Below are 144,179 nucleotides of genomic sequence, written 5' to 3'. Positions count from 1 at the left end.
AAATACTTAACTCACATTATACAGTGCGAATCAAAGAAAAAGTTTACACTTTGAAAAAGCGTGGGAATAATTGCACATAAAATCGTGGATTTGGGTCTCATCCAATGAAAGTAAAAGTTTTGACAGAATATTACACTTGAGAGAGCACTGTCCATTTTTATAAAGCTCGCAGAAATCTGTTTGCGCAGAAATGCTCTTTTCCACGCTGTGTCAAGGGGAAAGGGCGAAATCAAACTTACCCTGTGAAACGTTTATCATACATTTCCCTTGCACTTTTAGTCATTTGAAATAAAACGGATACGTTCACGCATTTTGTAACAATTTTGCCACCCAAATTGAAATGTCAACACTTAGTAAGCCCAACCTTTACCCTTTTTGTGCCAGCTGGATCTGAGGACATAACTGAATCTGAACAAAAGGTTATATCAGACATCTCCAGCATTTTTTCACTAAGTTATTATCATTTAAAGTGGGTTTACATTTCATTTATCATTTAATACTTGTTTATTTCCACTTTTCCCAAGCTTGGTAATGATTAACAAAATGAAAGTCAAGCCTAAGCCATTTCATGTAAATAACAGCTCAGCGTAAAGCAAATATCGTCACAATTGTCTCGGTGTGTGGGGGAGTGGGGTAGGGCGCAATGCACTCTTCGAAATGTTTTGGGCAAGAAAACAAGTTAAAAAAGGTAAAATTATCTTCAAATGAATTTGACTAGCTAAATTCCATATGCTCTTCAAGATTAAGATCCACATTTATTCGCATAAATATTTCACAGTTCTGCGCAAAACAACTTTTAAAAAGTAAGTGGTGCTCACTCAAGCGGAAATATTTTTCGACAGTTATATCTTCATTTGCCTAAATGGATCTGTACAAATGTTAAAATGTGGAAAAATCTTCAGGACATTGCAATTGTATAATCGTACAGGAAACTTTTTTTTTATACGCACTGTATAACGCTATGGTTTTGCCAATTATAGATTATTTCTGTAATGTCGGGGGGGGGGGGGTTCAATGAAGATATTAAAATGATGAATAAGTTACAGAAAAGAGCAGCAAGAATAATTTTAAATTTCCATTTTTTACCCTTTTGGAAAATTTATTTGCCCTCTTAGACTGAAAAAGATTTGTAGGTAGACTTTGCTTTTTAGATATACTTTAATGTTAAAATGTATCGCTCCCACATTAGTTATTTACTTTTAGAAAAGAAATTCAGTCATACTGCACAAGGAATTCCTCTCAAAATAAGTTACACTTTCCAAAATGTCATATTGAATCGTTTAAACGCTCCTTTCATTATCAAGCCGTCTCATTGTGGAATAGTCTTCAACCTGAACCTCAAAACATTAACTCCCCCTCAACTTTAAAGTAATGTTCAAGATAACCTTTAAGTACAATTTTAGGTACAATAAAGTATCTCCGATGTCAATTTCAATTATTATGTTCTATGTATGTATATTCCATTACTTCTAATAATGTGCGTTAGTTTATTATAGTATTACTTATCTCTGACTTCAACTATTATTTTTTATGTATGTATATTCTCTCATGTTAATTTTACTGTGTATTATAAGATATATTTTGATTGTTTTTTAATATGCAGGACCCCAAGGGAGAACAATTTTTTTATGTTGATTGGGCATCCTGTTGAAAGATTGTTAAATAAATAAATATAGTAGCAGTGCTGATTTTGAAAACGACTATAGAATAATCATTTACCACAAACAAAATTCATACAATTCTTAAAATGCTAGGTTCATTGACCCTAAATGACATTTGGCCTTGATCATGTGACCTAAGACTTGTGCAAGATGATTAGAGATACTTGATTCCCCTTATGTCTACGTTTCATGAACTATATCCACAAATTTTCAAAGTTATGATGGCAATTCAACAATTATCCTCCAACAAGGCCAAAGTTCATTGACCTTAAATGACATTTGACCTTGGTCATGTGACCTGAATCTCGCACGGGATGTTTAGTGATACTTAATTACTTTTATGTCCAAGTTTTATGAACTAGATCCACAAACTTACAAAGTTATGATGGCAATTCAACAAATACCCCCAACATGGAAAAAGTCCACTGATCCTATTTGACCTTTGACCTTGATCGATCATGTGACCCGAAACTCGAGCAGAATATTTAATAATACTTCATTACCCTTAGGTCCAACATTCATGAGCTAGGTCTATATACTTCCTACGTTATGTATCATTTAAAAAACTTAACTTTTAGTTAAGATATCAATTTTAATGCCGCCGTCAGAAAAGTGGCGCCTTTAGTCTCACTCTGCTATGCAGGCGAGATTAAAAGCAAAGATGTCACATTAATGGTATATTTGATATCATCATTCAAAGTACATGCTCTATTGCAAGATTTCATTTTGTGCACACTATCGTTTTCTGAGTATTTCACGTAACAATGGCTAAGATTAGTTTAATACGCATATGAAAGGCAAAAAAAAATACTTTTTCCAATAAACAATTTGGAAGATCATAAAACATTAAAGGGTGATCATTTATATTTTATTCTCCAATAGGAAATACATGATATATAATCGAAACAAGAATTTTTCGCTTTCAGTGCAAGAAAAAAGATTATGCATACAAGATTGGGTCCATCCATTAGCGTATCTGTTGATGGGAGTGTTATAAAGGTCACAGGGTCATAATGGTCGCCATAAGAGTGTGAGGCTATTCCATATTATCTCACTTCGCTTCTTCATCTTCAGTTGAAAATGGAAAGGTCTGGAATAGGAGCGTTTCTCCCGAGGCGCACGTCTTAACCTGACAATCAACTAAATGTGGTGTGAAGTATATAGGTCATCTTGAATAGCCGTCAAGAAATACATACCATGATGGATACAACCTGGATACCATATGCAAAGCCACGCTATACCTTTCAAAAGGCATCAGCGAATGGGGGGACGGATTAATCTTCCTCAAATCTTCTCCCATCTTAATATCGATTTCTACATATATCATAAAGGTATGCTGATAAAGAAACCACTCTCTTTTTCAAATTCTCGAGAGAGCGAACACGGTTAATTTGGGTCTTATTTGGCTATTAAATCCGCAAAATGAAAATAAGTCACATTTCCCTGACTTATTAGCTGTATGAAATTAACCAACTTTGCTAACCCACGATGCAAAAAGCGATAAAATCTGACGAAAAACGGGAATATTTTAATAAGTAGAATCGTGCGGATGTACATGCACTGCAAAAATCTTCGCAGGATTATTTTGATTATATTTGAAGTTGCCATGCTCCGTTTTTTTTTCGTCCTGAAATCACATGACTCGGAGATAATAAAGCAGGAAATGGCGCATGAAACCATTGGGAATCAATGAAATTTAGTGCTGACTGTTTAATACACTGAAATGACAAAATGAGTTGAGTTGTTATTACAAAGACAAGGTAGAACAAGCAAGTAAAGTGATTTTTCTCGCAAAAAAAAGACGATTAATAATTATGATGATATTGATCATGTTGTTAATGATCTTTCAACGTCGCTTTATTCATCAACCATGCTGTATGGTGACAATAACCTAACATCATGTTTATGAAAACATATTAGTGGAGCTTAGTAGTAACATGAAACCGAGTTGAATGCTTTTATATTGCATGGCGTGATTATATCCCTCCCACGCGCCTCTTAGTTATTATAAGCCCGTATGACACTCAATATTTTTTGTTAAACTGTTAAAATAAATATCAAGTGTTAATCCCACGAGTAGATTTACAAATCCTAAAAACAATTACCTAACATGTTTTTGAAAAAAAAAAATTAGTGGAACTTAGAAATAACATGAAACCGAGTTGAATGTTCTCATACTGCATGGTGTGATTATATCCCTCCCACGCGCCTCTTAGTTATTATAAGCCGGTATGTAACTCAATATTTTTAAAATAAATTGTTATATATCAAGTGTTTATCCCACGTGTGGATTTGCAAATATTTAATTTCAATAAATATACAGGTAGGCCTGTAGGCCACAAGATCAACTATGAAATGATTTACAATATGTCTTCATTGAAACTGAGAGAGAATTCGTCTGCGAAACAGTACACAGTTTCATAAATCGATGTTTGTCTGGAGCAAGATGTCGTTTTCAAATCATCTCATAAGTCATCTTGCAATGGGAATGTATTGGCGTAATGTCATATTTCAGGTTTATATCATTCTAGTCTGGACCTGGTGGGTGTTTCAGAAAGCTGTTCGTAAGTTAAGAGCGCCCTTGAGAACGACTGGTGATCCTTTCTTTAGGTAAATGATACATTCAATGGCGATGGATCACCAGTCGTTCATAAAGTCGCTCTTAACTTACGAACAGCTTTATGGAACGGCCCCAGGTGTGTTGTGCTCACTGTCAAAAAGACACTTTGAGACAATTTCACAATGTATTTTCACTAAATAAACAAGTGTCCCGTGTGAAGATCTGAAGATGCTATCGATTGCAAATTCGAATTCGCTATGACCATCAACGAGTAAGGACGTGCCGCGTACCCTCTCCCTTAATCTACATAGGTATATGTCGGGCATTCAGCATGAGCAAACACGCATCGACGAGACAATCCGGAGCTAAGCGGCCTAGGCCGTCGGCTACCCCGTCTACCCCGTCCAGCCCTGATGCCAACTTGGGCGTGTCATCGGAAATGAAGTCATATCTTGACGACTATTTTGGAAAAATTAGTGAAAGGTTGTCATCGTTGGAACGCCAAATAACTGTACAGAATACAAGACTTGAACATAGAATGGAGGAATTGGTGGCATCGCTAAATTTTCAAGCAAACGAAATGGATGATTTGAAAGCGAAACTGAGGAATCTACAAGAGCAAAGTGATATGAAGGCGAAAAAACTTGAAGCTGAAATTGATAGACTTTCCGCTTACATATCGCGAGAGAACCTAGTCTTTTTGGGAATCCCAGAAAGTGGAGAGGGTGACGAGAATACGAAGGAAACTTTGAACAGATTTCTCGTCGAGAAACTGAAATTGAGAGAAGATTTTGTTAAAGAAATTGAATATCAACGAGTTCATCGGGTGCAAGCTATACACAGACCACGCCCCATCAAAGCAAGGTTCCTTAGATTTGAAGACAAGTTGGCGATAGAAAAGAATGCCAAATTGTTAAAGGGGAGTAAGATGTACATTGCACCAGATCTACCCAAACGAATTCGAGATGAAAGGAAAGCGCAGGCACCGGCCTTGAAAGCGGCACGGAACGCAGGGAAGCTTGCTTATTTCTCACGGGCAGAGCCGACTAAACTCTTCGTCGCTGGAAAATGGATCCCACGGGAGAACCAAGATGAGCTCATCGGAATATGGGGGAAACAGAGTGGAGCAGGAATGGATAACGCCTCCCTGCAGATACATCGGGATCAGGCAGGAGTTAGGTTGGAGCGGAATGGAGGAATACAACGAGGGAAAGCAGGTGACAGTGCACCGTTTACATCGAGAAAGATATGGGCAAGGAGTGACGAGGGTCCGACCGAAGATCAAGACGGCATCGAAGGAATGGAAAGCGGCGGCGCTGCACATGAGGGATATCTGGCAGGAGGAGCCGGAGGAGGAGAAAACGTCAAAGAATCGTAAATATACATATATATAAATAGGAAGTAGTTTTTTTTTTAAATACAACAAGAAACAGCCTGGAGGATAATTTTGACACATTCTTTGGTTCTTGTAAATAGATAGAAATGATAGGAAAATTGAAGTTCATGTCAGTTATAGTTGATCATACCACATCGGATGGAATTTTGTTGTTTGTACGTTATTCGGAAAAATAACGAACATATTTAGAGGACAAGAATGGACAGAGAAGAAGAATTTGAAGTTTAAATTTCCTGATCGATATTGGTCGATGTAATGACTTTCAAGAAGTTTATTTATTAGCATGGAGACACATTCCTCAGTGTATATGTGGGTGTGGTGTTTTTTTTTTTTTCATCAAGTCATGCCTTTAAAAAGAGTTGAAGAAAATATGAAATATATGATCCATTTTGTTTCATACATAATCATTAATAGATCAGTTTAGGTCATACATGCATGTAAGGCAGGTTATTCAAGCTGGATGAAGCCCTTTTTCTTCATTTAAACCTACAGGCAAACTGAAGCTTAAGCTTATATTTTAAACACACACACATAGAAAAGGTTATTGATTTATAAAGGGTTTTTTTTTTTTTTCTTTTTTTTTAAGACGACAGATTGTAACTGATTGGAACTTTGTTGTTTATTTCAAACTAGGTTAAGGTTGAAAAATAATGAATAGAAAACCTTCATCTAAAGTTTATTTGATCGTAATAATACGTGTGTAGAGTGGGAATAAAGTATGAGAGGAATGGAAAATGCCATTGATGACGATTTCGATTTTTGATACTTTTTATAAAATATTGACTCGTGATTTTGAGTAAAATGAAAAAGTAATAGGAAGTACATGTAAAAAATAAAGGAGGGAAATGAAGAAAAACTCATTCCCAAAATTTGTGGGGGTCTTTCCGCTTATCAGGTCATACCTGATACGAGAGACGACACTTTTGTGTAAAATATGAAATATATTAATTCTGTTTCAGATTATCTACTTTGATGGAATATGACTTATGTCATTTATGTTGACACTCAACTGCATGTAATGTATCAGCAATTAAAGACAGATCTGTGTAATTCTAATAATACATTCGTTGATAAATAACAAAACAAACTAGGTCAATTATAGAATCATAGTTGATAAGGTTGCGGGTGATTTGCATATCTTGTTATTTTTTTTAATTTTTTTTTTTTGAAGAAGCGCCTCTGATACAGCAATAACCTATATGTATGTTAACACAATGTAGTTTGATATCAATGACCTCATCACATTCACATGTTTCAAATGAAGCGTATATATGGACACAGGTCATAGAAAAAAAAAGAGATGAAACAACTCAAGAGGAATCTTGTTCTTGTTGTTTTTTTTTTTGCAGCGTAAAGTCATTGATATCGAACTGCATAGTATTTATCAGCAATTAAAGACAGATTTGTGGAATTCTAATACTACATTCGTTGATAAATAACAAAAGAAACTAGGTCAATCATAGATTGTAGTTGATAAGAGGTTGCGGGTGATTCGCATATTTTGTTATTTTGAAGAAACGCCTCTGATACAGCAATAACCTATGTTTATGTTAATATCATGTAGTTTGATATCAATGACCTCATCACATTCACATGTTTCAAATGAAGCATATATATGGACACATCTATAGTTCAAAATAATGAATTCTATAGGTCATAGGAAAAAAAAAGAGATGAAACACTCAAGAGGAATCTTGTTCTTTTTAATTGCAGCGTATAGTCATTGATATCGAACTGCATGGTATTTATCATCAATTAAAGACAGATTTGTGGAATTCTAACACTATATTCGTTGATAAATAAAAGAAACTATAGGTCAATTATAGATTGTAGTTGATAAGAGGTTGCGGGTCATTTGCATATTTTGTTTATTTGAAAAAACGCCTCTGATACAGCAATAACCTATGAGTATGTTAATACCATGTAGTTTGATATCAATGCAATGACCTTATCACATTTACACGTTTCAAATGAATATGGACACACCCAGTTCATAAGAATGAATTCTAAAGGTCATAGGAAAAAGAGATGATACAACTCGAGGAATCTTGTTCTTTTAATTACAGAGTATAGGTTTGATTATTCTATGTAATCAACGTAATTGGTAGAAAATATTTTGATAGGGTGGGGAGAGGAATGGAAGGAGGAATCGCTGGAGTATATAATTGTTAATGTCAAGTGCTACGCAGTATGACTCCTTTCTTTCTTCTAGCTCCCTCCCCCTCTTTCCTTTTCTGCCAGATATGTTGTGCGAATGAGATGCATATTTTAAAGAAAGATCCTATAGTCAGAGTGACGGTGAAATGTGTAAATTCCATTCTGTTGATTTGGAAAATTCAACCTGTGCTTACTTAAAGAAACATTCTTCAGATTTTAGAATTTTGGACTGGACGTCTGGAAAGAATGTTAATAAGACGCTAATACTTTAAAGGCGTCGTATAGTTCAAACAATAGTCCTCTGGTATGTTCTTTTACACGACTGTTTATTCTTGTTAATGTTATTTAAGAACGACTGCAATTTCCTTTATTCTTTGTAAATGTTTAAGACGAAAGATTCAGCATGTTCAATATAATCCGACAGGGTATTATAATTATAAGAAATAATGATATATGGTCGGGTGGCCACATTAACTCGATTGTAATGGGAATTAGTGAATCCACTGGTATTTTAATAGACATTAGAATGAAAAGGAATGAAAAGCAAATATTTCAGAGACAAAACACAATAATAAGTCTTGTAAAGAGGGTTATAGCACGTCTCACGTGTATTCAATAGATTGTTAAAAACATAATGCAAATGAGGTTGGGGGAGAATCTCGTCAAGCTTGTGTTAATTTATTCGAAACAAGTATATACGAAGATTCCTTTTCTCTTCCCACACCTTTTCTTTTAAAACAGATAAATGCAATGTCTGCTTAGAGATTCGGTGGTATATTTGATTAGATAATAGGTAACCATGTTTACATAACCTTACTGATCATGGTTTGGAAAATCTTAATTGAATCGTTGGTGGGATCTTATATACTCTTTTAAAATCAAAATGAATTAGAGTGAATGTATCTTGATGCAAATTTCGAAAAGGTTTAAGGTTTCAATAGTGGTCCTTTTGTATTATCCTTTTCGGTCTTAAAGGAGAAGGTTTTCAAAAGAATGTAAGGTGCAAATCAATTGGATAAACATTGAACTTTTAATCCACTTCATAGTATGTGGGTCGCCGGTATTTAGGGCATGAATTTAGTCGAGAGGCAATTTCCTCAGCATAATGTAGTGATTGTAGTCCACATTGTTTTTTTTTTTCTCTCTTTATTCTCCTTTGCTCATTACTGACTTACCTTCAAAATCAATCTTGAGGGACAGGTCCACCCCAACAAAGACTTGATTTGGATAAAAAAGGAGAGAGGTTCAGCGGGCGCGGCGCTGGAGATTTCATCAGGGTCGGGTGTGGGGTGGGAGGGTTGTGACATTTTAGAGTTTTGCTTATGTAGTTGTATGGGCGGGCCGGTTGCATCCGGGTGGGGGGGTCGGTGGTGTCACTCACTCGCTATTTCTTTTGTTTTTTGTTGTTTGAGATGTGAAATGGTTTGACTTTCACGTCATTGTCGTGTGGGGTGGGGTTTCGTTCCTCCCTGGGCGCGTGGATTTCCATTGTTTTGGCATTTTGTGCTTCAGGCGGGGGGGGGGGGGGGGGTCCTGGTCGTCGGATTCGTAAAGATTGAGGTATTGTATAGTTCGAGCAATAGATGACGGGGGAGATGGTGGGTGGGTTGCGTCATCGGCTCTCTCTCATTTGGATGTGGCTGGCTCGTTCATATAACTATTTTGTTGAAAAATGGGCGAAACTTTGAGGTGTCATAGCTTTCTTATTTTGCATCCGATTTGGGTGGGGTCTTCAGCGCTGTACTTGTCTGATTTTTCTCTGTTGATTAGAATCAACATTTTTCTGGGGTGGACTTGACCTTTAAGTTAGGGAGAGGGGGTGGCGAGACATCATGAAGATGTCTAAGGCATGTAAGAGGGTTTTCGTTTTAGACACTTCCTTTATAGGAAGATCCCCCTTAATCGTCTTGCTTGTTGATGTTAGTTTTATGTGCACTTTGTTTTTCGTTCCCTTTTTCCTTTCAGGGTCAGTTGGCAGTGGCATTTTGATCATGATCAGATTTACATGTAGGCTGGGCAGGCATGGGTGCAGCGCTCTTCCTCTTCTCATCCCACGATCTATTATCTTTTCCATACCCCTGTGTTTAATTCTTTAATCTGCAATTTCATATCCTTAAATGTTAAGGGAATCCGAGAACGTCATAAGAGGCAAAATATATTTAAATGGTGTAAGGATAAAAAAGGCCATATTATTTTTCTCCAGGAAACTTTTAGCACTCAAGATGTTGTTAGTAATTGGAGTTCCATGTGGGATGGCTTTTGTATTTTTAGTCACGGTACAAACCACGGTAAAGGCGTTATGATTTTAGTAGATAAAGGGCTTGATATCTCAATAAAACATACAATCATAGATACAGGAGGTAGATACATTTTTATTATTGGATCTTTGCAAAATCAGGAAGTAATATTGGGAAATGTTTATTTCCCTGTAAGTAGTAAAGAGCACGAGCAACTTGAGTTTTTGGATTCTATTATTAAGATTTTAGGAAGAAAGGAGTTCCAAAATAAACCTTTTATTATAGGAGGTGACTTCAATATGGTTAGGGATATTTATTTAGATTATGATGGAAAAAATGTAAACAAGAAGCAATCTAAACTTAGTTCAATGTTTGAACATTTTCTTATTGATTATAAGGCCTTAGATATATGGCGTGTTAAAAATGATGCCAAGAAACAATATACCTATCATCAAGGAAATCCGTATATGCAAAGTCGATTAGATTACTGGGTGGTTTCAGATATTTTAGAAGAGAAAGTGTTGAATTGTAAAATAATACCTTCATTATCACCTGATCACTCAGCAATAGAACTCAATATGAATTTTAATCATATGGTCAAACCAACGATTAAGACTGGTTATTGGAAATTTAATAACAGTTTATGTAAGGACGAAGAATATGTTAAAAGTATGAAGGAGGAAATTATTCGTTTGAAACAGATGTTATTAACAGAAATTATAGACAGCAGGATTTTATGGGATTATGTTAAAATGGAAATCCGAAGTTTTACTAGGAAGTACTCAAAGAAAAAGGCAAAAGATAGAAGAGAAAAAATTACAAAGTTGGAAAAGGAAATTGTAAAATTAGAAGAAGAACTGCAACAAAGACCAAGTAATAAAAATAATGATTCAATTGACATGTTAACCAGGAAAAGAAATGAAGTAAAAGCAATTTATACTTATGTTAATGAAGGTATAAAAATCAGATCTCGAGCGCCGTGGTTTGAAAGTGGGGAAAGGGAAACCGCATATTTTAAACAATTGACAGATTCTAATGGGAAAAAATGCGTAATAAAAAACTTAAGGTGAATGAAACTACAATTAGTGATGAAATTAATATTTTGAATGAAATTCGAAAGTTTTATTCATCATTATACGCTAAATCTGAGGCGGGATTATGCGACGATAATACGTTTTTTCCCAATAGCCTACCCAAACTAACAAAAAATCAGAGTAATCACTGTGAAGGAAAAATAAACCAAGGTGATTGTATTGAAATCTTAAAAGAAATGCAACTTAATAAATCTCCGGGGAATGATGGACTGAGCGTCGAGTTTTACATTACTTTTTGGCATGTTGTAGGAGATTTGGTTATTAACGCGCTTAATGATAGTTTGATACATAAAGAATTATCGCCCTCTCAGAGGCAAGCAGTAATTACACTAATACACAAGGGGGATAAAGACCCTACAGTCATTAGCAATTACAGACCCATTTCACTTCTCAATGTAGATTATAAAATTCTCACTAAGATACTTTCTAAAAGAATAAAAGCGATTCTTAGTAACATTGTTTCAGTTGACCAGGTAGGGTATTTAAATGACAGAAATATTGGTGAAGCAGTAAGATTAATTAATGACATGATATTTCATACCTCACATTTTAATAAACCGGGTTATTTATTAGCAATCGATTTTGAAAAGGCTTTCGATTCAATTTCACACGCTTTTCTTCAAAAGGCACTTTGTTCATTCGGTTTTGGAACGATGTTTAGGAATTGGGTCAAAGTAATTTATACTAACACACTGTGCTGCGTTTTCAATGGAGGTAGATCAACTGGTTATTTCGATGTTGAGCGGGGGCTAAGGCAGGGGGACCCCCTGTCCCCATATCTTTTTATATTGTATATAGAGTGTTTAACTCACTCTATTCGAAACGATAATTCAGTAAGGGGTATTTGCTTTGGTGATACAGAAATTAAGCAGGTTCTTTATGCTGATGACATGACATTATTCGTGCAAGATTTAGATTCTATAGATAGATTAGACATAATCCTTGAGAAGTTCAAGAAAATATCCGGACTGAAAATTAATAAAAATAAAACTTTCATTTTGCCTCTAGGGCCTCCTGTTCCATCAGGGAACAGCTTTCCATTCGGTAAAAGAGTTGATATTGTGAAAATACTGGGTATTTACTTTTCACTCAATCCTGATGTGGCGGAAGAAATGAATTTCAAAGAAATTTTGAGCAAAATTAAAAAGTTATTAAATTGGTGGAAACAACGAGATCTCACTTTGATAGGAAAAATTCATTTGCTTAAAACGTATGCGTTTTCCAAATTGACTTATGTGAGCTCCCTATCTCCAGTTCCAGACTGGGTTTTCAAAGAAATTGACGATACATGTTTTGACTTTTTATGGCGGGGAAAGACAAAATAAAAAGAAACACTTTATATCTGGATTACAGGCAAGGTGGGCTAAAAATGCTCAATTTCAAACTATTTATAATGGTACAAAGAGTGATGTGGATTAAAAGGTTAGTTACTGGTGACCAGAGAGCGAAATGGAAAAGATATTTTAAATTTCTCCTGAGAACATTTGGTGGTATTTTGATATTTTACTGCAATTTTTCCCCTGATATGGTCGATGTTAAATTACCAAAATATTACCGAGAAATGTTATGTATTTGGTCTGATATGAATATTTTTATTAAAAACGATACAAATAGTAAAAGAAATGAAATTTTCTTTAATAATAAGTGTATTCAGAATAAAGGAAAAACTTTTTTTCATGAAAATCTATTTCTTAAAAATATCTTTAAATTCCATCACATTACAGATGTTAAGGGGGCACTTAAGCCGGTCAATTATTTCAGATGTATGGGATTGGAAGAGGAGGAAGTATCAGTTATTCAAGAAATATTTGCACATACCCCCAGAGAATGGAAAGACAGATTAGGTAGGAATACTTCAGTGGACGGCTTGAATATTGAATTTGTCTTTCATGAGAAAAAAATTCAATTCGACTCGGTTACTTCCAAAAATCTATATAGAGAGTGTATAAAACAAATTGCTGAACAACCAGTTAGTTTTCATAACTTAGCATTATTATATAATCTGTCAAATAAAGAAATTGAGAAAACATTTTATCGTCCTAGATTTAGTACGTTGGATAACAAATTGAGAGAATTTCAATTTAAAATGTTATACAATATCATCTTTCTGAATCATCACTTACACAGGTTTCATTTTATAGCAAGTGACAAATGTTCTTTCTGTAGCAAATACGAAGAAACATATAAGCATTTATTTTTTGAATGTGAAAAAGTAGGGGGTTTGTGGGAACGGAGTAGTAAGTTGCTTAGCCTTCCAATTCTCAAAAAACTAAGCTGGATGGAAATCCATATTGGTCTCGAGGAAACAACCGAAAACATACAATTACTTAATCATATCATTTTGCTAATCAAATACTTAATATATCAAGGGAGAGGGAAGGGTAAACCACCAACTCCTGAAGAGATAAAGGAAAAGTTACTTATTAGCAAAGAAGAAGAAAAGAAGATTGCACTAGAGCGTAATACGTTAACGCGACACTATAAAAAATGGGAATATTTGAAGGTTTTAAACATTAACCAAAATAAAAAGGATGGGGAAGGGAGGGGTGCCCCTCGTCTGCCCGTGCATGGAATCGATCGATCACTGTCACTGTAAACTGACCTCTGTCTTGTCTGTTATTGGTTCGTCTTTTTTTTTTTTTTTTTTTTTTTTCCTAATTGTTCCTGTCTTATGCTTGTTTGTTTGTTTTTTTTCCTTTTGTTAATGGTTCCTTTTTTTTTTCCTTATTTCTAATTCCTGTCTACTAGTTTGTTGTTGGTGTGTTAGTTTGTTGTTGGTGTGTTCAGCATGGGGTCTAAGGGGGGGGGGGGGCTCATGGGATGGGAGAACCTCATATATATATATATATTCATTCTTTTAATTCGCGTAGTTTCGTCTTTGCTTTATTACTTGCTTTAGCTGCATACATAACTTGTTAAAATGTTATATTTTATATGAGTTAGGATTATGTCTCTGTTCTGAAACAATTTGCCTGTTATGTTTATTACACTGTTATTTAATTTGTGTATTGCACTGCTGCAATTATCTTGTTCTATATTTTCTTGATTATGTATGTACGAAATTTATTTTTGAATGAATAATAAAGATCACTACAAAACAAAAATCTCGTGCTTTCCGAATGGTCGCTTGTAACGATGATCGACAATAGTTAATTTGATATTGATTGCAAACTCTTACGGAAACGTATCAGTAACGAGCATGCATCAGCTAGATAAAACAGTTTGACCTTAAAATTTTCCAAAAACATTTTCACCACAGACAGTGTTATCAGTGAGTAGCAAGTCAGCCATAACACCCCTTCCACTCCCCTTCGTACGCAAGTGTTCATAGACGACCGGGCGTCAAATATTTAGTATAAACATATATGACTGATATTAAGATATTTCAAGGTACTTGTAAACAGCAAGTACCGTTTTAAGAAAAAAAAGATACCTTATAAACATGAAATTATAAATCAATGCATGAAAATAATGATTACATAACAGTCGTGTTTAAAAATTCGGTCATTGCAGCATCATGTGTTAACACCTCATATTAGTTTCCTTTTGTCACGCGTGTATCGGAAGCCGGGATCGGAAGTGAATAAATTGATTTTAGTAATACATGATGTAAGATATTTGAATTTCTTGAAATGAAGGAGATATGTTCATCGATTCGATTAGGCCTATCGTTAACTTTTCAGTTTACGAAACAACAAGTGATTCCTGCCATTCAACAAGTTTACAGACAAATGATTGATATAAAATGAAAACTAAATAGGGTGAAAAGAATCTAGCAAAAAGACAGTGGTAATAAAACCGAAAGGTTTTCTTAATAACATATTTTAATATGTTGATATATTTGCAATAAATATAAAACCTGTTACAGTATACTTGTTGGATACGGAGCAAACACAAGTGTACTACATGTATTGCAGTATGAATCATGCGGTGTATACACTAACATCATGCCTGCTTGATATGCTTGATATTGGTATCACGTTTCTATTTCTAGACGATTTGAGTATCTAACCAGCTATGAAATCGACTTATTATATTATTTCATCCCTTCTCCCGTTTACCAGTCTGTCTTGATCACGTGACTAAACCAAAAGACGCCGCCGCAGCCATGGTAATTTCTTCGGTTATCAACGACGGGTTCAATGAGGTTCAATTCCCAACGCTATTCATTGCATCGAAATCTATTCCTCTTGATGTATTCATGCCATCCAATTTTTGTCCAAATAACGACAATCATATACAACTATTTGTTTGAAATGAAAAGATGATCGTTTCATTTTTCTGGTGCTCTTTAGTGCTTCATCTATACTCTAAAAAAATGAAGCGCTAATCTATCTCTCAAAGAGCGTGAATAGTGACTGCACTTCGGAGTGTTGATTTATCTAGTACAAAGCTGAACCCTATACTGACGGAATAAATCATTGTTTTTTATTTTCAGTATAAAAACACTAATGTAAAACTAATCATAACCACCATAACCAGTCATTCAATGCATGGATGCTATTTTGATATGCAACAAAATGTAACACAGTCTGACTATCGTGCTTTTGACTTTTGAGTTGGTGAACATTCCCTGATTTTCCCTCATTTGAGGCATTTCCCCCTGATTTGAGGTATTTTTTAAGATCAAATTCCCTGATCTTTACCTGACTGGAAAAAAGTAAGACAATTTTGTCTGATTTCCTTGATGGGCTGGGAACCCTGGATTAAGAGGTTTCTCCTCCACTTATTCAGATCTTTGAGCTCCAACGAATTGCCACGGTACTACTACAGTATCCTCATTAATAATCACCAAATTGAAAGGTAGAAATTTATATATGAATGATTAATACGTGAAATGACAATTAATAATTCATTTACCTGAGACTAAAAGAGAAAGACACTGTTATTAAACACTGTTAGATTAAATACATGTTTGCGTCAATGATTTTGTTTGTCACGATGGCAACATCGTAAAGACTTTTACCTTCAAAACATGGAGTAAACATCTTTATGAATAGGGGTGGGATTTGTAAGACGGATTTTCTTCTCTTTTACAACGACGTCTTTACTATGATGTCTATAATCTATGCCAGAATTAAGTCTATGAATATTATGGATGAATCTGTTAAATTCTCGTTACCGAGTCTGTCCTAATCATACTTTATCTTGAATATATAATACTTTAAGTAACCGCCTTCCGTATAATTATGGTGAAAATGAAAATCGAATATTCCTTGTTAAAGATGAACTCAAATACTGAAAGACCTAGAAAAGTTGCCCTAAAATAAAAATAAAGACTATAAAGGAAATTGAATTGATATAGGATTTAATTTGCTCATTTTGTTGATGAATCATTATCTTTCATAAGAGTATAATGACAAACATGTTTATGAGGTTATAAGTCTTTTTCCTGGCAAAATAAAACAAACACTTTAGATACAAACACTTTAGATTCAACTGAGTGTTGATGACACAAATCTGGCATCAAACGTTTTATCATCAAAGATTGATTTCAAGGAGTATTAAAAGAAATTATTGATAAATGTCACCTGATTTAATATGGTCAAACGGTCCGCTTAAAGAACATATACGTCATACTTTATTTTGGTTGTCCTGAAATATTAACGTTATATCAATAACACCCAGCTGATTTTTATATCCTAGACTTGGACGCCAGAGAGATCAAACCTCTATGACGTCATCAGGCCTGGTGGAACGTCCAAGCGACCATGTTGTGTACTGTGTGTAATGAGTGATGAGCATTCTTCGCTTCTCATATCACTATGGCGAACTCTTCATAATTAATGTAATTACATTCATGTCGTATATGAGAAATAAACCATGCATGACTGTCATCAGAGCGGGCAAGATAAGGCATTCTTAAACCGCAGAAAATTATAATTAATCAATTTTAACCGACATGATATCGATCAGCCTTGACGTCTATGGACAATACTGCTGATATAGTGCTCACAATGAATATGTCCATAGGTTTCAAGCAATGTTTGAAGTATCAATAAAATATCCAATAAATGAATAGGCATAAAACAAATTATCAAATTGCCAACACTTTACTGTCTTGTTGTCAAAAACGTGTGGTTGGCACGATGATAAAAACTTTGTGAACATGTACTATTGACAAACACGACTGTATACCAGCAAGACCAATATTTCAACTATTAAGCTGTTTATTAATAAATACATTTCAACAACTTCATATTGATTTACATAATACTATATCATGATTATCATCGTAGTTTATTTGATGCATGCATTTCCGTGTTGTATAATAGATAGTAGATTTCATTACAAACATTAAAGATATATAACCCTTCTATTGACTATGACTAGTGGTTTAACTATAGTTCACGTTTTTTATTAAGTGCTTAGACGACTGGAGTATCTAAATGTTAATTATCAAATTAACTAGATTATTAGTGACATATGAATAGAATGAACAGCCTTGATTTTTTAATTTCATTCTTCCAGACAATACTTTTACTATTCAATACAAATACGCGCATCAGTGATGAGCTCATCCGGTATCTTGCAACGAAATTTAACATAATTATTAATTTCAGCCCAGTTGACACTGAACATAGTGAATTATGTTGGTGGCATTAATTGAGGAAACAGAATTGAAATTGATGGAGAAATGACAGAGAAGAAGCATGTGCGATTTGTGATTTATGAATAAATTTCGTATAAATTAGCATAAAAAATGTTCTAATCAAAATTTTTAAATTCTGTGGAGAACCTTGCATGGTGAACCTAATGTAGCTCTCAGATGGAACCCACCCCCCAAAATAAAAATCAGTCAACAAATAATTAAGAAGCAATTTTGAGTTTTGAAATATATGCATAAATTAGCATATTTAATGATTTTCAAAATTCTGTGTAGAAATTTTGTATCCCCACCTAGAGCTATCATATAAAGCAAACACAATTGATCAACAAATGAAGAAGAAAAGCATTTTTTTGTGATTATTGAATGATTTTCGCGTAAATTTGCGTAAATTAGCACAAATAATTTTCTAGTAAAAATTTCAAAATTTTGTGTGGAATTAGGTAACTCTGAGTAGCTCTACCAGATGGATGAAAAAAAAAATTGGTCAACAAATAAAGAAAAGGCATTTTTCGTGATGAGGAATAAATTTCGCACAAATTATTTTCTAGTCAAAATTTCGAAATTCTGTGTACAAGTTTGGTGAACCTCATGCAGCTTTACCAGATGGAAAAAAAATCAAAATCGGTCAACAAATCAGGAAGAAGAGGCATTTTCTGTGATTTATGAATAAATTTCGCATGAATTATTTTCTACTCAAAATTTCAAAATTCTGTGTAGAAGTTTGGTAAAACTCATGAAGCTCGACAAGATGGAAAAGAAATCAAATTCGGTCAACAAAATAATAAAGAAGCATTTTTTTGGATTATGAAAAATGCGCATAAATTAGCATATTTAATGAGTGTCAAAATTATGTGTAAAGGTTTCGAATCCCCCGTCTAGTGCTATCAAGCAAACAGAATTGAAATCGGACTTGAAATGACGAAGAAGAAGCATTTTTAAATTGTGGACGGACGACGGACGCCACGACACAAGCTCATGGCCCTTCGGGCCGGATGAGATAAAAAAAAACAAAAAAACAATCAGAGTACCATGTTTGAACTGTACTTAGTTCAATCAGTCATCTTGGTCCAGGGTTGAAAAGAATAAATGGATTGCTTGTCAATTTCAAATGCATCAATGCAAGGACAATTGAATTAAAATTAATATGGGAAGAGACATCCGAGCCTGAATGATATTGAAATTAATTCAATTCGATGGAAGTAAACTCTTCATTCCTTTCCAAAATGTCGTGTCAACGATTCAAATCATCCAAATATGTTACTACAGTTGATTTCTATTTATGTTCTTAAAAAAATTTGGTTATGTGTTTCGTCACTGCGAAGTTTTGTTATTTAGACGCCTTGTTATTCTGGAGATTTGTTATATTCTGAATCTGAGATATTAATATTTCGATTTTAATTTTAAAGGTTACAGCATCTCCGTTATTTTTTTTAATGACAAATTATCGTCAACTATCTTAGTTATTCGGTCAAAGGTTTGTTACTTCGAATGCTCGTCACTTCGTTGACGGTTTGGTACAACGAGGTTCACTTTTTTGTCGACCGTTCTTAACTCCAGAGCTTTGTCATTCCTTCCACGGTTTTCATGTTCGTCGATCACCCAAAACGTTTGCCGTTCCCAAGACGGTTATCAATCGAAACGTTCGTAGTTCCCGTTGATGGTTATCAAAGAAAATGGTCGACATTTACGTTGAGAGTTATCATCCAAAACGTTCGTCGTTCCCAAGACGGTTATCATCCAAAACGTTCGTCGTTCCCAAGACGGTTATCACCCCAATTAATGTTCGTCGTTTCGTTTCCAAGACGGTTATCACCCCAAACGTTCGTCGTTTCGATCCCAAGACGGTTATCACCCAAAACGTCCACTTTTCCTTTGACGGTCATCAGCCAAAAGTCCATTGTTCCTTTGACGGTTAGCATCCAAAATTTTCATCGTTACTTTGCTTGACGTCTGAAGTTTCGTCGTTTCCTCGACGGTGGTTTCATAGTCTAAAGTTTCGTCATCCCCCTCGACACTTTATCTCAAAGGTTCGTCACTGGTTTTCTTGAAAGTTTGTTACTCCACATATTCGTTTTCAATCCACAGTTTTTATTTCGCATGTTCATCATTTACCATTGTTTGTTTGCTTGAAATTTATTTCTGCGTTCCACATGTTCAACATAATACAACATAATCAATTATTACATAGATTTTACATATATATACATTTTAGACATACGTATCATTTACAATCTCTTTCTGAATATAAAAAAGTATATGAAAAATATTATTTAACTAAATTTCAGAACGCAGGAGACCGTCGTCATGAGCGACCTGCTTGATGTTGACGACGGCCTATAAACCTAAATTTTGTCATTCTGTCGAAGGTTTACCATTTTGATTCTTATATGGACAGAGGTCGTCAAGAGGGAAGAAAAAAAATCTTTAACCCGACAATTACAGTTGACGCCTTTTATTCGTCGACATGCTTATTATGCCCATACATAATTAATATTTTAGCGATTTATTTTATGGCATGGAAAATGTTCGTAAGCGAATCGTGATGGCACCTATAATGCGAACGAAAGAATTAGGAATGTGTCTTGGTATTTCGTTGGATCCTGGATGTAAAACTTAATCCATGGTGAGAATGGACTTATGTTGGTGACATCCCCCCTGTCATGGACAAGATGATGAAGGGCCATTAAAGGTCAAGTCCACCCCAGAAAAAAAGTTAATTTAAATAAATAGAGAAAAATCAAACATGAATAACGCTGAAAACTTCATCAAAATAGGATGTAAAATAAGAAAGTTATGACATTTTAAAGTTTCGCTTATTTTTCACAAAACAGTTCTATGCTCAATTCAGTGATATGTAAATGAGAGAGTTGATGATGTCACTCACTCACGTTTTCTTTTGTTTTTTATTGTTTGAATTATACAGTGCTTCCCAGAATAAACGAAACCGAGATTTAGCGATCATTTATCATAACTTAATCATAAATAAAATAGACAAATGACCTACCAATTTAAAGCTTAGAATCTCCTCTTTCATCTGATATTACTTAGATTATTTATTATTCACGCATGAGTGAGCAAAAACAATTTGAAGAAAGGATACCAAAAACTCATTTGGCGGGGGTTATCTGGGTTTCAAAAAGAAAACCACATTTCTGAAAAGTTCAATATCTGCTCTTTAATTTGGTACCAAAATTACAATAAATGGTCAAGAAATAAAAAAGTTCTGTTCATTTGAAATAAGGCTTGTATTTCCATAATTTCATGAGATAAACGTGTTTTCACCGGTTTCCCACAGAAGCTTTCGCATGGGGAACAAAAGATTTAATGCTTGGCTGCTCGTCAACAAAACAGAGTGTCGAGAGAGTTAGAAAGCCATCCTGGAGAACCTCTTAATTTTTATGAAATTATTGAAATTCAAGCCTTATTTCAAATGACCAGAACTTTGTTATTTCGTGACCATTTTCTGTAATTTAGGTATCAAATTAAAGAGAAGATATTGAACTTTTCAAAAATGTGGTTTTCTTTTTGAAACCCAGATACCCCCCGCCAAATGAGTTTTTGATATCCTTTCTTCAAATTGCATTTGCTCACTCATGCGTGAATAATAAATAATCTAAGTAATATCAGATGAAAGAGGAGATTCTAAGCTTTAAATTGGTAGGTCATTTGTCTATTTTATTTATGATTAAGTAATGATTAATGATCGCTAAATCTCGGTTTCGTTTTTTCTGGGACGCACTGTACAATATTTCAATTTTTACGAATTCGACAATTAGGATCCCCTTGCTTGAACCCCAAAATGTTGAAATAATTGAATTCCACGTGTTCAGGGAGGAATAAAAGTTTGTTTCACATGACAATGACGGGAAAATCGAAATATTTCATATAATAAAGTACAAAAGAAATATTGAGTGGGTGATGTCATCGGTCCCTTCATTTGCATACTGAACAGGATGTGCATATAAACCCCTCAAACAAAGTTTTGCAACTCAGTTTTTGGGGATGATATCTTTTTGGTTAATGAAGTATAAAAAATGAAACTGGTATCATTGGAAAGCTGAATTATTCTTCTTTACAATGACATGCCATTTGTTGTGATTATGTAATCATGGAATATGCAGTCACCCTGAACATTGAGAAAAGTCAGAAGTGAAATGTTGCAAAATGCATTGATTTATAACAAGAGTCTCCATTTCTATAGAATTTCCACCATGCAGGTAACAGTGAATGCACTCGGTCCATCCTCGAAACAATTGGAAATTGCAACATTTCATTTCTAACATTGCTGCGTATATCAACATGTCTGTTTTTTCATGATAGCACTAGCATTACAAATGACACATGATTGTAAAGAAGAATAATCATGCTTTCTAAAGATATCACTTTTACGCATGATGATGGCACATTAAGAAATTTATTAGCACTCAAACTTGCAGTTTGAGTTGCAGAACTCAAACATGACATGGCAACGAATTTTGCAACATTTCATTTCTTACATTGCTGCATATTTATCATGTCTGTGTATTTCATGATAACACTAGCATTACAAATGACACATGATCGTAAAGAGGAATAATCATACTTTCCAATGATATCACTTTAACATATGATGATGGCACACTAGGAAATTTGTTTCCACTCAAACTTGAGTTGCAGAACTTTTTTTGAGGGGTTTATATATATAACTGTTTTGAGAAATTAAGCGAAACTTTAAAATGTTATAACTTTCTTATTTTACATCCGATTTTGATGAAATTTTCAGTGTTATGCTTGTTTGATTTTTCTCTTTCTATTCAAATCAGCTTTTTGGTAGAGTGGACTTGTCCTTTAATGCCCCGATGTCCCACAGACCCTCCATATACTGTTTAGACGTGAGCTGTTTGACGCTCCTGGGTTACTAGGCACACACACTCTTCATTTATGATGGATTCGATAAGTTCATGGTATCCATGTAAATACCAGTATGAATGTTAGGAACGTGAACTTAAGGTCGCATGGCTTTAAACGTCTCATCACTGAAATCTTTCTCCCTTTCTCTTCTTTTATACACATTGAATGGGAGCAATTTTATATCATCATCTCCTTTTTAAACAGATAGAATGAGACTGCTAAACGCTGAATGAAATTCGGCAAAATTTACCTATCCAAAAACGTTCAAATAACTACATCACCTACACTTTAAGGGTAAAATTCTAACCAGCACGAGGGTAATTATGTGTCCAACCAATTTTTGGCAGTATTTTACCCAATATGGGAAGCATATTGTCCAGTAAGGTTAAAAAATAAACAGCAATTACTCTAGAATGGGCAAAATTTTCATCTCACTGGATAAATAAAAAATCCCAATGCTGGTTGGACACTTAATTACCCTCATGGAGCATTTTTACCCAATATTTTTTAGAGTGTGTATATGGCATTGCTTTACAATGTTGTATCATATTTCCTCTAATCATGACTTCGAAAGTAAGAGACAAAAATAGAATTTCCTAAATTTGAATAGTTTGATTTGGTATAGAAGATGGCGTCTATGTAATCGGAAAAATATGAATAAATAGATTAAGAAAACATAATGTTTGGAGAAAATGAAAGAATAATATATTATTAAGAGTTTTGCAATTGCGTGGAGCTCGTTAAGTATAAACTGTCGATGACTAAATCCAGTGGAGTAATGAGCCAAACGATTTGAGGGGGCTCGATATGGCGAATCGCGTAATATTAACAAGCTGCGAGCAAGCGAAACGAGCGAACAAAATTGTTTGACATTTTTAATACAAAGATCAAAGTTTGTTTTAGATTTTGACATAGTATTAAATAAGTAATCTCATATTTCATCCTTAACCATTTTTTATTGTTCGTGTTCTTTTTTTTTGGGGGGCACCCCCGCAAGCCCTCTATCTGTACGCCAGTGAATATATCATCTTGAAATAGTTATACTATGTAGTATTATTCAAGAGAGACGTCCTCCACATTCTTAACTACACCGTTTCCACACAGGCAAGCTTTGAATTGGGAACATATTGAAACCTTTCCTTGTTGAAACATGACCTAAGAGACTTTGTAAATAGGGCAAAAACGTGCATTATTGCCAACTGCAAACTAAAGCGATGTGAATTCAACTCCTTCAATTTCAATTGTGTTTGGGTTAAGGTAATACTTCACGTGGGTAAAACGCCGCTTGGCTCGTGGTGCTGAAATCTATCATTGGCATTGAAACGGGTTCCAGGCAGTTTATTTATTTGGCTGGCATTTCATTTATTTCCCGTAGTTCGACATGAAAGGAAACTCCCAGTTCGTTTTGTTCATTTACTTCTGCGTTGAAAGGCAACGCGAATAGGTTTCCGCAATTGTCGAGCGGACCACGAGTAATATAAGTGAGTCCATATACAAAATTTTATATTTCATTTGCAGATGCCTCGCACAGGTTTGGTCAAAATACCAATTTGTTGATGAACATGAGTCCGACAAAAACTAATGGTCAAAATTTTGGCAGACCTTTGACAAATGAGTTGATGATTAATTTCACTTTATTTATTTTTTGTTGGGTGGGATAAGGTCGGAAACATTCGCTAACACATTTGTTGTTTAAACTGATACTGTACTTCCCATTGCTATGATAATAGGATTAGATATAAGTGAATTATAACACAATTAACTTCCCTTTGTATCAAAGCAAATGCTGTACATGATGATCTAGATCCATGCCTTGCTTTAGTCTGTCTATTTAGAAGGATGCTTTTAATAAATAAAATCTCTTCGTCTAACACAAGCCAGTATGATAGATGAATGGTTATTAGCAGTCACGGCAATTCAAATGAAAATGCTTTCACAGAACTCACATCCAGAGCGCTTCCCCCAATTACTATGGACCACAGCGCCATGGGGTTATTCACAAAATATTTGCTGTACGCATTTCACAATGATTGCTAAAGAGTGGCTACGGATGTCTCTAGTAGTGAATGGAAAAGCAATATCTTTAAAAAGGAATCCAAATTGCCCGAGGATTATATCATGGTGAAACTAGCATGTTTATACCCATCAGCCGAGTACATGCATGTTCGATTTCCCTGGGCTATATGAGCAGTTCGCAATGAACAAAGAAAAGACGACGTTAGCGCCTTTTAAGAAGGAATTCAATCTAAATTTATTCTATATCATAAATAGGGGTCTACTCCGTGGAAGAAAGTCAACAATGTGCATTAAATAACCTATATTGACGGAATACAGTCTATATTATCATCTTTTTCACATAATTCTTATCCTTATGTTTCTTAAGTATCAGTGGTGAGCTTTAGTAAAAAAAAATATCAGTGGTGAGCTTTAGTAAAAAAATAAAATAAGTATCAGTGGTGAGCTTATAAAAAAAAGAAAGTTGAATTTTCTTTCAGCACATTATGTCTAATATGATAATTGCAAGCACCTGCACTTAATTTCTTCTTTGCGAGAGAGACTGTGTGAAATAATGCATCATTGTCATGGCTACGCCAGGAAACATCCCTCACTTTAAACGAAACATGAACTAAATCAGATCACGCTTTCCCCTATGCTGCCATCCATCTATATACACATTACTGTCACAGTTATTGAGCTGAAATGTAGACTGATAGGTGTGATCTAAACTAATTACCCATAAATCAACGCACTATCCTATCTTATCTGGCGCCACATTATGCTACGATCGCAACAGCTAAACCGAGTCCTAAACAACACAATTTTCTTAAGCCCCTTTCACAATTGACGTACGACCTGTTTACGACCGCCTGCAACAATACTTTCCTGTTGTTGCACGATCGATCCTTGATATTTTGTGCGGTCATTGTAGACGGTCGCACGAACTCGAGGTGGTCGTGACTGGTCGTACCTTAACTCTGAAGATGTTCAAAATCCAAACGCGTTCAAAGACGATCGATTCACTCTCATCAGATAGTACCATCGGTCTGGAGATCATCGTATGAGTGTTGTTCAACGTTGTACGACTTGATGCGAGAGGTGGCACAACTAAGTAGTCCCATTTACTCGACTGGAGGTCGTACAACACTTGCACATATCCTAGCGACCTACTTGTACAGAGACCAGTCTTGCGACTGAGTGCGATAATATATAGGCCATAAGACTGTTGCAAGAGCGATTGCAACGGCTTACAACATTGCACTACCGTTGCATTCGGATGTATGCGACCGTTCCACTCGCAATCCTTCGTGCAACTCTCGCATGTGATCGCACGAGCACAATGAGAGCATATGCGACTTACACGTGCAACGGGGTTTACTGGTTGTTTTTGTTGTACGACAGCTGTTGCAACTGTGAAAGCCTCCGTGTGATCTTATGAGATGACTAGCGATTGATGCCTGTTGCAGCCTGTCGCCCGACCAAAAGGTCGTAAATGGTCGTACGTCAATTGTGAAAGGGGCTTTTACCAATGACAGTTTGGAGTCGGGGTTTTGTGGGTGTGACATCGGTGCACTTATACATATCGGTCGTTTCATGGAAATTACCCTGCTGAAGGGATGTATCGAAATGCAATTAGTTACAACTACTCCTTTTTTTCTGAAAACGAATGACTACATCCGATGTTTGATGACATATTCACGCATTATCATTATCATGATTTTGATATTTTACCCCCCCCCCCCACTTTGCAACCTATTCGCGTTCTATTGAGCGGTTGGGTGACACTCTTCTAATATATCTTTAAACATTAATTTTGGTAACATTCCTAGGGGAAAATGAAATTTGTAGCAGTAATATTTTTATTAGTTACACCTGACCATTGGAAGTTGAATTTATTCAAAATCATTAAAATTCTAACTAGGAATGGAGTAAGCACTTATAGCGGACTCCACTCACAGTCATTATGACTACATGCTAATATAAAAGCGTACTAGACCGTCTAATGAAAGTGGGTTACCCAGTTGACCGGCATGCTCAACTTCTACCAATGACAAGGTTGTTTGGAGTCACTTTGCCATACTGGAAATGAAAGATAAACTAGATTATTCAACACTATAAAATAAGTAAAATGTAAAATGCTATTCAACATTACTGATTTATAGATTCAGAATGATGATTCAAAACTTTACTTTTGGACTATACAATCGAATCAACATACTAATGAAATAATAATAATATCAACAACAACAACAACAATAATAATAATGATAATAAAAGAAGAAGAAAGGGAGAAGAAGAAGAAGAGAAGAAGGAGGAGGAGGAGTAGACGAAGAAGAAGAGATGAGAAGAAGAAGAAGAACAAGAAGAGGAAGAGGAAGAAGATCAAGAAGAAGAAGATATAACAATAATTATAATCATAACAACAATACAAATATCTTGGACTCAAGGGAAGGACAAACAAAGTATAGAATGAAGATAAACGGATAATTACTATGATATTAATGATTAATATATAACATTAAGAAAGGGGAATATAAATCAAATATATAGGCCTATACATAAAAACAAATTTAGCCTCTTTTCCAAGCACGCACTGTTCTTAAAAAAGAACAATTCTTACATCAAGAGATGATTAATTTATAATTTATGACATCCTTTTTTTTCAAAGGACTATAAACATATACCCATTGACTATATTGCATTGGTTTCACACGATTAAGAAACTCTATGACAAATTAGAACTTTGTTTGGTCTATGGTTTCTGTTCACATGAAGCCTTCGCTTATCAGTTTGCTTCCTCTCTTTGGACCTCTTGAATTTCCAAGCCTCAGGGAGAATGTTCGATTTAGAAACATTGAGGAGATCTCTTCTGGAATTAACAAACAGCAGGTTTAGAGAGTAGGTATAGCTTTCTCTTCAAACTTTCTCATGCCATGAAACACCAATGTGAAATGAGAAAATAAAGGGGGAAAAATAAGATCTATATATATATAGGGCGATTTCATTATGTCTGAATGAGAAAATCACATGCATGTTTGAACACCGGAAGTACGCTTAGCATTTGAAGGGATAATGGGCGAGGAGGACTTGTATTTGATTAACTTTATGAATAAAAAAATGGACCGAAATTGTCTATGCCTTGCGAATTATCAAGTTTTCTAATCATGAAAGTTCGCTGAAGATAAGAATTCAAGCAGAATTGAACAATGAACCCGTTTTCATCATAACATTATGTCTATAAACTTTTAAGAAATTGATTGGGTAAAAAAAAATGTTTGTGTGTTATGTTGACATCTCGCCCCGCATCTCACGACATGCCTTGTTGAAAATGCGTAAGAATTGCCGAAAACTGTCATGCCTTGAAATTATACAGGGTTCTTCGCAGGGCCTTCTTCATGATTATACTATAGGCCTTATAATTATGTCAAGAAAATAATAATATATCAACACTATGATGGTTTAGACCATTGTTTGTACAAAAATCCTACACAGTTACGTATCGTATATATAAAAACGTAGTAAGAGCAAAACTGTTAATGTAGATTGAACATCAATAAAAATCAAAACCTTAAAAAGTCTCATCCTATGAAAAAAATGATACTGCACTGTATTTGAGGTCCAGATTGGGTTTTCAATGGAGTAATAGCTTTTATATAGAGAAAGAAACGTGTTAATCGAGTACAACCGACAAAGATCATTTTAAACTCTTTCGGTCAAATCGAAATATGAAATCCACTTACATTCCATAATTTCACCGGAGTATGCTGATACTGATAATCCTAATATGAGAAGAGACAGAAATTCCATGCTCTTGACCAGACTCGCGATAATTCGAGTTATCTCCATCTTTACCATTATCCTCTTCTTTCAACAACAAAATGACAATTCAGCTGAGTATGGCAATTTCCAAAGATGAAACATCCAAATTGTTCACGACTTGTATTTCCCTCGATTTGTTGTGTGATTAAGGTAGTAAGCGTCGAGAAGAGCCTGGTCAAATCGTGTGCTGTTTGGTATGCATGCTGCTTTCGCTCCGTGGGATATTATGCGAATGACAAAAATGCGCGCTATAGTTGAAGAGCGACGCCTTTTCTCTACCGCTTCTTGCCTTATTAACGTTGTCTGCTCCACTCAGCCAGCATGCATCTCATCGGAGACCTATTTTTCCTCCCGACTGTGTTCAAACACGCAGATGCACTGACTGTCTATACCAAACAAATTATGAATTAATGAAGTGCTTAATTCCGTTCCGAGTCTTTCAACATTAACCATCCACTCAACACATAATTCATGCGAGAGTTCCAGATGCTTTAACAGCGTCTACAGAAGCAGCTACTATGCACGGATGAGGAGATATTGAATGTGTGAGAGGTTTTGGGTGTACGGGTTTCAATGAGGGGAAAGAAACCGAGAGTGGGTGAGCCCGAGTGTAAGGATATGAAGGTAAAGAAGAGAGTTGAATTCCAACTCCTTTGTGATTTAAGAAGACTCTCTCATCCGGAGGTCAGGTTACAGGAAAACATGGAAGGTGAGAGACGTTACCATGACAACAACTCGGACCTTGACATTTAAGATGAAGAGTGCAATGAAGAACATAACCCTATCAGCAGATGTACTGATGTACGAAGAAAGTATTTACAAAATGAAAGCCACTTAGATTAGGAATAATTTATTTCCACACGAGTACATAATATTTACAATACAGACCTATATTTTATTTTTATTCTATTTCAAATCATATGATCGTATCTTTATAAAATGGTAGTACTTATAAAAAATCAGAATACGCTATCTAATTGTTGGATATTAATAAAACTATTAAACTTTAAATCTTGATGTAGTCAAACGTAGGAAAATTATTTCAAAGTTTTGATACAAATAGAGTGCTCTTTCTCAACTCAAGTTCATGGCTTTCATGGCTTTCATGGGCTCCATGATGTCATTAAGGGGGAACAAGGAAACACATCTCGACCAATAAAATGTACTCATAACAGCGGAAAACAACAAAGTATTCCCCTTATCTGTAAACAATGAAACATGTTGTTTCAGAAAAAAAAATCACTTGAGAATGGCTTATCTTGCTTTCAATATAGTAGCAATAATAAAAATGCCTATATTATCTTTACAAGTGTGACAAAGTGCTAGAATTATATTCGGCAGTGATGAAGATCGAAAATCTATATCCTATCCTTGGCTAATACACAAATTTGCTAATGGAATAATATTTCTCTTTATTTCTCGCTCGCTTCACTCGCTTGCAGCTTTTCTGTAAAATGATCACACACGCAATTTATGGCCCCTCAATTTTTAAGCTCAGTACACCACTGTCCTAATCAGAAAATCTGTACATGTGCGTAATCACAACGTACACCAGATACATAATTATCCTCAAAATATGAATACATGACCATAAAACGTTTATTGTATGTTACTAGCTGAAATTATCAAAGCAGAACTAAGTGTTGTAGTTTCGTGTTGTTGCTATGGGCGCAGCAGCCAAGAGCAGAAAACACTCCAATTTGCATGTAAATTGAAAATCTCTCCCAGATTATAGGATCAAATATCTGAAGAGTAGGTCTATATAAATATATTAATGTCCTTCAGTTATAGTATTATGTACGCTAACATTTCTATTCATCACACCATAGAGCTCTGTGATCAAACAGTACGTAGCCACACGCATACAGCAGACATAATTATGCGTGTGTGGGTCAGTGTGGGTGTGTGTTAGTGTAAAATGATTGTTTGCCATTTTTTAATAAGCAAACCACGTGTACGTTTCGTGTTCTATTGAAATGTGAACTGATTTTCCATTTTTGTTGTTTGTTTCCCTAAATCGTCAGTATAATATACCATAATGCTGTACAAATCTGTACAATGATAACAATCTAATCGATTTAGAAGTCAAGAGTTTATTTAAATTTCATTTTGGAACAGTCCCTAGTTACACTATGGCATGTTATCGGTGTCAAATCTTAGGGAGAACCCATTAAACAAGAAAGTTTGCTTCTTTAGAAAGTCGACTCCTGTAATAAATGAGGTTCGTAATTCCGAAGGTTCGTTAGTCCGAATAGTAATGATTAACGAACCTTATTTCGTTTTCGGACTAACGAATCTTCGGATCAATGAACCTTATTTCGTTTTCGGATTAACGAACCTTCGGAACAACGAACCTTATTTCGTTTTCGGATTAACGAATCTTCGGAAAAACGAACCTTATTTCGTTTTCGGACTAACGAACCTTCGGAATAACGCCACATATGCTCGGATTAACGAACTCTTTTACGTTTTCGGATTAACGAACATCGAGGTATAGGCAATTTACGTGTTTCGGAATTAAGAACCTTCGGAATTACGAAGTGTAACACCATTATCTGAAGCATTCCAATTTGTTTGCCAGATAGGGAAGACCTGGGAAAATTTAAACAATTTTTTTCGCCAAATTTTACTTATCAACTTTATTAAAGTTTAATACCTGTTAACACCTAACACATGTCTAGGTTTGGATCAAGTTGAACGATTAATTTAGAAGTTATTATCATTTCAAAACAAGAGGCCAATGTTACAATTGCCCCACAACACGGGGGTAATTGTAACACCTATATGGGGCAATAGTTACACATGAAATTGTAACATTTTAGAGGTTTTTAAATCAAATTTTATGCACTTGACATATCCAAGACTTTTAACATTTAAGCTACATTAGCGCCAAAAATAAAACGTGTCAATGCTTGACCCATTTATATTATATTTACCATGTGCTATATTGGAACGTTTTGACTTTTTAAAGGTTGTTGTGGCTTCACATTTTAACTGTAGATCTATAGGCCTACATTAATTTCCATTAGGGTTCTGTATAGCTACTTTAAATAATATGTACTTACCCAGCATTTATTTAAATGAAGGACTGTGTTAAAACACTATACAGTATATGCTTTTAACTTTAATATGCATATATACATATATATATATATATATATATATATATATATATATTTCAAATAAAGTGATATTATTTCTCAAATAGGGGGAATGACAGCTTTGTCTAAAATCAATAAAAACATACGCCACTTATTGGGACAAAATCATTATTTTTTGCCTTGTTAATAAACGTACACTCTAAAAAAAGGAGTTTTACCCAATATTGGGTAAAATTGGGACATGAATGTTTTTTTTAAACAAGTTCACATCAAGTTACCAATAACGCATTATATAGCATTTCCATTTATTTGAAAACAGGATAAAAGAGCATTGCAGATTAAGTACCTTGCTCAAGGGCATTGCTGCCGCTGCCGGGGATCGACCCCCGGACTTTTTCATGTATAGCCAGTCGCCTTAGACCACCCGGCCATGGCACCCCCACCTCCACCCATATTGGTTGGGTAAAAGATACCAAATATTTTATTTTGTAAATTTTACGCAATGTTGCGTTGAAATAGCCCAATACGGGGTCAAAAAATATACATAGCAAACATGCATGTTCCCTTTCTAACTAATATTTGGGATTTTTTTTTACTCATTGCTTTGCGAGTGTATCAAATCGAGAATTACTGTTTATTCAGAGATCATTTATACAAAATAATATTCCCGCTTCCAATTCACTCCTTGTAATATTCCTTCTTTGGAAATCCCAGGTAATAAAAATATATATCAGTGCCTAGGGGTTTTACCTGTTTGTATATTTCATGCCAGCCTGACACTTGCACGATTTTGTGTCATGCATTGGCACGACTCAAGTCGTGCCAGTGCGCAAACTAGTCGTAAACTGGCGTGAAGTGTGCGTAAATACGTCGTGACACGTCGTGACTGTGTGCCATGTCGGGACGAGAAGTTTGAAATGATCAAAAAAATTTAGCGACCGGGTCGTGAACTATGCGCAAACTGTTCGTGAACTCGTCGTGAACTCGTCGGGACGATGCGGGAGGAAACGTGCCAGTGCGTGGCAGTGTGCGCCATGCCACGACTGTCACGAATAGTTCACGAACAGCTCACGTCGTGTTCACGAATAGTTCAGCACGACACCGTCCGAATTGCGCAAACTCGTCGTGCCAGTTCGTGTCAATGTGGACACTGACGGGCACGCATTCGTGAACTATTCGTGAACTCGTCGTGAACTATGCGTGAACAAGTCGTAAACAGTGCGGGAGCCTCCCAGTTCGTGCCCCCAAAATGGCACGACTTGCCACGACAAAATCGTGGCCAAAAGTCGTGCAAGTGTCAGCCTGGCTTTACTCTGTACCAATAGCCAGCCTGCCACTTGCACGATTTTGTGTCACGCATTGGCACGACTCAAGTCGTGCCAGTGCACAAACTAGTCGTGAACTGGCGTGAAGTGTGCGTAAACACGTCGTGACACGTCGTGACTGCGTGCCATGTCGGGACGAGAATTTTGAAATGTTCAAAATTTTGGTCACGACAAAATTTAGCGACCGGGTCGTGAACTATGCGCAAACTGTTCGTGAACTCGTCGGGACGATGCGGGAGGATGCGTGCCAGTGCGTGTCAGTGCGCGCCATGCCACGACTTTCACGAATAGTTCAGCACGACACCGTCCGAATTGCGCAAACTCGTCGTGCCAATGCGGGAAGTGCGTAATCTATGCGTGAACTCGTCGTGCCAGTTCGTGTCAATGTGGACACTGACGGGCATGCATTTGTGAACTATTCGTGAACTCGTAGTGAACTTGTCGTGAACTATGCGTGAACAAGTCGTAAAACAGTGCGGGAGCCTCCCAGTTCGTGCCCCAAAATGGCACGACTTGCCACGACAAAATCGTGGCCAAAAGTCGTGCAAGTGTCAGCCTGGCTTTTGACTGCGAATTGATTTCATTACAATTAATATAATTTATCCCGGGGGGGCCACTTCCATTCACGAGTGGATACCATGCGCGACCATGGGGTCTCGAAAAGCACCCTAAACACGTAATTTCCATATTCTGAAAATGCACCCCTTAACAAGTATTGGCGTGTGAAACCCAACCCTTAACAAGTATTGGACACAAAACGATACTCTTGGCAAATATTCCCTGAAATGAACCCCTAAACAAGTACGGGAATGTTTTATTGTTAGGGGTCCTTCGGTCGTCGGTTTTACCTTATTTGGTTTAGTACAACCCAACCTTCTACACCTCGCGCAAATCGGATTCTAAACACGAAGTGTTGAGGCAAAAAGGACATCCTTTATAAAACATTTTAATTTTGTTTTATCATCCCCGCAAATTCGACCCTAAACACGTAATTTTCCTAGCGAAATAGATACCCTTTTTTCATAATTTTTGTGTTTTTGACACCCTTATCACGTTACGTACGTAACGTGCCCTGTCGTGAAAAAGACATCCTTTTTACGTGTTTTTTTGGTCGCGCATGGTATCCACTCGTCAATGTAAGTGGCCCCCCCGGGAATTTATCCCATCTATTGGTCAGAAATAGTTAAAATTATTTATTTCTCGTGTCTGAGCTTATAGTTTACAGTATAAACAAAACATTATGATTGACAAAACTTTCTCGACTAGCTACTCTGTGCTGTGCCTTTATATTTCCTCTAGTCTACTCAGATTTACAATTTTGAAATTAGTAGAACCTGTAACATATAGTACACTTCCATGTTTTTAACTTATTCGTTTTATTTGCTTACACTCGAACAGCATGAGGAGCGATGAAATAATACGCATCAAATGTTAACAGCTTATAGGCGAGCGGCGAGAGGCCAAAATTTGGGACTTTAAACCCCCCGACTGGATCAAAGCAAAAACATACATCATTTTGAAGGAAATTTTCTGAATTTTTCAGAACTGAGAGTTAAAAGTGTCGCAGAGTGTAGCTTCACCATGGAAACCAGCCTTGAATAGGCCACGCCCATTTTTGCGATAAATGCAAAGCAGCAACTTATTATTTAGATTTGTTAATTAATTATACTAATTTATTTATATATAAGTATAGAATTTTCAAGGATAAAATCACTACAGATTGAATAATATGATGCCTTGTAACCAAATATATATTTCATACATATTTGATTTCAAAATCGTTGCCTAGCAACATTATTTTCCCTAGCAACCATATTCACTTTTCAATATTCTTTAATTTTTTTACCAGATTAATTCATTTTATAATTTTTTAAAGTTTTTAATTTGTAAAAACTAATGAAAAAGGTAAATTTTGATGAAAAAGTGATAAAAGAGGAAGACTAGGATGTATAATGCATATATGATCATGAAAAGTTACCTTATTGCCGTGTTTGATTAACCCCTGCATGTGACGGATATCACTAAATAGATATGTTTGTGTGTATTTACGACTATATGAATCATTTAATGGATATTGTAATATTGTTATAAATCAAATAGATACCCTAGTGTGTCATGTTATCTGTTCTAATCTAAATATTTGAGTATTCACAGATTTTTCTGTTACCTATGGAAACCATTTTATGTTGCCTAGCAACAGTATTTTCCCTGGCAACCATCACTTTTTGGCGATATTTCAAGCCTGTAACCTCCACAAAATTCCTGTTTTTGGGCCTCAAAATGCATCTTATACTATTCTAAGCATTTATTGTGGTGATGACAATTAATTTCAGCCATCTGGCCAGGAAGTCAGCATATTGAGAGAGGGCATGGCTGTATACAGAAAACTTTTCCTTGGGGGTGGCAAGAAAGTCTCCAAGAAACAAAGCGAGGAAGCAAAGCGACTGAGTTTGGCAAGGGATGCTTTTTCATAGTAAATGGAAGGATATCATGCACACCTAGTGAAATTTGTGAAAATTTTCAGTTAGATACCCTGTGTCAAGTTATTTGTACAATCTAAATAATTCAGTATTCATAGAATTTTCTGTTACCTATGGAAACCATTACGTTGTCTAGCAACAGCATTTTAACTAGCAACCATCACTTTTTCGCGATATTTCAAGCCTGTAACCTCCACAAAATTCCTGTTTTTGGTCCTCAAAATGCATCTTGTACTATTCTAAGCATTTATTGTGGTGATGACAATTAATTTCAGTCATCTGGCCAGGCAGTCAGCATATTGAGAGAGGGCATGGCTGTATACAGAAAACTTTTCCTTTGGGGTGACAAGAAAGTCTCCAAGAAACAAAGCGAGGAAGCAAAGCGACTGAGTTTGGCAAGGGATGCTTTTTCATAGTAAATTGAAGAATATCATGCACACTTTTGGTGAATTTTGTGAAAATTTTCAGTTAGATGCCCTGTGTCAAGTTATCTTTTATTATCTAAATAATTCAGTATTCATATAAATTTTCTGTTACCTATGGAAACCATTACGTTGCCTTGCAACAGCATCTTACCTAGCAACCATCACTTTTTGGCGATATTTCAAGCATGCAACCTCCCCAAATTCCCTTTCTTGGTCCTCAAAATGCATCTTATACTATTCTTAGCATTGATTGTGGTGATGACAATTAATTTCAGCCATCTAGCCAGGCAGTCGGTATATTAAGAGAGGGCATGGGTGTATACAGAAAACTTTTCTTTGGAGTGGCAAGCCGACTAAAAGTCTCTGATTAACAAAGCGAGGAAGCACAGCGACCGAGTTTGGCAATGGACGCTTATTCATAGTAAACATGGTAAATGGAAGGATATAATGCACACTTTTGGTGAATTTTGTGAAAATTTTCAGTTTAAAAATGCATCTTTTCGCTGCGTACGGCCATGGTAGAGGAAATGAGTATTATTAACAGTATCATTTAGTTTGTTATTTGGAACATTTTATTATACATTTTAGGAAAAGTAATATATATATATCCAAGACCAACCAATAAGTCTTAAAGTGTATCCAAGACCAGCCAATAAGTCTTAGAGTGCCTGCCATGGGAAAACGGAATTATTTATCTTGTGGAAATATAGTGATTGTGAACTCGAAAGCTAAACTTGTACTTTATGAGGTTTCTACTAAAATATGTAAATCACAATGATCTATCAAAGTTTCTATCTGCAATTCTGGCAACTCTGTACATTGTGAACTAAAAAACTAATTACTTAATGAGGTTCCTATTAAAATATGTAAATCACAATGAACTATCAAAGTTTCTATCTGCAATTCTGGCAACTCTGTACATTGTGAACTAAAAAACTAATTACTTAATGAGGTTCCTACTAAAATATGTAAATCACAATGAACTATCAAAGTTTCTATCTGCAATTCTGGCAACTCTGTACATTGTGAACTAAAAAACTAATTACTTAATGAGGTTCCTATTAAAATATGTAAATCACAATGAACTATCAAAGTTTCTATCTGCAATTCTGGCAACTCTGTACATTGTGAACTAAAAAACTAATTACTTTATGAGGTTCCTACTAAAATATGTAAATCACAATGAACTATCAAAGTTTCTATCTGCAATTCTGGCAATTTTCCTGTGTTGTTGGAAGTTTTTTTTTTGTTATCATACCAATGGATGGGCAATAGGGCAGTTTAACACAGTAGTATACTTGCAGACCTTCAAACATGATTGCTGGTTTATCTGCACAACTTTATGAAAAAAACCTTTTCAATGATCACCTGCCATGATTTAAACACAGATCAAGAGATCCTCAGTATGTCGAATGTACCAACTAGACAACAAAAATTACTCTAATCTGTGCCTGTTGCTCACTAGAACCGATTAGTCTCTGTACATTAGTGGGCATTACATTACTGATTCCAGCAGTCCATTAGCAGGTCACATATCTGTTTAAGTAGAATTAATTAGGTGTAAGCCCTGTTATTGTCTTATCAAGATTAATGGCAAAGTCCTAACCATAGAACTTATGAGTATTCCCATTTAAGTTATTTCTATAACTCCAAACCAATCTCTCTCCATTTCTCGAGAAGCCACCTCCGATCGAGAAAATGTAATTATTGGGGATTTCAACAGTCACAGCATTATCTGGGGGTATGGAGGAACCAACGAGATGGAGAACTTGTTGAGAACTGGTCAGATGCAAATCAGATTGCATCACCCAACAAAATGTGACAAAGTTGTGCTTGACCCTCTCCCGCACACTCAACATCAACCTATTGGGCTGAAGGTGAATGAAGCCATCACTCTACGCACACTTCCCTTTCACAGATGTTTCACCCTGAAGAAAGCAATCTGGGAGCAGTTTGTCATAGATCCGGATAACTATCCACAGGATCTTCCAGCACTCCCTACTCATTACGACACATTTGGAAAGCTATTGAAGAAATCATCAGAGAAGAATATCCCACGAGGATGCTGTACAAACTATTCTCCGGGCTTGACGAATGATGAAGCTGCTGTACAGTAAATATTTCAGGAGCTTTGAGAATGGCCCCTTTGGTGCCGATACACTTGAATGTGGTGGAAATTGACAACTGCCATTATGGATAATAAAATAGAAAGTGACAGTAATTTAATAAATCAATGGACATGACTCACAACAGCAGAAAAGCCGGGGAAAACGATTCGGATCCTTGAAAAACAATTCAATATATACCCATAGTGACCACCGTTCAAGTGGCCCACTACCTTCTTGTGTACAGTCAAGGTAACCCTATTTATTGCCCACGAAGGGCCAACCTCCCTTAAATAAAAGTGCAGTGACAGTCTCCCAACTAAGAGTCATTTAAATTCACAAGACCATTCAGCCTGAACGTCTTGTCTGCTTGTGCTAGGCTATCAAAGGGAATAATTAAGAGCAACAAGGTACCTGGATTAGATGATGTCCTCTGTGAGCAGATCACCCTTCTTGGACCAATGGCTGCTGACATGTTAAACCACTATTTGCATGAAGAAAAATAAGGAAATTTAGGGTAGTTGCCAAAGTCGAGCCAGGCAAAGACCCAATCAGAGTTACAGAAAAATCTCTCTACTCTGTCACACATACAAGCCCTTTGAAAAGCTCCTGCTTAACCGCATTGTTCCCTTTGTGACTGAGTTCTTCATTCCAGTAGATTCAGGCCAGTAAAGTCCTTCACTTATCAAGTACTGAATCTGACTCGGTACATCAGATGGTTTGAGGAAGGTCTGAAAACTAGAGCTGCCTTTGTTAACTTAACTGCAGCTTATGAAACAGTTAATCGTGGGATAGGCCTTCTTACGAGGAAAGTCATTGTGGTGACAAAGGAAGTCAAGTTGACAAGGCTAATTCAAAAAATGATGAAACCGGTTGTGAATCTCAGTGGTTCCAGCAGCAAATGGTGGAGGCAGAAAAAAGGTCTCCCACAAAGAAGTGTCCTTGCCCAACTCCTCTTTAACATCTACACAGACGACCAAGTAATCCGTCTGTGTGCTACCATAAAGAGTAGATGATCTTTACCTATTGTGTGGCACAGTCCCCCAGATATAGAGGTATCAGCACGGGTGGAAAAAAGAGCAAAAAAGATGTCCTTCTTCCACTCTAACTATGAACCTGACACAAAGAGACTGGAATCAAGACAATTTCCTTCACTTGACTGAATCCCTTGATAGCTATGCACACAGTCAAAGGATCGCCCTAGGGACAAACCACCTCCAGTCTGTGACGCAAAAGCTTTCCATGTGACCTACGAATCACGCCCCAGGTTCAAATGACAATTGGCCATCCTGGCTATGCCTTACATGGCTATGTCTTACATATGGTCTGGAACAAAAAGGTGCAAAGTCCTTAATATGCAGTTCGGGGCTACAGCAGGGATGCAGACACTATCTACGACTGAGGAGAGGATCAGACAGTGCATCACCTTTTGGTCTGCCCCCCCCCCCCCTCCTACCAGAGCCGTGCGCTGCCAAAGATCTGGAGTCACTCAACCCAAAAGCCAGATCTTGCTTGAACCCTCTACTACAAAGGACTTGTGTCGTTACCCGAGAAGATGGGCACAGCGCAAATATTGCCCTTTAAAATCATTCAGTACACTATGACCAAATGAAAGCAAAGGTGTGCAGGAGTTTGTCTCTCCAATAGGTGGCTTTTTAAGGGGGTATGTAGATATTGGGTAAGATTGTTAGCATCGAATATCTTTGCTCTTTCACTGACAAATTGTAAATTTCCCCTTAAAACACTAACATTCAGAATATAGGCACCGTTTTCAGCAAAGTTTTAGCCTCACCATATAGGTCCATGGCCTAACCGACAACCCCATCAGGAACCAATTAAGTCCCTGTCCCCTCCCCCATCCAACAACCCATGACCAAATAATATTTTTTCCCCAAATGTCAGATTACCATAAATAGGTGTATTTTACCAGTCAGATAATTAATGACATACTTCTTAGCTCATTAAAGATGTCATGTCCTGATAATGGTACAAGATCTACATGTAGTTTTTCTGTGGAAAGAATCGAGTGCAGTGGCAAAGGCAGTGGCAGTTCAAAGCTCTGGTAGGAGGGGTATGCCAAAAAAGTGTTGTATCCTGTGATCATCCTTACAGTTGCAGGAAGTTTCTTCAATCCTATTGTAGCCCCATAGGCGGTTCAACAAGATCAGGTAGGCCATTCTTCACTTGGACCTGGAGAGTAACGTACTAAGTCCATAAGTGAGATTGTGCATCACAGACTGGAGATTGTTAGACCAGTGGGTGACGCTTTTATGCGAGCAGAGTCATCAAGGGATTCTATTGAGCAGAGAAAACTGTGTCTAGATTTGAGTCTCGTTGCAGGCTCATGAATGACGAGTGGAAAACTATGTTCTTGATTGTTTTTTTCTTTCATCTGTGCTGATGACTTCTCATCTGGCGTACGGTGGGGGCAATAATACATAGTAGGTAAAGATTACCCACTTCTTTTAGTCACAGGCAGTCAGTGATGGCTCTGCAAGCTCCATTCAAGATTTGGGGTCAATATTTAGCACCAAGGACTGCGTACTCAGCAGTGCAGAAGCATAAAGTCAGAGCTGTGGTACAGAGAGATTTGGCATCTATCAATTCCCCATATGTTTCCCAGCTTCTTCAGAATGATATTCCTTTGCTCCAAATTTTGCATTTGTTTTGGCAGCATGTTCTTTGTATGAAAAAAGAACGGTCTACAATGACGCCAAGGTAGGTTGGCTTGTTACCACCTGACCCTCAGTTTTTGATCTGCTCTCTGTTCTTAAGGTGGAATACACTAAGTTTGAGTCTTTCTGGATCGGAACAGAGATGATTTATAGCACAGTAAGGAGTTAAACTTGCCAGATCATCACTGAGTCCGTTTTGGCACACTGAGGAGTGATTATTACTTTAGAGATTATTGTTGAATTCAATGTATTTCTACTCCATTCAAGTAGTGATACAAAATTATGGCTGTAATTTAAATGTTCCAGCCTTATCATTTGAACAAATCATCATTAAAAATGCAGATGCATTTGTATTTGTATTATTAGTATCAGCATGTTTTACCAATACTGTAGGGGTATCATCCCAATTTTCAGTTTCAGATATTTTCTCAGAAATATTTCTTATACCATGGATGTGTTTGAGATTTACATTGATCTAAATCTCCATGGAACGAACAGTAGCGTTAGTTTAAGCCCAACAATCATGACAATAGATGCATCTGCACCTGTTTTGTGAAGCTTTACCCATGTCAACGTCCTTTACATATGTATGCATGTTGAGAGGAATCCTTGTCTATTCTTTCAGACATCTTTTTTTAAACTGAGTATTCAAGGCATCAGTTTTTGACCATCGCAGTCACTGACACTATCGCTGTAGCAGAAAATACCCGAAAGACAACATCAAAGATTACATAAGCTGATATGCCTCCTCTCTATATTCTGGGACTTTCGTTGTATGCCCCACCCTGGTTGTCTCTATTCAGCAGATGTGTGCAAACCTCATGACATATTACATGACACTTAGACATAGAAAACATCTCCCACTTTAGTAAGCCTTTCTATCCTTAATGGTTTTATTGTCCTTTTCTTGGCCTGATCGGAAGGATAGCTCAGTCAATAGACATGATAGAGCGGGGGTTTCGGATTCCGGTGACCTGGATTTGATTCTCACTTGGTGTATTAGTGCTCTTTTTTAAGGCACATCCTCATTACACCCTCATTACCAGGTCTTGGAGAGGACATTAAGCCGTCGGTCCTCTGGTTGTTTGCTTAAAAGCATTCATGCTTTCTTAGCAATCGGGTAAAAAACACCATATTAAGGCTTAAGATCCCAAGTTTTCATACTTTCATCCTTCTGATTTCTTGACAGTTATCAGATTGAAAGTGACATAATAAATTCCCTGTGATTAAACTTCTGACACCTATTAATAGTAATAAAGTTTCATCTGAAACTTGTCGAACTCACAGCTTTGGCATCTTTGGGCTACAACCTCAACACAGACACAACTTTGGAAGATGGATATGCATGGGTGATTAGGTACTATTTGACAAGAGAGATCCATTTGTTAACCATTCCATATTCACTCGAAGAAAGTAATCTACATGTAAATATGCAGCCAAAAGCCATTGCCAATGACCTAATTGAGTACTAGTATAGGAGGGCCCTGAAATTGAAAAAAAAAATATCTGTACAAGCCTTAGGTGAAGGCCCACTGTATGATCAAAGTTTTAATCAGGGACTGTGCCTAAATTATAGTAGTGTTGTCCATTTTATCATATCATCAATGCTATACCTACTGTAGCAAACTAAAAAAGAAAGAAAAATGCTATGTACCCAGCAGCTATTTCAGTTTCAGTTTATGAATCATCCAAACCATATTATTCTATTTTTATCTGCAAAAACATTTAAATTTCTCTTTGAAGCTGCTCTTTTTTAAACGATAAAGAAATGAAGGGGTGTCCTTCAATTTACCATTGCCAGTATGCATGTAGGTATATTATTGTACAAATGGTACTGTACACTTAAAAGTGGATTATTTTCCCCCAAATTCGTTAGGGGGAAACATATCGTTGCTAAGGTAAATAGTGTTGCTAGGCAATGAAATTGTGTCAGTACATAATGGTAAAATCCGGAATATTGTTTGCCTATCGATAACAAACTATGACATGTTAATTCTCTCAATATTTTTACTCTAAGGCACAACTTCATCAACACATTTAGCCGAGATGAAGAGTGGTAACATAGCCGTTGCTAGGTAATATTGTTTCTGGGCAACACATTTGACTCCATGGAAGCTATAAAATAGACAGTTTGTTGAATGATTACTGAAAACGAGTTTGTAGACATCTAAATTGATAATTGTTTCAGTATTATTGCTCATAATGGACTATTTTCCACAGATTTGTCCAGGGAAAAGAGTGTTAATATAGTCGTTGCTATGGAAAATAGTCGTTGCTAGGCAACAAATTGGTATCCATGGATAATGTGAAATGGTCATTTTGTTGCTGTGCTATTGAAGACAAGATAATTGATCAGGAATTATTCACTCAATCAACTTTTTCACCACAAAATAGTATAAAGTATGTGACTTGTACGTACATGTATCTGTAACAATGCAGTCAAAATGAACAATAAAATGGCGATTTGTACGATGTGAAGGGGTGTGTCCGGTTGAGCATAGCAAATTAATTTGAGGTTCTCAATAGCTTAAATGGGGGTTTTCAGTTCTTTATATTATTTTTAAATAATAATTTATGTAATTTCATTGGTGTAACTTACTTGGTTTAATTCAACCTAGTTAAAAAGTTAAAAGTTTGGTTTGAAATGGAAAAATAAGTGGTTAACTTAAGGAGCTAAATGGTTGCTAAGAAAAGTTATGTTGCTAGGCAAAAATTTCTAAGAAAATGTTCATAAAATTCATGCTAAGTTGTTTTTCAGTAATTCTTCTTACAATATATAGTAGATCTAGCCTTTGAAAATAAGAAAAAATATCTGATAATTTAAATTAATAAGTAAAAATTCAATATTCGTGATAAATATTCAATAAGTATCTAAAATGGGCGTGGCTTGTTCAAGGCTGGTTTCCATAGTGATGCTACACATTACGGCATTTTTAATGCCCAATTCCGGAAAATTCAGGAAATTTCCTTTAATTTAATGTATGATTTTGCTTTGATCCAGCCGGGGGGATTAAAGTCAAGAAATAAGGCATTTTTTGGCTTCAGGCCGCTCACCTATTATCCTTATAGCTTGTTTCTGCTAAAAATGTGAGCCTCTGTTACATATGCCCCGTGTTACACAATTGTACTTGGGGCAAATGAAACACTCCCCCACCTTTATCAAGCGTGAGCATGTTGGTTGGTTCACTTATATTGATTGGTAATGTCTAAGGTATCATTGCCATTAATATCACACTGTAAAGGAATACACTCTAAAGAGACACAGATATATTTCCATCTATAGGTTTGTAAAATTGGAATAAAACTTCATTGGCACATTTAATGAAATAGGAATTAATTTGAAGTGCCGATAGGTGTCGATTTCTTGTGATGATTGGGGAGATGATTGGTGTCTTAGTCTCGGCGAGGGTGTGGGAGGAGTTCTCCCCCTTCCCACGGTAGGGACTTTTTAAGAAAGTGACATGCGAACATCGCATTTTAGAGCTCACTAAAATCACTTTCTTGGCCATAATATTGTATTCCACTTTAACTATTAGATAAAAAAAACCATTGCAACACACAAGTTTCAAGTTTACAAGTATTTTATTTCAAGAAAAAGAACAACTCAAAACATTGACAGAAAAATGAAAGTAGACCTTTTTACTTGAATACGCAATAGCATAAGCAACGCCTACAACAACCAATAAGAACAAATTTATTGATCGTATTTAAAGATCAAGATCAAGAGGTGCCGTGGCCGAGTGGTCTAAGGCGCCTGACTATACATGGAAAGTCCGGAGTTATGATCCTCGGCCGCGGCACCTATGCCCGTGAGCAAGGCATTTAATCTACAATGCTCTTTTATCCTGCTTTCAAATAAATCGAAATGCTATATGCATTATTGGTAACTAGGTGTGCACTTGTTTAAAAAAAAAATAAAAAAAAAACTTATAAAAAAGTCCACCCAGGAAAAATGCTGATTTGAAAATATAGAGAAAAATCAAACAAGCATAACGCTGAAAATGTCATCAAATTCGGACGTAAAATAAGAAGTTATGACATTTTAAAGTTTCGCTAAATTTTCACAAAACATGTTATGCACATTCTGGCTGGTATGCTAATGAGGAAACCGATGATGTCATCCACTCACTATTTATTTTGTATTTTATTAAATGACATATAAAATATATTCTAATTTTCTCATCATTGCCAAGTGAAACAACGATTAATTCAGTGGCGTAACTACGGGGGGGGGGGCACGTCCCCCCCCCCAATCGGCTGGCCAAAAAAAAGGGGAAAAAGAGAAAAAGAGGGAGAAAGTGAAAGAAACATAGTGGGAAGGAAGAAATTATTGTTAATTATGTTATATCATAATTATGTTATGTTATATTACATAAAAATATATATAACTTTATGAAACATAATTTGCTCAGGGCCTATGTCTTCATTGTTCCTGATACTCGCATTGTCTGTTTAACGAGATATATAATCCTGTTGTACTAAAACCTCCCGTTTTCAAGTCAATATACACCAAATATATCTCCTCGCACTTCGAATTATTATTGTTTTATGTAGTGACATATCATGTTAAGGTCTTAATATAAAACATTTCCCGTCCGTGCTTACGTTCGCATTAGTGGATTAGTGAGATAATATGTCTGCTCTTCTGAATTTCCTAAATTTTTAGCTCGCGCTTCGCGCTCGCAATATTTGATTAGTGAGATGCGCATTTTAATCATGATTACAATGACAATTGCTTTATGTGTTTGGATGCATATAATTCTAACAAAATCAGCAAGCGCTTGGCACTCGCATTAGAATACTATGGTGAGATATGTATACTCTTAATAGATTCCTAAAATATAGTCCTTAAAATGTCTGATTGGGATCAATATATACAAAAATTTCAGCTACCGCTTCGCCCTCGCATTGTTTGTTTAGCGAAACAGGAACATATCATGATTACAAAAATTTGCTTATAATTTCCCCTTTTAGGTCTGAATATAAAAAAATTTCAGCTCGCGCTTCGCGCTCGCATTATGTGATCAGTGACATACATATCCGTTTAATGACACTGTCCTTACAATATTTCTATTAGGTCAGCATAAATAGCAACTGAGCGCGCTTCGCGCGCTCACTTGGTGACTCACTTGGTGACGCTCACTTGGTGCCCCCCAATGCCGTGACCCACGGTACGCCACTGGATTAATTCCTCCTTTGAACATGTGGAATAAGCATTGTTTAATACTATATGCGTCAGTCGAGTTGTTCCTTATTGTCAAATCTGTAAAAAATGAAATATTGTATAATTCAAACAATAAAAAACAGAAAAATAGTGAGTAAGGGACATCATCGATTGTCTCATATGTATGTCACTAAGTTGTGCATATCACTATTTTTTGAAAAATAAGCGAAACTTTAAAATGTCATAACTTTTTTATTTTACATCCGATTTTGATAAAATTTTCAGTGTTAGGTTTGTTGGATTTTTTTAGCTTTTTATTCAAATTCACTTTTTGTTGGGGTGGACTTGTCCTTTAAAAAAACATGAAAATACAGTTCTGTGTATGGTCAAAATTTAATTTCTATGAGATAACAACATGACTTTTTTTAAATCTCGTGTCGTGTTTTGTTAACATGGCAAAAACAAAATACAGTGCGTCCCAGAAAAACGAAACCGAGATTAAGCAATGATTTATCATAACTTAATTACAAATACAATAGACAAATGACCTACCAATGTAAAGCTTAGGATCTCCTCTTTCATTTGATATTACGTAGTATATTCCTCATTCACGCATGAGATTGCAAAAACAATTCGAAGAAAGGATACCAAAAACTCATTTGGCGGGGGTATCTGAATTTCAAAAAGAAAATCACATGCCTAAAAAGTTAAATATCTGCTCTTTTATTTGATACCTTAATCACAAAAAATGGTCAAGAAGTAAAAAAGTTATGTTCCCTCGAAACAATGCTTGTATTTCCATTATTTTATTAAATAAACGTGTTTTCACCGGTTTCCCACAGAAGCTATCGCATGGTTAACAAAAGACTTAATGCATGGCTGATCGTCAATAAAAGGAGTGTCGAGCAGGGTGATCAGATTTCGCAAAATGAAATACGGGACAATTGAAAAATAAAGATCAACAAAGAAGGCTACACAGTAATAGACTTGTGAAAAAATATAAAGAATTGGAAGGGAGGGTGAACGAAAGAATGGAGGAGAGAAAGAAAAGACGAAAGAAAAGAAGTTAAGAAGAATGACTAAAGAAAATATGAAGTGGAAAACGAACGGAAAATAAAAAATCAATGAATAAAAGAGAGAAAAAAGGTTTCCGTCATTCTTTGAAATGATAGAAAAAAAGAAAAAGAAAGGAAGGAAAGATGAATAAATGTGTGAAAGACAAAATAAAAGAGAGAAAGGAAACAAGAAAAAAGGGGGAGGAAAGAAAGAATGAAGGAAAGAAAAATGTTTCCTTCATTCTTTGACAGAAACAAACAAAGAAGAAAACAGGGAGGAAGGAAAGGAAACAAAGAATAAGGAAAAAGAATTAGAAGGAAAAAATAAAGAATGAAAGAAAGGAGGAGAGAGGGACGGAAGAATGAAGGGAGCAGCGGAATGAAAAAGGAGAAAATAATGGAAGGAGAGAAAGAGCGAAAAGAAAAGGGAGACTGAGCACGGGAGAAGGAAGAAAGAAAAGTTTAAGGTAAGAGAAGTTAATTAAGTAAAGTAAGAGAAAGAAGGAAAGAAAGAAAAATGAACAGAGAGAGAGAAAAGTTCAGGAAAGAAAGATAGGAAATGAAGATAGATGGAACAAAAAAGGGCAAGCAGGAAGAATAGAAGAATGAAGAAAGAACGATAGAAAAGAAAGAAAGAGGAAAAAAGTTCGAACGTCAAGCAAAAAAAAAGATCCAATCATCTAACCAAAATCATGATATTTTTTTTTTAATATATTTTTAAAATCTTAAAAAACTGAAATGTTTCTGAAATGAATAAAATTTCAAAGTGAAACATTGTCAAACTCAAAAATTAGATGAAACATCACGGCATCATACACACCAAGACTCAAAACGAAAGCTGAAACACTTATGAAAACTCAATAACTTTGTTCCTCCGATTACCTCTCCAAATCAGTAATCTGAGAATCTATAATATTATCATAAAATTTCCCGCCGATTTTGTGATTATTTTGGTGGAAAAACTGTTTATCATGTGAGATTGTTTGCAAAATTGAGAATCTGCTCCGATCCATGCCTGGCTATAGTAGCCTGCAACCAGTGGCGTAGCTAGGATTTTTTTCCCGGGGGGCACTGGGGGGTCCTAGCTTTTTCAGGGGGGGGGGGGGCACCGGCCATTTTTCCGGTGTGTGTGTATGTGTCACAAGGGCGGATCCGACTTTCGCCAATAGGGGAACATGCAGGCTATCGAGCTTGTTTTAGATTTTGACCTAGAATCAATCTGGGCATTCTGAATACATTTGTTTAATGGAATATTATGGAATACACGTAGACAATATGAACTTGGCAAATTAAACAATATGACCACGCTGCGTGAGCTTAAAGTGCTGATATGTAGACCATAAAACGGACATTTTACAGACCAATTAAATTTGGAATTGAAAAAAAAATAATGAAAGCTCGATGTCCGAGCTAAAATATGTTATGTATATTGTCTTCAAAACTTCTTCATATCAGCCTATTGAACAAGATATGAATCTCATCGAACAGGCAATTCTAGCGCGAAGCGCAAGCAAAAATTTTATATAGTAACATGATTTGTTTTTTTAATTGCAAGTCTTCCTCCTCTTATTTTCCTCTTCTTTTTTTCTTCTGTCTTCTTCTTCTCCTTTTTTCTTTTTGTCTTTCTCCCTTTTTCTTTCTTTTTTTTGCTTTGCCAATTTTTTCTGGGGGGGGGGCACCTGGGGGGCACACCAAATCTCAGGGGGGGCACGTGCCCCCCCAGGCCCCCCCGTAGCTACGCCACTGCCTGCAACACAGGCAGTTAGTAGGCCAATTCGTTTACAATGTATTTAATTGGGTTAGCAAGAACATCACAGTTAATGATTTTATTGTTGTCTCTGCTTCGTCATCTGTTGGTTATTTGATGAAATTCGTCACTTTTAAATGTTTTAACTACCCTTTGATAAATATTCTGAAATACGGGACAAATAGGCGTCCCGGGAAGGGTTTGTCGGGACGCCGGGACAAAGGAGCAAAATACGGGACGTCTGGTCACCCTGGTGTCGAGTGAGTTTGAACGCGAGCCTGTAAAACCTCTTCATTTCATGAAATTATTGAAATTCAAGCCTTATTTCAAATAAGCAGAGCTTTGTTATTTCTAGACCATTTTCTGTAATTGAGGTATCAAATTAAAGAGCAGATATTGAACTTTCTAAAAATGTGGTTTTCTATTTGAAACCCAGATACAGCCCGCCAAATGACTTTTTGGCATCCCCTCTTCAAATTGGTTTTGCTCACTCATGCATGAATGAGAATAATCTAAGTTATTTCAGATGAAAGTGGAGACTCTAAGCTTTACAATGGTAGGTCATTTGTCTATTGTCTTTGTGATTAAGTTATGATAAATCGATAAATCTAGGTTTCGTTTTTTGTGGGACGCACTGTATAGTACTATACCATCAAAGTTCAAACTTTTCAGTTTATAGGCCTAACAGAAGTCAAATCTATTTGTGAAATGTAGGTGTTTCGGCATTAGGTCACATTTTAATGGATCGCCTGAAATTGAGGCTGCGTAATTTAGGACTTTGGATTATTGCTTGTTATATACCCTTCAATCTGCATGTTTATTCAAAGTTTCGAACATGTACAAGGCAAGCGTTTTTAACTGCTCTTTCACACGGTTAGAAAATAGGACATAATCGTGATTTGAATGATGATTCCAGCGAAAAATAAGGCTGATGACGAAATTTTAGTGTGAAACAAAACTAGAACTTGATTAGAATTACGAACACTAATCACACTCATGAATCCAAATTCTACTCCGATGGTGAATTCCAGTGTTTCCAGTTCCACTTAAGTTTCACTTAATTTACGGTACGAATTTTGCGTGTGAAAGGCTTGATCTCCAAAACCTCTTTTGGGGGCGGAGCTAACGTGACCTTTCAAGCACTTTCATCGATAATACAATTGTCATGCACTCAGGGGCAGATCCAGGATTTTCCAAGGGGGGGGGGGGCAAAGTTTTCGGAGGAAAATGTGGCTTCGCAAAAGGGGAGGCACGTGCCCCTGTGCCCCTCCCCCTGGATCCGCCAGTGCATATGCACTCATCGTAGGTTTTATATGCGATGCAGTGCTTTGATTGAAAGGACACTTTAGGCCTACCGCCTTCGCTCGAGAATTCGAATTCAAATCACAGTTTTCGAGTGAGCTTGTGAAGGTCCAATGATTCTAAAGACGAATTGCAATCATCATGATAATGATGATTCAAGTTTCACGTGTGAAAATGCCCTTAGTCATAATGTTAACTGTCTACTCCTGAAATTTGAGGCTGTGTTCTTTATGACTTTGGATGATGCAAGTAAAGATCCGAAGTCGTAAATTAACATTTAAATCTTTAAGAATTAATTATAAATCCTAACATCGACTGGTCACTAGTAGCCGTAATTGATCTATTTTTACTTAGAGTGTACACTCTAAAAAAAGAAGAACTACTAAGAGGCAATTTAGCTCTTAAAGAGCATATGTAGTGACTGCACTTCGGAGTGCTGATTTTTCTTGTTCAAATTTGAACTAGACAAATCAGCACTCTGAAGTGCAGTCACTATACACGCACTTTAAGAGCTAAATTAGCTCTTCGTTTTTTAGCGTGTATAATTTTTCAGTTGAAAAGAGATAAAAATTGCATTGGCCATTGATATCATCGCAAACCTGTCATTGATCTCACAGACTAAAGAATATATATAGGCCTAGTGAGCAAAGGGAAAAATCACGTTCTTCAAAAATGATAAACTATAATTCAAACTTCCTGTGTAACTTCTACTTAATATAGCTGGATTTATAAAGCGCTTTTTGCCTGAGGATACAAAGCGCTGCTATTATTACCCCGGCTTTAGCTCGAGCTACCATCACCGGCGCTCAGTGCATGCAAGGAATTACTCCTGCTGGGTACCCATTCACCTCACCTGGGTCGAGTGCAGCACAGTGTGGATAAATTTCTTGCTGAAGGAAAACACGCCATGGCTGGGATTCGAACCCACGACCCTCTGTTTCAACGGCGTGAGTCAGAACCACTAGACCACGACGCGCCCACATAAGAAGAACATTATAAAATGCATTTGTTGTTAAAACAATTTGTAGATATGCACCATCAAAATGAGGAAGGGCCTAAACGTATGCATTTATTCATGGCTCATGAAATTACCCTATATCGGCAAGTTTACTTATCACATACAGATGAGTGCTGTAACTGTTTTCAAAGCTAACTTGTCAACTTCATATAAAAAAACAACTTAAGATTAACTGATTTGCGGAACGAATTTTGTTTTTCTTTCTTCTTTTTTGTATTCCTATGTTCTCAGTTTTATTGATTTTATGTCACTGTAATTAAATAAACACTTTTTTTTCAAGAGGTATACTTTTTTTTTTCTTGCCCTCGAAACATCGGGGGGGGGGGGATGATTGTACAGGCCATCCCCCACCTGATTTAATTATTTTTTGGGGGGATATCCCCATTCCCCCCCCCCGGATCGACACCCATGGTTGTGCCGGCAAATAGTAAAAAAATGGCAACAGAAGAGAACATGAATTATCAAAAGAGTCTAACCATTCAAACCCACACTCAAGTGCCACGAGTTCCGCTCTCATGATGCTTATGAGATAACCTAAAATACATGAGTTACATTCCAATTTGGACCCAAAGAACCATTCCATACTACACTTCCAATCACCAGAATCAAGATGGCGCTATCGCCCATTATTTATACGCCCTATTGATTTTGCTGTAGGCCATAGCTGAAACTTATAGGATAATTTATGAATATGAACCTTGATTTTTTTATAAGTTTACATAAGGTACTGTTTAGAACGGATTATTTGTTTTAACTTATTTTCTGTTCCCCCTTTTTTTCATAAACTTTGTAAATGTGATTATTTCATATTTCTTTAATCTCATTGAATAACTGCTGCAATTTGATCTGATTCTATGAAACATAAAAAAACCAATCATCTTTTAGGTCGTTTTGCCCGGTTACACTTCGTAATTCCGAAGGTTCGGAATTCCGAAACACGTAAATTGCCGCAAACCTCGATGTTCGTTAATCCGGAAAACGTAAAAGGGTTTGTTAATCCGAACATTAATTTTTTGTTCACTAAGTTGTTTTTGGACTGACGAACCTCATTTCGTTTTCGGACTAACGAACCTTCGGAATTACGAACCTCATTTCGTTTTCGGACTAACGAACCTTCGGAATTACGAACCTCATTTCGTTTTCGGACTAACGAACCTTCGGAATTACGAACCTCATTTCGTTTTCGGACTAACGAACTTTCGGAATTACGAAGCTCATTTCGTTTTCAGATTAACGAACCTTCGGATTAACGAACCTTGGAATAACGAACCCCCGAACGGAACCTTCGGAAAATCCGAACCTTCAGAATAACGAAGCTTCGAAATTACGAATGTATGCCCTTAAAGGAGAAATATATTGAATATGAATGTGGTCTTATTATATATCAATGGAAAGGTAATGATGTGGGGATCATCAGTGGGTCATTCAAAAATACCGAAAATAATACAAAAAGGTGAAAATCGCCGATTAAAAAACGCTAAAATGCCCCTCCGAAATATGCCTCGCATCGGTCTCTGAATTGACTGGAATTTGATGACGTCACTGTCTGTACGAGAGGCGTGATTGCATGGCTCTCCCACGTGAAGCTCCACTTGCATGCAAAACCTGTTGCGTGGGTACATTTTCTCCACACTGTCACTGAATACTTCTATCACGAAATGAAAAACCCAGAATTTTATCTAGATTTGGATTTTCAAATTGATGATTTTAAAGATGAAGAGAATGATGATGAAGTGAACAACACAGTGAGGTAGTTGGAGGTAAATAATGGGGGAACAATGCCGATGATTATGATGAAAATTCAACTTGCCTGACGATCACAAGTAAAGTCATGTACATGCCGATTCGCTACCAACTCATGCAGCTGCTGCTACAAGTGGTAGCTATACGTACACCGCGCGGGCCCAATTTAATCCATGAAAATGAATAACCACATCCAGAGAGAGTCTATCATAAGAAGGAAAATAATGATATAACTGTACTTACAAACAAGTGAATAATCCGAATTAACCTGAAAGCAAATCAACTCAACGAATAGCAGCAGACGATATGCACCGACGATAAACTTCATGTGGCTGGGATAGATTGTCACTCATTCTGTTAGATGTAATTTGTAACTCATTAATTTGACAAAATTACGAAACTCGGGGAATTATTTATATATAAAAAAAATATAGTAACATCTCTTATTATTTTTTGTATTACGATAAAACCTCTTGAAGGAAAACGTTGAGATAAACTAAAATTACTTTTAAATCCCCCCAACATGCGTAGCTTGTATGTCATTGCAAACAAACCATCGCAAACATGCACGTATTCCTTCCTTGCTGATTGAGAGCTGTGCAACACGTGCATAGATCTATTCTCTCAGTCTCAGCCAAGGCGAGCAAACAATACGGCATGTGTTGTTGTGATGGTTTGTTTACGATCACATAATGCTACATTGTACGCATGATGGGATGATCTTTTACATCTAATTTTAATTTACCTCAACGTTTTCCTTCAAAACAGGTTTTATCGTAATTCAAAAAATGATAAGAGATGTTACTATATTTTTATATAGAATAATAATTCCCCGAGTTTCATAATTTTGTCAAATTAATGAGATAAAAGTTACATCTAACAGAACGAGTGACAATCTATCCAGCCACATGAAGTTTATCGTCAGTGCATATGCCATATCGTCTGGTACTATTCGTTGAGTTGATTTGCCTTCAGGTTCGGATTATTCACTTGTTTGTAAGTACAGTTATATCATTTTCCTTCTTATGATAGACTGTCTGGATGTGGTTATTCATGTTCAGCATGAATTCAATTTGGCCCGCGCGGTGTAGCTAGCACTTCCAGCAGCATGAATGGGTAGCGAATCGGTATGTACATGACTTGTGATTGTGTTGCAAGTTGAATTTTCATCATCATCATCATCGGCGTAATTCCCCCAATTTACCTCCAACTACGTCACTGTGTTATTTCACTTCATCATCATTCTCTTCATCTCAAAATCATCAATTTGAAAATCCAAATCTAGATAAAATTCTGGGTTTTCTTTCGATCATTTCGGGATCGAAGTATTCAGTGACAATGTGGAGAAAATGTACCCTTGCAACAGGTTTTGCATGCAAGTGGAGCTTCACGTGGGAGAGCCAATCACGCCTCTCGTACAGACAGTGACGTCATAAAAAAATCCCCAATTTCGCGGACGTAATTCTGCGTGTTTGAAGCATTAAGAGAGAGAACTTTAAACTATCAATTAACTGAGTTTCATCCGTCTCCATGATAAATGATGTACACCATCGTGTTCTCCTTATTTTCTCCTTTATTGTGATATATGATTCTCCAGTTTTACGATTTTCAATATATTTCTACTTTAAATTGCCCACCCCCATAAAGCTCGATCCACGTACCTTGCTCTTTTTCTTTTACTCATTCTCGTCTTAATTCCTTGCAATCATTATTCTCCAAAATTTACTTTGTCAAGAAAGTGAAACCTCCCCCGAAATGAGCGATCGAATAGAGTAAGAAGAAAAAGAAGCTATATAGGAGGTAGAGCCCGAGGTAGAGGAGCGAGGAGGATCGAGCAGGACTCGGGAGGGGAGGTGGGTATAGGAGCCCTCAGTAGGAGGCCAAGGAGCAGGAGGAGCTATATAGAAGAAGAAGACGAAGAAAAGGAAGAGGAAGAAGATATGCCCATAAGAAGAAGAAGAAGAAAAAGAAGAAGAAGAAAAAGAAGAAGGAGGAGGAGCTAGGGGAGGGGGTGGAGGTGCGGGGAGGTTGTGGAGTCCAGCGAGCCCCCTGATTTGCACCAGATTTTTAATTCGGCCCGGCCGCCCACAATCTTGGGGTTGATTATGACAGACATGCTGTTATCAATTGTCACGGCACCACGTACCCCCCCCCCCCCCAATGTATTTCATAATTACTGTCGTTATCATAACTTAAGTTCAACTAAACAATATCCTTATCCCGGTTCCATATCAATCTGCTGCTAATAGTATAACACTTTTGCACAGCACTGCACTGCAGCCGAGTAGCTACAACGATAGTATCTTTGGTAGCTATCAGTTGGATGGTTGGTTGGATCAAACAGGAGTTGGACGGTTTTATAGTACACGTACCGTACGTACCGCTACCGGTACCTACCGTACGTAACTTTTGTAATTCTTCTTGCACGCGATCGCCAAAGACGAATCGAAGTTTCAACAACCCGACAGATATAATCTTCAAAAATGGCTCTCACGAGTGTATTTGTCCGATGTCTCTCCTCTAGACTGAGACCAACGTTTCGTGTTTTAGAAAAGTGTAAATCTATTTCGAAACCCCTCCACCCTACTATCAGATGTGCAAGACAATTGACAATAAGCTCTGCCTTAGAAAGTGGTAAGAAAATAAATCGAAACGTCATGTGTGCCCACATATTCAATTTCGTGCAGTGTGAAAAATCTCCTTTTTTACCATGATTGCGCATGATCACTTCACCTCAGTTTTGATGTTAGATCTATGAATGTGTAAATAAATGCATGTGACATGTGTTGTTAGTATTTTCGTAGCTATTTGTTGTAGTTAAAGGAATGAAATGTTATCAGGATGGTAGTTTTAAGTTTTCATTTTCAACAGTGTTCAATTTCTTCAAATATTTTTTTAAATTGAAATTAGGCCTAACATGCTAAGTATAATTTTGTTTTTTCTTCTGACAAGTAAGATGAAATTATATTATCAACCTTGTTCATAGAATGAGTCACTCATTCAATGAACAAGGTTATAATATAACCTTGTTCTCAGTTATATCTCCATGTGTGACAAAATAAGGGTGGCAATGTTTGGCTTATTTTCTCTTTTTCTTTGGGGCAAATGCTTGATTTTTTTACACTGACAGTTTCCATTAGACCTGTTAATTCATACTGCTTGGCTCTTATTTAAATTTGATTCTTTATATCATTTTTTCTTAATTAAAAATAGAGATCAAAAAATGAAAATTTTCTTGCCATATTACTTTCCACCAATAGAGGGCGTACACAAAAATATGCCCAAAATTCAAGTTTTTGAGCGCTCTGGTGAATACAAAAATTATTCCCACATTATTAATGATAAATAAATTAAAACTGTATGGAAATTAGTAATTTTGGTCACAAAAGTGATATTTTAATGATTTTTTAAAGTGTGTGCTCTCTACAGCATTGGCATACCACAGTCCTACCTGTAGATTCTCCACAGGCCAGATGGTAGCAGTGAACAAGTGGAATGAGTGGGTGAAATCATAGCCTTGTTCATTGAATGAGTGGGTTAAACAAAGTCAAACCAAAGGCAAAGCAAGGCCAAGGGTAGGAAATATGATTTTGAAATGATTTAGTTTGTATTTAATACAGAACGGACCGTGTATCACGTATTGTATTAGGCCTACCGGACATTATCAGGATTCCGGACGCGCATATTTTTGCGTACGAAAACAATTTCGTGCCGTAAGACTTCCGCAATTCAGTTTCACAGAGCAATACATAGAACTAGATTGCAAAAAAGACAAAAAAATCCAACTTTTACCCTATTTCAATGGCGGCGGAGCAGAGGATTATCTTTTGTGTTTTGGGGGGATGCACTATTGTTGCGTCCCCCCCCCAAACACAAAAGATATTCTCTCTGCTACGCCGCCAATGCCCCATTTATCTCTAAAATGACAAAAAATGCTTAAAATATATAACACAGTTTTGAACCTATTTAGTAACATAGTTTTGTATTAACGATTGCAGGGGGCACGGAAGCGGAGGGGGGAGGTGGGCTGGGGGGCTTCAGCCCCCCCCCCACTTTTTTCCAAAACCGTGTACAAAAATGTAAAAATGACCATATGATTGTATTTTTTTGCATGGTCAGTCCCCCCCCCACTTTTGGCTCAGCCCCCCACCTTGAAAGGAATAATTTCAAGAATATGAAATTTGATCGAGATCTTCTCACCAGTCGATAGCGTAGCAGACATGTTATTATGACATATTTATCTGCGTGTGACGTGGCTCTTGCAAAAAACACAGTTGGTTGCACAATTGCTCTGTGCCGACCAGCCGCCCGCTCCGGCGCACCTACCTGCCGAGCTACTGTACCGCATACCTTTCTTGCTGTCTTGAACTCACCTGCGACTTGTGTTTGTATGTGTGACGGTGACCTCTAGCGTAATTAAATATAGAAAACAACTCAGAAGGCCGAGAAGAATAGTACGTTTGATTCAAGATTGAGCTGTGGAATGAGCTATGAGTTGAAATGATCTAGAGGATATAAAAATGGAGTCAAAGACAAAAGGAAAGAAGAAAAAGACGTCAGGGGATCGCTGCATGGTCATGAACTGCTACTACAGTACACTCAATGCCTGGGTGTTGTGTGTATTGTATAGGCATGCAGCGCGCGCAGAACTGAGCTAGCCGCAGGATCTACTTTCCAGCTACTCACTTGATGGAACATCGTGATGAAATAAATGAGAAATAGTGAAAATATCATTCAATAACTCACTGTTTGCAATCTTACATCATGATTTAAGAGTTCATGATAGTTATTCATACTTTTTTGTATGGTATACAGGGAAAGTAGATTTGTATATATGATTCCTATTTGTTTGATTTGAGTTCCTTTGCAAAAATTATAAAATCATCTTTCTCTGCATAGCATTTCTGTATTACATGCGGGCACCTCTTATACTAAATTCCCCTCCATGACGTCACACTCAGTGATTTTTCTGTACACTCGTCTCCCGGGCTCTGACAGGTGGCTAATTTCATAGACTTTCAAAGCAAAATATCGAGATGGCAGAGGATTTTTGTGACATGCTATATGTTTGAACAATTAATATATACTATATATTGTGTGTGGAACCCATATTTTTGGAAATTCACCCCCGTCCTAATTAAACTTTAAGAAAATATTAAAATAGTACTAAAGACTTATGTTCAAAAGAAACTTAAGGTTCGCATGTTCGCTGTGTGTAAAAAAATGTTTTGAAACACTGCATAGACTGATGTATTGTAAATTTGTGTAGAATTGATTTAGGTTAATTTTTTCTAATACTTAAATTCTTGAGTGGTGTATTAACTGAAACTCTTTATCCACACCCCTCCTTTTTTCTTCTCCCCTTCTCTATAATGCTCTGTCATGTTCCATTTCTCCCTAATCAGTTGTGTACATCAATATGAATGTTCTCATTTTTTGTTGTGTTCACATTTTTGGAGAGAAAAAAAAAACACTTGAAAACAAGCTCATATACAATACATATATCAGAGTATCTTAAATGAAATGGAAGTTTTTCACAAGCAACATATTACCAATGGGTGTAAACTGACATTGTACTCTTTCTTGAAGTACATAATGTAGCCGAAACTTTTTGCTTTGTAAAGATGACCCAAAAGTGCTTTAAACATGTACATGTATAATATGTATAATAGGCTAGCAAACTTTCACCCTAGCAGTCTCGGGGAACCATAATGGCCCCTCAGAATTTATTGCCATAAATCTATAACACGACAGGTCCACACCACATCATTCAAGACCATTTATTGATACATGGGCATGCAGTCATGGCATTATGCAGCATTATGTTAGTGCATATCATACCCCAAATTCCTCCAATACATGATATCATGTAATCAAACTTTACTAAATGTCAACCAACTTTAGTGTTCTTGTTTTTTTTTTTAAACATTCAATTTCCATGATTTGTGATGAGTACTTCTGGAGAAATATGTATTTTTTCCATTGGAAATTCAGTGTAAATTGTATACATGTAGTTGTTAGTTACTTACCTACTAAAAAATGTACATGTATTTGAAACATCAAGAGCCTAAACATATTTTATAGTTTAATAAATTTGCAGAAATTTGCATCATTTGTTAAAAAGTGTTTCAAAACAATAATGTTTATTTTTTAATAATTTCTTTTTTATTACAAGCCTGAAAGTGCTAAATTTATTCAACAGTTGTTTAAAAAGTTAACCCCAAAACGAACCAAAGTTCAGGAAGGAAAAGTGCTGAACCCCGTCAAACCGAACCAAATGCGAACCTCACAAATAACATGCAGCACTACTTTAGTTCGGCGGGTAACTACAACAAAAACCAAGATCAACACGATTAAGAAAGAGTCTTTATAAGAAAAAACATCCATATCAAAGTCAAAGTGTGGCCTGTGTTTTGTCTGATTAGTCAGAAACTCAGATGATAGGTTGATTTTTTAAAGCTTCTTTTTTTAAATCAGGTGGAAATAAGGCTAAATTTTACAATATCTGACATTATAATTCATATATCTACGTAGTACATGTCCCTCATTGTTAAATTCCACATTGTTTACTTTCACTCTAGACAAAAAGTTCAGCAAAGATCATGAATGGATAACAACAGAAGGTGGAAATGGAACCATAGGAATCACAGACTATGCCCAGGTAATGACCGTCAACAAGAAATCAATGTTCTGACAAGTGTTAATATTTAAAGCAATAACAAACAAGAATTCTATGAGTAGTGATTAAACAGTTTGGCTAATTGATCTATCAGTAGGTGTTTGAAGAACAGAGGAGGATGAGACTCGGGGGAAAGGTCCTCGCATTAATTGGAGATATTCCCTGTAGTATAACGCTTGCCTTACTTTGGACAGGTTTGTTAGCTTGCATGTGATAGCTCGTTGAATGTCTGTAAGATAGTCTTTGATGACGTCATGTAAGTAGCTCAGGTGATGGTTTGTGTATGCTCCACTATACCACACCAAAGCTACACTATGGCACACTACACAAACCATCAGGGTAATTCCATAGAAATCTCACTGTCGATTTACTACTGTCTACTTGTATGCTTAAAAAAAAAGTATGTATAAATTAACTAACCAGGGTCCCGTAACACAAAGGTAAGCGAATAATCATGCTTGATTTTCACGACTGATTGTACATTGTAGCTAATGCAATTTATCGTAGAAAAATGTTCAACGATCATTGCTAAGCTTTGTGTTACAGCCCCCAGGCATCTTTAAGATGTACTCTAGTGATCAGCAACTATTTCACTATTTATCTATTGTTTAATTAGTCTCGAAATCAGTGATTTAATTCCTATACCTATATCTTCACGTGTTATAAATTCACTCCCGATTCAAAAGCATTGCATTTTACAGTTACAATTACATGTATTGCAGTGACTTCCAGCCACGCATACTTGCAGTTGAGATGTTTCAAAGTTGTATATTGGTGGTCAGATTTCTATGGAATCACCCCTGTTGGTTTATGTAGTGTAGCATACTCAAACCATCACCTGAGGCTGTTAGAGGCTTTTATTTCATACAACCAAGTTTGCACTTAAAACACAGTGCAATTGAAATTTGACCTTATTGATGAGTTGCTTTTGTGTCTATTTTAAACAGGAAAAACTGGGTGACATTGTTTATGTACAATTACCAGAAGTCGGAGACAGTTTTGATCAAGATAGTGAGTATAAATTTTATTTTCAAGATACATGTTAATCATTATTATACCAGGGTTTTAATTAGATAAATTAAGTCTTGGATACTCTATTGATTACCTCAATGTCCTTCTCAATAGCTGTGTACAGACTGCACAGAAATGTTGTTAGCGCTTACAGTGCTCCAATCGTAATGTGGCAGTGATCCCTAATGTTGGAACAATGGTTTACTTACACATTGAAATAAATGTTTTGACTTACTAATCCAAAAGATGTGACTGGGCTGACTGTTAGCGCTCTTTCAGGCTAACAACGTTTCTGTGCGGCCAGCACTGGATAGTATTTGTCCCCTTTCTAATTTTTCTTCCACTTTGTGCTGTAATTTCCTTAGAAATATCAATTTCAAGGTAGACTGCTCTCCTTCATAGGAATATCCACATGTTTAATCTGAAATAAAGAAAATGTTTTGAATTGCATTTTAATTTGATAAATACCTTTTCAATTGTCATCACCATCATCGACAGTACAGCTTACAGGAGAGTAGGTTTTCACTTTAGTCATACGGTTGCAAAATGCTTGTTAAATTAATAAGATTTTTGAAAAGTAAAAGAAAAATCTCACCAGTATTTCAGGTAAACTGTTTCAAGTACACTTTGGCTGAAAAGAAAATGCTGTGAATGTTCAACCAACATTGACTGGTTAGTGATTTTATTGACAAATTGTTATATATAAATGCTGTTGAGTGGTCAATGTTTTTATCGACAATTTGTTATTTACAAGTTCTTAGCTGGGTGATTTTAGACTTATTGAATGACCTTTTATATTTTCAGGTGAATTTGGAGCTTTAGAGAGTGTGAAGGCAGCAAGTGATCTTTTCTCTCCTGCATCCGGTGAGGTCATAGAGGTCAATTCACTTCTAGAAAGTGATCCAGCTTTAGTCAACAGTGATCCGTATGGGGAAGGTGAGAATATCTATTAAACACTTTGATTTTAGGAATATTCGCCATTTGCAATCGCGAATGTATGTTGGAAATGTGTCCATCATTGTTTCAGTGTTAACCCTATCTAGGCCGGGGGGGGGGGGGCCTCGGAGGCCCCCTTCAACGAATCACGCAATATTTTCGTCGTGCAAAATTTTCTGACCACGCCGCTGGCCAACTTTTTACTTTCATGTCTTGCGCAACTTTTGAGACCAATTTTGCGTCACCCGGGTACATGGTTCCGAAATTACGCAACATTATGTAAGTGCATGTCAGACCAAAAATTGCTTAAAAACGTGATTTTGTGTACAAAGTCAATGAAAATTGTGTTTTCAACCAAAATTCATAAATGTATGATCATATTTAGTTTTGCTGGTCTAAATGTATTTATGTTATGCTTTTTATGATCACAGAAGAGTCCCCAACAAATTTCACTGCAAAAACAATGAAAAACAAAAGGTCAAAACACAAAGAAATACATAAGAAATTGCAAAAAAAACAATATAATACATAAGAAAATGATTTGATATAGCAATTTTTTTCATGTACACTTGCTAAGAACACCACAAAAAGTTTCTATACCAAAAATTAGTACATTTGGAGCTTTATTTAGGGAGTTAGAGGAAAAAGTATGATTTCACATACTAATTAGGCATAAATTAGCATAATCATTCAATAATGATTTGCATGGAATAAAGTACTATACAATCTTGAAGATTATGTCCGTGGCAACCTGTGTGCCAATTTTCGGTGGGTCAACGGCCGAGATCGCCATATGAACTCCCCAAAAACCCGGCCTAGATAGGGTTAATCGATGGTAATGTAATACATATTTTAGCCCTTTAACACATATGTTTATAAGATATTACAGTTATCTTATAAAATTAATTTGTACGGAATTGAGCCAAATCATGACCACTGAAATGCTTTTATGTATTAATCACAAATATATTTCACATAATTCCCATAGAAATTGAGTGAATGCTGAGCACTGTTATCACCAGGGATTATTAAGTGATGGAACTTTAATCATCTGACAGCTCATGAAATAAAATTGCTGAAGAAGCTTATATTTAGACATTTTACTTCACCTGATTGTTTTAAGTTACAACAATTGTTTTAAGTTGTGGGTACATTTTCTCCCCATTTTAGCAGAATTTAATAGAGTAAATAAAATGAAGTGTTGTTGTGTTGATATTAAGACTATTTTATATTATTTTTCAGGGTGGATAGTGAAGATGAAGCTGAGCAATCCATCAGAGATTGATGATCTAATGACCGAGGAACAATACAACAAATTTGTAGAAGACCTTGATGAATGATGATGCATCTACTAGACTATCATTATAAGGCACAAGTACCATTTCATGTAGTAGCTTGTTAGTAATTTTTACTGATGAATCTTCACCCAGCCAATCAGATGCACAGGTATTGATTGGTAGCTTTTGAATGATGTCAATGAAAATTACTAACAATACGCCTCATGAAATGGTGTCCTGTGACTCTATGAACTTTGACCTCGGGAATCATTACATCAAGAGGAAGGTGCACCATACATCATAAATCAGTATTCTTCCTGTTTGATATTTACCTGATTGCGAAGATGTGAAAATAAAAGATGGGAAGAATTTAGCGAATTTGGGGATGCTGTGTATACTACTCTACTTGTGTACTATAGCGGAATGGAATGTAATGTAAAAAAGTATGTGGAATGCATGAAGCATAGTTGTTGATGATATCATTCTAGATCTCTTCAGACAGCATGAGCGAAAATGAAGTTTATTGTTTCGTAACCTCGAGTTTACTTGTAATTTCATCTGGTGTGAAGAGAGAGTAAAGGACTCCCTGTTCCATAATCCCTATGTTAAGATGTTGCTTCGTAAGCAGATGCCAGCCTAGTTCTCTTCACACAGTCTGAAACTGCAAGTAAATTTAAAGTTGAGAATCATTGGTGAAACTTTAAGTTCGGTGCAGTGTGATGAGAGCTTTTATATTAGGAAACAAACCTTGAAATTTGAAATGAACAATTTCAAATATTATTATCAATATAGGGTGATTTAGCGATGCATCAGTAATGCATAGTTTAGTCTGCATCAATTGCCTGTTCAATAAAGGAGCTTATTGAACAAAGGACCGAAATCCAATGAATATCCCATAGGCTAGTGTACAAAACTTGCTGTTCAATATGAGACTGTATTGAACAGTCCAATGCGCATGCGTGGATGCACAAACAATCTGCAGCATAGAGTGCGAAGACTGACACTTTGTCATAATGAACTACATGTAAGTAGCATTTGACCTTACAGTGAGGGCATATTTACTCATTGTGGTAAGTGACATGTCTCCTCAATCAAAATTCTCAATCAAAATCCCCCCCCCTTTTTTCTAGGGGGATGGGGATGTGATAGATAATAATGATTATATTGGATTGCTTTCTTTCATGGAATAACACAAATATTCCACTTGTTGGGGCCAATATTTCACTCATATGCTGATTGTTTAATATTGGCCCTTACTCTTGGAATATCTCAGGTACTAGTATTCCATTCTGAGCCATCCAATGGAATATTAATATTCAAATTGAAATTAAAGGTAATAATTTTTTGACAAGTTGACATGGTTTCACTTGTGATGTACAACAAATATGTATTTTTCATTCTTGCTTTTCTGCACTGCCATGACCTTTAGCGACTAGTAATCTACTTTGCATAATGAATCAACAAAAATGTAGAAATATGTTGCTGATCAGTATAAAGATGAGTGCCTTTGATTTGAAGACTCCTTGGCTGTCATATATTCCCTTCACAGAAAGCATATTTTATGTTTCCATTAGAAATTTATTTGATAATGTAGTAAGTTTTCAATATTTAGTGTAGTAAACTAAGTTTAGTTTGCAAAGTTCAGCATAAGGATGTTATATCACAATAAGATATGCACTATACAAGAACTGCATTATTATTAATGGCACTTGGATGTTACTTAAGCCATTAGCGTGATGAATAATGCTGATAAAAATAAGGCAAATGAACAGATAATTGAATAATCAATCAGATATAAATCACTGATTAAGTCATGATTTTTTTTTTGTAATGCACAACAGTTCCTGACCTGATCAAAATAATCCAATTTGGTTACTTTGTTAATTTGTTGAAGCAAGCAAATTCAAATTGAGAATAAAAAGGTGTGTGATACCACAAAATCTAAAAATAGCGATGAGTCGGGAATTTTGGCATCTTTCAACTCAGTGCTATTAACTGAATAATTAAAGATAATTACAAATAGTTCTGACACAATAATTTATCCATTAATTTAATATATGGTTACTTCAGCTCCATTTTGGTTTGTGTGCTTCAAGAAATTTCTAAAGGGTTTCTCTTGATCCCATTTTTCTTTATGTGTGTGTGTTTTTTTAAGTTACTGTCCATTATTGTCAACTTCAAAGAAGTTTTGTAGGTTTTTTTAAAGTTAAAAAGGACTACCCTTCTCATTAATTTATCTCTGTTCTGTGCACTGCACATGTTTAATATATTGTTATTGTGATTTCATGGCTGAGACACATTGCATTTAAAACTTGCAATATCAAATAGTATTAATTATCATTTTATGGTAAAATGATCATGTGACTTATTTACAAAGGGTACTAGGCAACTCTGATTTAATCCTAGGTCCATGGATTACAGGACCATTGTTATATTAACAATGCTTTCACATGGTATATCTCCAGCAGCAAGGGGCTTTTTTTTTAGGGGGACGGGTGGGTTAGTAAGACCATTATCGGAATCTTTCACTTATATGTGATTAATTTTACCATCCTTAACCTGGAGGATAGAGTACAGTATCTGTTTCCAATGGCCACCTTGTAGCTGTTTCACCATTATTCATGTTCAAAGTGGTTCTTAAATGTTTAAGTTGTGCTCATTAACTAAATAGTGCACAGGGGATATCCCATGACCCCATTGCAGAAAATCAATCATTGTTGATGGCAATTGTCATGGTAATATTGCTGAACAACCAATCAAATTCAGTTTCAATGAAGTCACTATCGATGGAAAGTTAAATGGAGCCATGAAGGAGCATGATTATACCATTACGTTTTTGCTGGTATTATTAGCGACTTTAGCAATCTGTCGATAGCAATCAAATGTATCCAGAGCTATTCAATTCAAAGTTTCAATTTATTGTTGTGTACAATTTATCGTGAATACATGTTTTGAACCATTTATAAAAGCATAACTACGATTATGCTTGGAGGAAAGTTAGCATTATATCTGTGCAGAGTATCGACTATTAAAGTATATTAGGAATCATGAAACTGATCATTCAAGGATCAGTATGGTAATGTTTCGATTTATCCATTGGAAGATGACTGGATGAATAATACAAGAATGTACAAGAAATATACAAGAATGTCTCGAGTGTTTTGTATTGAACAAATTTAATATTTCTGGTTGGTATTCTAATCATTGAGCCAAAGTTTCTCTAAACTAAAAAAAATGTCCAGCTTTTGAATTCAAGTGTTAGTGTTATTCCTTTAAAATGGAATGAAACCTTTGGAATAAGTAGGCTTGTGTCGAAACAGAAAAATCAAAGAATAAGAACAAAGAAAGTTTGAGAAAAATCAAACAAATAATGAGAAAGTTATGAGCATTTGAATATTGCAATCACTAATGCTATGGAGATCCTCCCATTGGCAATGCGACAAGGATGTGTGATGTCACATGTGAACACCTTTCCCTTTGATGGACTATAAAATACCCTCAAAATGTCTCTTTCTGCTTTATCTTGTGGTGATACAAACTCTTTATCTATGATATATTCTTTAAAAATCTGTATTACATGCCCTCCTATACAGTGCGTATCAAAAAAGTTTACACTTAGAAAAAATCCTGTAAAAATATACACTGGTAATATCCTGGTGATTTTTCTTCATTATGTCGAAAAATATTTCCGCTTGAGTAAGCACCACTTACTTTTAAAAAGTTAGTGAAAAATGATTTGCGCAGAACTTTGAAATAGTTATGCGAATAAAAGTAGACCTTAATCATGGAGAACACGTGGAATTTACCTAGTAAAATTGATTTGAAGATATCTTTTACCTTTTTAACTTGTTTCCTTGCTTAAAACACTTTGAAGAGTGCATTGTGCCCACCCCGCTCCCCCACACACCGAGGCCATCGTGACGATATTTGCTTTACACTGAGCTGTGATTTACATGAAGTGGCTTAGGCTTAATTTTCATTTAGTTAGTTATCGTCAAGCTTTGGAAAAGTGTAGAGAAGTGAGTATTAAATGAAAAATGAAATGTAAACCCACTTTAAATGATAAAAACTTCGTGAAAAAATGCTGGATATGTCTGATGTAAACTGTTCTTCAGATTCAGTTATGTCCTCAGATTCAGCTGGCGCAAAATGGGTAATGATTGTGCTTACAAAGTATTGAAATTTCATTTTGGGTGGCAAAATTGTTATAAATGCTTGAATGTATTCGTTTTATTACAATTGACTAAAAGGGCAAGGGAAATGTATGAGAAATGTTTTGCAGGGTAAGTTTGATTTCGCCCTTTCCCCTTGACACAGCGTGAAAACGAGCACTTCTGCGCAACCAAAGATTTCTGCGAGCTTTGCAAAAATGGACAGTGTTCACGGATATGTGATATTCTCTCAAAACTTTTACTTCCATTGGATAGATGAGACCCAAACCCGAGAATATATGTTAAAAAAATTACCCACATGTTGCATATTTTTCAATTCTCGGGTCTTTTTCAAAGTGTAAACTTTTTTTGATACGCACTGTAGAAAGAACACATGATCTACTGATAGATGTGATGAAAGAGGCAATGTAAGTGAAATATATACTAAAGTAATGGGGAGAGTTGCACAAGTGACATCACACATCTCTGTCGCATTGCCAATTCGAGGATCTCCATAGCATTAGTAATCGCAATATTCAAATGTTCATAACTTTTTCACTATTTGTCAGATTTTTCTCAAACTTTCATTTATCTGTTTCGTACCAGACTCATTACTTGGTAATTCAATCAGGTTGATTTCACTTTCAAAATGGACGTGGATAGATGACACGACAGTTGCTCCGGGCTTTATTTCATCTAAGATGTAGGGTTAGAATTAGGGCTGCAGAATGGTTTTATGTTGGGTTTAGGATAGGTATATAATGCTAAGTCCAGGGTTGAAGTTTGTCATTCCATTAGTGCGCAGAATTTATAGCAGAGTACTTGTCGCCAGAGCAGTTGTCATGGAACCGTGGGGATACATTTGAAGAGGAAAATAATTGTGAATGGAAGAGGTGGTTGAAACAGGAAACTCAAGAATGATGGAGAAAAGAAGTGAAAGAGAAAATCTTAGAATGACAACAGAGAGAGCTGAACAGGACTGGGATGAGTATGTTTTTTACACACACATGATAGGGGCTAACTTTGATTTGGAGGATTTGAATCAGACTACAAATCTTGGACTTTTCAGAGTCTTGGCTCAATTTTTCATAAAAAAGAGAACTTTGAAAATTTCTTCTCGGCGATATTTGAACCCACATCAATGATCTTTACTGCCGTAAAAATTTCAGTAGTGAATGGTTTTACCAATTATGCCACACCAGTTGAGCTGATTATAGCGTTAGAAATTATGCTGTATTCTGTTACATGAATATTCATGAGACGTAGTCTGACCAAATAAACCCTATAAGCCTGTTCAAGGTTGTAAATTGCGCACGAGCAGAAAATGGTCATTTGAGATAACCATGAAGGTGGCTTTCAAATTCACTGACATAGGCATTTGTGATTTTATGATTATTCATGTATTCCTTTCGAAATATTCATTTTATCACATCCAAGCTGAAGAGTAATAATTAGAGTCTTCAAAATCACTGGTATTTGACAGAAGCCTGAACAATAGTTTAAATGTGCCAATGGCAGACAATGAGAAGTTGATCATGAGCTAACCACGAACTGGCTTATTGGGTATGAAATATGTTTATGTTAATTAGCCCTTCTCCTAAGGGAGTGGGGATGTGACAGGGAGAGATGGATAGGTGTCTAGAAAACGAAAGAGAAGGGTGGATATTAAAAAATAATAAAAATAAAAGAGGATAGTTAGGACATTTTGATAGGTGACTGAGCAAGAGACTGAGAAAGACATTCAGTGGAAGAGGGAGGATAAGAGAAAAAAATATGGCAGAAGAGAGGGAAGGGTTTAGAAGAAAAGTGAACTAGATGTTTAAAGTGCCTTGTTTGTGCCTCCATTACAAAAAGTTAGCTGTAAAAATGGCAGAAAAAAGAATATTACTGTAATGGAGAAAAATCCATCAGAGTAAAAAAGTTAGAACTTTAATTATTTGACTTTCCTACATATCATGTGGTAAAAATCAATGAAATGTCATTTTCTCAGAAAATTGAAAATGGTTTTCACTGTACCTTCAGTATATCAATAGACACTTCATTTCACACCCCTTCCTAAAAAAAATTCCCCACGAACCATTAAAAAATTGAAATTTATGCATTTATATTACATAACATAAGGGGCAGCTGCTCGTTATGACGTCACCAATCCCAAACTTGAAAGTCTAATCTTTAATGGATTTTCCTCAAAACTTCACCAATATATTTAATAATTTTCTGCTATTTTTACAACAAACTTTTCTTTAGGGCAAACTTCCCCTTTAAGGGTTGACAAAAGAATGGAAAACAGTTTTACGCATTGGTGTTTATGTGTGAAGAAAGCGGAGAGACAAATAATGATTGAAATGTGATTACTGATTACTTTGTGTTGTGTAATATATGCCAAATCACTTCTTGAAAAACGAACCAGAAGTATAATTGTACACTCTTATAAGCATTTTATTCACATTGATGAACAAACATATGTTCATCAAAGCAATGAACTTTTACAAATTTTCTATAATCCAATATTTTTTTTACAAATATTTACATAAAATATAAGTACACCTGTATGAACTCAATGTGTAAAGTGAATTAACTTAAACACACAAAGTGTAGAATATATACCACATATGAATTTTGATGCCTCTGTAAGACCTACATCCTGCAACATGAATCAATTGAAGGTCTCTAGCCCAAATTCATAAAGGTGCATTTGAATCAATGGTTCATGCAAATGTCATCCTTTGGTCGTGCTAAATTTAGCACATAATCTTAATAAAAGGGTCCAAAAGGGTTCATAAAAAGTAATTTACGTAAACATTAGGCTCATTCATTTTTCAAGCCCAGCAACAATCAAATGCAATCATGAATTTAGCATCCTATGACAAACAGTGATGCTTGGTTAGCAATCATTACTAGACCTGTCTAAATACAGAATGTATGTTGAATCAAGTGTTAATGCATGAAATCTGTATGAACCATGTTTGTAAGGAAATTGTAATGACATATTCTCTATCATCTTTGTGAATTTGGGTATTTAAGTTACAAAATGCTAATAATTTTTTCTTTGAAAAATATAAGCACTTGGGATAATATGATGGACAGGCTTCTCTAGTCACAATCTAAGGTAGTGTGATGATATTACCAATAATAGTTCAACCAAAGAGTGTAATATCTTTCAACTCTACAAATACTTGAAATGTAGAAGGTGAGCCTAAGATCCGTCCCCACCCAATTCAAATATCAGAGAATTCTGAAAGGTAAAAGTTAAACTAAAAAATAAATATCCCTGGGCTTCCTAAAATAATTTGATTTTGGACGGAAAAGGTAATGCACATAATAAAGATAACATTCTATTACATGCAATTTGTTTCTCTCTGATGTCAGGACTGTTGTGTTTCAATATGTGATATTGGGCATTTATTTTTATTTCAATATTAGATCATAAGAACATTTTTTTGTGAATGCTTCAATTGTGTAACTAATTGATGCTCGAAGTAATTGTGATACATAAAGACACTTAATGCCTAAATCAATGATGTACTTTGGTATGTGCATGTTTACAAAATAACAATGAAAAGTATGGGTCGTAGACATTCTTCCAAAATAAATATCAACTAGTGAGATAGTTGGTACTTGCAGAATGGCTAATGATATTCAAGAGAGAATAAATGGAGGGTGTCACAGACTTGCTACTGAAGATACATATCAAACCAATCAGAAAATGATGTACTTCCAGTATGACTTTGAAAATTCAAGATGATAAAGTGAGTTTATATGAATATTCCACAAATGTTCTTAGAATGGTAAGTAACCATAGAACAAGATTATGTAGGAGCAGCCACCAATCCCGCTGCTCCCTGTCCCAGCTGCTGTCCCCCTATCGTGCTCTCAAGAGGCTTGAACCCTAGCTCTTCAGTTGGAACGCCAAACGCCTGTAGCTTGGCCTCATATGTACGTAGCAAGTCATTGTGTGCCTGTATGATAAAACACAAACGAAGAGTGAGATGTATTGCTTGTGACAATGTTCAGACATGTTCAAGATGAAGCGAACAGATTTTTAAAACAAAATAAAATCTTCAGCATGACAAAGTTATCCATACAAGTTTGACAAACTAAGTACCTTAGTTCTGTAACCATACAGACATACAAAAATAAGCAGACTATAAAAAGTGTTCATAATCACTATGTTGAATCTTCTACCCTAACATCAATGCTATCACAATTTGATCTTCCTTCAAATTTCTTAATAAAATGTAATACAACCCTGTCAATCAAACTGATATCTGTTCTCAATCATATGAAGACTATTAGTCTTACCTTGCAGACTCGAGCCAGCTCATACTGCAAATCTTTGATGGCACTGTTCTTGGAATCCAAGACATCCTACAGGGAAAAAAAATTGAGATGCAAACGGTTCATCAGTTCTAGTCATATATCATGACACATCATATCACACATAATACCATACACCATAACCAGGGATCATCACTTATCTGATCTAAAACCTGCTATCATGTTGATATTAAACAGCTATCATCATGATCATCATCAATATCACCATCATCAATATCATCATCATCATCATCACCACCATCTTCACCATCATCATCACCATCATCATCACTATCATCATCACCATCATCATCATCATCAGTATCATGGCTATAGGACCACTCATCTTCCAATCCACCTCATTAACGAGTAATTAATGCATATCACCATTGATGCAATCACAACTGCCATCACCACCAACAACACCACCATCAACATTGTCACTACAGTACGTACCTCCAGTTTTCTTGTAACCACAGTGAGTGCCGTAGGATCCAGATTGGATGCAGAAAGAACCTCGTTGAGTTGAGCCTCCTTCTTCTCTAATGTGTCGGAGAGGGCGCCGAGTTTCTTTTCAAGAAGAAGGTTCTTAAAGGAGCTCTTCTGCTGTACCTCATGGATGGCCTTCACAAACTTGGCATACAATTCATCTCTTTCACTCTGTAACTGTAGGTGGAAAAGAAAATGAAATGCATTTAAACAGATTTAGAGACCACCTGAATAGAAGTACATATCTATGTTACCTTTATTAGTTTTCCCAGTTGAAAAAAAAGGAACCTGAGCAATGTGCTGCATATAAAGACGATTTTCTTGTCTCCCGTAGGGTGATCTTTATACATAGGTTTTACTTTAGTTATTTGTTTCAATTTCACTAATAAATAGTTATCTCCCATGTGGCCTTAATATAATACAACATATAAAATGCACATTACAGAATAATTAAAAACAAACAGTTCATAATAGAAAATCTAGAGCTAACAAAAAGAAGTATAGAGGTGACATATTGAAATGAACAAATCATTTTTCAACACATCCACTACATACCATGTAGAAACGAAATATAAAACATATTTATGCTCACCTGTTCAAATCTCTGTTCCAGTACATCATGTTCCCATTGAAGATCTTTGTATTCCTTATCCATGATCTTTAACCTTGCTTTAGCACTCTGTAAGAAAAACCGTACACAATGAATGGCATGACATCAACTGGTTTTTAATCTTTCCATTATTAAAGGGCAAAACAATGATTAAAGACCAACAATGATGGTAAACAGTGATTCAGAATAAATTCATACTCATTAGACCTAAATATACTTTTACTATTATGAAATAATGACACTTCAACATTTCAATGAGGCAATATTCAACATCTACATAAAGCCATATGAATGGAGATATAATTAAAGAATAGTAGTAATAATAATAAAAAAGAAATTGATGGATATGTGCTTATCATTCATAACACATTGCAACTCAAAATGTGAATTTTATTTATAAAATATAAATACATGTATAAAACAATTGGATTGGATTGTTTATAGGAGCGCCTTGAGCACCTAACAAGGTGGATATGTGCGTAATATAAATACCCTATATTATTTATCTTAGGATTATTCTTTAAATAATTTCACCAAAATGTCTAATTATTTTCCAAATAATTCTCTAGTTAAAGACTCCAGTGTGATGTATACATACCGCCAATGAAGCCTTGTCTTTTTCATAATTGGCTAGTTGTCTGGTTAGTTCTGCTACCTCCTCTCTTGCTTTCTCTAATGGTTCTTTCAGACGTCTATTCTCAGCCTGGATCTCATTCATATGCTTCTCCATCCTCTCCTCTTTCTTCTTCATTTCTTCTACTTGTTCCTATGGCAACAAAGAAAGAATATTGCAATTTTACCTTATGACTTCATGATCTGATAAAACATACAAATACTAAAAAAAAATACAAGTCTCATCGTGAAGCATTGTTAAGAAATCACATCTGAACATACTGTTCTCCATAAAAGCAGTGCATACTAGCATAATATTGATACTTTTTTATCTTGCCTGCTATAGCATATTTGCCAAATCTACATGCTTTTCCATAACTTTCAAGCTGTAATAATGCAAAAGCTAAGTTATAAGCAGTGATGACAGAATTATCTAACAAAAAAAAAAAAGCTAACACCAGATGTTTATTAACATGTCTTGTGCTTTAATAGACACAGGGACAAAAAGGTTCCATGGAAAAGGGAGAATATCAAACTGCAACATATCAATAAAATTAAAAGTCTTGTTGGACATTAAACCATCATAATCTTTAATAATAAAGTTGAATATTACCTTGAGTGAGTTAATGAGAGCCAGGTTATTGAGTGTGATATCATTGTAGTAATTCTTGATATCACTGAAAGCTTTCTCATGATTCCTCATTAGTGTATTGATCTGACTATTCTTCCTCTCCTCAATCTCATGAATTTCAGTTTTTCGTCGTAGTTCAAGCTCTTCTCTCAATGAACGCATCTTCCTCTCGTATTTAGCTTCGATTTCTAGGATAAAAAGGAGTACAGAATAATGATAAGTTCAGGCAACTGCTAAATATAAGCAAAAGTTTTTATTCTGTAGATTTAATTCTCATGCATCAAATTACTTCATAAACCTTGTCATACTTCAAGCTGGTACATCATTAAATGAAATAAAATTGAAGAGTAATTATATTGTATCAGGATTATTAACGGAAATACGTTTTTCGCATGCATCTTGTGAATTAGATCAAATATGAGATCCAAATCATGGGATGATAGCCAGAAATGTCTATCCATTATTTCAACTTTTTCAGCGAGCTTTTACTTTTCACAATTGTAATCAACAATAATAACATTATTTTTTTTTTGCATTGTAAATCTTTTGATGAAACTTCAACCAAAAATAGCAATGGAATTGAATAACTACTTTTTAAAAATGTGAATTATGTTATTTAATAAAATATGACACTATGAATAATTCAAGTGTGATACAGAAATTGGTGGTAAATGACTCATTTCGTTTTAAAGTATCTTTGCAATGTCTACATTTAACCTGAAACAAATGAAGAAAAAAAAATCAAATGATTACAATAAATGTTTCATACTATAATGGGTAAATTGGACATATAGACATGACTGGAATAAAATTCATGATCTTTCTTACCTCTTGCTTCTCTTTCAAAGTCTGCTCTAAGATTGGTTACTAACTCATCATTTTTCTAAGAGGAAACAAAATATTGAAAGTTGACAATATTACTAGAAAATAATCCCTACCTCACAAATGGTTGACAGTACAGCATTAATAAAAATGTCAACAAACATGTTCAATCACCAAATAAAATCAAATGCACAACCAAAATGTAAATGTGTTCCTTCTAGAAAGCATTCTCCTTTCCCTTTAAAATACAAACAAAAACAACAACAATACAAGTGGAATGCCTCTGGCCGTCTCACCTGCATCACGCGGTTCAATATAGCAGCAGTGCTGACTTTGAATACTACTCTAACTCACACAAGATGTTCAGTGATACATGGTTACTCTTATGTCCACTTTTTATGAACGAGACCAATAAACTTACAGAGATATGATGGTTATTCAACAAAAAACCCCAACATAGCCAAAGTTCATTGACCTTACATGACCTTTGACCTTGATCATGTGACCTGAAACTCGCACAGGATGTTCAGTGATACTTGATTACTCTTATGTACAAGTTTCATGAATCAGATCCATAAACTTTCAAAGTTATGATGGTAATTCAACAGATACCCCCGATTCGGCCAAAGTTCATTGACCCTAAATGACCTTTGACCTTAATCATGAGACCTGAAACTTGCACAAAATATTCAGTGATGCTTGATTACTATTATGTCCAAGTTTCATGAATCAGATCCATAAACTTTCAAAGTTATGATGGGAATTCAACAGATATCCCAAATTCGGCCAAAGTTCATTGACCCTAAATGACCTTTGACCTTGGTCATGTGACGTGAAACTCATGCAGGATGTTCAGTGATACTTGATTAACCTTATGTCCAAGTTTCATGAACTAGGTCTATATATTTTCTAAGTTATGATGACATTTCAAAAACTTAACCTCAGGTTAAGATTTCGATGTTGATTCCTCCAACATGGTCTAAGTTCATTGACCCTAAATGACCTTTGACCTTGGTCATGTGACATGAAACTCTAATAGGATGTTCAGTAATACTTGATTAACCTTATGGCCAAGTTTCATAAACTAGGTCCATATACTTTCTAAGTTATGATGTCATTTCAAAAACTTAACCTCAGGTTAAGATTTGATGTTGACGCCGCCGCCGTCGGAAAAGCGGCGCCTATAGTCTCACTCTGCTTCGCAGGTGAGACAAAAAACCTCTTGACAGATTGATCAATCCTTTTTTATCAAGGGAAGACAGATGGATATATATTTTTTCTGTAACATTTTTGGGAAATGAATATCATGAATAACAAGAATCTCAACTTATCTCTGTACATGTTGTCTTACGGGAGACAGCTTGACCTTTTTCACAGTTCTGTTAAATCATCAAATTCTTACCATTTTGAGATCTTTGATGATATCCTCATGTGCTAGCTCCTGTTCCTTGAGAGAGACTTTAAGATTGCGTTTATCTTTCCTGAGATCACCTTCCGATGAACGGTTATCATCCTGGGCAAGCTTCAATGCCACTGCACTCTCTGCTTTAAGTTCAGATATGTTATTCTGATGCTCGTACAACAAGTGCTTGACCTTTTGCTTGTAAACCTATGCAAAGGAAAGTTACTACTATATAACTAATCTACAATTACAGAATGCATGGATATTGAATGGAATTCTCTGAGTATTCAACAAGTTTGCAATAAATTACAATGTACATCAAATGAAAAACAAACCTCACTGAAAATATGTTTCAGAATATGCAGTTCATTGTTTAAAACAAGGACAGAAATAATTCCATCTGATATTTTTCACAGCTGTTTTTACAACGACGTTATTTCTTTTACATACTGCAACAAAGCTGATATTTCAAATGATTTAGGAAAATTTAAAATGAAAAGGAAATATATTTCACATGCATGTAGTATTACAATTACATTACTAAAAATATGAAACTATCAAAATACAAAAAAAGAGCTCTGAAATCTTCACTAACACCATGGAATATTGATAAACATAAATATACATGTAGCATAATCATTAAAATCATTAAAATCAAGTTTATGTTGAGTTATAGGGTATTCAATATTTACGCATAAGAATTTGATAAGAATTTCAGTTATTTGCATTAAAAGATTCGGAGAATAGTTATAAAGACAAACCTTGATTTCAACTTGATGCCTCTCTTCAGCATCTTCCATTTCTCTGTCTTTATTTCTAAGACCAGCTTTAGACTCTTCAAATTGCCTCTTGGTGATCTCCCAGAATGTATTCACTTTATCTCTCTCAAGCTGAAAGTAATTCCTCTCTTCTCTCTCCCGATCTAACTCCTCTCTCAACCTCGTGATATGCTCCTCCAACTATAATAATAATAAAATAAAAGCAATTGACAGTCAGGCATTTAATAGTAGGTTAGTCTACTTCACAATGCCTGTTTTATAATAAGTGGTATGCCTCTAGCACACTTGCCTACATTACGCGATTCAATACAACTGCAGTACTGACTCTGAAAACAACTAATACCCTTTTTACACAGGCTAAAATTTCCTTAACCCCGTACTATAGGTGGGGCTAAATTGCCATTTAGCCCCACCTATAGTACGGGGTTAAGCTTAGCCCACTTTCTTTTTACACAGCATTTTTGCAAAGTGGGCTAACCCCACCTATAGTACGGGATTATTTGGCCCTGCAAAAAAGCAGGGTTATCCCACCAATTGCGGTGCTAAGAGCAATAGTACAGGGTTAAGATCGCATGTGTAAAACGAAAGTGGGTTAAGCTTAACCCCGTACTATAGGTGGGGCTAAATGGCAATTTGGCCCCACCTATAGTACGGGGTTAAGGAAATTGTAGCGTGTGTAAAAAGTGTACGAGTGAAGTACTTGTACTACGAATGATTGACAAAAACCACTAGTCCGGGGTTAGCGAGTTTCGTGTGTGAAAAGCAAGCATTCCTTATCCGGGGTTAGCAATAACAATTTGGCATGTGTGAAAAGGAAAAAAAATAGTACGGGGTTAAGGATAGTACGGGGTTAGCGATAGTCCGGGGTTAAGAAAATCCTGTGTAAAAAGGGCATAAGAAGATTAATTATTCATAAAAACACCATCATGGTACTAAAATACTAAGTTCATTGACACTAAATGACCTTTTACCTCGATCATGTGACTAGAAACTCATGCAAAATGATCTTACTTGATTCACCCTATTATTAAAGCTGAATAGCTCTAAAAAATTGCAATTGCTGAAAATGAGCAAAATAAACATGAATTCATATCAAATGTCAGGTATTTTTCCAAGCAATATAAATAATTTGTCCCATATATGCTCTTCTTTGTTGGTGATCATCAGTGTTGTCAATATTCAGCTAAGATTTTGTGATTTCAAAAGGACAAGTTTAGGCTATTGTACCAGATCTCGATAATTGGGTGACAATTAACATTTATTTTATAGACTTTCTCATTGTTTGCTGCAACTACGGTACATTATTTTACCTTTAAACGTACAGAATAGAGAGGGAAATTAAAAGATTATATACTACACACTAAATTCATTTATTCAAATTTCAAGAGGGAATCAGAAAATCATCAGAACTGAGGGGAAAACAGCATAAATTTTTAAGAAATTCACACAAGATATGTACCGTACATGCGCTAGTATTCAACCCATTTGGAGACCTTCATATTCAAATATATAGAAAAAAGGGAATCTACTTAAAATTCAGACCTTTCTCATTTTCAAGGGGAAATTCAGGGCTGTCTGTTGGCAGTATTGTTTTTATCAATCTGTTGACTGTACGCGCATGCGATAGAATGAAGTGGCGATGGCTTTTTGCACTAGTATTCCACCTACCAACACTAGTATTCAACCTAGCGATGAAAGATGGCCCTGTCTCTCAATCTGACCTTGTCCCATCCGACTATGGACTAGACCATTTGAGAGGAGACCAAACAGGGAATAACTCAAAGCCAGAGACTGATATACATCTAGATCTAGTTGAGTAGTCTAAACCATTTCATAATTCACTATCTATCATCACCAGTGATACTAGTGCCATTCAGTGAAAAAAGTCATCGCTGCATAATTTGATCCTCCGCACATATAGTCGACAGATTGATAAAGAAAATACCGACAACAGATTACCATGGAAATAACAAAGGTATGAAATTAAGATAAAATCCCTATTTCTAAATATTTGGGGGAATTTCTCCAAATAGATTGAATTGTGCCGGGTTGAATACTAGTGCCCAGATCTATTGTGTTAAAAAGAGAACATACCTGTTCCTTAGACATTTCCTCTGTAGAGATTCCATCAATGACAGTTGGGGTCTTGGCCTTGGCAGACTTCTTCTTACCCTTTTTCTTCCCCTTCTTTGGAGGCTAATACAATGAAATGAAAAAGAAAATAAAATGTATACATTCTGCTAGGACATGCAGTCTGATACTTTAATGAAAAAAGATTTGGGGATACTTGTTGGCAAATGTTCCAATCCAGGGAAGGGTTATGTGTTGAGAAACATCAAAATGAAAGAATCAGTAAATCTGCCATGAACGTTAGAACTTTCTTTACTCATTACATGCTTAAAATGTATTAGCACCGAGCATTGAGAGTCTGTTGATCTATCCAATGGATTTGCTCTTTACCATTTCCAAACTTAGCATGCCACGTATTCATATCAGTACAACATCTGATCATCGGGTTCCATGACATTTGCTTCAGCGACAATTGCTCCATTCAAAATTCCACTCACTAATCTAATGACCAACTTCAACCTTGAGTTTAACATTATACCTTATCCTAAACCTAACATAAAACCTTATTGCAGACCCTACCACTAACCCTACATCTTAGATGAAATTGAGCATGGAGCTAATGTTGTGTCACTGATCATCAATATAATTATAAAGAGAACTAAGAGTGTTGCTAAGGTGAGCACATAATACGCCAACCTGTAACGCGGAAAAATTGAGTTATTGGTCAAGCAAGAAAAGTGGAAGGTGGCGACTTCACCTTTGACATTCTGACCTCAAAATCAATAGAATTGCTGTGATCTATGCTAGTATCATACAAACCAAATTATATGAGCCTAGGTTAAGTTCAACTTATATACCTTTCATAAACCCAATTATGCGGCTAATAGCAGCATAATTTGGTTGTAAAATCGGAGGAGGACCAGAGTTATCCGCATTATTTTGATGCTGCAATTATCCGCATAATAGCAGCGTCTGGACCAGATTTTGACTTTATGAACGCATTTCGAAAGTAATGCGGATAATTGCCATGGAGCAGTCACAAGGTCACCCTTTTCCAACGCAACCGCATCGGAGGGGATGTATGTGGTTGCCATGACGATTATCCTCCTTTTTCAGGACGGGCACTCGTAAAAATAGTGCTGATTATTTCAGAGTTTATGAACACAATTTTTATTGAATTATCCGCATTACTCTAATAGGTGGCTAATTGGAGGATAGGTTTATGAAAGGGGTATAAAGGATTGTATTTACAAAGACTGCAGAAGGGTAAGATGAAAATCTTGACCTTTGACCTCAAAATCAATAGACTTCCTGGGATCCATGCTAATACCATACACACTAAATTATATGAGCCTAGGTTAAGCTAAACTAAAGTTATCGCCTTTACAAGGACTGCAGAATGGTAGGATGAAAACCTGTCACTGTGACCTTGACCTTTAATTTTTTTATCTAAAAATCAATAGGCTTCCTAGAAGCCATGCTAGTTTCATACACACCAAATTATGAGCCTACATGTAGGTTTAGTTAAACTAAAGTTATCGCGTTTACAAGGACTGCAGAAGGGCCAGATGAAAATATGTCACTGTGACCTTGACCTTTGACATTTTGATCTCAAAATCAATAGGCTTCCTGGGATTCATGCTAGTATCATACATACCAAATTATATGTGCCTAGGTTAAGCCAAACTGAAGTTATCGTGTTTACAAAGAAAAGTTAACGGACAGACGGACACTGAGCGTGATACCATATGTCCCGTCTAGGACGGATGTGTAAAAAGTTTAACAATAAAAAATAACAATTTCTAACTACTGTCAAACTCCCAACACAACCATCAGAATGACAAATATGTTGAAAAATTTAGCCTATCAAGTACATGTACATGTAGACAACTAAAGATATCAATAAATGGCAAGATTATCCAGAGAGTCCACTTTGTTAAATTTTTAGGTATTTTTATATATGAAAACATGTCATGGACTGATCACATTATGTATATTGCTAACAAAGTGTCAAAGGGTGTAGGTATTGTTGGTACACTGCGAACAATTTAATCTAAAAATATACTGAGATTGCTTTACAATACATTTATTTTATTTTACTATTTTTTACTTCCTGTAATGCTGTTTGGGCAAAAACTTACAAACCTCAGTTGAAGTCCCTCTTTTTATTACAAAAGAAGGCTGTTAGAATATATTCTTTGAATTCATATTATGCCCATAGTAGGCCACTGTTCAAATCACTCCAAATTCTTGACATTTATCAATTGAATAGATATTGCATCTTGATTTTATTGTTCAAACATAAAATTGTTTTTTTTAACCTTGTTTACACAATAGTAAGTATGCTTTCATTAAATATGTCAGTACATAACTATAATACAAGGAACAAAATATATAATAATATATTTTATAATATATAAAAATATATATCATTTATGGGCAGTCAAAAATCCTATTTGCTTTATTCATTCAGTCACATGCCAAGTAATATAAAATAAATAATGCATTTACAAAAAACGGTATTAAAAAGCATTTAATCAATCTTCAACTTGTGTAGATTTATTTTCCACTCTTTACTTTTGTGTAGGGTTTGTTTGGTTTGATTTTTGTTTGTTCCCCCTTTGTTTGATCTTGGGTTTTTTTGGGGGGGTTGTTTGTTTTGTGTTTAATTGTGGGCAAATAAGTTCTTACATCTTACTTTGTCAATTACATTTTGTCTAATTCCTTTAGGGGATCTAGACTTCAGTTTCTATAATTTCCCTATTTCCTCTGTTCTTGAAAATGTTAACTTATTGTATACATATATATTTTATGTGGAAGACTTTCGTAATACATGTACATGAATATGGATTACATTTGCTTGATTATGCATTTTCATGAATTTTTATATTGTGATTTTTAATTGGAAATAAATAAATTGAACTTGACTTGACCATGTAAAATTACACAAAAGAAAAACAGAATCAAATGGTTTTCCATGGGCCAGGGTTGAAAAAAAATGCTGATCGCCATTTTGGATTCGGCGGTGAATACGTGTGGGTTACTGTGAACCGGCCTAAAATCATTGATTTTAAGATGTTTATAAAGAGAAAGGGCAAGGAGTGAATCTGTGTCCGATAGTAAGTTTAGTCACTGTAGAGTAAGCTGAAAGTATGTTTTGGTCATATGTTGCCTTTGTTACCATAAAGTGCCACTGTTTGTCACTGGATTTTGAGAGTATTTGTCCCCCCGAGGGTTCGGATAGGTGGAGTGGTGATGAAGTGTAGTGGAGCCTAAGCCTATATTACATGAATGTCTTTCATATTACATGAAATGCCTTTTCAACCAATCAGACTTTCAGTCAGATTTTGTAATGAATATCTGTTTACATTGCAGGTAACTTAAGGTTATTTTCTTAGAACGGTATAAGATACAGATGGGGCATTGCATTCTGAGCCAGGGAAAAATATTGATTAGCTATCTTAGCCCACTCACACATATTGCTAGGTTACTATTAGTATAGATCTACTAGTAATACTAACTTAGCCCCCCCCCCCCTGGTCAAAATAGCCCTGGAACTAGTTAGTAGTTGGTCACCATGGAATTTTGAGATCACGATATAAGCGAAGAAACCCTCGACTTAATTCATAATTCCCTCAAGTGATTTTTAATCTATGATCTTGCCTTCTGTTTGGTATTTATGATTTTAATTAATTTTGTGTGAACTGAGTCAGTGAGTGTGAATGTGAACATTTTTTGATCGAATAAAAAAATTTGATAATTTTTTTAATGTGTGCATGTTACCCCAATTTAATGGAGGTAAAATAATTTGTTCCAAATCAATACGTATCACAGACATATATGGATAAATCCAAATGTTGAAATATAACCATGATAAACTATTTAAATATCAAAATGGGCAAATCGGCTGATGCGCGTGCTGCATGCAGATTCTCAGCCTACTGACAGCCCACAGCCTGCCTGGGCTAACGGCCTAGCAACTTGGTCGAGTCCGCATCAACTAGATAAATCCTGCTGCCATCATTACTTTTAACTTAATACACAAAATCGTTAAATAAATCGCACAATGGAACAATATGTAAGCTAAAAAACATAATGATGGATCAAATTAACAACTCACCATTTTGAATCGAAGATATCTAGGTCTCTTTCGGCTGAAAAATACGACAGTTTCTTGTACCTCACTCTTGTTTGTTGTTGATCATAGAAACCAATGAAAAAATAACCCGGATGTAAAAAAAAGTGAATTTCGCGTGCGCCATCTATTGTGAAAAACATTATAGTTTGGCAAAGCAGGGGCCCGTTGCAGAAAAAGTTGCAATCAATCGCAACTTTAAAAATCATGCGCAACTTGATTTTCAACCAATCAACAGCGCGCATTTGAAACTTGCGATTGATTTTTTGACTTGCGTTTAAACGCAACTCTTTCTGCAACGGGCCCCTGGATGGGGGACCAACAACTCGTACTTTTTTGATGAAAAAAAATATCAGACAAAAAAGCAAAATAATAAAGAGGCAGATTAGAGAGGGAACGGAGAATTTTTGAAAGTCGGAGGGGGGGGGGGGGTAACATATTAACATGCAAATTGAAATATCAAATTTTCATTGGCGATTAATTAATTTTCACTTCTGTACAATAGTATAGTAATGGTTTATTGGCAAATAATGCTTGGCAGCCAGTAGATGAAATATACATGTTTACAAAATATAAGAACATACAAAGATATTTTACAAAGAGTACATGATAAAAAAAAGCAATCATTCAATATATAATAGATTAAATTACACAAATATTTTCATTAAGATGGATCTAATTACATAAATGAGTTCTAAGTGTAAGTTAAATTATAAATCGCATTGAATCACATATTGCATAGATAGACAGAAGAAAGCAAAACGAAAAAAATGGTAAAACAAAAGGAAATCATATTCGGGAGGTCAGCAAAAATATAATAGACCAAGCATTGAAAGATTCATTACTGATTAATGAGTAAGCAACATAAATGTGTAATCATCTTATTAAAGTTGCATTAATGTTGCAGATAAATAAAAAGATATTAATGGAATTATAGATTAAAAGGAAATGAAATGCATATATGACCATTTAGTTATTACAAACGTACAGATGATTTTGGGGTTTCAACTAAAGGAAAGCAGACTCTAAACATTACAGGCAATCAGAAAGAAACAGATCGACAAGAAAGTGTATATTTTGATAATTAGGAAATTTGCATAAAAAGAGAAAAATTGCTACACTACAGTATTGGTGAACAAAACGAACTATTAGGGTTACTTTTTTCCATTTAACAGATCAACGAAGTAGGGGAGTGGACTGTTTTGGAATCTTTCCGTTTTGCATCGGAATTGTTCATAGATGAGATTTTGACGGAGCTGTTTGTTGTTATTTCTTTTTGGGGTATAGCCAGTTCGAGTAGATAGGGTGTTTTGATAGAGATTTAGCAAAATCTAGACATAATTTTCTGAATAAGGTAGAGGAGAGGACCAGAAGCAACCAGCCACCCCCCCCCCCCTTCCCACCAGTTACACTATTCCAAGATTATAAAGTGCAGAGTTTGAACATAAGCAGAGAGACGATTAGAAAGTTCAGAATTTTCAAATTTGCACAAACATGTAATCACGTCTTGATGAAAGTACTGTACTGTATTTTTATAAGAGAATATCAATTCGATAGACAGCAATCTGTAATAGAACAGGAATTGGATGGTTGAAATAAAGGGAAAGAAAATGAAGTATTGGAGTACTGGCAGCGTTTTAACAATCTCTTTCTTAAAATCTAAATTCATGTGGGCTAATTAGTACTCTTTAAAATGAGGGCGAACAAAATATAGGGAAGGTATAAAACACTCAACAAAAAAGGTCCAAGATAAACTTTAGAAGAGGAGAAAGGAAAGTATAAAAAGAGAACAAAGAGAAAGACGGAGAGAAGACGAAATAAAGTATTTGTTTCTCTTCTGTTTTTTGTTTTATTATACCTTTTGTTCTATTTTGTTTTTATTTTTTTCCCATTTTCTTTTACTACCGTCTACCATTTCATTTTTTCTCCATAAGATTTATCTTCATAGGATGGTATTCACCTGTGCACCCATTCCCCCTTCACTGAAGTGCCCCTCTTTGTTATGAAGCAACATTTTTTTTCAAAATATATTTTTCTTCCCTTCCCATTTATGTCCCACCTCTCTCCCTTTCCCCCACTTCTCATCCTTTCCCTTTCCTTTCATTTCACTTTCCTCGAATCCATGCATTTGACATTCTAAGCACTTTTTAGAATCCCCAACAATGAATTTGAGTACGACGCATGCCGAGCTGAAATCTTCGATACTCTGACATAAAAATAGACTCTCTGCAGTGACCCATAAAAATGATATCTCATTAAAGTAAGCATTGGCGGCGGAAGCCAAACATTTCAGGGGGGGGACCACCAAAATTTTTGGACAAGCATGCAAAAAAAAAGAAAAGGTTATCATCCCAAAAATTTAGGGGGGGGGGTCGTGACACGTCCCCGCCCCCCCCCCCCCGCTTCCGCCGCTATGAATAATGCGACCAGAACGCTTGAAATTCTTAAGCATGTTTTTATATACTATAAACGTTTCTCAGTATACATAAACAGCGCTATAAGCGCGAGATGATATTGATCGGATGTCTGTTTTTTATAGAAAAAAATTGACATTAATTATAATTCTTTGCACTTTTTGTAATCACAAGAGATTATCATGCTCATTAAAAATGCAAGTGCAAAGCGTGAGCTGTTAATTTTTGATATTTCTACTCATAAAGAACATGCAGGCTGTGTATCTCAGTATGCGAGCGCGAAGCGCGAGCCGATATTTCACTACATCTACCGAAATGGAACCTTTTAAGCACTGTTCAACATTGTAATGAGGGAAATTTGGAAGAGGATATGGATTTCAATATGCGAACTTGCGATGTGCGAGCTGGAACTATTTTGGCGATTAAAATCTAACGACATTGCTGTGCAATTTGACATTTACCGACATAGATGATGGAACCTAAAGACCGAGCAAGAACACGGTACTGTACGCAGTTGGAACAGCCTTGTGTGGCCCGACAGTTCATCGATTTTTTGACAGAAGTCGGTCCAAATTAACCTTGCACTTGCGTAACAGACATTAACCCCCCCCTAAAAAACAACAACAATCCAGTATAAGACTCTGCATATTGATTGCACGGGACATCAAAGTTACGACCTCGAAAGTGTTTCGCACTCCCCATCCCATTCTCTCTCTAATTTCTTCTCCTTTTAATTTTCCTATTGGTTTCGTCTTTCTCTTTTCCCCTTTCTTCCTTTTCTCAATTCTTTTCCCTTTTTCTTCCCATTTCTCTTCCTCTCTTTAAAAAACACACACCGTCTTAAAAAAAGGTGGTTTTGAAATACTGGTCAATCGTTGGGTCAAATGATGAAAGGTCATGTTTTTTCAAAAGTTTTTTTAAAAGATAAAACCCGACCTATTAACCTATTAGGGTATGTTTTTTCCCCAGCATTGTTCCGGAGGCTTTTCATCTTCGTTTCTGAAGTGTTCCGGGTTCTTCCCTATTGTGGTATTTTATCCCTAACTTCACGGGGGGGGGGGGGGGGGGGGCTGAAAGTAGACAAAACTTGTTTATTTGTAGGGGTCATTCTGAGACAACTTGTTTGGGGGCCAAAATGTGTAAATGAAGCCCGCGAAAAACTTGTTGAGAGAGTTATTTTGCACAAAGAAGAAAAACTCGTTTATTATAGGGGTTATTATAGTTATTATAATTTATTATAATTTGGTCACCCAATTGTACAGCAATATGTTTGACTCTCCCCCCCCCCCGGGACTAGTACTAGGCTCTACGGGGACAAGTCCAATATCTTTTAGTATGTTAGCGTAATTTTGTGATGTTTGTGATATGAAAGTTGTTTGGGGGTTTTGGGGTGAGCGTTTGTTTGGGGTGGGGTGTGTGTTGGGCTGGACAGAAGATGCAACGTGCAGGAAACGGGCTATTTATTTTCGCGTGCAACAGTTGAACGCGAAAATCCATCCCATGATAGTTACATTGCGCATGCGCTATTTCATTCATTCGCAAGCCATGGTGGAGTGAAGATGGCGGGTGCGAAGTCCATTGAAGATATATTTTCTTCTGAGGTTGACGAAAAGGAGGTATCTGCGTTGGTTGGATCTCTCGTTACAAAACTAGCCCCACAGAATCCCAAGGCTGCGTCTGGACCATCACAAGATGCCACAGTGACAAGGAATCATGTCAACGATAACTCTTCCGTACATGCACAAACTGGACCTGGCGGGCTAACAACGTTAAAACAAGCGGAGCCGGGGATTTCAATACATGCGAATGCGACAAGACAAACCATGCAGGATTCCCATTTGGGCACCACGGGCGCACCAACGACGCCGGGTCTCAATCACGAGAATGCGCCTGGCAATATCCATGCAAATGACAATGCAACTCAAGGGAATGGTCAAAATAATCATGGAATAGGATCAACATCTATCGCTGATATTGTGAAACGAGACTCACAGCCACCGGCAATTTCAAACATGATGACGAAGCCGCCAACGGCTACGACCGTTTCGGTGAGCCAACAGTCACCTGCAATTGTGGCACAGATCACCGGAGCGGGCCTTCAAAAACCAAATGAACCGCCGATCAGCAGACCAGTTTCTGGTAATGCAATGGGTCAAATTAGAACTTCAGTTGGCAATGACCAACAAATTGTGAAAGTTGTTTCAGTGCCTAGCATGCCAAGTGGCAGTGCTGTGCAAAATACAAACTCTTCAAAAAATGAACATGGTGCAACTGCAAATATGAATTCTATTTCTAATCAAAATGTAAGCTCAGTCTCAGCTGGGTCTGCCAAAGAGCAGCTTCTCGTTAGGCAACAGACATTACCAAGTAATGATCAATCAGGTGCAATGAAACCAAGGATTGTTGTTCAGCCAAGCATAGCAGCAACAATTCAGCAAGCAACTTCTGGAGTCGCTACAATATCTGGTGTTCCATCAGGCAACATGACACTGGGCAATGCCAATCAGAAAGTTGTGACAATTAATGTTGCTAATCCAGCCACCCAAACAGGAGGCAGACCAGGGCAATATGTTGTAAATACTGTTCCAGGAAGTAAAGCTGTATCGCCTCAGATTATAACGCAGACAGTACGAATGCCCACTGGGCATCATGTGATTGCTCCTAGAGCACAGCTTGGTGGACAGGTTCAGATACGTCTGCCTCCAGGCACCACCTTGCCACCTGGAGTTGTATTAATCAATAAAGGAGGAACAGTACAAGCTGTTATGGGAAATCCAGCTGCCATTCAAGCTCATGTAGCAGGAGCTCCTGGAATGACAACATACCGGCATGTCCAGGTACAAAGTTTTTTAGATAGAAGGGGGGGGGGGGATTTAATACCCTGGGGCGGTATTCTGAACATTGTCTTATCTCCATATTTTATCTTATCTCAGAGATATGACAAAATCGGTATTCTGGTGGATGTCATAAATTTTGTCACAAAAATTGTCATAAATTTTGTCTTATCTCTTTGGCGCGCACCAAAAATACGCGGCTTTAATGCGCGTAATCCTTTTATACAAGCAAAAGATATGACAAAAGTTATGACAGGGGGTAGCAGTCATAAATTTTGTCATATCTTTTAGTACCAAATATCCCGATACCCTGCCGACTGAATGTCAAGCACATAACGATATCATTTAGATTAGATTGTGGCATAAGTTTCACTCATCATCCACGACAATTTTTAGAATTATTTTGTCATGCTACAATTAGTTAGGCCCTACATATTAATTTCTCCTTTTTTTCTCTGTTTTCCTTATTTTTCTACTTCTCCTCTAAAATCCTTCACAGCTCCCTGTCTCTCTTTGTAATTAAGCGCATCAATATTCGCGTAGTTGCGCGATGCCAGAAACAGAATTGGGGATATCCCCTATCTGTCACGGGGCATTCCTATTGGCTAGAAGGGCTCCCACTGGGAACTAACGATGATTTTGATTGGATTGCTTCCGAAAAGATGGGCGGGAACTTTGAGAGATATGACAGGGAAAAGACAATGTTCAGAATACCGATTTGTGACAATCATAGCGGTGTCACATCTCGGAAAGAAATGACAAAATTTATGACAAAAGTTATGACAGTGTTCCAGAATACCACCCCTGGTGTTATCTTCTGTCATATTTGAGTCTTTAAAGAATTGAGTAGTCTAGAACCTATGTCTCGGTCATCTCTATGCCACTTTAAACATCCTGTTGGTTTGTCTCTCATTCAAAATAATGGAGGGCAACATGGTGCAATCTTTTACGTTAACTATTTACGTAAAAGATTGCACCATGTTGCCCTCCATTAGTTAGTAACACACTAGTTAAATTAGTGTGTTACCAATTCATGTAGATCTACATGTAAGTGAATTTTTAAATCCTATTTTTTCCTGTAATTCAGAATTTAGTATAGAGAACATTTTCTGGTACAGCATATTTTTGAGAAATGGTGCATTGTAATTTTTTATTGGGAAAACTTGTGTTTTCACTCTCATTAAACTTCCTCTTGTACTAGTTGTAGTGTTTTATTCTCCTTGTGCCATGGGCTTGATAATGGATCATTAAATGTGTACTTGTACAAGCATTCCGTGACTTGCTTTTGAATAATAAACTGGGTCATTATTACCATTTGGATCTAGTATCCACAATCGATGCATTGTCACAGGAACCTTTTTCTCAGTACTTATTCAACTGAAGTTGTAGTTCTGATATAAAAATATAAATCACATGTGGAGGGGTCATAGAAAGTGTAAAGATTGTACAAATTGGCCTTGTAAATTACAGATTGATGTACATGTCACTTGCATACATGTAAACAGAATGACAAGATTAAAATTTTGAGTCATTGTGAATAATGTAAAATCTGAAAGAGAATAGGAAAATAATTTGATTACAATGCAAGGAAAGCAATATAGTGAGATGTATTTGATTCGGAAATCATGCCTGTTAAATTTAAAGAGTCACTCTCTTAGCATTGGGTATTGAATTCGAGAAATCAAAAGTAAACAACAGATTGTTTTGAATGAAATTATGTATTATGGATTGCATCTGAGTAAAGTATTGCTAGTAAGTACGGTACCTGTACATTGGCCTATTGATAACTTTCATACATTGAAATTGAGCCAAAGATATTTACATGTATGAAGCATTTACATTTTTCTTTTTTCTTGTATATTTTACTTCTAATTATTTACCATTCCTAACAGTTTTTCTTGAGGAATATAATTCTTTGTATCCTTATATTGCAGCCAGGAATAGTCACCTCTACAGCTCAGCCAGGGAGGATCCTAACATCAGTTGGTGGGAGTAATGCATCTGTTGTCAGCAGTCCTCAAGTTACAACCACTCGGTCAGGTTCACCTGTAGTCATTGCCTCTGGAACACCGACAACGGCAATGAGAGGAGCTACAGCTGCGAATGCATCTTCACAACAAACCTCATCATTACCAAAGGCCACAGGCAAGGGTCAGGGTAGCTCTTCATCCAACTCTGGGGGTCAGCTCTCAAGTTCAGCCATGGATAATGTGAAGAAATGTAGGAACTTTCTGACAACTTTGATCAAGCTAGCTTCCAATGCAAATCAACCACCAGAGACTGTTCAAAATGTCAAGATGCTGGTTCAGAGCCTCATTGTAAGTTTACCAGCCTCACATCTCAAAGTGATTGTGAAAACAGATCAAAGACTTCATTTCTTTGATATCCCAAATGTTTTTTTTTCATTGTTATGACTTGTCTTCAAGGTTTTTCATAAATGCAAAGTAGGGAATCCATATGCTGAGCTCCAGAACATTAACCCTAAAAAGACTTGGGGGGGCTGATTCAGCCCCCCTCAACATTTTTCGCGATAAATCCGCCGCGCAAATTTTTTTCACCGCGTCGCTCGCTGACTTTTTACTTTCAAGTCTCACGCAACTTTTGAGACCAAAATTGTGACCCCTGGGTATGCGGTTCCAAAATTATGCAACATTTTGTAAGTGCATGCAGACCCCAAATTACTAAAAAACTTGAATTTGTGTACAAATCCAATGCAAATAGTGTTTTAGCCAAAATTCATAAATGTATCATTATTTTTCCTTTTACTGCTTAAAATCAATTAATTTTATCATTTTTATAGTCAAGATAAAGTCCCCAACAATTTCCATTGAAAAAACAATAAAAAATAAACAGTCGAAAAACAAAGAAATACATAAGAAATTTAAAAAACAATAGAATACATAAGAAAATAAATGTGATATTGAATTTATTTTTAAATGAATCTGTTCACATGCCTATCTAGAGTATATGAAACAAAAATTAGCATTTCAGGGGCATTATTTTATTAATTAGAGCAAACTTATGATTTTACGCATAAATTAGCATATTTAATGAGACATGAGATTTTTTGCAGAATTTGATGTAATAGTTTTGTAGATAATGCCATGGGTAACGCGTGTGCCAATTTTCGTCGCGATCGCGCGATCAACAGCCGAGATCATAAGGGGGGGCTGAATCAGCCCCCCCCCCCCCCCCCGTCTTCTTAGGCGTCGAAATAGCCCAGTCTATTTAGGGTTAAACATCTTCTGGTTCTGGGTCGACGTAGGGGATGTAACTTTTTTTTTTTAGCGTGTAATAATGAAGATTAGGGATGGAAAAGGGCAGCACCTGTACCATGTGCACTGTACTTGATAGAGTGCATTATTGTAGTCACTTGCAGAAATTGCCATCCGATACATGTTTCAGGTTGTCTGTCTCATTTTCATAGGGATGTGTGCATATCAATGTAAAGATGATCAGATTAGCTTTTAACTTATACCTCAGTCACATTTGTTTTATGGCGGCTGTATGGAGAGTCGAAAACAGTTGTTTTATTCATTTTATTGAAACCACCTACATGTATATAACCACCTATTACAAAGAAATCTAAAACCGTTTTCATCTCACTTTACGTCCGCTGTATAGCAAATGAGCTTTTAAAGTATCAAGTAGGTCTGATTTATTGTGCTTATTTTGGCAAACTTCATCTCTTTCTGTAAACAGGCGATAATGATTAATTGGCAAGAGAAATTTTTTCCCCAAACTTCCTTTAAATTGACATTTTGAATACTTATTTATATTTTAACCTGTATTCCAAATTTTCTTAAAATATTCAAATTCACTCATAAACTACCAAGAAAATTGACGTTTCTATCCTTCCTTGACTATGAAAGATCAGTTTTTGGAAATTTCAGTCATGGGACAGTCTTCTATACATAAGAATGCATTTTACCCAATGGATAAGTTTATGATATATTGACTTTGAACTTATTTATACTCTTTAAAGTCTTTAGTTTTGTTCTCAATTTGGAAAAGAAGGAATGTGATTTTAGTTGGAATCATATGGCAAGTCAAAGAAATCTTGCTTCGACCACAGTTTCCAATAACTTCATCTTGGATCTTATTCAACCTTTGTTTTAAAGGAGACAAAATGAGTCCAAAATCAATGCTAATATAAATTTCAAGGAAATATAATAGTTGGCATGTCATAGATGTGAAATATAAATATTCAACAACATTTTGGAAAGGCTTGTCTTTCCCATGTCAGATGGTTGACACAAAGGCAAAACGGTTATGCTTTTAGTTGTCATTTGAAATTTTGAACAGGGGCTAAGACTTGGTAAGAGACATGAAAGGTCATAAACTGCACTCAATGCAGGTGAAGTAAATAGTACCAGGCAGGAATTAATTCTTTGAAAATCTTATGCTCTATTCCAAGTCGTTTGAAATCACATTGATGTCATATCATGTGATTATGTGCTGAAAGTATCTTGTTCTTGAAGTTAGGTGTTTGAGCTCCTTTTCTTGACAGATCCAAGATAGAGTTGTACGTCATTGTTGGTGAAAAGCAAAAGTCCATTAATTTGCCCTACAACTCCAATTACGTGTACATCTGATTTTTGTGTCTCAAATCAAGAACATGAGCTCTTTAAAAACTTAAAAATTTTTTTCTGATTATCTGTTAGCATGAAATTTATTTTATGCTTATAAGAATGACAATTTTTTTTTGTCTGAAGTCGCCAAAATGTGATCCTGTCTATATGTGAAGGGAAATATTCCTAATTTACTTGGTAGTTTCTAGAAAATAAAGGAAATGGGTTTTTCAAGATATGAATTCTTTGCCCATGATTGCATGTGTGAAAAATGACATTAATAGTATCAATTTTTGACAACCTTGTACCAGAATACATTAATGTTTTCCTAATTCCTATGTATGAACCAAATGGTAATTTCCAGGGGCTATTTTTTATATTCTTGTGGCTAAAAATCCCTGTAGCATCTGTGTATTATTAACTCTGACATAGATCATTACTCCCACACAAAATTCCATGGTGCAAATGACATGGGAATGTATTTTTTAAAACAAAAAAAAATGTTTGCCAAAATTGCCAATAGTTTGCAATCAGTTAAATTATGCTGCATGACATTTTATTCTGAATTATAATAATGATAGTATCCTATTTCATACAATGTGCCTATGCTTTTCTTTTAGGATGCCAAAATCGAGCCAGAGGAGTTTACCCTCAAACTTCAGAAGGAGCTCAACTCTTCACCACAACCATACCTTGTGCCTTTCCTTAAGGTAAGAAATCTTTTTACTTTGGCTAGCACTTTCTATATTTGATGCAACTTGGGGTACCAAATGGCAAAGTAGCATCTTGCATTCACCCAAAGTACAATTGGGAACAGTCATGGACACGGCTATTTCTAGTACACCACGTATACCCAGTTGTTGTGTGTCCGGACGATCAATTTTAGTCATTTGGAAAAATTTACAAGCGAAGTTTCATCAATTTTTAGTACAAAATGTTAGGAAATATTAGAGAACGAAATATAAGATAATTACTTCCATTGAATTCACATTTTTAGTGTAATCCAAAGACAAAAAAGAATGCTTCAAAAATATAAAGTGTCCAGACACCCGACCCCCCCCCCCATTCTACCTGATATTCAAACAATGAGTCTGAACATTCTCGCCCTCTGCAGTGCTACATGTACGCTATCCTTAAAAAAAACGCAGTACAATAAAACAGTGCTGGGCAATTATTGAAAAAAATACTGAATATTCAATAGTAATTTTATCACTACATGTATGTTGATATATCGCAGTAAAATGATCTATGGCCCAAACCATTGTTGATTATGAAAAGTTAATCACTATTATTACTACAAATGCTACACTGTATTACTGTAAACCAACTCAGAAGTTCATAAGTTGGTACCTAAATGCAGATATCTGCCTGCTAATCACCTGATTGCCGTCAAAACTGTGCATGCCTTTAGAACTGGTTGTAAACTGCAAGACAAGTAAAAAAAAATTGAAATTTGGTGTTTAAATGATTATGAAAATAAGTATATGAAATTGTGTTTTTGCTTTAACTCACTTAAAAAAAAGCTAGTAGAATGCTAATTTTTGACGAAAGCATTAACTTTGACATTTCTAAGTTCTAACAAATGTCTACAAAAATCTACATTTTAATAAAACAAATCCAATTAAACCAGTTAATGTAAAGATAATACATTTATGAATTTTGGTTGAAAATTCAATTCACTTGACTTTTGACAAAAACCACATTTTGAGCAATTTTGGGTTTGGCTTGCACTTTCAAACTGTTTCATGATTTCAGAACCACATACTTTGTTGTCCCAAATTAGGTTTCAAAAGATGGATAAGACTGGAAAGTGATACAATTTAAGTCATCGAGCAGCATGGTAAAAATTCGTCGGGGGGGGGGGGGTCAATTTGAGTTACTAAGGGTGAAAACTCTTGTGTCAATGGAGTTCTTTTACTTAAATTTTTTTTACTGTAATTGATACATCATACGTTTTATGATGGGAGAGTATTCAGAAACATTCTTCCAAGTCAGTGAAATAAGCTTTTCCATCAATTCTCAAGATGTTTTTTTTTTTGTTATTTACAGAGGAGTTTACCTCTATTAAGACAAACGTTACAGCGAGGGAGTTCAGGATCTAACATCACAACCTTGATGGGACCTTTACCAGCTGCAGCCAGTGGGTCAGCCGATGGCAAACCTGTCAAACCCGCCATCACCAAAATCACACCTGCTGCGGCAGCAGCATCTATTGCAGCTGAAGCCAAGGGTGGTAAGCAGTCACAGCAAGCATCTCAGAAGCATTCGTCCAGTAAGAACTCCAAGGCCAGTTCTCCTGGTCGCTCTCCAAGCCCTCAAACCAAACCAGGTGTTAGCAAGTCATCCAAATCTTCATCGCAGGTTAGTTGAGTTTTCAGTGGATGATGGTTATAGAAGGAAAATCATCACACCACTGATATCGTGGTTATCCTATAGAAAAACTTTGAATGACAAAATCAGAATAAATGATTAAAACCTCTTAAAAAATTTGATAAAGGGTCATTGGGGATTATACTGCAGTATCATTAAATATCAAAATATTACAAATACATAGTAATCATTAAATGCATTTTTACCCTTTAGAAATTCAAATATATCAAAAGCAATTTTCAGGCAGTTATGATTTAGATTTGAATCTAGTGCCCTCTCTTGGTCATGTGTTTATTTTCATTTAAAATAACTGTTTGAGCACTTTACTTTATTAATTGGAAATTAGAAGTTACTGACAAAGGTCATATCCTGACATTTTCAGCCCATTCTATATTTGAGAAGGTCTTTTATGTAAACAAGACATATACACACAGATATTCTATTTCTATCAGCACTCGATCAACTTAAATTTTGATGTAAAATCTGTAATTTTATCCAATAAATTACATTTTCAGTTGATATCCTTCACAGTTCACACCACAACCATTTTGGGGCACGTGCAGTAATGAAATGGAATGACATGCAATTTGGGGGGATTTACAAAAACTATAGATGGCTTTAAATGTGAATTGAGCTACTGTATTCTAATTTACTTCAAATTCTATTAATATAATGCACAATGGAGGTACAACTTACGAGTAAACTTTCGTTTGTGTTTATTTACAATAGAATATTAGATAGAAATATGTAGGTAATAAGTTCATGTCAAAAATCACTGTTGTCTTATTGTTAGATATTTCAAATATTTTCGAAATATTATTGAAAAATTTTACTTTTCTCTTAATTTGTTCAGTCATCGAGCAAATCATCACGGTCATCAGGAAGTAAAAGTAGTTCTAGCAAATCTTCTGGAGGAAAAGCTACGCCGAGGAAAGACAAGAGCAAAGATACATCTGCTAGCTTTAGGTGAGTGTCTGATGCCTTTTTTTCACAATCGTAATCAGAGCTTCACTTACAGCTGTCATAAATCAAGCATTTGCTTTTTTAAAACTTTAGATGAAATTAAGATGTGAATGAATAGAGAAATTTGTTGACTTTTCTCTATGAAACAGCTATCTATACATACACCTTTTTGTCTTGCAGGAACAGAGGGACATGGCTTACTTAATTTAATTTTTCCCTTCTTTTTTTTTTTTGGGGGGGGGAGTGAGGTCGATAATAATTATATTAAATGGCTTTATTTCATGGAATACCAGAACTATTCCACTTGTTAGGGCCAATATTCCATTCATCTTTGATTCGTAAAATACTGGCCTTAACTCTTGGAATAACTATTCTGAGCTGTCCAATACGTGCATTCTGTATAAAGTATGAATGATCAGACATAGTTTTTTATAAGGTTGGAATTCGGGGAAGTCTTCACATGTAGCATTGTCAGTAACTTTCACTTATTCGTTCTTAGCCAATCAGATGCAAGGATTTCAGTAGCTTATAACAATTGTCAGTGAAAATCATAGCTTATTTTGCATCATGAAATGCTCCCATATTGGTTGCGTTCTGACTTATAATAGTGATTTCACACTATAGTAACTTTTTAATTTAATAAGAGGAATATTATGAAGTATTACTATCTTCTTCTTTTTTTAATCTTATAGTCGAGATGATGATGACATCAATGATGTAGCATCAATGGCTGGAGTGAATCTGTCAGAGGAGAGTGCCCGTATTCTTGCCACCAACGAAGCCTTTGTAGGCACTCAGCTCAGGTCTTGTGAAGATGAGAAATTTCTCCACAAAACACCATTACAACATTGCATGAGCAAAATATGTGAGTACGAGTATAGCATTCATCTCAAGGTTGTGGTCATCCTCTAATGAAATCTTTACGAGAGAATGTGAGAAAGTGACAAAGTTTAAGTCTCATGAATAAGTAAATCCAGCATAGGAAAAAGCCGAGGATTAATTTTTTTCTTCATATTCTGAACTGTATTAAAGGGGGAGTGAACTGCGTGTGGTCTCTCATTGACTGTATTATAAAAATATATGTCTTGAAATATGTCCTAAAATATAAATTTTCAGATATCTACTAATACTACAGAGAATAAATTGACCTATAATTATATTTGTACAGAGAACCTAAAATGTTTTGAGAAGAAAAGTAATTGTTTTGCTACTTGGTAACATAATTATTGCGGTATGAATGTATTAAGCACTTAATTAGCATGTTATCATTAAAGTGGGTCTATATCACTAGACTACACTAGCATTATGGGTAAGGAAACTGGCCAGATTTGTTTGTATGTGCTTTAATTGATTTAAAGTCTCTGACATAAATTTCAAGACAACCTAGTTAATTTTGTGATAGTCTTTTAGTTCATTCTTATGTGATGATTCATGAAACATTGTATTTTTAACTGTGGTAGTATTTTAATGGGAATTAAGGATGAAGTAATGTTATTCTGTCAAATTTCAGGTTCGAAGCATGGGATTTCAGATGCTACACCAGCTGTATTAGATGTGGTTTCACTGGCAGTTCAAGAGAGATTAAAACAAGTTGTTGAAAAGCTGAGTGTTATATCACAACATAGATTAGAAATATATAGGGTAAGTTTTCAAACATTATCTATCACATTCTGGACAGTTTAACAGATTATTTCATCAGCTGCACTTTTTGTAAAGGTTTTCTTTTCCATTGGCAAATTTTGTGAAGAACTGTTCTTCACAGACATGTTATTTTTACTGCAAAATCCAATGAGAGTTTTCAATAAAATCTAAATAAATGCTGGTGTATTTAAACAATATCAGAAGAAATAAAGATGAAACTTCTAATTTGAAAATTTGGGCTATGCTGTAATTGGTGTACTATTTACTGCCGTTTATCCATAGCAAGATGTAAAGTTGAAATTATCAATGGTTGGAAATTAATGGTCATTTTTGCCTGGATATGTTATGAATTATTACTTTTCTTAATAATTGTTAGAACAAATCAAATTAAAATGTATTTATGTATGCTACTAGCATTTTACTTTTATCAACATAATTGAGATTCCTTGATATAATGATAATTCTATGTGATACAGAGTTATACATTACTAGGAAGGTAGATTTTTATTTTATTTCATATTTCATATTCTTAGAGTGATACAAGATATGAACCAATGAATGATGTACGGTCACAGCTAAAGTTCTTTGAGCAGCTAGATGCGTTAGAAAGAAAGAGAAGAGATGAACAAGAAAGAGAAATACTTCTTCGAGCAGCCAAGGTTAGTAGACCTGATTAATATGCACAGTGTTTTTATCATCTTAACTATTTGTATGTCCAAGAAATTAGCTGGAACAATTTTTATTCTAGAAGTTTGTGTTTCATTTCACTGGATTGATTGTGTTCATCAGGAATACATTTTTGGCTTAATGCACTGTCATCTTACTCTCTTTGTAAATATTTTTGATATTAAGGACAACCATAAGTAGTGATCGGAGGGGGGGGGTGTCCCCAATTCTTAACTTTGTACATCAGTCCATGGAGAGGTTTGCCTTGTCGCCCCCACTTGTAACAAAAAAAATATATCTCCAGAAATCACAGTGTCTGCTAATTGCCCACAATGTCCAGCTATTAATGATATTTTTTGCTAGTTTACCAAATTGAAGAGTATTGTCCATATTCCTAAATAGTATCTTAACATGATTCTATGGTAATTGGTATGAATGAATTGTTAATGTTTAACCAGAGCCGGTCAAAGCAAGAGGACCCTGAGCAGTTGAGATTGAAGCAGAAAGCAAAAGAAATGCAACAAATGGAATTAGAGCAGCTGAGACAACAGGAAGCTAATCTTACAGCATTGGCAGCTATTGGTCCAAGGAAGAAGAGGAAACTAGATTCAGAAACCTCTAGTTCATCTCCGGTAAGGCTTAGCATTGGTTAATACTTAATATTTATTCTTGTTTCAATTGCTTCTGAGGAAAGCCTGTGCATTACCAAACAGAAACCTAATCACAATCTAGCGCTGACTTCAACCCTTGTCTCCTCACTTTTTTCTCATCCAAAAACCTATCATATCCTGATTCCTTACCTTTGTCTTTAATCAGGAGCAATAATGATAGGGGGAATGCCTCCATAAAATAGAGATGTTATCAGTTGATAAAATTCAACAAACTGAAATAAAATCAAGAAAAGGAGTATTTATCCCTGTTCTCATAAGATATGGTGTGAGATGTAAAACAAATCACATTGTAATTGTTGGTAATATTATATTGCCCATGTGGAGCTTCCCAGATGAATTGGGAACTTCACAACTATCTTAACAATCATGGACATATCTGTTCTTTATGGTACAGTATCTCATTCCAGGGTACCACATTAGTACAGGAAGTCATTGATGGCCTTTTTTACATGATACTCCATGACATGTATTACATACTTAAAAATAGAGATTTTGTTAATGTTCTTCATACAGGGTGGTGCCAGTGGATCATCATCATCATCATTATTAAGTACCTTGAACTCTACAAGCTCCAATACAACTCCATTCCTTAGAACACAGGTATGTACCAGTGACAATGATATATTTTTAAACAATCGTGTCAAGGTTTAATCATACACTTTACAGCATGTGTTTCTTGTATTTTTACTCGTACCGACGTGTGACAAGCATTTCATCTACATCTGTTGTCTCACAACATACTTTCCTTCATTTTAATTGGCTGAGAAGCTCGGTTACTACATGTATGTTAGAATGGATCTGTCAGATAAAACGCCTGTTAATGAATTGCTCATTATTGAAGAGACACAGCAACTGTGTTGATTTCTTTAGAATATTTCTAGAAGCAAATAATAGTTGATCCAACAAAAAAACTTGAATAGTAAATAGTTTCACTTTTCATTCAGCATATTTTAAATATAGATATCAGCCTAGGTAATTCAATTTTCATTGTGGTCCTCAAAATTCATATTTGTTTTATTTATGATATTCTGTCTTGTAATGTATATATTTGACCTTTTTATATTTTGCACTAATATAAGATGGAAATCAATAAATCACTTGAAATCAAAATCAAATATATTTCAATCATGAGCTGAATTCGAGCGTAAAGAAGGATGGCTGACTTATAGCTCATGCCATTCGGCACATTCATTTTGATTATGTGTTATTGAATGGCTGTATTATTACTTTATGTGTTCCAGTGGTTTCATATTCATTTTGAAAATATATATACTACATGTTTGTGGAACCAATTCCCTATTCAGATATGTGCCCACACAATCTTTTGATTTATTACCACAAATATATTAAGCTATTTTAATAATTATTTTGACGTCTAAAAATATTGGAAGGGAGACCGATATGTGTGTCGATCAACATTAATAATAATTGTGCAAAACCAAGTATTTGACCATATTTAGCAATAGGGGTTTATGGTGCTTAAATGTTTGTTTACTGTTTTTTTTTGCACTTGCAATTTTGTGTCATTCATGGGATTACCTGTAAAAGTATTTTCAAAGTTATATGGATTCAAGATCATTTTATTTTTTGTCTGGGCGTAGTTATCACTTTTCCTGTTGATCTGTTCACACTTGGCACAAATGATCTTTGGGTTATATGACATTTGTGTCCATGAGGATGATGGGTTCAAATGTTTTTTAGGGGTCAAATAATATTAGGCCATTTGCATTACTTTTCTTTAAGTTTTTCATCAAATTGCTCTCATTTCTTTATTTCTACATTAATTGTGTTTACATTGGTACAAATGGTCCTTGGGTAAGACAACATGTTTCTTCATGAGGATAATTTGGTAAAAGGTCATCTAGGGGGTCAAAAAATCTTATTGCGTGTTTTATTGATTCCAAGATCAGATGAGATTTGTGATTTGCGAACCACCTGGATTTCAACAAACAGATTCTTTGAAACTCCCATCCATGTTGATTTTTTTTATCCACTTTCAGTTTCGTCGCACGAAGCGAGTAAACATGAAGGATTTACTCTACCTAATGGAGCAAGAACCAGAAACCAAAAGGTCACAGCTCCTCTACAAGATGTACCTCAAGTGATCTGTTGCAATGGAAGAGAGATCCAGCTACAGTTATTTGCTAGCTCCCAAAGACCACAGTTATCCTGCAACAACAACAACTCTTTCCAAACCAGTCAAGATTGATCATCCTTGGGGCTGATTTGCGTGTGAGAATTGATCATGTTGCCTATACAACTGTAGCATGGCTATTGATATTGTATGGATGGTTGGGTTTTCATCTGTGGAAATCTACAAGGCTTCGAGATGCGGAAGGCAGAAGAAGGAGTGATAATGAATAACTATTATCAGCAGGACCATGATGCACTCCAGTGGTCGTCAGACCCATCATTTCACATGGTTTATCTGTCGAGGATAATGCAGCATCAATTAGAAGGGTGCAATGCTCTTAACTCTCCTCAGACAGGGAAAGATGATGAGGATTGAGTAGAAGTGCATAATTGCCTGGGCTACAATTCATGTTCAGATAATCGAATGGGTACATCGAGAATATGCATTGGTTTCTCTACTATGAGTTACCCTGTGCTCTGTGTGTAAGGCTTTGAAATATAGGAGTCAGAAGAACCCACTTGATGGTGATAACCTACATAAACTGGAGGGGAATGGATTATCAAGCTTCTTTCTTTATCTTCAAATGCACACACTTTATTACAATCACTGTCTGAATCAGTGGAGATTTAGACTAGAAGTGCATAAAATTGTTAAAGAATTTGCTGAAATACCATATCCTTTCTACCTGACCTATATTATTTTATATGCTATATTCTTGTAGCTTTGCAGATGTTCATGGATGCGCTGTATTCTGCTTTTCCCTAAATGTTTTGTGCTTAGTACAGTGAACTATCTTTTTATTTCAATAACGTAATAGCTCTTAGAGCTATGATTTAGAGTTCTTTCATTGCAATTATCTTATGGATACATCATTCTGTCCGTGTGGGGGGGGGGTGTGGGGGTCACAAAGAGTTTAGTCTTACTTAAATTCATACTTAAGTATCAACAAGCATGAACTTGTGATCTCATTCATGATTGCATAGTGACACACATCCCCTGTGAATGATCACACCATTGTGATGGTGTCTTATATACCACATGCAACTGGGAATTTAAGTGTGATTTTTATGAAAAATTAAATCTTTTTCAAAACACCTCTTCTGTTAGTTCAATTGGGGTCAGCTCTGTGACTGTAATCGATACCACTTGTATGTAGATGATTTGGAAGACTGTCAACTTCAAACCATTTTTTTCTAACAAAATATTTGTAAGAGCGATACAAAAAAATATTTCAATGACTGAGTGATTGTCAGTTAAAACTCTGAAATACGTATGCTCTGGTCATTACGTTTGAAAGAAAAATTGTATTACCACTTTTTGTTAAGTTGTGGTTTTAATTGTCAAAGAAACAAAAAAAAACTTAATTTGCTGAAAATTCACATTGCACATACCTACATCCATGAATTTTCCATCTGTTTTTTTTTATACTATCAAGAAAATATGGACAATTGATGGGAACTTTGTTTGTTAGAATGTGAAACGTGAATTCTCATCATTTTTATGGGTAAGTTTTTTCACCTACATGATCAGACTATTTGCAAAGTGGCAAAGTGGTAATACTTTTCCATTTTGACTTGACCAGTGGCTTTCTGACGTTGGTGTATCCTTTTTCTGAAACATATGACTCCTTAATATTCCTATTTCCCTTATTATTTTTTTCTAGTGATATGATTTGACATGAAATGTCATTCCTCTATCTTAACATGATCAGTACCGTATTCATTAATTCACAAGTGTTGTTTGCAGCACACACACAGTAATTCTTGCTCTTTTTCGTCTACTATGAAAATGGAAATCATTTCAGGGAATCCACCTGCTACTGGTTATTTTGAGTAATATGTTACAGGAGTAATCCTGTGAAAACACAATTTTTAGAAGTGCTTTTGCATATCTTTAATATTATTTTGGCAGTTTATCAGCACAGCAAGAAAGGTTTTAACCATACATTAAAGCATTAATTAGCATTCCCTTCTGACTCTAAAAAGGTAATATACTGGGATTATATGAATGCAAAGGAAACCCAACTTTCATATCTTCATGAGAAAATAGTAAATTTGCATTTGCTGCAAGTTAGGTGCCATGTTCGGGTTTGGTTCGGAAGAGTCCAGCAATTTCTATTAAATTACTTTGTCAGTTGTGAGGAAGGTCTTGTAATTAAATACAAATTGATTATGATCGATAACGATGGAATATGAACATATACTTATACACCCATACTTTTACTCCAAGTTTAGTTTAAATTTTCTACCCCTTTTTTTAAAGAAAATATTAATTCATGTTTATAGATATTCTGAAATTCAAAACAATCGAGTCAAAGACAAGGCCGAAGCTTTCGTAGTGTTGTGTAGATTTATTTTGCACAATGACTAACCGGTAAACACTAAATATATGTATTATTTTATACTTAAATCTATGATGTCCCTTACGAAAAAATATTTTGTTCAACGACACTTGGCAAAATTAATGAGCCTGGCATTTTATACCGAACCAAGCCTTTGTTCAGTTGGTTCAGTTTGGGAGTGGTTCGGCGGTTTGGCAACAGCACGATTTTGAGTGATACCTTGAATAGGTTTGCACATGTGACAATGCATCTATGATCACTATTCTGAAAATATGCAAAACTACCTATGGTTCATTTGCATGAAGAGCACATTTGATGTAATTTACTGTGAGAAATGAGAACATAGTTTCATGGTGAATTTTTTTCTTCACCTGCATCTCAGAAGTAGAAGTTTCTGTTTTAAAACAGAACATTTTCAATTCAAACACATCTATATGCTTTCTTGAAGCAATGTTACTTAACATTCTGAATGTTCTTTATACTTTGAAAGTGAAATCACCTGCTTTTTGAAACTTCTGTTTTTATACCAACGATGTTCAGGGATTCATGGTCTGAGAAACCTAGTCATTCTATGGAATGCTGAAAATGTGTAGTTTGCAGTCACAATAGTCTGATGAGTTCTTCTGCAGTTATGAATTTTCTCATGAAATTTTATGGTAGTTGGATTTTCTCTTATACAACCAGCCAATTCAATAAAGTAGTACGTCTGGCTCTATATGTGGGACTTCCTGAAATGGTTTGAAAAAACATTTTGTTAAAGAGGGATTAAGAGTTTTGTCTCTGAATGATGAAATTTGTTCTTATGATAATTCCTGTATTTTTGAAGAACTTAATATAATAACCCTAACTGTAATGTCTCTAATAGTAGCATAAGAGACCTTGGGCTTTTCAGATATTCCTGACTGCACATTAGTTGAGTCAATTGAAAGAAACCAAATCCAGGTCACAAATGCTACAGTGAGATTTCAAGATATCAAGGTTCAAATGCAGTCAAATACACCAAACAAAGTATCCTTATTATTGTTACCATAGCATTTATCATCATTCCATATAACTTAGGGAGACCTGAAATGCATTCAAACTTTCAAAGTTTATTTTATTTTTGTTGCCACTCTCTATAATTTTAACGATTCTATTAGAGAGAGAGAGAGAGAGAGTGAAGCAAAACGAACTTTGAATGCAGGAGATTAAAACCTATGTATATAGCCCTCAAGGACTGGACTATGCATTCTCTTGTTTTGATAAGAGAAATTTTGAATCATTTTTCAATTTACAACATTCATCTATTTAAACCAGGATGACAAAATCAGTTGCCAATGATTCTCTTTGATGGTGTGTACATGTATATGTATATGTTGGTTTTTACTGAATACCCTTGCAACCATTGAGAGATGTACCTCATGATGTTTCTGACTGCTGATTTACAGTTCATACAAACAATAATGTTGGATTCCTAGAGTCAGCTTCTAGTTTCTTTCTTGAGTACAAAGTGTGAAAAGTATATTTATATTGCACTCTAATCATGTAGTCCAAATTTTCTGCATTATATGTGATGTGTACACAATCAAAAGTGAATAAAATTACTTTCTTTATTTCCTAAATTCCAGTGTATAGGATTCATATTCTTTGCAATGTCTGGTTTATTCTTTGTGATGTCTGGTTATTCTTACCCCCCCCCCCAAGTAAATTATTAAGTGGGGGGGGGGTGAATGTTCGGTTTTAGTGTATGGTTCCCCTCAGTGGAATATAGTATGTTCAGAATATACACCACAAGTTAAAGAATAATGTTACATACACAAAGTAATATGACTAATTTTTCTCACTGATAAAACAAACTAGTAGAAACAATAGTCTTATAATATAAGTACGGATTTCAAATTTTCTCTTTTTAAAAGATAGAGGTGTCTTATCTTTCAATCATTGTAATAAATAATTTGCATATTCAAAAGAACATAGGAATCAATTTTTCATTTATTCGCTGGCATTTCCTTCAATTGTGTGTAAGACATCTATTATATTACACACCATGGTTTTAAATCATTCTCAGGTTTATTCATTTTAGCCCACTCTCAAACTCTTCATTTAGATCACTAATGTTATGTTTGATCATTAACATGAAATAAAAATAAACAGGAAAGTAACTCGTTGGAATTTTTTGTTGCCATTGTGCAAACAAACAGTGTCATTTATCTACTGTATCATGGAAATGTTTCTACTTTCTCTGTTTGGGAATGTTTTTATATGAAGTTTCATTATCTTTTAAAAGCAGAATGGACTCTTTCAAAGTTTCAAAATCAAAATTGAATCCTGATTACCCAATTTCATATGGTAACTGAAAGGATTCTTTTGGTTTTAAACCTTAAATATTTCAGTTGTCAATAGTATGGGTTAAATAAATAAACTGGCAGAAGTCGGCTGTCCACTAATCGTGTAAGTCAAAGCAATTTTTCAGACCAGATTCTGAAGTCTGCAAAACATATTGCAGAGCTGCCAAGTAGTACTGGTTTATAGTAATTTCACTGAAAAATTAGAAAGAATACTGGTGGTTTCATGCAAATTATCTATGAAATTTCAGTTTATGTGTTGTCTTATGGCCTTTCTGTAAAAATACTGATTTTCTTCCCAAAATACTGATTTCTTGATAAGGTTAGCATCTCTGATATTGTATACCTCTTTTATTTCTGTGGTCTCAAAAGCTTTGACTTTGGCAAAGTTACTCTTAATTTATTCACCAAGTATGCTTGGATAATGAATTTATTATTTTATGTTACTGAAGACCTTCTTTCATCTTGGTCAGTAGAAGATGCCAACTGCTATTTAATTTTTGGAAATGTGTATTATTTCAGTGTGGATGTCTTATATTGTTACATTTGTATATAACTATGAAAAGTTATCAAAACATATCTATATTTTCCTTTTTTTTGTATTTATGACATATCTGTTCGACTTAACCTGAAAATGCTGATCACATTTTGTATTTTCAGGCCTTTTATTGGCCAGTTTTGTAAAAAATATGTTTCTATTTTTGAGCAAAGTATTTTGAATTTGTCAGATGAGCAAAGAAAAGCAGATAAGGTGTCTTGATCGTGTTTGTGTGTCTGTTTTGTGTTCTTTTGCAACTCTCCAGTAGGCTCTGTCAATGATCTCATTTCAGAAATATGTATCCTGAAAGTCAAAATCTGTTTAGACATGTCAAGATAAAGCTAAGCAACAAAGCACAGCAACAAAAGGATATGAGGTAACAAGGAAGAAAGATGTCACAGGGGCAAGATATATTTTATCTTGTTGCAAAGAAGATGGTAGATCAATCAAATACTTCAAAGAGTTAAGGTCTGGTCCCACTGGCTGTCGGACACAAAATGTACTCATTACAAATACAGCAGACAAGCAAAGTTCCGGGGTGGCTCCATCCGTTTTCATCCGCTCTAGACAATGGACAAAATGGGCGAACAATGAAATCACAGTGGATGGATGCTTGATGGATATAGAGCATATGGAACACGCATGCAACGAGTACACAATAGATACGTAACGTTTTCAAGATTCTTGTATATACATCCTCTCTGCATCCATAAGTGCAGTGGGACCAAGCCTTAAAATCTGAGTGTGATATCTCGGGGCGATTTGTCTCATTAAAAGTCTTGCTTAGTTCTTTTGATGAGCTTTTTTTGTACACTGTCAGATCTAACATTCAAAATCATTCTGTAACATTACAAGTATTAGAGGATAAGTATTTGTGACATTCAAGTAGAAACCAAAATATCCTTAATTGATATACATAATTTTTTTTCCATGTTTTGCAAATTTGTATCAGGGGATCCCTTTCAAAACACATATTACCTTAATGTATCTTGATGCACAATTTTTGAGCTAAAAGTGGGCTTTATTGAGAATACAGAAAGCAGAGAATTTAACTTTTTGCGATGAGCTGGATTGTGTATTTCTTTTTATAAAATACTTAATTTTCCTTTATGAAACATTAGGTCCCATTCAATCCTTTCTTATATAAAGAAATGCTCTGTATTTATTTTTCTGAATACATAGACCAGTTGACTTCTTGAATCATAAATTTGAGATGGTACACCTTAATAAGGGCATTACATCTTGATTTCCATTCAATATTTTATCTATTCATTTGATTTTGTTTTCATAATTCTTTCCCAAAATCTTTCAAATTATGATAGTCCTAAGCATAGTATTCAACACATGTCATTTCTAATTTCACCACTCCTAAATAAAACTTTTATCTCCATGTAATGTTTTATGTCATGATGTCTTCAAGTAAATTCCACTCTTCTATCGGTCCCTTTTTCTTACCATTGCTTGATTTATTTATGCCCATTTACACATACTATATTGTTTCTATATCATCTTTATTCCCTTCAAACCGTATTGTATTTGTCTTTCCCCTTTCGATAGTTCTCCTGATTTGATATTTTGATGGAAGATTTTCTTTTTATTGGGGATGGGGCTTTCTGATGTGGTAGATTGATATGTTAACAACACTGTTTTTGTTTGACTACCAGATCTTTGCAGTCATCATTATCAGACTATTTAAATCATTTTCCTATGGTTTTATACCTCTCTTTTACCACAATTATGTTTATAAAATGTTATTCTGTTATCATATGTCCTTTCCGCATATATCAACTGTTTGAGATGTTTAAGTTGTAAACATTTGCATATGTTTAAAGCACACTAAAGTGCTAGTTATACTTTGAAGCGACTTTTGCTGAAAGCCATTTGAGTCTCCCCCATAATATTATAACTTGATTGAAATTGTAAGTGATACTCAAATGATGTGTTCCTGAATATTCATGTTATTTGATTAAGTTTGCTGAAATACTAGGATGCAGTCCTATGGTCCCTTTGATAACTTTTATGCAGACTGTGTGCTTCTACTATGTATGGACCTAAAAAGATTAAAGTGGAATGAAAAATATTTTCATAAAATGAGATATGTGTATAATACCATGTGATTAAGGTTATTGAATTGAACAAGGTGGTAAATCAAAAAGTGAATTTTCTATTGGAGTAGTTTATTAAAATGAAAGAGAGCAACCATTTATCTTAATGTTTTTTTTTCTTGAACTTCATTCTATTAACTTCAGTTTTATCCTGATTTGTTGTGTTCATTGGATGGAGGGAGGGAAAAGAGACAGAGATAGTGGGGGGGGGCATGAGATCAAGAGAGAGAGGGGGGCAGATTGAGAAAGGAAGAGAGAGGGGGGGGGGGTGGAGAGAGAGATACCATGTTCACATTCACTAATCTACAATATTACAGTAATCATAGATGCCCATCAATAAGCACTTTCTACCCCCCTCTCTATTACACCCGCCTCAAAACATAAGAAGATATCTAATATAAGCCTTTTGGATTCAGTTATGTCCTCAGATGCAGCTGGCACAAATAGGGTAAAGATTGTGCTAACTAAGTATTAAAGTTTAATTTGGGTGCAAAATTGTTACAAAATGCTTTAATGTATCCGTTTTATTTCAATTGACTCAAATAATGTGCAAGGGAAACGTATGAGAAATGTTTCGCAGCTAGGGTAAGTTTGATTTCGCCTTCTCCCCTTGACACCGCGTGAAAACGAGCGTTTCTGCGCAAACAGATTTCTGCGAGCTTCAAAAAATGGACAGTGCTCACTCAAGTGTAACATTCGGTCAAAACTTTTACTTTCATTGGATAGATGAGACCCAATAAACCCAAGAATATATATGGAAAAATTACCCACATGTCGTATGATTTTTTAATTCCCAGGGGTGGTATTCTGAAAACGTTCTTATCTTTGTTCTTATCTTTTATCTTATCTCACTGAGATAAGAAGACGCTAAAATCATTGCAAATCGGTATTCTGAAAATCTTCTTAACGCGTTCTTATCTCTGTAAAGACTGCCCCCTTCTTATCTCCAACACGCCCATTTTTAAGATTTTACCAATCAAAATGCGCTTTATATTGGCAGTTTAACCAATAGAAGCGTTCCTTATGTGAAGAGAATATCATGGGCGCTGCGCGTTCACCGTTTCTGGCGCATTGCGCGAAATAGGCATTTTATACGCAATGACTGATTTTATTATTTCGAGACGTCCACGTGCCAAAAAAAGTAAGGAAAGTAAGTAAAGCAGGTACGAATAAAGAACAAAATATGAAGAAAGAAAGTAAGTAGGTATGAAAGAAAGAAGACAGAAAAGGGTCAGAATGGAGCAGAAAAAAAAGATGAAAGGGACAAAGCAGAAAATAATGAAAAAATAAAGAGTAAACGAAAGAAAGCAAGCAAAAAGAATTCAAAAATAAAAAAGAAAGAAAATAGAATGAATAAAAGAAGGAAAAGGAAGAAAAAAATAGAACAATTATCCATGATAAAGTGAAGGAACAAAAATGAAGAAAAAAAAGAAATTAACTAAAAGGAATACACACAAAAATAGAAAAAGGTCAAACTAATATAAGATAAAATAAATTAACAAGGAACCGAAAAAGAAAAAAAAGTCTTAAAAAAAAACGAATGAAAGAAAGTTAGAAAGAAATAAAAAGAAAGAGAAAAAGGAATAAAAATGTAAAAAGTGAAGGAAGAGAGAAAAAAAAAGAAAATTAAACAAAGAAATAAAGATGAGAGAAAAAAATGAAAGGAAATTTGACGCAAATATGAAGACTACAAAAAAGATGAAAAAAGAAATAAGGAAAGAAAGAAAGAAAAGAAAGAAAGAAAGAAGGAAAGAAAGAATGAAAGAAAGAAAAAGAAAACGAAATGGAAAATAAAAAGTTGGAAAAAAAACGAAAAAAAATCAATGGAAAGAAAAAGTTAATAGAAGAAAGACAGAGAGAAGAAAGAAAGTAAAGAAAAAAAGTATATAAAGAACGAACGAAAAAAGAATGAGCAAAATAAAGAAAAAAAAAGAAAGAAAGTAAAAAAGACACAAAAGTGTCAGAAAGCAGAAATAAAAAAAATAAGAAAAATTAAGAATTATTAAAGGGAAGGAAGAAAAAGGGGGAAAATGAAATGAATGATGAAAAAAGGAAAAGCATGTATAAAAACGAAAGAATGGAAGAAAAATAAGGAAGAAAAATTAAGATTACAAACAAGTGAAGGAAGAAAGAAAGAAAAAAGAAAAAGAAAGAAAAGGAAGAGAAACGGGGGGAAAGCAGAAAAAAGACTCAGTAAAGAAAAAAAAAGAAAGGGATAAAACGAAAAGGGAAAATAAAAAAGGAAGAAAGAAGAAGTATAAATGAAACAAAGCAAAAGAAAAAAAAAAGAAATTAAAAGATTCAAACAGAACAAAAGTAAAGATATAAATGAAGAATGAAAAAAAAGAAGAAAGACAGACAGGAAGAAAGACAGACAGATAGAAAGGAAGAAAGACAAACAGATAGAAAGGAAGAAAGACAGACAGATAGAAAGGGAGAAAGACAGACAGATAGAAAGGAAGAAAGACAGACAGATAGAAAGGAAGAAAGACAGACAGATAGAAAGGAAGAAAGACAGACAGATAGAAAGGAAGAAAGACAGACAGATAGAAAGGACAAAAGACAGACAGATAGAAAGGAAGAAATACAGACAGATAGAAAGGAATAAAAAATGGAAAAGAAAGAAGGGGTAGAAAAAAGAGACGGGCAAAATAAAGGGTGAATGAAATAAATGGTGGGAGGAATACTTGTGGGTACTTGTTACTACTAGAGGCCATCGATTTTGAGCAAGAAAAAACGCGGACATAGTGAGATGTGATAACCCTCTAGCTATCTTAAATATTATCTTAAATATCGTGAAAGATAAGAAAGAAAAAAGATAAGAACGTTTTCAGAATACCACTTATCTACATTCTGTTCTTATCTTTTAGCGCGCTTTGATATTATATGCGCGAGTTGTAAATTTACGCGCTCAGCATTGGGTGGAGAGCAAGATAAGAACAAAGATAAGAACAAAAGATAAGGAAAAGATAAGAACGTTTTCAGAATACCAACTTAAGAAAGTGACGTAGATAAGAACAAAATTAAGATAAGAACGTTTTCAGAATACCGCCCCAGGGCTTTTTCAAAGTGTAAACTTTTTTTTTGATATGCACTGTATATAAAATCGCGTAATGCGGCAGGCGAGACTGCCAAAGGCGTTCAACTTGTTTTCACCTAATTCATTCAATTCATATCAAATCAATGCCATTTTAATTTTCTATATAAAAAAATCACAGCCGCGCTCCTTTAATTTGTCAATTATAATTCTTTTAAACGCTTTCTCTTTGGAAAGACTGTATATTGAGCTCCATATACTCATTAGCTCATTAGCCCACTTTGATGTTGACACACGATCCTTAGGTGTCTGCCCAAGCTTTTTTATCTTTGTTATCAATCCGCTCACGTTTTAGTGTCCATCCGCGTTTGCGTCATTTTTCCTCATCCCCCAATCTATGGTATTGATAATCATATTCCATATCACAACATTGAAGAAAAAAAAACAATACAAGGTATATGTATGTACATAATAAAAATGAAAGATATAGTGAAATGGCTGGATAAGCTCACTTAGCTTTGTTAATAATAATATATCAACGCTGTTATTCCTTGGGGTCCAGAGCATCTGTATACGACAAAAGAATAGCATGATTAAAAAAAAGCAAGATATGAACAAAAATAATGAAAAACAATAATGGAAAAAGAAAACTTTGTAAGATACCCTCACCCCTCCCGAAACATGCCCTCCACAGGCGCGTAGCCGGGGGGGCGGTGGGGGCGGTCGCCCCCCAAAAAAAACGTCCCCAAAAAGAAAAAAAAGAAGGGAAAAAAGAGAGAAGAAAAGGAAAAGGGAAGGGAGGAAAGGGAAGAAAGGTAGCTTTGTGTTTTTTTTTCTTTTTATTCTTTATTTTTTTTCCCAAAAGAGAAACTCCTTCACTCTTCTTGCTCTATATTCATATATGAATTTTGCTTCCGCGCTGCGCGCGGTTAAATGACAATATTGAAGTTCTCCATTGTTCCCCCACCTTTTCTCTAACCCTGTTTTTCCACCTCAGCTATGTGCTTCTTGCCAGTTAAAGTTAAAATTGTATACATTAGGGCATGAATTTGAGTAAGGTTAGGCCGAAGTAAATATATGAAGTTATCTTTTTTTTTTCAATTGATAACGCAACTTCTGGTCTGGTCGGCTCCGAGCGGGTAAAATCTTTATATCAGTTTATGCCGTCACCTCCATAAAGTCAGCTTCTCCCGCTTTTCAGCTCATTACTATAAACAACCATAATTTGGGGGCAAACAGGTTCCTAATTTAAAAAGAGGAAGGTATGGAATTCGTGTCGTATTAAATAAAAAAGTGCAATATTTTTTAATCAAATTGTATTAAACTTCATGTCATTTCCCTGTATACATTCATCTCCTGTCCTGTTTTGCGCCCTCAGTTTGAAATTTTGAATGACACTTAAGTTTCTTTATATTCAAAATGAAGCGCTTCAGGATAAGTCAAAAAAATTAATCATCCTTTATTATCTAGATAGATAATTTCAATAAATCACAGAAGTTTCAACTTTATGCGCACTATTTTCCTTGTAATGAAGTTCAATAATCTTAGAAAATCAATTGAATTAGAGACGATTGGGTATTAGAGATATCTACATTTGATGAAACGTCCGCCCTTTGAAATTTCAGAGTTTCATTGCTCTGTGCGGGGAGGAATATCTTCCTCTACCAATCTTCTCCTCTGTTTTGCGAGTTAAAAATATGCACTGATGCTAAATTGTTTGTAATCAAATCTGATCTTTCCAAAGGAAGTTTCAATATATCTTTGAGAATACCCTTTTCTCGGGACCCTTTTTATGGCAAGAAAAATTGATGAAACACTTTAGCTTCCGCGCTTCGCGCGGAGTTATTATCATTTTAATTTCCTCCATTGTATACCTCTTTTGTGCGTTCACAATCACTTTTGAAAACAAGGTTCAAAATCGCAATATAGTCAACCGAATTGGAGGTACTAGAGACAAGAGAAACGGCTCCTTTTTTTTAATTTATAAACACTAAAAGCTTCGCGCGGGAGGGGGAAACTCCCCCTCCCTGCACCCACCCCCTAGGGAGCGCGCTTCGCGCGCTCTGTAAGTGTTGGCACCAAAGACCTTATAATACATTACTAGACCGAAATCTGCGCGCGCGTTCAGCACAAAACAAATGAGATTAGGCTCCGCCTACCGCGATCATTTGAAGACAAAAATAAGCCCCCATTGACATTCATGAGCGTAAATATATTCATATTCCGGCCTTGTCATTGGCTAAGAGCGTCATTAATACGCGATTTCCCCGATTCTTTGTCATCGATACTAGTGGTATCGTGTTACAGAAGTAATTATTCATTTGACCTCATTACGTCATCTAATTTATTCATTCTGAAACTTTTCTTTCCACACAAAAATGGACCTACGAACACTCCGGTAAGTACGTATAAATTGATATAACCACATGAATTCAGTGGACTATTTACAAATTTCACACTGTATTTTGTGATTTTAGGTTATTTCTCTACCAAATTAGAGAGTTTACTATCATTCTTCTGTATATTGCCTGTCATTGTGTCAATCCTCACTTTCAGTTTCAGATATCAAATTTATTTTGCATAACTTCAGGCTTCTTCATTTAGCCCCCACCCATTTTAACTTATTGTTATTTATAAATAGGGTCTATAGTTAGACTCCTAGACCAAAAGCTTCAGTCTCTCTATTAGTATTTTGGTTGTTCCGCTGAACTGTGTTGGCTCACTCACGAATAGTAAAAAAATGTCAGAAATTGTTGAATAAATCCCCAGAAACGACGGTTATTCCTGTATACGAAATAATATGCTGCTCTGCATGTTTGTCTTATTAATATTATCAATAGGCTAGATCTAGGACCTAGATCTAGATAGGCCTAACCTAACGTTAGATCTAATTTCTAACTTGGTTAACAGAGGATCTAGGCCTAGTGTTACTGTTGCTTCTTATTAATATTATTTTAGACTTAGATCTAGGCCTACGGTACTTCACTTTTATTCATCGATGCTTTCTAATTCTAGGCCAACCTAATTCAAATCGAGTCATCTAAATTATACTTTCCCAACCCGCGACACTTACCCCAGGCCCAGGGCTTATGATCTAGGTCTGTAATTTAGGCCTAGATCTAGGTCTGGGCCTAAACGACTCCATTTACATGTACGAGTATGCCTGTCAGTGTCAGTGGACCAAGGACTAGATCTAATCTTGGTCAATAATCAATATAATGGCAATGAAGTTTAAACTATTAGCCAGGAATAAAAGACATCAAATCCATATAGGTCTAGATCTCAGTTTAGAACCAAAGCTTTACTTTCTAGGTCTAGATAGATCGAGAGTCCATCGTTACTATCTAGATCTAGACCTACGAGTAATTTAGATACGCGAATGCTGTTGCACAGCTCTGAGTCTTGGACTAGATCTATACTTTCTTACAAATAGATCTAGACCTAGTGCATGAGATGAAATTATGTTAAAATAAAATGAAATAAGATTCGGAAATAAAAAGATGCAGATGTTTCTTTTTTGGGGGGAGGGCAGACATTTGAAAAAATTTAGAGAAACCTAAAATTCAGAAAGCGAGGGCCAGAAGTAACCAATATTACCTATGGCCGTTTTGTGCATTTTCTAAAATAAAATTGAAGGATGTCATGCAATTCTTTTTTTGATGAAGGTTTTCACATTTCATCTCTTACCCAAATCCCTCCCCTACACATACGGCCATGAAAAATATCACTTCTTATTATTGTACTCTCTTTTCTTTCACAAACAGGTTGAGTTTGAAGAAAAAGAAAAACAGGTTGAGTTTGAAGAAAAAGAAAAACAGGTTGAGTTTGAAGGACAAGAAAAACAGTATAGAGGTCTACCTATATGGTTCAAGATGATGATCATAAGTGCATGCATCATTTTGCAGATTCTCATCCAGGTATAAAAGTTAAACTAACCCATTCAAAATTACAGATACATTACATGCATTGAATGTTAACCATGTTTACATTAAATAAAAATAACTTGAGCCACAAAGAGGTAGGATCTGTACGGAACATACACTTCTTAAATATACAGGCTCTCGAGTCTAAAGTAGAACCAATGTCAAAAGTTATGTACTTTGGGCAAATTTATAAAATTAGGACATGTCCTTGATCTACTAGTAATTAAATTGCCTTTTTATTTCCTATTTGTTTATAAACAAAGCAATATTTATATTTCATGAGTTATATTTTATAAAATTCATTTTATTCATTCTTTAGTGTGATATTCATATTTGTAGATTTACGATTTTTTTTTGGTTTTACATTTTGTCTAATAGGATGATGCAATTTGACAATTTCCATGGAGGTGATTGATGATGATAAATAATTGGTGAAGTAGGCCTAATAGAACAGTGCCTGGACCACAGAGAGAAATACAAACTACAGCAGTTATATGAGTGAGTGAGTGAGTTAGTTAGTGATTATTTTTTGATAATGGAGGTTGTTCACATTTTTTGGCAACAAATAGACCTGCCTTTGAAAAACCCATTTCAATTTTGTTTCTAGATTATAGTTAGTGTCGTTTTTAATTACAGATCAAAATATTCTGTGCAACAAAACATATCAACTTTAATTCTGACTATTCATATAATTTACATATGTTAATTTATATATTCATATTTACAAGAAATCTCTGTCATTTTTTCGAAGAGTACATGTAGTTAGAATGGAGAGTGGTATGTAAACTGCAGAGAACATGTTTAAGTGATATGCTTTATAGAAGTACAACTTTATAATTAGAAGTAAGATTTCCTATGGTATGTGTTGAAGAAACATATATATGCATAGTCTCACTTTTCTTAAAACATTTGTTTTATAAATCATGACAATTTAATTGATTTTCTTTCTCTATTTTTTCAATCTGCAGGACTGGTGTAACAGATGTTTTCATTCAAGAAATCCAACTATTCAACATTGAAGACTTAGGAACCACGTGATGAAGATGGAAAAGGTTTTTTTTTTCCAAGTCCAATTTAAAAAAAAAAATTATTATCACAACCCAAATTCATGACGTATGAAATTTCTTATTGATTTTCATTAAAATTGGTTGCAAAAAGAGAAGCTATAAACATACAAATAGGAGCAGCGGATTGAAGTTGCTTGAAAGTGGGGGGGGGGGGCACAGGGAAAATGCTGTTTTATGTGAAATTTTTAAAAAGTTGCGAGCAAGCAAAATTTTGACATTTTAAAAACAAATATCCAATTTTGTGATAGATTTCGACAAAATATTCAAAATGATATATTTCACCCTTTGCTTTCCTTTTTCTTTTTTTCCCCTTGGTCGTGATTTTTTTTTTCTTGGGGGGGGGGCAGAGCATTGGCGGCGGAAGGCAAAAAATTTAGGGGGGTCCACCTGAATTTATCCACCTAAATCTTAGAAGGGACCACAAAAATTTCCAGCAAAAAAAGGTTGTCAACCACAATTTTAGGGGGGCACAACAATTTTAAGGGGGGGGTCTACCTGAATTTAGGGGGGACGCAGGAAAAAAAATGACGAGCAAAAAAAAAAGATTCTCAACAAAAAATTTAGGAGGGGGGACTGTCCCCCACCTCAAATTTAGGGGGGACAGGTCCCCCTATCCCACCGCCTATGGGCAAGAGACCTTCAAGCCCCCCCCCTCCATCTGTACGAACCTGCATATACCCCACTCACATGAATTATTAAACTTAATGCACACAGGATTTCCTTCAGAAGTATATTATAGAAATGAAAATATTGTTTTCTTGTTTCAAAGGGCACTCGTCATGGTGACCATAAAACAGATCCTTCTCAAGTGAAAGGGGCACAGAACAAATTCTTTAGAAGCGCTCTTCTTGGGTAAAAGGGGGCAGAGATTCAAGAAAGGGCACTTTCAAGAAGGTGAGGGGCACTTTGTATTACATGAAACGGGCTCTCAGATGGAAGGGCACAGAACACGTGGGGGGCATTTTTGGGTGAAAAATTGCAAATAAGGAAGAGCACTAATTGGTATTACCTAAAACAGGTTCTCATTAGGTGAAAGGGACACAGTACACGTTCGTGAGGGGGCATTTTCTTGCCATAAAAAGGCACTTTTCAGTGCTTCAAAAGTAGGGGGAATTGTGCCCCCCCCCCAGCATACAAAAACACATTTATTTTGGTTCAAACTATTAACATACGCTTAAGAAAAAGGTAAAGCTTAATCCTCTGATAATGTGATTTTTTTTCTGGATAATTAATAAAATTCACCACTAACCAGAAAATTCCTTCATGTCTTTCATTTGTGTTCATATAGTATTTGTACCGAGCTAAAATGAAAGGGATTTGGAATTGGCAAAATTCAAAGTGAGACGGAGATCGAGAGAGGGAAAGGATGATGAGAAGTGGGTTGAAAAGAGATGAAAAAGAAATGGAGGGGAACATAATTATGAAGAGATAATTTAGAGGGGGTGGTGAGAGAGCTGGTGTTTGAAGTAGGAACAAAAGGGGTGGAAGAAAAATAAGACGAGATTTTTGGAAACCAGGAGACAGATAACAAGTGGGAAAATAAGAAGGAAATATATGAAAAGTTAAGTTGCAAAAGGGGCTAGGGCCACTCCAAGAAAATCATTTTTTTTTATTCTCCCATATTGCAATATTCTTATGCGAAAATGAATTTTCATGATACCCTACCATTAGAAATTCAAAATTGGGTATAAAAGAAATCTACTTATCTTCATATTTTTTAAAGATATTATTTTCCAGAAAAATTATGAATGGACCTAACCCCTTTTGAAAAAAGTGAATTTTCTTTTTTTAGTTCACTTTTTTATGGGAATTTCAACTTTTCTATGGTATCATCTTATAGAGCTACTAAAAATCAATTAAGACATAAAAATCAAATTTGATTAAAAATGGACCTAACCCCTTTTAAAAGTGAGCTCTTCATATGTAGGAGAAGGGCGGCACAAAAGAACATGAGTGGGAAAATGATTAAATGGAAAAAAAACAGAGTAAGAAATGCTGGAGAATAAAGGGGACAGGAAACATATTGAGCATGATAAACTGGGGCCCGTTTCATCATGAGTTACAAGTATGGTAACTACGAATACCAATCATAATCAAGGTTCCCACGGTTATCACAATAATAGCGATGTTTAAATAGCTCAGTGTAATTCATTATGAAACGGACGCCAGAAGAAAGCAGGCACGGGGATCCATGAAGATTTTTTTTTTTTTTTTACTTCTCCAAATTAAATTTGTAACAAGAAATGACTCTTTTAGTGGTTAAAGTTATTTTTTTCAGTATTCATACTCAACCAGTGAAAATGAATACCATCATTGTAATAACCATGATTTGCCCCCACCCCACCTCCACCTTTTTACCTAATCGCGACTTGATCTACTCTTTTCATCTTCCCTTTTAGAATTAGCATAGGCCTATAAGACGCAATACAAACATTGTTTTGTTAAGTGATATCGCTTGTGATATCGATACTTTATAAAGCGCAACGTATCGTCTCAGATTTGCGCTTGCTTGATTCGCTGAATCCTTCGCGTCACGAGCGCGTAACAAAATGAATACATTAATAAATTTGCCAAGTTGACCTTTGTCATTGCGCTGGTGTGCGTATTGTCTAATACACGTACAAAACCACAGTTGACGAGGGAGCATCGTACGAAATTAATATTTATGGGGGCTTATTTGAGCTTCTAATGAAACAAAATGGCGGTAGCTTCGGGGGCACCAGTGTTGGCACGCTTCGCGTGCATTTACCGCCCCCTCCAAAATGAAATCCTGGGGTGGTATTCTGTAACTCTGTCATAACTTTTGTCATAAATTTTGTCATTTCTCTCCGAGATGTGACACCGCTATGATTGTCACAAATCGGTATTCTGAACATTGTCTTTTCCCTGTCATATCTCTCAAAGTTCCCGCCCATCTTTTTGGAAGCAATCCAATCAAAATCATCGTTAGTTCCCAGTGGGAGCCCTTCTAGCCAATAGGAATGCCCCGTGACAGGTAGGGGGTATTCCCAATTCTGTTGGTGGCATCGCGCAACTACGCGAATATTGATGCGCTTAATTACAAAGAGAGACAGGGAGCTGTGAAGGATTTTAGAGGAGAAGTAGAAAAATAAGGAAAACAGAGAAAAAAAAAGAGAAATTGATATGTAGGGCCTAACTAATTGTAGCATGAAAAAATAATTTTTAAAATTGTCGTGGATGATGAGTGAAACTAATACCACAATCTAATCTAAATGATATCGTTATATGCTTGACATTCAGTCGGCAGGGTATCGGGATATTTGGTACTAAAAGATATGACAAAATTTATGACTGCTACCCCCTGTCATAACTTTTGTCATATCTTTTGCTTGTATAAAAGGATTACGCGCATTAAAGCCGCGTATTTTTGGTGCGCGCCAAAGAGATAAGACAAAATTTATGACAATTTTTGTGACAAAAGTTATGACATCCACCAGAATACCGATTTTGTCATATCTCTGAGATAAGATAAAATATGGAGATAAGACAATGTTCAGAATACCGCCCCAGGCTACGCGGTTGGCCCTCCACCATGCAGTGGCGGACCGTAACCCGGAGGAGAAAAAGCATTGGAGGGGCACAGCATTGTTCACAAACGATACAGTGCCCCTTTAGATGATTTGTCTCCTCCGGGTCACGGTCCGCCACTGCCCTCCACCCAACCCTACACCCCGACCGCCTACACTATTCTTTACAGATCAGGGCAAGATTGACTTTCCTGATTCGGTTTTTTATTTAAAAAAATTATATAGGCTACCTGATCTTAATTTTACCTCACTTTATTTTCTTAATTATCCCCTCCCCTACCGCCGCTGTTTCTTTACCATAACATAACATAATTTCTTTTCTGTCAGATGTATTTCTTCTTAACTTAACTTCTCCATTCTTTTCCAACATCACTATCTTGACTTCCCCTTCACTTTTCTTTTTATTCGCCTTCTTTTCATCACCGACCATCGCTTCGCTTTATTAGTCTACCAAAATATGCAAGTCACTAAAGTCATGTTTTGGTGAAACCATCCATTAGTATCTATGGTGATCCTTCACGCTATAACTTCCCTAAATGCCAATCGATTTTCCTGCGAGGGAGATTTATAATGTAGACTAAAAATGTGTTATTGCATTTTTTTGACATTGTCCTATACATGCTATATGTGATTGCTGTCGATCGCTGACTTGGCCTTGTGAACCCTGTTCAGATAAGAGCAAGCTCCATTGTACTTCCTTTCTATTTTCTTTCTCCAGAAGGAGGAGAGTGAGAACTTGATTTTTTTAATTACAGCTCTTAGTGAAAAAAAGGGAAATAAAAGGTAGTATGTCGTCTTTTATAAAATCTCGGCAACGTTTCTTACTGGCATAATTGCAGGTACACATGTACATATAGCTGGATATTAAGGTCTCTTCTTTATGATTATTGGTTTGCAGTCTTAACCATAAAATGCCATGTCTAATTTCTCAAGCATAAAACAACCAAAGATAATCATTGTATCGTAAATAAATACTTGTGCAAAAAATGATAAAAAGCACCGTGGCGACCACCACAGCTTTTAGCGACGGTAATGATACAAACCAAGATGCAACATGGAATCAGAAACTTAATGAACCGGTTATTGTGTTGTACATCAGTCTGCTTTTCCTCTGTGTCATCTTGAATACAACTGTTCTGATGGTCATCAGACAGCAACGAGATTTACAAGAATACATGCGAATTCTTTATCAGATTTTAGCAGTATCCAACACGGTTATGGGCTGCGATTGGAGCATGTGGCTTATCTTTTGGTTCGAGCATAAAGAGTCATGTACTACCATAAGCTTGGTTTTTGCTTATGCATTTTATGTCTCCTTCATGTCCGTCATGTGTTGTCTTTGTGGAATCAGTCTCAATCTTTATCTTCTTGTCACCAGACCACTTCGATATTTCACCATAGTAACTCGAACACGTTTCTATACCACTCTCGGTGTCATTTTCCTCTTGATTATGATACTGTGCGTACCGTATCTACCGATCCCAGCGTCACCAATCATCAAACTCTTGGTAGACCGTTGCTTGGCCACCAACCTCAGTGTACAAGATCAGTGGGCCTCCATAGCGCATACGATATTCGCAGTCTCGCCCGTATTTGTGACGGCAATTTTCACGACGATTATATATATGAAATTGCTCATCATTGCAAGACGCATGAGAGCTACCGCACCAATTCCAGCGAACAAGACTTGCCAAACTGTTAAAAGTGATCAAGGTACTCTTGGTGCGCACGCTGAAGATCAGCCGACGTCAGATCTTTATACTGGTGTCTTAAGAATAAGAGATCGGAATCTTTCTCGAAAACATGACAGTCGTTTCAAGGGTTTGCTCACGATAGTTCTTCTTACAGGCTCGTTTTGCGCAGTATGGGTACCTTACGTTATGATGTTCTTGATACGAATGCATGCATCCATCTTAGCTGTTCTGGACAAGATGTCTCTAAGCACCACTTGGGTACAGCCCATCATTTACCTGGTGACAAATTCAGAAGCGAGGAAATTGTCTCTTGAGGCGTTGCGGCATTGTTTAAGTGACAACTTCTGTGGTCTTGTGACTAATAGACCTCGTTGACGATCTGAGCAGCTATATAGTTTCAGGAAAGGACCCGTCGGTTCTTTATCCGACAAAGTATGTTTTATCAGATTGACAGAAACTGTCCTCAGCCAATTAAGATCAAAGAAGGTTGTCAGAACTCGGGTCTTTTGCAGAAAGAGTTTCGTTTAAACGCTCGTCAAGAGCGAGCGAGTCCCGAATGCACGCGTTTGATTTGGTTAAAAGTCAAGTTGCGTTTGAATTTAAGAGTTACTTTTGATTGTTACTCTTTCTGCAACGGGCCCCTTGGCCAGGGCTGTCGCTAAAGAGGGAGGGTAGGGGGGGTGCGACATCCCTCCCCATACTACTCTGGATATCGTCAGTAAATCTACGCGCCCTTGGGGGGAAAAAATGAAAGAAAGTAGAGAGGGGAAAAAGAAGGAAGGGAAAAAGAAGGAGGGAAAAGAAGGGAGGGAAAAAGAAGGAAAAAAAAGAAAGGAGAGAAAAAAAGATAGAAAAGGGGAAAGAGAAAGAAGGAAAGAGAAAAAGAAAAGGGAAAAGCAGGGGCCTTGGACCGACGCCTATCGGAAAATGATAAACTGTCGGGTCACCTATATTTTGTTCCAACGGCTTCTTCAACCGACAGTGATTAGAATTTACCGAGTTTCGGTCTTAATAGCCTAAAAAGTGAACACGCGCTTTGTACCGACAGTGATTAAAATTACCCGGTTGTAGGCCTAAATTGCCAAAAAAAATGTCCGGTCACGCTGGAATTTTCCAACTGCCTCATGTACCGACAGTGATTAGAATGTAAATGTCGTACTGCAGGGCTGTTCCAAGGGCTTCATCTACCAACAGTGATTAGAATGCCCGATTTTAGGTCTGTCACCCAAAATTTTCAGCTCGCGCTTCGCGCTCTCATTATTCATTTAATGCGATCGACGCCTGTCAGAAATGATAAACTGTTGGTTCACGCTGGAATTTTTCCAACTGCCTCGTGTACCGACAGTGATTAGAAGTAATGTCGGGTCATGCACCCAGGGCTGTTCCAAGGGCTTCATCTACCGACAGTGATTAGATGTCCCAATTTTATCGCCTAAAATGTCACGCGCGCTTTTACCGACAGTGATTAAAATGACCTAGTTGTATAGTTCTAAATCGCAAAAAAAAAAATCAGCTCACACTTCGCATCATTCATTTAGTGAGATCCATACCATCTTTACAATATTCTTGAACAGCACTTAAAAGGTTCCCTATAGAGGGCCAGTATAACATCAGCTCGCGCTATGCGCTCACATTATCTATTGAGATACAAAGTTTTTTCTTTGGACCTGTTGAAAAATGTTTCACAACGTCCAGTTTTCATCAAGTCTGATTATCAAAATTTGTTGAACATGATACCCTTCGTTTTCATTATTACAAGAAGTGCAAAAGTAGTGTTGCCTTTTTAGAGCCTATCAGGTCTTAATAAAAAAATCAGCTCGCATTGTTTCATAGGATATCCAATGTCCTTTATTTGGCTTAGTAATCCATTTTTCATATCGGAAAAAAAATCAGCTCACGGTTCGCGCTTGCATCATAGAGTAACATATAGAGTATCCATCCTCTTCAAGGTTATATAATAATAATAATAATTGGATTTATATAGCGCTTTTTCCAGAGGATACAAAGCGCTGTTGATTGCATAAGACAAGTTAAGGTTTATGGTTATATAAGTGTGTTTTGAGATGTTTTTTGAAGAGGTTAAGAGAAGAGAGGTTTCGAAGAGATGGAGGGAGTTTGTTCCAAAGACGGGGGGCAAGAGATTGAAAGGAGTTGAAACCGGCCTGTTTTCTGGACTTTGGAATTACATAGGAAGGAGAAGCAGTAGAACGAAGAGAGTATGTAGATCTTTGTTGCTGAAATAATGAATTTTCAATATCGCTTAAAATGTTTTGTTTTTAGATCTAAATCTATACATTAAAAGCTAAGCTGGCGTTCGCGCTCGCATAGTGAGATCCATATATCCTCTCCACAATTTTCCTTCATGTTGGACAGTGCTTAAATTCTCCTTCAAAATATCGAAAATTTCCGCTCGCGCTTCGCGCTCGCACTATATATTTTTTGTTGAGATACACAGCTTGTTCAATTACACATGCAGAAATTAAGCTTGTTTCGATGTAAAAAAATATAAAATGTTTAGTTTTCAATTTATAATATCCAAAATTTTTAGTTCGCCCTCGCTCTATTTGATTAGTAAGATATTCTATTAATGGGTCACTGCAAACGGTTAATTTGTCCTTTTCCAGAACAGATATTTAAGGATATCGGATAACGATCACAGCCAGGAATTGTAATACCCGCATACCATTCATGCAAAAAGTGCTTAGAATGTCAAGTTTTCTGGTCGGAAATCAAAATTTTCAGCTTGCGCTTCGCGCTCGCATTAATCGTTTGGTTATTATATCTATCCTCGTCATGATTACAATCAAATTTTCTCGTTGAAATATATGTATGTTTTTTTTGTCCATGCTATTTGCGCTCGCTCTATTTGATTAGTAAGAAATGTATTCTATTAATGAGTCACTACAAACAGTTAATCAACATGTCCTTTTTCAGAACACTTATTTAAAAGTTTTAGCTCGCGATAGCATGAATTGTTTAATTATATACACAATAGTCTTACAAAAAGTGCTTAGAATGTCCACTTTTCTGGTCGGAATCACAATTTTCAGCTCGCGCTTCGCGCTTGCAATGATTGTTTAGTTCATATATCTATCTTCTTCATGGTTACAATCAATTTTTCAGGTAAAAATACGACATTTTTCAGCTAGCGCTCGCCTTTTTGGATAGATGAAAATTTTATTATTTCACGGCTCACTGCGGACAGTCTTCAACTATTCTTTTGCTGGCCAGTATACAGTGCGTATCAAAAAAAACGGGACAGATTTGAAAAGTCTATAAAATATTAGTTTCAAATTATTATGTCTATATTTTGGTGTTAATAGGTGCTCTAAGGTCTTGTCTTTCAAATGCTACCAAAAAAATTTAGTTTCGTTCATGCTTGAGCGAACACGGGACGTTTTTGTTGGGGGTTCAAAAAGAGGCTTGCGCCAGAATTGCAGAATATGAGTAATATGATGTTCGGACTTCTTGCTAATTAGCAGACTTCCTCTTAACCTTTTCATTATCTTTGCCATAATTTTCAAATAATGCGGTCAAAATTCATTTTCAGATCTATTTATTTGCTTGAATTATTCTGTTATTTCTTTTTAATATGCTCTCTGTTAGCTTTGAATATTCCTTCTTCAAGCTAAATTTTTTTTCAACCAAATTATGGGAGAGCATGGATTTTTTTTCAAATCCTTTCAATATGTGCTACAAAGTTTATGGTGCCTTTTGAACAAAGCCACACAGATGGGCGGGCGCTCGGGTTGCTCTCCCCCCTCAATTAAAAAAATCATGACCAAGAAAAAAAAGTGGACAGGAAATAAGGAAAGATAGAAAGTAAAATATGATATCATTTTCTGAATATCATGTCAAAATCTATCACAAAATTTGATATTGTAATTTTAAAAAATGGGAATATTCACTTCGCAGGCTCACAACTTTTTAATACATTTTACCCGATCTGCCATATCTAGCTCCCTCAAAATTGACTCAATACACCATTGCCATTGAAAACATGAATCCCTTCCTGTGTTTCCTGTCAAGCAATTAAACTTGGTCAAGGAATTAATGACCCCTTGAAAAATAGATTCATGTCTTTTAAAGGTACGTAACATTATTTGTTTCACATAATAAAACGATTTGAATAATCACAAGTTTTCCCAATTAATAATTTAAATCTTCTTGCTTGGGTTGACAAAAAAATCTTGTTTTCCCAGTTACTTATGAAAAAAAATTAAAAGGTAACGAAGTTTGAATGAAGAAATAAAATAGGCCTAATTCAATTAAATAAATAACTTTGTAAATGAAATTTGACAGCATAATTCGAAAATTGTGGCACAGATAATGAAAAGGTCAAGAGGAAGTATCCTGATTAGCAAGAAGTCTGATCATTGTATTACACATATTCTGCAATTCTGGCGCAAGCCTCTTTTTGAGCCCCCAACAAAAACGTCACGTGTTCGCTCAAGCATGAATAAAATTTATTTTTTTAAATTGCATTTCAAAGAGAAGACCTTAGAGCATCTATTAACACCAAAATATAGACATCATTATTTGAAACAAAAATTTTATAGACTTTTCAAATCTGTCCCGTTTTTTTTTATACGCACTGTATAAAAAAAAATCAGCTCACAATCTGCGCTCACATGGATCGTTTAGTTAGATCGGTACTGATATTTGTCGGTAATCTGGGCCTCCATCCCCCCTACTGGAAAGGCCTAGCGACGCCCCTGCTCTTGGCCCCGTAACACTATGGTTAGCAATTAATCGCTTATTTGAAAGGACAACTCTGGTTCTGCGCCAGTCTATCCATGCGACGATGATTTTGATATACTGTATAAGCCGTTTCATTTAGCGATTATTAGCTAACATTTGTGTTAGAGAGACCTGACATCGTTTTGACTCGTTTATCATAATTATATATGAACATTTTGAATTGTATATAATATTACTCAACCCCCCCAAAAAAATGAAATAAAAATAAATTGAAAAAAAAAACCCGCCTCTTCTTAATCAAATGCTGTAAATTTTAATCAAACTAACGATGAGATAAATAAATTGTGCAGATCATGGAGGTAAAATCGGAAGGAGAACCATTTCACTCATTTCATTTAAAGTCACGTTTGATGCCGCAAGGAAAAAAAACATGTCAGGCATGTGTTTCATTGGCTTTTTTTGTTCTTGCGTATTGTAGACAAAAGATTCCTATACCTAACTACAGACTTAATATTGGAGTTCCCAAGTATATTGAGTTGTGTGTGTGTGTGTGTGTGTGTGGGGGGTAATGAAGGATGATTATGAACAGCAATAAACTAAATTTTCATTATACAACTTAATCCCTTTAAATAAAACTATTTTTACTTCTTTTGCAAAAAAAGGAGAAAGGGGGAAACAAATGGAAACAAATCAATAACAAAATAATAATAATGATACTAACAATTATTATTTACACTCCCCATCCCCCCCCCCCGAGGAGAAAAAAATCATCACCAAAAAAATTGAAAAAAGGTAGGGAAACGGGTGACATAATCCTATACATACTATAAAAGCCTATTGCGAAATTAGCTTGCAACGAGTAAATAGCGGATACATAAAGTTTTCCAGCGGATGGCAAGATTCTTGTATTTACATCCTTTCTGCATCCGTAAGTACAGTGGGACCAAGCCTTAAAATCTGAGTGTGATATCTCGGGGCAATTTGTCTCATTAAAAGTCCTGCTTAGTTCTTCTGATGAGCTCTTTTTGTACACTGTCAGATCTAACATTCAAAATCATTCTGTAACATTAAAAGAAATAGAGGATTTGTGACATTCAAATAGAAACCAAAATATCCTTAATTGATATACATAAAATGTTTCCATGTTTTGCAAAATTCGTATCAGGGGATCCCTTTCAAAATACATATTACCTTAATGTATCTTGATGCACAATTTTTGAGTTAAAAGTGGGCTTTATTGAGAATATAGAAAGCAGAGAATTTAACTTTTTGCAATGAGCTGGATTGTGTAATTCTTTCTTTTCATAAAATACTTAATTTTCCTTTATGAAACATTATAGGTCCCATTCAATCCTTTCTTATATAAAGAAATGCTCTGTATTTATTTTTCTGAATACATTGGCCAGTTGACTTCTTGAATCATAACTTTGAGATGGTACACCTTAATAAGGGCATTATCTTTATTTCCATTCAATATTTTATCTATTCATTTGATTTTGTTTTCATAATTCTTTCCCAAAATCTTTCAAATTACGATAGTTCTAAGCATGGTATTCAACACATGTCATTTCTAATTTCATCACTCCTAAATAAAACCTCCATGTAATGTTTTATGTCATGATGTCTTCAAGTAAATTCCACTCTTCTATCGGTCCCTATTTCTTACCATTGCTTTATTTTTATCCCCATTTACACATACTATATTGTTTCTATATCATCTTTATTCCCTTCAAACCGTATTGTATTTGTCTTTCCCCTTTCGATAGTTCTCCTGATTTGATATTTTGATGGAAGATTTTTTTTATTAGGGATGGGGCGTTCTGTTGTGGTAGATTGATATGTTAACAACACTGTTTTTATTTGACTACCAGATATTTGCAGTCATCATTATCAGACTATTTAAATAATTTTCCTATGGTATAATACCTCTCTTTTACCATAATTATGTTTATAAAATGTTATTCTGTTATCATATTAATGATGTCCTTTTCTCATATATTAACTGTTTGAGATGATTCAGTTGTAAACATTTGCATGATATGTTTAAAGCACACTAAAGTGCTAGTTATACTTTGAAGCGGCTTTTGCTGAATGCCGTTTGAGTCTCTCTCATAATATTATAACTTGATCGAAATTGACATTGTAAGTGATACTCAAATGATGTGTTCCTGAATATTCATGTTATTTGATTAAGTTTGCTGAAATACTAGGATGCAGTCCTATGGTCCCTTCAATAGCTTTTATGCAGATTGTGTGCTTCTACGATGTATGGACCTAAAAAGATTAAAGTGGAATGAAAAATATTTTCATAAAATATTTTCATAAATATAAGTGTTGTTATTATTATTAAAATGAGATAATACCATGTGATTAAGGTTATTGAAATTGAACAAGGTGGTAAATCAAAAAGTGAATTTTCTATTGGAGTAGTTTAGTAAAGGGAAAGAGAACAACCATTTATCTTAATGGGTTTTTTCTTGAACTTTATTTTGTTAACTTCCATTTTTCCTGATTTGTTGTGTTCATTGGATTGAGGGAGGGAGAGAGAGAGAGACAGAGAGGGGGGGGGGGGGGCAGATTGAGAAAGGGAGAGAGGGGGTGGAGAGAGAGATACCATGTTCATAAACACTAATCTACAATATTACAGTAATCACAGATGCCCATCAATAAGCACTTACTACCACCCTCTCCATTATACCCGCCTCAAAACACTACAACATTTATAGCTTATTTTTCCTTTATAAAATATGTATTGAATGGGGTATGAGAGAGATATGCAACTATTATTCCATACTTATCTGAGATTTCCCTTTACCCACAAGAATATGAAATAATTATTGTTTATACATGATTGTAGTTCCCGCCCCGTGAGGATGTGCATATAACTGTTTTTTTTTTAATTATGCGAAACTTTGTCAATAAAAAAAAAACGAAAACGCTTTCTCCTTGGAAAGACTATGTTCTATGTATGGCAGCTTAAAAGGGTTTCTGTACTCAAAAGCTCAATTAGCCCACTTATGTTGACACACGATCTTAAGGTGTCTGTTCAAGCTTATGTCTGTTACCAATCCGTCCACGTTTTAGTTTTCATCCACGTTTACGTCCTTTTTTCCTCATTCCCCCAATCTTTTTGGTATTGGTATTTATTTTCCATATCACAACAAAACAATACAAGATAAATGTGTGTACATAATAAAAATGAAAGGTATAGTTGAAATGGCTAGATAAGCCTTCTCAGCTTTGTTAATATAACATCGCTGTTCTTCCATGCAGGGGTCCGGGGCATACATAACAAAAGATACTGTACATGACAAAAAGAAAAGCAAGATTACAAATCCAAGCAAGATATAAACAAAAATCATGAAAAACAATAATGGAAAAGAAAACTTTGTAAGATACCCTCCCCTCGAAACATTCCCTCCACCATGCAGTGGCGGACCGTGACCCGGAGGAGAAAAGGCATTGGAGGGGCACAGCATTGTTCACAAATAATACAGTGCCCCTCTAGATGATTTGTCTCCTCCGGGTCACGGTCCGCCACTTCCCCCATCCAACCCTTCACCCTACCCGCCTACACTATTCTTTACAGATCAGGGAAAGATTGACTTTCCTGATTAGGATTTTTATTTAAAAAAAAAAGAATATAGGCTACTTGATCTTTTACCTCACTTTATTTTCTTAATATCCCCTCCCCTACCTCCGCCGTTTCTTTACCATAACAGCATAATTCTTTTCTGTCAGATGTATTTCTTCTTAACTTAACTTCTCCATCCTTTTCCAACATCACTATCTTGACTTCCCCCTCACTTTTCTTCTTGTTTGCCTTTTTTTCATCGCCGATCGTCGCTTAGCTTTATTAGTCTACCAAAATATGCAAGTCTCATAAAGTCATGTTTTTGGTGGAACCATCCATTAGTATCTATGGTGATCCTTGTAGCTAATTTACGCTGTGACTTCCCTAAATGCCTATCGATTTTCCCTGCGAGGGAGATTGTTGTAAGCTGTATAATGTAGACTAAAAATTTATAATTGCATTTCTTGACATGTCCTATGTGATTGCTGACGATCGCTGACTTGGGTAATTATGAACACTGATTATGATAAGATCAATCTCTATTACTTCTTTTTTTTGTCTCTCCAGAAGGAGGAGAGTGAGTACTTGATTTTTTTTGCAATAGGGAAATAAAAGGTGGTACGTCGTCGTTTATAAGATCTCGGCAACGATTCTTACTGGCATAATTGCAGGTTCACTTGTACATATAGCTGGATATTTAAGGTCTAAACTGCCATGTCTATATTCTCAAGCATAAAACAACCAAAGATAATCATTGTTTCGTAAATAAATACTTGTGCAAAAAATGATAAAAAGCACCGTGGCTACCATCACCACAGCTTATAGCGACGGTAATAATACAGACAAAGAAGCAACATGGAATCAGAAACTTAATGAACCGGTTATTGTGTTGTACATCAGTCTGCTTTTCCTCTGTGTCATTTTGAATACAACTGTTCTGATGGTCATCAGACAGCAACGAGATTTACAAGAATACATGCGACTTCTTTATCAGATTTTAGCAGTATCCAACATGGTTATGGGCTGCGACTGGAGCATGTGGCTTATCTTTTGGTTCGTGCATAATAAAGAGTCGTGTACTACCATAAGCTTGGTTTTTGCTTATGCATTTTATGTCTCCTTCATGTCCGTCATGTGTTGTCTTTGTGGAATCAGTTTCAATCTTTATCTTCTTGTCACCAGACCACTTCGATATTTCACCATAGTAACTCAAACACGTTTCTATACCACTCTCGGTGTCATTTTCCTCTTGATTATGATACTGTGCGCACCGTATCTACCGATCCCAGCGTCACCGTTCATCAAAGTCTTGGTAGACCGTTGCTTGGCCACCAACCTCAGTGTACAAGATCAGTGGGCCTCCATAGCGCATACGATATTCGCAGTCTCGCCCGTAATTGCGACGGCAATTTTCACGACGATTATATATATGAAATTGCTCATCATTGCAAGACGCATGAGAGCTACTGCACAAATTCCAGCGAACAAGACTTGCCAAACTGTTGAAAGAGATCAACGTAGGCCTACTCTTGGTGCGCACACTGAAGATCAGCCGACGTCAGATGTTAAAACTGCAAGAGATCAGAATCTTCCTCGAAAACATGACAGTCGTTTCAAGGGTTTGCTCACGATAGTTCTTCTGACAGGCTCATTTTGCGCAGTATGGATACCTTACGTTATGATGTTCATAGTACCTATGCATCCATCCGCCTTAGCTGTTCTGGACAAGATGTCTCTAAGCACCACTTGGGTACAGCCTATCATTTACCTTTTGACAAATTCAGAAGCGAGGAAATTGTCTCTTGAGGCGTTGCGACATTGTTTTAAGTGACAACCTCTGTGGTCTTGGGACTAATAGACCTCGTTGACGATCGGGTGAGCAATTTCAGGAAAGGACTCGTCGGTTAAATCCGACAATTAAAGTGTATGTTTTATCAAATTGACAGTAATTACTTTAGGAACCGCCCTCAGCCAATCAAGATCAAGGAAGGCTGTCAGAACTTTTGCAGAAAGAGTTACTGAGTTTAAACGCTCGTTAAGAGCGAGTCCCGAATGCACGCGTTTAAAATTGATTGATTAAAAATCAAGTTGCGTTTAAATTGATTTGAAGAGTTGCTTTTGATTGTTACTTTCTGCAACGGACCCCTTGGCCCCGTAACACAAAGGTTAGCAACTAATCGCTTATTTGAAAAGACAATTCTGATTGGTTCTGCGCCAGTCTATACTGAGCAAAATGACCATGCGACGATGATTTTGATTATAGGCCGTTTCATTTAGCGATTATTAGCTAATATTGTTTTAGAGGGTCCTGACATCGTTTTTACTCGTTTATCATAATTATACATGAACATTTTGAATTGTACAGTGCGTCCCAGAATAAACGAAACCGAGATTTAGCGATCATTTATCATAACTTAATCATAAATAGAATAGACAAATGACCTACCATTTTAAAGCTGAGAATCTCCTCTTTCATCTGATATTACTTAGATTATTTCTCATTCACGCATGAGTGAGCAAAAACAATTTGAAGAAACGATACCAAAAACTCATTTGGCGGGGGGTATCTGGGTTTCAAAAGGAAAACCACATTTCTGGAAAGTTCAATATCTGCTCTTTAATTTGGTGCCTAAATTACAGAAAATGGTCAAGAAATAAAAAAGTTCTGGTCATTTGAAATAAGGCTTGTATTTCCATAATTTCATGAGATAAACGTGTTTTCACCGGTTTCCCACAGAAGTTTTCGCATGGTGAACAAAAGATTTAATGCATGGCTGATCGTCAACAAAACAGAGTGTTGAGTGAGTTTGAAAGCCAGCCTGGAGAACCTCTTCATTTTATGAAATTATTGAAATTCAATCCTTATTTCAAATGACCAGAACTTTGTTATTTCTTGACCATTTTCTGTAATTTAGGTATCAAATTAAAGAGGAGATATTGAACTTTTCAAAAATGTGGTTTTCCTTTTGAAACCCAGATACCCCCTCCAAATGAGTTTTTGGTATCCTTTTTTCAAATTGTTTTTGCTCACTCATGCGTGAATGAGAAATAATCTAAGTAATATCAGATGAAAGAGGAGATTCTAAGCTTTAAATTGGTAGGTCATTTGTCTATTTTATTTATGATTAAGTAATGATAAATGATCGCTATATCTCGGTTTCGTTTTTTCTGGGACGCACTGTATAATAGATTACCCACCCACCCCCCCCCCCCCAAAAAAAAAAAACACGCCTCCCCTTAATCAAATGCTGTAAATTTCAATCATACTAATGTTGAGATAAATAAATATAGTGCAGATCATGCCGCAAGGAAAAACTTATGTCAGGCATGTGTTTCATTGGCTTTTTTTCTTGCAGATTGTAGACAAAAGATTCCTCGCAATTTGACATAAGGAAACTACAGACGATTTGAATAGGTTGTGAGACATTTATTGGTCGTGGCAGAGTCGCCGCATACATATATGGGAAGCCACTTGTGGTGGCACAATTAAACTATAAATCATAATGGCGTGATTACGTTTCATTCTTTTCTCTCTTTTTTTTCCTTTAGACAGATCCAAAATCAAGCTTCAATTTGACTGTATGAAATCATATTCAAAACGTATGAACACCAATAAAAATATTCAATATTCAAGTAACAGAATAACATAAGTAGGGTTACACTTAAACAGTAGGTATATCAAAAATGGCCATAACTGTTTCAGTCTAAATATGATTTGTGCAAATGATAAGGATCAAATCCATTCCCCTATACGAGTAATATAACAAACCTCAAATAATAGCCATATACGTATAGTATGGATAAAGGACATACAACAATTCCACTACAGTATACAGGTCATTAAAATAAAACCTCAAAATATATTAAAACAATACACTAATCCCAACTACCTTCGCTTTGTTTTAAACAATAAAAAAGAAATTGACTGCCTGGTCAAATTGCGTACATAATGTACAACAGCACGCATACATGCCACTTCTAACAAATCAAAGGCATAAATAATACCACAAAAGCACTCTTTAATCACGACCATATACAAAAACACACAAAAAAAATGTGACCAAATGAAACAAGTCACGTGGATTCACTACTGAATATAAAAAACAAAAAAATAAGGCTTGTTTCCAAATATGGTCAGTACACTACTAATAATCGTAAACGGCCGAAAGTATGCACACACGGCATAAAAAAAATACTCAAAAACGAAACAAAGACTATAGTATGCCGTAATACAAATTTAACCAACTTCCTGCATCCAATCAGTGTAGTAACACATTGACATTTGTTGTGTGGTAAAACCATGACAAACTTAAAACCAACTGCAACTCTATACTTGTATATATCTATAAATAAAAAATAAGCACAAACATAGCGAAACCATACCCGTATCCCCAAGCAAAACATGAGTAACAATACAGGGAATGAATAATAAAAAACATAATACAACACTGGTAAAATGTAGACACTTTAAACATTATTGTCACTCCTGCAGATATTACCAAGGGACACGGCGGGGGGGGGGGGGGGGGGGGCTGTGGGCCACCGTGCATGCTGAAGTGGGAAAAAAACTTAAAGCCCACGGGGCAGTCACCAAACACGGCGAAAATCATTGTTGTGTGCGAAGTCATCATATGAGCCTGAAAGAGTCCAGAAAGCCAAGGTCGCATTACAACCACACTCCGACCAGAAAAGTGAGTTCCATCAGGGGTAGGGAATCATGCGAGGTACATCATGGGATTGGGGATCATGCGAGTTCCATCAGAAAAGGGCGACGGTGGGCGAGGTCCACAAGTCCATAGAAGCCAATCCTGGTGTTCAATGGTCGCGACGCATCTAGGCCAAGATCCAACGGGGGGTTGGATCCTCAAGGGCTGATCAACAACAGCAGGGGTACGGACTGGGTCGGACACCGGTAATACGGTGCGTGACGAACTTCCATGAACAAGGAGTAAGGGTGTGCTACTGTGGGCCGCTTTTCCGTCCTCAAAGAGCAGTGAGGTGGGAAGACTAGTCATGACATCATATGCACAGGACTGGTTACCAGAACAGATGTAGTCACACAGGTAAGATAGCAGCAAAATCACATCAGGATCAGTAGCGTGATGGACAACAGGCAATATCAATCGATCAGCAGGATTCTGTAGGAGAGTAGGCGTCTTGGGACTAAGGCAAGGTGCCAAATCCTTGTCTATTGTACTATAAGCTATACAGTCCATGTAGGGCGACCAGATGATACTAGCTACAGAATGCATGTAAGCTGTGCATCCATAGAACACCTCATAAGGTAAGAGACTCGTATAGTGATGGTTACTATTGATGAGAGAGGAACACAGTGCAATATCAAGGTAAGCGTCTGTGCGGTGACACGGCTCACCACAAACATGCCGGGGCATATCATGATTGCGTGTACAATGAACGAAGACGAAATGCCGAAAACGATCTGTGTTGCAGACACCACAAACATGTCTGGGCATATCATGATCACGTGTACAACGAACGAAACCGAAATAACGATTTGTACTGCGGATACTCTCATTGATGTACTCTATGTCTGACGGGTAGTCAGCGGTTCGGTTTTCAAGCCGATCATGGATTTCGCGAATACTGTTCTCTACTGTAGCGAAAGGAGAATAAAGGTCATGCGAAAGCGATCGAATGATGGCACATTGCTCTATTGAAGTGATGTCAGCACTGTGTACATAACCTACAACAGCAAGGCTAGGCGCCGCTTCCGAAACATGAGTAGCGATGAAACAAGAGCATACTACCACTAGAGCTATGTTCACGACAAGACACAAGAGAGCTAACGTAAGGCTCATTACCAAGACACTACAGGAAGCCTTAGTATTAGAGCTAAGCTCAGTATCAGGAATGTCAAAGCTTGGCTCGTTACCGGGAATGCCAGAGCTATGCTCAGTACCGGGAACACCAGAGCTAGGCTCAGTATCAAGAACGCCATAGCTACATGTAGGCTCAGTGTCGGGAACAACAGAGCTAAGCTCAGTATCAGGAACGCCAGAGCTAGGCTCAGTATCAGGAATGCCAGAGCTAGGCTCAGTATCAGGAACAACAGAGCTAGGCTCAGTACCAGGAATGTCAGAGCTACATGTAGGCTCAGTACCAGGAACACCAGATGCAGAGCTAGGCTCAGTATCAGGAACACTGTAAAATTGTGTATGTTGGTAATTTTCCTGATTGTTGTTATGTGACCTAATTTCACCTACGACCTTTACACACGATAGGTCACCGCTGCAACTAATATCATGTTCATGTCGATGTTTTACCTGACAATTGTAATGTGACCCAACTGCACCTACTGTCTTTACGCATAGCTTAGCGCGATCACAGCAATTATCGTCAGTACTCACAGCAGGCTTACAGCTTTTGGATTCTGTGACTGTCACTATCTCAACGCTTTCACTCAACGTCTCACCAATCTCACCATCCATCTTCGACTCACGTAGTGGTGACGTAAATCCCAAGTCTGGGTTTCCAACATCATACTCAGTCATAACACTTTCAGTCTCCACACTGGTCATCAATCCAAACTCACTGTGCATGTTAATGTCATTGAACTTGTGAATGTGTGGATGGTCAGCTTCATTCCCATTCACCTCTACATTACACTCAACATCCATGACCTCATTGTGTATGTTATCATTGTCGCTAGACTGGTGAATGTGTGGATGCTCAGCTTCAGTCTCAGTCACCTCTACATTACACCCAACAACCATGATCTCTCTGTATACTCGAGAACAGTCATGTAGTGGGAGAGTGTGTTTACACTCACTGTCAAATCCAGGGTTAGTGTGTTTGCACTCACTCTCAGATCCTTGCATTATCATACCCACTGCACAATCCAGCTCATCTAACTCATTCATACTAGTGGGACTAGATTGGAATTGATCAGATGATGGCATGTAAGAAAAAGTATGGTAGTCCCCAAACATGATTTGGCGTTTAGAAGGTCGAATCGAAACATCATTCTTCTCCATAAAGGGAGCCCCAGCCATCACATCAAAGTTCACCACACTGTCTTCAACCACGAAACCATCATAATACAACTCACATCCATCATAGAAAAGAGAAAAAGATGTAATGCCAACAATACCAGATGGTAAGGCAAACGACACTTCAGGGTCAACATAGTCACTGTAACCAAACATATCGATTACAACTTCAAGGCCAAAGAAATCAGCAGTAGACTCACTTATCAAATTCAAAGGAGAACCACTATGCAATTCCACTGTCAACTGTTCGGGGGTTCCCCCAACACTGGCAGGGAAAAATGGGGTGTCATTCTTAGATTTAGTCACGATAGACTTATGCTCTACAGCAGGAGGACACCTACGCTGAGGTGCCTCAGCGACGGCTACACATCTCTGTATAGATGCGAGCCCGACGCGGGTGGGCTCCGCCACGACCGTGCATCGCTTCGTCGATGCGGCGCGCATTGCAGTACAGTACATAATATATATGGGACTACGTACGCTTTATAAATACTCAACTCTGTATGCCTACCCAAACTATCACACCACATTTAGACCTGGTGAGCGCCTGTCCCCAAGTTTCTGAGCGAGATTTCCCCCAGTCCGGATTCTTTGATCCTGGTAGCGAAAGTTAGCCGCGGAATTCTGATCACACCGTAAGCCACCACGCAATTTGACATAAGGAAACTACAGACGATTTGAATAGGTTGTGAGACATTTATTGGTCGTGGCAGAGTCGCCGCATACATATATGGGAAGCCACTTGTGGTGGCACAATTAAACTATAAATCATAATGGCGCCTACCTAACTACAGACTTAATATTGGAGTTCCTAAGTGTATTGAGTTGTGTGTGTGTGTAAAGCTCGCTGATTTAGTGTGTGTGTGTGTGGGGGGGGGGGTAATGAAGGATGATTATAAACAGCAATTAACTAAATTTTCATTATACAACTTGATCCCTTCAAATGGGTGTGGCGTCTTTGAAAACTATTTTTACCTCTTTTGCAAAAAACGAAGAAAAGGGAAAACGATCCAATGTTAAATATGATGATAAAAGCATCAATAACAAAATAGTAATAATGATACTAATAATGATGATTTACACCCCCCGGAAAAAAAAATCATCACCAAGAAAAATTGAGGAAAGGTAGGGAAACGGGTGACATAATATTGTAAAAGCCTATATTGCAAAATTAGCTTCTTGAAGTTAGAGTGTCAAGATTTCCCCTTGGTCGCTTCGCTTGCAACATTTGAACAATTTATTGTTGTCCATGTTTACTTAGACCCATCTAAATTTTGAATCATTACTTGTATCAATATAAAATCTAACTTGTTAATCACCGGGCCTACAGCAAAGAAAGACAATGAATCGCTATATCATGATAGGAATGGTGCATAAAAAAAACAAGTTACAAGTTTTTATTGTAAGTTAAATATCCCCGAAGAAGGCATGATGGGGTTGTGTCGAAAATTCGGAATATATAGGCCGTACATTGGATACAAATTTTTGTTCGAACTTAATGCATTAATATTCTATCGCGAAGAGGTACTCTTTCAGGGCAACGGGACAAGAACCGAAATTCCCCGAAAGAAAAAAACGCCCTTTGTTCGAAATGAAAAAATGAGTGGCGAATAATGAGCCAAAAATTTTGAGGGGGTTAGATATAACGACTGGTGTAAAATTACATTCAGTTTTTGTCAATAGATCATCAGAATCAGTAAATTTCTTGGTAATAAAAAAAACTGACCATCAGCCACCGGTCACTTGGCAGTTAAGTTTTGAATAGGCTAAAATGAGACCGTGAGAGAGAGAGAGGGGGGGGGGGCTGGGAAATGGAGGTGGAGGGGGTGGTGTACATATGACTTTTTAATTTTTAAAAGGACAAAAAGAAGAGGAATGCCCTTTTAACCAAGTCTTGGCATGTCTCGCCCTCTTGCTTGTAACAGGTTACATATCACATTACTCTGACTCTAACACACTTCTGAGGTCCACAAGATGAATATACTACACTAAAATTACAATTCCTGTTCACTCATGCACTACATTTCAATTTAGTATCTCATGAAATTTGCCTAATAAATACAAACTTATCTCACTCATTAATTAAGCTTAACACCCTTAGCTTTTTTTTTTTAATGAGTTTTATTTGTAATTCACATTTTAACAAACATATCTCAAAAAAGATACAAATTCTGTACATTCATATAGATAAACATCATGCTAGGTTGAAGTAACATATACAACAGATCTAATTCAAAACAACAAAAAATAGATCTATACCCTTTATTCTTTCAGAGTAATTATATTCCACTTTTTCCTGTGAAACTCTGAACGATTATGTTTGAAAGAAATGAAGCGTTCTGTTTTTTCTAACTGTGTTAGACTGCATAAAAATGACTTAAAAAGAGGAATTGTTTTACTATATTTACATGAAAAATGAAATATTTGCCGTATAGTATAATTGTATTGACCAAATAAAAATGTTCTTTTTTCAACGTTCCAAAACAAATTTCTAAATTAGATAACTTATAAGAACGGATATTTTTTAAAGTCAACCAAGTACACAAATCGTTCCAAAAGTTCGAAACAAATTGGCATTCAAAAAACAGATGCATCAATGTTTGATTTTGTTCATTACAAAAATCACATATGTCTTGATTAATAATTCCGATTTTATGTAAATAACGATTTGTCGACACTTTTCTGTGTATAAATTTAAATTGGAAATTTCTTAGTTTGTTATCTATTGACAATTTGTATATCAGGGTAAAACGAGAATCCCAAATTTCATTGTTTGATAATTGCAGTGAAAGGTCGTTTTCCCATCTGTAACATTGATCTGTCTCTGACACGTCCATAGTATAATTATTTATAAAATGAGAGTAACATAGCTTAGAAACTTTTTTGTGTTTAAGGAAATTACGTAATCGATCGTCGTGTGGTTCAAAAGGTGTATTCTGTTTTATGTATTTGTTTCTGATAACTCTTTTCCATTCATTTGGTATGGCAGATAATAATGAATTATACATCATGATGGATGTGTAACCGTAGTTTTCAACTATTACCTCAAAAGATTTAAAAAGTCCATCTTCTGTTAAAAAATCGTAAATAGTGTTTAAAGAAGATTCGGACCATCTTTGAATATAAAGAGGTTTTCCATCGACTAAAATGTGTGAATTGAACCACAGAGGTTGTGACAGTATTTCCTTAAACTTAACAGGATTATAGTATCTGTAATATGACCATGAACTCAATACATCATTCCAAAAAGTTTCGGTACATGGATTGAATAATATATGATTTTTGCTAATATTCCAAATCGTAAATTTGCTCTCACCAATAAAACGAACAGATTCTTTAAAAAAACACTTCCATTTCCCATTGTTATCATCTAAAAATCTTTTGACCCATGATACTTTAAGTGCTTGATTAAAACATGACAAATGTAACATTTTTAGACCACCATCTTTGTAGTCATTGTATAAAAGAGAACGCTTAATTTTGTCACCTTTCTTACTCCACAAAAAACTAAATAATAGCTGTTGCATTTCGATAAAGAAGGTCGATGGTGGGTCTGAAATAATGCTTAAAAGATATATTAGTTTTGGAATGACTAACGTTTTTATTACTACTATCTTTCCATACAATGTAAGAGATCTACCATTCCAAATGTTTAACAGAGATTTGATCTCATCCAGTTTTGGTTTAAAGTTTAAATCAAAAAGTATGTTTATCGCTCAATGGGATTTTTATGCCTAAATAAGAAAAATAATCTACAGGCCATTGAAAAGGAATATCTTGGCATAAATACATCGTACAATTTCCAAGTTGAATAACATTACACTTTTCAACATTTACTTTCGATCCAGACATATCTTTAAAAGTATTTAATACAGATATGCATTTTCTTAAGTTTTGTTCGTTGGGTTCAAGGTAAATGGTTGTATCGTCTGCGTATTGACTTATTTTTATTTCAGTATAATCATATATTTTTAAACCACGGATTTCTTGATTTTCTCGAACTAAACAACCTAAAATTTCAACCACTAAAATAAAAAGATATGGCGAGAGCGGGCAACCTTGTCTTACTCCGCGGTGTATTTCAAAAACATTGGAGGAGTAGCCATTATTTATTACACATCCTTCGATATCAACATAAAGAAGTTGAACCCAACGAACAAATTTTTCACTGAAACTGAACCTTCTTAAAGTTTTGTATATAAAAGACCACTCAACTGTATCGAACGCTTTTTCAAAGTCAATACAGAGTGCAAGACCACCAACATTATGCTTTTTGCAATAATTTTGAATATCAATAAAAAGTCTTATATTTTCGCCAATATAACGTCCTTTGAGAAAACCACATTGATCGTGATTTATGAGAGGTGATATCACTTTTTTATTCGGAAAGAAATTATTTTTGCGAGAATCTTATAATCACTATTTAATAAAGAGATTGGACGCCAATTTTTGAGTGAAAGTAAATTTTTCCCTTTTTTATGCAATAGTGTAATAATACTTCTCCTCATTGAATGAGGTAATATATTTTTTTCAAAACTTTCATTAAAAACTAAGCATAGTAAAGGATTTATTTCATTCCAAAAAGTCTTGTAAAACTCAATTGGCAACCCGTCACTTCCTGGTGACTTATCATTTGCAAAAGACATGATCGAATCATAACATTCCTTCTCTGTTATCGTTGATCCCAACATATTTATGTCACTCTCATTTACAGTTGGTATATTTAAGTTGTTCATTGATATATTCCTATTCGGAATGTTCTCTTGAGATGAATACAAATTAGCATAAAAGGTTCTTTCTTCTTCAAGAATATTTTTTGAATTAAATATAATTCCTTTATCTGTTTGGAGCCGAAAGATACATTTCTGTTGGTAATTTCTTTTTTCTAAGTTTGCAAAGTATTTGGTATTTTTCTCTCCCTCTGCGATCCATCTCACTTTCGATCGCACGATTGCCCCATGCACGTACAACACCTTCATGTAATATTTCAAATTCTCTTTTTTTCTCTTCTAATTTGTTTGCTAATTCATTATCCACACAACTTTGAATGGTATCATTTAAATAATTGATTTCTTTTTCTAAACTTTTCATTTTCTCCTGGTCTTCCCTTTTCTTTTGTTTTGAGATTTTTATTATCTTCTGTTTTATTTTGTACTTCAAAAATTCCCAGCGTTGTAAGGGGTGAAGATTATCATTTTCATTCAAAATTGAAACGATTTCTTTTTTAATTTTCTCGACAGTTTCAGTATCAGCTAGAAGAGAGGTATTCAATTTCCAGAAACCTGGCACCCTTTTAGTAATTGATTTTATTAGGACTAGTGATACCAACGAATGATCTGATTTATAACCATAGGTAATGTCACTTGTTACAACAGAAGACAATAAGGTTTGAGAAATGAGGAAATAATCGATTCTACTTCTGAATCTCATATCTTTTGACATCCATGTATATTTTTTGTCTGGTAGATGAGTATGACGCCAAACGTCCAGTAAATCAAAATCATCAAAATTATTTCCATTATTGCCTTTTTACATCTTGGATGGTTTTGGAAAGCTTTGGGGAATTTATCTTTTGTGGGTTCCAAAACCGTGTTTAAATCTCCTGCTAACATATATGGTTCTTCAGTGTTCAAATATCAGAGAATGTAAGTCTTCGAAAAAAGAACTGTCGTCATTGTTTGGACCGTATATGTTTCCAACTGTTAACATCATCTCATTTATTTTTAATATGGTAAGTAGTATTCTTCCGTAGTCGTCTTTAACAGTGTTTACAACGTCAAATGAAGCAGATGGTTTGAAGAGAATGCACACTCCGGCACTTTCGGATGTTCCGTGATTAAATAATATTTTATATCCCCATTCGTGTTTCCATCTTCGTTCTGATCTCGTTGTCGAGTGGGTTTCTTGTAATAGTATTAGATGAAAGTCTAGAGTCCTGATCCAGTTAAAAATGCACCTTCTCTTAAAATCATTTCTCAATCCCCTTACATTCAGGGAACAAATTTTTATATCTATAAAATCGTTCATAATAATGATAGGTTATTATGTGTTGATAACAACCGTATAATTAAGTATTGAGATATCTTCACAAATACAAACATGAAAAGTAAAATATATTGTGAATTACTTTTAGGCCTAGATTTATAGGCAAACAAACAAAAACATAAAAACCGGACTACCCGTACCAGACACATAAAAAATAAGGGTAAAAAAGAGGTCGGAGGGTCGACCGCTTTAGGTCTGCTTATCATGATCGAAAAACAAAAAAGGAGTGCAGGGACGGGAGCTCCTGGCAGTAAAAAAAAAGTTGTCGGCACAGACATTCGTATGATGTAAAAAAGGAGACATAGTCGCACTCTTTATTTCTCAAAACACTTTATCAGACCGTTTTAACATTTCCGTTATCAAGATCGGCCAACCTCATTGTTTTAAGGGGGCCGGGTACATCTTTGGGGCCATCTTTATACTTAATAACACGTGGTACTGAGTTTGGGATGAATGCAAATTTATTTTGTGATCGAAGATCTTTCACTTTCATCATTAGCCTCTTGTGTTCGTTTCTTATATCTGTGTGAACATCATCGCTTATTCCAACACGTGACCCCTGAATTTCAACTGCTTTGAGTTTGCCGCTTTCTTTCAAGATTGCCACTCTATCTGTATATCGGAGCAGTTTAACGTGCATTGGGCGTGGCCGACTCGGTCTCTCGCTTCGCTGATCTCTGGCGCTGGCGGGGGTTCGATGGGCACGTTCTATCTCAACATCATTGATATGCAAATACTGCCTGAAGAAGTCACGTGCAAATCTTATGCAATTGCTCGGTGCGCCTTCTACCCCTTCAGGAATCCCATGTAGGATCACGTTGTTTTGCTTGCTACGGTTGACCAGATCTACTACGTCTCGTATCAGCTTATTAACATATTCATAACTCGCTTTTGTTGCTTGAATGTTTTGGATTTCTTCCTTCATTTCCCTCATTTCATTTTCCATAAACTCTGTCGCATTTTCCACATCCTGAATCCTTGTATCCATCCTCTCAAACTTAGTTTCAATTCTGCTCATTCTCTCTGATATGGTATTTATATCAGTTTTGATCTCATCAAGCACAGACACCTTCTCAAGAATGTTACGTAACATCGTATCTGTATCGACGTTCGTACTTGCAGTACGTACCTTTTCCCGGGGCGTGGCAGTCGTGTCAGAATTGTTCGCTTTTCCCGATTCGACGTCACATTTTTCCTCAGAAGTTGCTTGTCGTTGTCTCTTAAGTCTTTCACTTTTACCCATCTTCAGTAATTTTATGACTCACGATGCAGAAAATAAACTTTTGGCCGAAAAATCAAAGTTAAAAACGGAGCTCAATAAAAAAACCTGCTACTTAGCTAGACATCAAGGGCACCCTTAGCTTTGCCAGTTCCAAATAACTAACCACCCAAAAAACTGTAAGGCTAATTCCTGCCCAGCCTAGGTACTAGGTGAGCTTAGTCTCTCTATAGGAGAGAAGGGGGGGGGGGGGGTAGAGAGGAAGAGAGGGGCTGCTAAATTTTCTGTTGACATTTATCCCATCAA

General features: G+C 35.8%; 3 protein-coding genes across 3 annotated transcripts; 2 read left to right on the top strand and 1 right to left on the bottom strand.

Moving 5' to 3' along the window:
- Positions 1-54,979: 54,979 nt before the first annotated feature.
- LOC121408060 (glycine cleavage system H protein-like) lies at positions 54,980-65,592 on the top strand. Its single transcript, XM_041599382.1, has 5 exons — positions 54,980-55,196; positions 59,144-59,223; positions 60,189-60,252; positions 61,057-61,188; positions 62,431-65,592. The coding sequence occupies exons 1-5, from the start codon at positions 55,046-55,048 to the stop codon at positions 62,526-62,528; spliced, it is 525 nt and encodes a 174-aa protein (XP_041455316.1). The 5' UTR covers positions 54,980-55,045; the 3' UTR covers positions 62,529-65,592.
- A 3,445-nt stretch (positions 65,593-69,037) lies between these two features.
- On the bottom strand, positions 69,038-82,574 carry LOC121408058 (dynein regulatory complex subunit 4-like). The gene is made up of 11 exons (XM_041599381.1): positions 82,469-82,574; positions 78,373-78,474; positions 76,261-76,458; positions 75,500-75,706; positions 74,104-74,158; positions 73,258-73,463; positions 72,631-72,798; positions 72,015-72,101; positions 71,390-71,599; positions 70,919-70,984; positions 69,038-70,575 (listed from the first exon to the last, which is right to left on the bottom strand). Exons 1-11 carry the CDS (start codon positions 82,469-82,471, stop codon positions 70,426-70,428), a joined length of 1,452 nt encoding a protein of 483 aa, XP_041455315.1. The 5' UTR covers positions 82,472-82,574; the 3' UTR covers positions 69,038-70,425.
- A 3,833-nt stretch (positions 82,575-86,407) lies between these two features.
- On the top strand, positions 86,408-108,149 carry LOC121408057 (transcription initiation factor TFIID subunit 4-like). Its single transcript, XM_041599380.1, has 11 exons — positions 86,408-87,734; positions 89,666-90,049; positions 92,923-93,012; positions 94,352-94,663; positions 95,526-95,638; positions 96,328-96,500; positions 97,146-97,276; positions 97,810-97,935; positions 98,401-98,574; positions 99,127-99,213; positions 100,614-108,149. The coding sequence occupies exons 1-11, from the start codon at positions 86,457-86,459 to the stop codon at positions 100,716-100,718; spliced, it is 2,973 nt and encodes a 990-aa protein (XP_041455314.1). The 5' UTR covers positions 86,408-86,456; the 3' UTR covers positions 100,719-108,149.
- The last annotated feature ends 36,030 nt before the right edge of the window (positions 108,150-144,179 follow it).

This window comes from Lytechinus variegatus, chromosome 2 (genome assembly GCF_018143015.1).
Source record: "Lytechinus variegatus isolate NC3 chromosome 2, Lvar_3.0, whole genome shotgun sequence".
Classification (NCBI taxonomy): Eukaryota; Metazoa; Echinodermata; class Echinoidea; order Temnopleuroida; family Toxopneustidae; genus Lytechinus; species Lytechinus variegatus.
Note: the sequence above shows the minus strand (reverse complement) of the source record. Positions and strands in the feature narration are given on the sequence as shown.

Bases quoted from the DNA above. Each gene is read 5' to 3' on its own strand.
- LOC121408060 (XM_041599382.1), top strand. From the start codon at position 55,046: ATGGCTCTCACGAGTGTATTTGTCCGATGTCTCTCCTCTAGACTGAGA. The intron at 55,197-59,143 runs GTAAGAAAATAA...CTTTCACTCTAG, and splicing joins AAGCTCTGCCTTAGAAAGTG to ACAAAAAGTTCAGCAAAGAT. The intron at 61,189-62,430 runs GTGAGAATATCT...ATTATTTTTCAG, and splicing joins CAGTGATCCGTATGGGGAAG to GGTGGATAGTGAAGATGAAG.
- LOC121408058 (XM_041599381.1), bottom strand. The intron at 76,459-78,372 runs GTATGTTCTCTT...TTATTATTATAG, and splicing joins AGGAAATGTCTAAGGAACAG to TTGGAGGAGCATATCACGAG. The intron at 70,576-70,918 runs GTAAGACTAATA...TTTATCATACAG, and splicing joins AGCTGGCTCGAGTCTGCAAG to GCACACAATGACTTGCTACG.
- LOC121408057 (XM_041599380.1), top strand. From the start codon at position 86,457: ATGGCGGGTGCGAAGTCCATTGAAGATATATTTTCTTCTGAGGTTGAC. The intron at 93,013-94,351 runs GTAAGAAATCTT...TGTTATTTACAG, and splicing joins ACCTTGTGCCTTTCCTTAAG to AGGAGTTTACCTCTATTAAG. The intron at 94,664-95,525 runs GTTAGTTGAGTT...TAATTTGTTCAG, and splicing joins CATCCAAATCTTCATCGCAG to TCATCGAGCAAATCATCACG.